General features: G+C 45.1%; 3 protein-coding genes across 6 annotated transcripts; 2 read left to right on the top strand and 1 right to left on the bottom strand.

Moving 5' to 3' along the window:
• Positions 1–591: 591 nt before the first annotated feature.
• Positions 592–9,721, top strand: LYPD6B (LY6/PLAUR domain containing 6B). Its single transcript, XM_039730255.1, has 5 exons — positions 592–691; positions 1,777–1,919; positions 2,955–3,053; positions 4,692–4,822; positions 6,965–9,721. Exons 2-5 carry the CDS (start codon positions 1,808–1,810, stop codon positions 7,136–7,138), a joined length of 516 nt encoding a protein of 171 aa, XP_039586189.1. The 5' UTR covers positions 592–691; positions 1,777–1,807; the 3' UTR covers positions 7,139–9,721.
• Positions 9,722–29,625: 19,904 nt separating this feature from the next.
• LYPD6 (LY6/PLAUR domain containing 6) lies at positions 29,626–60,770 on the top strand. 4 transcript variants are annotated; one of them, XM_039702966.1, is made up of 6 exons: positions 29,626–29,932; positions 30,123–30,490; positions 54,550–54,704; positions 56,438–56,536; positions 57,631–57,761; positions 60,552–60,770. In XM_039702966.1, exons 3-6 carry the CDS (start codon positions 54,593–54,595, stop codon positions 60,747–60,749), a joined length of 540 nt encoding a protein of 179 aa, XP_039558900.1. In that variant the 5' UTR covers positions 29,626–29,932; positions 30,123–30,490; positions 54,550–54,592; the 3' UTR covers positions 60,750–60,770. The 4 variants fall into 4 exon arrangements, with proteins under 4 accessions (XP_039558900.1, XP_039558892.1, XP_039558908.1 ...); XM_039702958.1 differs by having other exon boundaries at positions 29,626–30,490; XM_039702974.1 differs by lacking the exons at positions 29,626–29,932; positions 30,123–30,490 and adding an exon at positions 34,023–34,136.
• Positions 60,771–68,187: 7,417 nt separating this feature from the next.
• MMADHC (metabolism of cobalamin associated D) lies at positions 68,188–79,992 on the bottom strand. Its single transcript, XM_039734272.1, has 8 exons — positions 79,902–79,992; positions 79,547–79,595; positions 77,972–78,116; positions 76,473–76,687; positions 74,970–75,075; positions 73,398–73,528; positions 71,392–71,478; positions 68,188–70,008 (listed from the first exon to the last, which is right to left on the bottom strand). Exons 2-8 carry the CDS (start codon positions 79,553–79,555, stop codon positions 69,814–69,816), a joined length of 888 nt encoding a protein of 295 aa, XP_039590206.1. The 5' UTR covers positions 79,556–79,595; positions 79,902–79,992; the 3' UTR covers positions 68,188–69,813.
• Between the last annotated feature and the right edge of the window lie 62,789 nt (positions 79,993–142,781).

Genomic DNA, 142,781 nt, shown 5'->3' on the forward strand with positions numbered 1-142,781 from the left:
ATTTTTAATGTTAGGAGCCTTCCTGGAGTCAGGAAATCTGCATCCCTGATGGTGCAGGGGCACAGGGGTGAGGTGATTGGGATCAGGAATGTGGCTCTGGAAACTTGCAGCCTTGGAATGACCTGGAATTCCAGGAGTTGGATCAGCCCCACACACTGGGGGGAAATGTTAGTTCATCAGCCCCTCACTGGTTTGTCTTCACTCCCTCAGGTTCCCCTGCTGCTGATCTGTGCTTCTGTTTTGGGCGGAATCCTGGGGAAAGTTGGGATATCTCTGGAATGGGAATGTTCACTGGTGTGGTCCCACCCAGCTCATCCCCTCAGCAGTTTTCCTGGAGGAAACTCATCCTCAGGGGTGGCCTGAGCCTCATTCCTTCCCTTTTGGTCTTTTATTTGTCTTTTATGGCACTGGACTATCGCAGGAAGGAGGGAATTTCAATTTCTGCAGTGCCACAGCACTCAGTGAGAGCCGTATTGTGCACTTCTTTCATTCTTTCACTTGTTTCATTATAAACCCCTAATTTTTATCTTAATCTAGTGCTAATTTGTTTCTTGAAAACAGAATTTTGATGATCTGTTGCTGTTTGTTCTCCACAGAGTTTTCTGCCTACTCCTTCTGGTCCTGGGCTGCAGCCAGAAGAAATCAGGACCATCCTATGGAAAAGAGTGTTGGAAGTACACAGGGAGCAGAGGTGGGCTGTGACTTTGGAATATTCCCTGAAATAGATCCATAAAGGCAATGTTTAATTATCAGATCTCAGGCAGTGTGGTTAAATTCACAATAAAATTCACAATTCCTAAAATTCTGCTGTTTGCTTGGTTGGCAAAACCATCTCCACTGGAAAAGGAAAAACCCCAACCAACCCAAAAAAAAGAGGGAAAAGAGGGAAATTCCTGGAATTCTCTGCTGAGCACCATTTCCAGCCTGGCCAGGGTGTGCCTGGAAGTTTGGAGGGAATGCCTTTGGCTCTGGTTTATCAGGAAGCTCCGCTCCAGCTTGTTTGTCCTGCTGGGAATTTGCATGGGAGGAGTGAGGCTGTGATTTGTAATATCTGAACCAGGCTCCAGGGCCGCTGGAATTTGCCACAATTCCCTGAGTTTGTCTGGAGGTGTGGAAATGTAAATATCAACCTGAGCAAAATGCTCAGTTCTTCTCTCTAAAGCCTTGGCAGAGCACCCAGGGGGCCCCAAGTAAATGGATTTTTGGGTGATTGCATCTCATCCCTGTGAACTTTCCACCCTGCCCTTCTCCAACACGTCTGTGCCACCTTCCTTAGCATTCCCTTGGGATGCACTTAAAAAGAAATAAATTGAATTTACACTTAAAAAATTTAATGCTATGACAGTGCAAAGTGCACTTAAAATTCAGATGATGCAGCTTGTCTGAAGTGAAATTTATTTAACTGGGGTAAGGGGTTGGTTGTTGGTGTTAAAATTGAGATTTCTCTGCGTTTAGTGCTGTTTATTCCACACTTTTCAAGTCGGATCTGAAGGACCTCAATCCTCTTGATTTTTGGGAATCCACTCGAGGCATTTTTAAGGCTCAGGAGGACAAATAGATGAAAGAAATAACGTGAACTTGAGTTCCTTTTGCAAGTTCCAGCCCTCTGTGAGGGGTTCTGGCCAGCAGAAGGCACCACCAGCTCAGCTCTGCGCCGCTCGCCGGCGTTCCCGGCTGCATCTCCAGGCTCCCAGCAGGATTTGGCAGGGAATTCATCATCCCACACCTCGGGTGCTCACGATTCCCTCTGAACGATGTGTCCCCTTGCTGTTGCAGGCCTGAGGGGTGAGGGTTTCCCTGTGCAGTGATGCCCGGGATGGGTGTGCTGGCCGCAGCCCTTCTCCCCTTCCTCATCCTCTCCGGACGCTGGGCTTCAGCTGAGAACATCAACTTCTACAACATCAGGCCTCCACTGGACCGTAAGTAGCTTTTCTTTTTTTTTTTTAAATGGAATTCTGGCCTTTTCTGTACAGAATTCTAGCTTAAAATTGTAAATATTCGCCCCATCCTTCCGGTGTTTGGGTTTCACCGTTCGTCTCCAAAGAAACTTTAAAATAAACATTCTGCTTCTCAACCCACAGCTCTTTGTCCTTAACATTTGACAAGTTGACTAAATGAAAATGAATGCAGTCATTGCCAAGTTAAAGAGTGCACGAGGAGTTTGGCACTTTAAGGGCTTTTCTTGTATTATTTCTGTCTCCCTGCAGAGGGAATTATGCAGCGGTTTCCTCGTAAATAATCCAGAACAGGTGGTTTTGGTCTTTTATCTTGTTGGGGGTTTTGTAAGGGGAGGAATAGGTGTTGCTGCATGCAATTAATTCACTCTGAAGGTAATTAAAAACCTCGTGGGACCTGTGAAGCCAGTTGGCACTAATGGCATCTCCTTTTTTTTGCCTCTTATCTGGCATCACCAGTGTTCCATCCCTTCATTTGCATTATCTGCAGCCAGGAAAAAAAAGGATAAAAAAAAAAAGGCAGCCAGGATATAGTAGCTGGAAATAATACCTGCCCCTAGTGAACCCTGCACCTTCCAATAATTCATTGTGTTCATGGAAATAAGATTTTAAAAGACCTTTTGTTTGAAGGATCCAACTTCTCCTTCAGGCTCTGGAGCTGCTTTGGAAATGCAGTTTTTCCATCAAAGGGAAATGTAGATTTATGTTTGCTCCACGAGGAGGGAGATAAACTCTTCCTTCTTTCCTGCCTTTCCCACCACTGCCTCAATTTTGGATTATGAGAGTGAAAACACGAGGATATATTTTGAGTTCAAGCCTAGAGAAAACCAAAAGCTTTCTGCAAAACTTGTTTTATTTGTCTGACAGTGAAAAGATGTAAATATATATAATTTACTCTTGTAAATACATGCGTGTACAAGCATAATTTTGAATATTTTAATTTTTTTCTCCATACTTCCCAACTAACTGTATTTTAATGCTTTTTTAACCCTTCCCAAGCCACTCCGTTCCCAAACAGTTTCAAGTGCTTCACCTGTGACAACGCAGTGGACAACTACAACTGCAACAGATGGGCTGAAGACAGGTGGTGTCCTGAGAGTGAGTAATGCTGCATGAGGAGATATTCAATATTTGTGGCATTTAAACTTGCTTCTCCCTGACTCAGCCCCTGGAGGAGTCGGGCTCGTTCATGGCATTCATGTGCCAGCACAGTTTTGTGGTTGGTAATGCTGAGTCAGGTAATTTCTGCTGATGGGACAATTTTGGCCCTTCCAGAGTGTAAAGAAACAGTGAAAAATTCTTTATCTCCATCTCTCTCTGCTTTATATAATATATAACAAAAATATTAATATGCAAGCATTTAAAATAATGTTAATATTTTGGTATTGAATTAAATATTATTATGAACTTGAATATTAATATGTGAATACAACATTATTTAAATAATTTTAATATTTAATAATAGATCAGTGTTAATTACCTGTGTATATATCTAATTATGTTCTTCCCAAGAGTTAATTTTAATCTTGTTTAAAAAACCTGAAGAATTTCCTCTGTAGCTTTATTCTCTTCAGAGTGTAAAGCAACAGCGAAAAATTATTTATCTCCATCTCTCTGTTTTACATCATATATAAATAATATTGATCATATTAATATACATATTTTAATAATATACAATATTCATTATAATAATACACAATATTAATTAACTACATGTGTTTCTCTGTGTAGATAATGATGTGCTACCCAAAAGTTAGGTTTAATCTTGTTTAAAACTCCTGAAGAATTTCCTCTGTAGCTTTTTTTACTTCAGGGTTGTAAAGCAACAGTGAAAAATTATTTATCTCCACCTCCCAGTTTTATATAACAAAAAAAAAATTCAAACAGATTTTTAATAGTACATCCATATTAATTAACTATCTGAATAATACACAATATTAATTAACTACATGTTTCTCTGTGTAGATAATGATGTGTTTCCCAAGAGTTAGGTTTAATCTTGTTTAAAACTCCTGAAGAATTGCCTCTGTAGCTTTATTTTCTTCAGGGTTGTAAAGGAGCAGTGAACAATTATTTACCTCCATCTCCCAGTTTTATTTAACGAAAAAAAAAAATTCAAACAGATTTTTAATAATACATCCATATTAATTAATATCTATGTTTCTCTGTGTATATATACATAATGATGTGCTTCCCAAGAGTTAATTTAAAGATGTTGTTTAAAAAAGCTGAAGAATTTCCTCTGCAGCTTTATCCCCTTCCCTTTGGATCCCATCCCAAAATTCCATGTTCTCAGTGAGCAGCAGGACCTGCCTGACTGGGGCTCACACCTGTGCTGGGGAGGATGAAGCTCAGAAAGAATGGAAATGTTTCCTCATTTTTCACCCCGCTGACATTCGCGGGAACGGTGGGAAAGGGGAAGAAGCAAAGCAGAGGAATGAGGAAACAAGCCTGAAACCACGCAGGAAGGTGCTGCCAAAAAGAGGAGAGAAATAAAAATAAACGTGTGGGCGATGGCGCTAATTAGTAATTCCAATCAAAGCAGCCTTGCTGGAGGTTTGAAGGGTCAGCTGAGATTTCACAGGAATTAATTTCTAGCTAAATGCTCTTTTCATCAAGTTGCAAATGATTCCGTAGAGCCGTTTTCTGGGAATGCTTTCCTGAGCCGTGTGTGGATGAGAAAGGCCGTCCCCAGGGTTCAGTGGTGGCAATGATTTGCCTGATTTGCTCCTGCAGGCACTCGGTACTGCCTGACCGCTCACCTGTTCACGGCGCGCGGGGAGAGCACCTCGGTCACCAAGAGATGCGCCACGGGCGAGGAGTGTCACCTGGTGGGGTGCCACCGCCGCGGGGACAGCGGCCACACGGTCAGCGCCGCGCTGCGCTCGCGTCCTGCTCGTGTCCTGCTCCTGCTCTGCTCCTGCTCTGCTCCTGCTTTACTCCTGCTCTGCTCCTGCTCTGATCTGCCTGTGTCCTACTCCTGCTCTGCTCCTGCTTTACTCCTGCTTTACTCGTACTCTGCTCCTGCTCTGCTCCTGCTCTGCTCCTGCTCTGCTCCTGCTCTGCTCTGCCTGCTCCTCTTCTACTCCTGCTCTGCTCCTGCTCTGATCTGCCTGTGTCCTACTCCTGCTCTACTCCTGCTCTGCTCTGCCTGCTCGTCTTCTACTCCTGCTCTGCTCCTGCTTTACTCCTGCTCTGATCTGCCTGTGTCCTACTCCTGCTCTGCTCCTGCTCTGCTCCTGCTTTACTCCTACTCTGCTCCTGCTCTGCTCCCGCTCTGCTCTGCCTGCTCCTCTTCTACTCCTGCTCTGCTCCTGCTCTACTCCTGCTCTGATCTGCCTGCTCGTGTCCTATTCCTGCTCTAGTTAGGTTTTACTCCTACTCTGCTCCTGCTCTACTCCTGCTCTGCTCTGCCTGCTCCTCTTCTACTCCTGCTCTGCTCCTGCTCTACTCCTGCTCTGATCTGCCTGCTCGTGTCCTGCTCCTGCTCTGCCTGCTCCTCTTCTACTCCTGCTCTGCTCCTGCTCTGCTCCTGCTCTTCTCCTGCTCTGATCTGCCTGCTCGTGTCCTGCTCCTGCTCTGCCTGCTCCTCTTCTACTCCTGCTCTGCTCCTGCTTTACTCCTGCTTTACTCCTACTCTGCTTCTGCTCTACTCCTGCTCTGATCTGCCTGCTCCTCTTCTACTCCTGCTCTACTCCTGCTCTGATCTGCCTACTCCTGCACTGCTCCTGCTCTACTCCTGCTTTACTCCTGCTCTGCTCTGCCTGCTCGTGTTCTACTCCTGCTCTGCTCCTGCTTTACTCCTGCTTTACTTCTACTCTGCTCCTGCTCTACTCCAGCTCTGATCTGCCTGCTCCTGCTCTGCTCCTGCTCTGCCTGCTCGTGTTCTGCTCCTGCTCTGCTCCTGCTCTGCTTTGCCCTAATTGTGTTTGATTTGTACACTGTTCCTGGTCTACTCATACCCTGCTCCTTCTCTACTCTTTCTCTACTTATGCTCTACTCGTACTCTGCTCCTCCTCAATTCCTGCTGTACTCCTGCTCTGCTCTGCCTGCTCATGTTCTGCTCCTGCTCTACTCATACCCTGCTCCTGCCCTACTCCTTCCCTACTCATGCTCTGCTCCCTGCTCCTGCTCTGTTCCTGCTCTGTTCTGCCCTGCTCATGTTCTACTCGTACCCTGTTCCTGCTCTACTCATACCCTGCCCTGCTTGTGTTCTACTCCTGCCCTTCTCCTGCCCTGCTCCTGCCCTGCTCCTGGGGCTGGAGGTGGCCATTCCAGGGCTGGTTTTTCCAGGAGGATGTGCCAAGAGCTGCTCTGCACTGGGAGCAATGGGATTTCTGCATGCTCTGCACTGGGAGCAATGGGATTTCTGCATGCTCTGCAGTGGGAACAATGGGATTTCTGCATGCTCTGCACTGGGAGCAATGGGATTTCTGCATGCTCTGCACAGGGAACAATGGGATTTCTGCATGCTCTGCACTGGGAGCAATGGGATTTCTGCATGCTCTGCACTGGGAGCAATGGGATTTCTGCATGCTCTGCACTGGGAACAATGGGATTTCTGCATGCTTTGCACAGACCACAAAACCTGAAGGGGAAAACTGAGTGGAAACAAAGTTTTAGAGTCTGAATTTCTCAGTTTAATAGAAGTTGAAAGGTTGCAGAGCACATTTTGAGTTGATGTGCTAGAAAGGGAAGCTCTGTTTCCTGCAGTGTCAGTGTGGCTCTGTGACATCCCACCTCAGCTTGGGGACACACCTGGGGATGAGTGACTCCAGGAGAAAACTGCTCTCCTGATCTGGATAATTAATTCATGGATAAATTGGATTTCAGGATGATTTTTAGCGTATCTGCTTCACCTTCTGCCCTGGCCAGGATGGGTCTGTTCAGCTCAGCTTCGCGACACTAAACGCGCATTTCTCTCTTGAATTAATTACCTTGAATTAACTACCCTGAATTAATTCCCCCGAGTTAATTACCGCGATTTAATGACCCTTTTCTCCCAGCAGGAGTGTGTTTCCTGCTGTGAAGGCATGATCTGCAACGTGGAGATCCCCACCAACGCCACCAACGCGGTGTTCGCCGTGCTGCAGGCGCGCAGGACGGCCGCGGGCAGCCGCGCCCTGCCCAGCCTGCTGCCACTGCTGGCACTGCTGCCACTGGTGACAGTGGCACTGTCCTGACACAGCACCCCCGCACAGAGCTGCTGGGACAGTCCCCGGGCCAGGAACCCCCAGGGTCTCCAAGGAGAAGTGGCTGATGTTCCCTCGTCCCAGCAGATTTAAGGAAAGGCGCGTCCTGCTCTCCTTGCGTGTTTTAGTGGGAATCCTTCCCCGTCAGTATTGAAAATAAACCCCACAAACACCCCCAGTGGGGAGGACTCAATGTTTAATTCCCTGTTTTCTGAGGAAAATGCACATTTTTGTGGTTTTTGGGACAGAGCTGTGACAATCACAATCAAAAGGAGCCTTGGGTGGATCATCTGGAAAGGTGGGAACTGGATTTAAACCTTTTATGTGCAGAAACAGCTCAGAGTTTCTTATCCAGGTGTGTTTGAGCTTATCTTGATTTCATAGCGAGCACCTCTGGTTTTCATAGAGAACAAATATGAGGTGGGGGTTTTTTTCTGCTTGATCAGAGCTCTTATTTCTCCTGGCAATAATACAAAATTGATTCTTTTCTTTCTGTAAAATGTCTCATCCTCCTCCTGTTTTAAATCAGTGGGAAATGTAGAATTCCTAAAAATCCTGTTGCAGCACCCAGAGCAGAATTCCTGATCTTCCAAAGCAAAGGGATTATTTCCTTGCAAATGAGTCTCACCTCAGAATATCACAAAAATATTATTTTTGTGATATTGGGATGTCACCACTTTCAAATCACAGCTACGGTCACGCAGCTTCATTATCCTAAAAATTCCAAGTGGACACTTGGAATAAATAAGGAGAGAACTCTGCTATGTTCTCTCTTGATTTGCACAGTGTTTTTCCAGGAATATTATTGTCCTGGCGGATGTTTTCAGGAAGGATGGATCACTTAAACTGACTCAAAAAAGAGATTTGGAGCTGTTCCCCGAAAAATTCGAGTAGCTACAAATTTGGCTTCTTTTACATCAATATTGCCTTAATTATTTTTTTGTTTGTGTCACTGATTATGTTTAGTTATAAAAAAGATTTTGAAATATTTCCAGGCCTGTTGACATTCCGAAATTTCCTCCACAATATTCTTAGAATGCAGAAAGGTGTCTGAGTTCAGTCTGTGGCTCCTGGATGGGCGATTGTGCAGCCACAAATCCCACAAAGTTTGGATGGAAAAGCTTTGTCCTTGAGCAAGGAAAACAGTTCTTGATGTCTGAGTCAAGGTTTTCCAAGATCTGGATTCTCATGAGTCTCTCACTCCTCAAGATCTGGATTCTCTCTTTCCATATGTGTCAATAATTTACAATAATCTCAGTACTGAGTTTTGGGGTTTTTATAGTGGAAATGCAATTCCAGAGCTTTTGGCAATGTCAGGGAGGCCCTAAAAAACTGCTGCAGCAACAAAAAATAGACATTTCAGGAGGTTTTATTTTCCTCTGTTGAATGATTTTTTTTTTCCCCTCACTGGAAAGTGAAGAAATTCTGAAATGAAGATTTTAAACCTCATAAAATGCCTCTGCTTTTGGGAAAGAATTGTTTGGGATAAACCCCAATAAATCAGCTGAAGGTTGAAGGATGCAGCCTGGGCATGTGAAGGGATTTGACCTCGGATTTTATTTTTGAAAATCAGAATTTTAGAATTCCAAAAGTGGAGGATATTAATGATGAATTTTAATCATTGGGATGCACCAATCCCTTTGTTATTGCAAATCTTGGGATTCTTTTTAATGGGGAATTGAATATGCAAATGCTCTTAATGCAATGCAAGGAGGCACTTGGTAGAAGAAATATGGAATTTAAGAGAGAATTTCAGTTTTTCCTCTTGCTTCATCCTTTTTTATAGAAAATCCTGCTTGGATTTGCCATGAAATGCTGATTTTGTAGGAAAAACGTGCTGAGAAAAGAGTATTGAAATTCACCATATTTTTGGCAGGATTAATGACTGTACAGAAATCCGACCTTAATTTATGGCGGAATTTTTATATTAAATATTTTCAGGTATCAGAATTTTCAGCTCTCTGAAGAATTTAAAAAAGTATTACTGGATTTGATAAAACCAATTTTCAGTGATGTCCTTGTCTCAGTTTGGGTTCAGATGTTGTAATTTAAATTACAGATGTTGTAATTTAAATACATTCAATTTTTCATGTGATAAAAGCAATTTTCACTGATCTCTTTATCTCAGTTTGGGTTCACAGATACTGTAATTTAAATATGTTCCAATTTTCTTTTGATAAAACCAATTTTCTGTGATGTCTTTATCTCAGTTTGGGTTCACAGATGTAATAATTTAAATATATTCAATTTTTCATTGCCTAAATCCACCCCTAAACTTTGGGAAAGATGTTTCTGTAAATCCATCCATTTTTGAACCCGAAAATAATTCAGAAATAATGGCAAATCCATTTATTTGTGCAGTTAAATGTATTTTTTATTACATATCTATATACGTGTGTAATATGATTTTTATTTACATTGCACTGGACAGCCTATAGAAGGTTTATATTTTTAAAACTTAAATCCTGATAAATTCTTCATTATTCAGTGTTTGGATGTTTTCTAATTGCTGTGTAACTGCTTTAAAACTCCTGCAGAAATGGCACTTTTAATAAAAAATACTCAAATATTTTCTGGTGGAGAACGTTTCTGGTGACAAATATTGCTTGGTAAAAATCTTAATTTAAATGAAATTCTGCCCTGACTTCAGCATAATTTAAATTTCATTTTCTTTGCTGTATCCCAGGATTATTTTTGGGAATATTTGCCCTCCCTTTTTAAGGTAATTTATTCTGTTAGAGACCCTCGGTGCCCAGAGATATTTGAAAGCGTGAAGAAAACTTAATTTTATTTGCATTTTTTAAAAAACTCTGATTGCTGGAATCATGGCTAAAAGAATTTTAATTGTAGTTTTGTAGTGTTAATGAAAATAAAAAGAAATCTCATTTATTCTGCTGTTGGCATCAAGGAGAGGCAGAAAATGCAGCTGCAGGCTGGGGGGAGAGAGTGGGAAACAGAAAAGAAAAAATATCTTGAATAGTCATAATTATTTTTGAATATGTAAAAGGAAATTATTTAAGGATTTAAAGGTCACCTCACAAAGTTAATTTGGGGTAATTTGTGCCAATTTCAGTGTGGTTTGTTGGGGACTTTTATTTTTGAATTTCGTGAGGGGAGTTGCGATCTTTGTCTTTTTTTAGTTTATATATATATTTATTTATTTTTTATGGACTGTGTAATAATTTGGGAATTTTATAATTTATATTTATCTTGGGGAATTTTGAAGTTCTTATAATTATTTTTTTTTTACTTTTTGTAGTTTTTTATTTTTTGGGGTGATTTTCAAATTCTTTGGTTTTTGTACCAATTTTTTACTGGTTTTTTTGGTGGTTTTTAAACATTCTTTATCTTTTTTCTTCTTTTTTTCTTCTGCATTTAAAAGTTTAACAAATCCAAGTCAAAAAGTTTGACTAATTCAGGTATAAAAATTAAAAAAATCCAAGTTTAAAAGTTTGACTATTGAGGTTTAAAAGTTTGGCTAATCCAGATCTAAAAGTTTGAAAAAACCAAGTTCAAAAGTTTGACAAATCCAGGTCTAAAAGTTTCACTACTCCAAGTTTAAAAGTTTGGCTAGTCCAGGTTTAAAAATTTAGCAAATCCAAGTTTAAAAGCTTGGCTAATCCAGGTTTTAAAGCTTGACAAATCCAGGTTTAAAAGTTTGACAAAACCAAGTTTAGATGTTTGACTAATCCAAGTTTAAAATTTTGGCTAGTCCAGGTTTAAAAGTTTAGCAAATCAAAGTTTAAAAGTTTGGCTAATCCGGGTTTTAAAGTTTGAGAAATCCAAGTTTAAAAGTTTGATTTACTCAGATTTAAAAGTTTAATAAATCCCACTTTAGATGTTTGGCTAATCCATCTTTAAAAGTTTGCCAAATCCAAGTTTGAAAGTTTGACAAAATCCAATTTTAAAAACTTGACAAATCCAGGTTTAAAAGCTTGGGTAATCCAAGTTTAAAAGTTTAACAAATCCAAGTTCAAAAGTTTAACAAATCCAAGTTCAAAGTTTGATTTACGCAGATTTAAAAGTTTAACAAATCCAAGTTCAAAGTTTGATTTACGCAGATTTAAAAGTTTAACAAATCCAAGCTCAAAGTTTGGCTAGTCCAGGTTTAAAAGTGTGACAAATCCAGGTTAAAGTTTGATTTACGCAGATTTAAAAGTTTAACAAATCCAAGTTCAAAGTTTGATTTACGCAGATTTAAAAGTTTAACAAATCCAAGTTCAAAGTTTGATTTACGCAGATTTAAAAGTTTAACAAATCCAAGTTCAAAGTTTGATTTACGCAGATTTAAAAGTTTAACAAATCCAAGTTCAAAGTTTGATTTACGCAGATTTAAAAGTTTAACAAATCCAAGTTCAAAGTTTGATTTACGCAGATTTAAAAGTTTAACAAATCCAAGTTTCAACGTTTGGCTAGTCCGGGTTTAAAAGTGTGACAAATCCAAGTTTAACAAACCCGAGTTTCGACCTGGCTAATCCCGGTTTAGAAGTGTGACTAATCCAGGTTTAAAGTTGCTGTTCATGACCCAGCTGTAGCTGCCCGAGGGCTCGGCTCAGGATTTCAGGATTGATTTATTCCTTTCTGGAGCTGGTTCCTTTCTGGGTGAGGGATTTGCCCCAGTGCTGCTGCTTCAGCCATTAATTAATTCATTAATTAATAGCCATAAATAACCGCTGCAGTCCCATCAAACTTGTCAGGAGAGCCCAGCCTGGCTCCTGGCACGCAGCAATTCCACTTTTCTTCACAGGGACTATTTTAATAGTTCCTAGTGACTGAAGGCTCTAAATCTCAGCAGCTGAAATGCGCAGTTCTAAAATGGAAACGTTTCACAAGCTGAATAATATCCAAAAATATCATGGAACATAAAATCCCACAGTGGTTTGGCTTGGAGGGGCCTTAAAACCCAACTTGTTCCACCCTTTCCAGGGCAGGGACACCTCCCACAATCCCAGATAAATGTTGAATTACCCTTAATTTATTAATAGTTATTAATTAATTTATTAATATTTATTAATATTCCTCCAATTTAAAAAAAAAATTCCAAGATTTTCAAATATAATTCCTATTCTAACCTGTCAGGCCATTAGGTTTCTCTGCCTCCGGCAGCTCTGTTTCAATTTTATTTAAATTTCCAAAAGCTCCCAAGATCTCCCCTGTGAACATTCCTGAAAAATTTTGGGTTCAGCTGAAATGTCACCGTCAATGCCCTTTGTAATTTCATTTCATGGGCTTTATATTTTTAATTCAAATGTTCTATTTTATTAATTATTATTCTTAATCCATTTTCTTAATCCTCTTTGTATTAAACTTCTTTCAGACAGGGAATTTTAAAAAAATATCCAGAAAAATATCAGATGCACATTTTTTCGTCAAAAATTGGCCTCAGCTTGTGGCTGAAAATGAAATTTGAAAATCTGTGGGCTTTAAAGGAGAATTGAAATAGAAATTTTTTAAATGGGAATTGGGAAGATTAGTTTTGTTAGGCTCAAGCTAGACTGAAGAAAAAAAATCCAAAATAAGTGTGGAAAAAAGTGGAATTCTGCAGAAAAAAAGAGGATTGGGAAAGTGCAGGAATTAGGAGAGAAGGAGCAAGGAATGAGCTGTCCCTGCACAGCCTGGGGAGAGAGAGGCTCTGGAATAAACCAATGAGAGGGAAATTTGGGAATTCTGTGGGGAGGAAAGGCAAAACATGTGAGGAAACTTGATTTGGGGAAATGTTCCTTAAAGGCAGCGTGAGGACTGACAATGCCCAGGGATTCATCCTGGAATTCCAGGCTGGGAACTGCCTGTGGGACCTGGAACTGTGGCTGGGACAGGGAGGGAAGAGCTTTGGGAAGGAGAGAGGTTGTAGGGCCCAGCTGTGACTGGGATCTGGGATTGCACATCCCAGTTTAGGATCTGGGTTTGCACATCCCAGTTTGGGATCTGGGTTTGCCCATCCCAGTTTAGGATCTGGGTTTGCCCATCCCAGTTTGGGATCTGGGTTTGCCCATCCCAGTTTGGGATCTGGGTTTGCACATCCCAGTTTGGGATCTGGGTTTGCCCATCCCAGTTTAGGATCTGGGTTTGCCCATCCCAGTTTGGGATCTGGGTTTGCCCATCCCAGTTTGGGATCTGGGTTTGCACATCTCACTTTGGGATCTGGGTTTGCACGTCCCAGTTTGGGATCTGGGTTTTCCCATCCCAGTTTGGGATCTGGGTTTGCACATCCCAGTTTGGGATCTGGGTTTGGACATCCCAGTTTGGGATCTGGGTTTGCACATCCCAGTTTGGGATCTGGATTTGCACATCCCAGTTTGGGGTCTGCGTTTGCACATCCCAGTTTGGGATCTGGATTTGCCCATCCCAGTTTGGGATCTGGGTTTGCACATCCCAGTTTGAGATCTCAAAGGAGCAGAGTGCAGCTGCTGCTGCTTCCAGAGACAGCTGAATTCCCGAAAACCCTTGTGCAGGGGAATTCCTGCTGGCAGCAGGGTGCTGGCACGGGCAGCAGGACAGTTCCCGTCTGTCAGCAGCCCTTCCAGAGCTGTCATTACCCCTCGGCTCCCTGCAGCTGCTGTGGAATTTCTTGTCCTGGGGCGAGGAATTCCAGAGCTCCCCCGTGTGACCCCCGGCCCTGGCTGCCATCACTCCTGTAAATCTCTCTGCCCTCACTCCAGATGATTTTGGAGATAGTAAAAGTGCCTGGATTTCAGTGGGTTTGGGGTTTTTTTTGTTACTTTACTGTTGAAAAAAAACCCACAAAAAAGATGGGGAGTAACTGTTTGGAGAAGGGTATCGGTGGTTTGGATAAAAGGACAATCTGGTGGATAAAAACAGAGAAAAAGCTTCCATAAATATCCAGAGCGCTGCTGAAATGGAGCCCAAACACCATCCCAGGCGTCTTTGGGTCCGTCTGGGTGCCTCATCCCAGAGCAGCTCCATGTCCCTCATGCCGGGGGCTCCAGAACTCTCCTTGGCCTCATTCCCTTCATCTCTCCACCTCGTTCCATTCATTGCTTATTGATTATTCCCATTTTTTATCTTTTTGTTGCTGGTGGTGTGATGGGGCTGAAGGCACCTTTGCAACCCAACAAATCCTTGCAGGCTCTTTTCGGGCTCTTTTTGGGTTCTTTTTCAGCTGTTTTTGAGCTCTTTTTAGGCCCTTTTTGGGCCCTTTTCAGGGTCTTCTCAGGCCCTTTTCACTCTCTTTTTAGATATTTTGCAGGTTCTTTTTACGCCCTTTTAATGCACTTTTCAGGCTCTTTTCACTCCCTTTTTAGACCTTTATCAGGTTCTTTTTAAGCTCTTTTCAGACTCCTTTTATGCCCTTTTCAGGCCTTTTTAAGGCTCATTTTATGCTCTTTCCAGGCTCTTTTCAGGCCCTTTTTAGGCTCTTTTCAGGCTCCATTCCAGGTTCTTTTTAGACTCCTTTTAGGCTCTCTTCAGGCTCTTTTCAAGCTCATTTTTAGTGCCTTTTCAGACCCTTTTTCCAGACTATTCAGGCTCTTTTTATGCCCTTTTCAGGCCCTTTCTAGGCTCTTTTTATGCCCTTCTCAGGCCTTTTTTAGGCCCTATTAAAGGCCCGTTTTAGGCTCTTTTCAGGCTTTTTTAAGGCTCTTTTTATGCCTTTTTTAGGCTTTTTTCAGCCTCTTTCTAAACTAATTTCTGGTTCTTTTCAGGCTCTTTCCAGGCCTTTTTTTGGCTCTTTTTGGACTTCTTTCAGGCCATATTTAGGCCATTTTCAGGCCCTTTTTAGGCTCCTTTTTGGTTCTTTCCAGGCTCTTTTCAGACCCTTTTCAGTTTCTTTTTTGGCCCTTTTCAGGCCCTTTCTAGGCTCTTTTCAGGTTCTTTTAATGCCCTTTTCAGGCATTTTTTAGGCCCTTTTTAAGGCCCATTTTAGGCTCTTTCCAAGCTCTTTTCAGACTCTTTTTAGGCTTTTTTCAGGATCTTTTAAGGCTCCTTTTCAGGCTCTTTTTATGCCTTTTTTAGCCTCTTTTCAGCCTCTTTCTAGACTCATTTATGGTTATTTTCAGGCTCTTTCCAGGATCTTTTCAAGCTCTTTTCAGGCCCTTTTCAGGCTTTTTTAAGGCTCTTTTTGGACTTCATTTAGGCCATTTTCAGGCTCTTTTTAGGCTTCTTTTTGGTTGTTTCCAGGCTCTTTTCGGGCTCATTTCAGGCTCTTTTCAAACCCTTTTCAGTTTCTTTTTTGGCCCTTTTAAGGCTCTTTCCAGGCTCTTTTTTGGCTGTTTTTAGGCCCATTTAAGGCCCTTTTAAGGCTCTTTTTGGGTTCTGTGGGCTCTGTTTCCCAAATCCCAAGCCATATTGCAACAAGGACACGTGGCCTTTATCCTGCTTTTTTCCCTGGCCAAAAGCTGGAGGCCAACATCTCTGAAAAAGGGAAGAATTAATGTGGGGCCTCAGGCTAAAAACTCTCAGGTTTCCTTCTCCCTCACAAAGTGAAGCAAAAGGATCCATCTGCCAAAAAACCCCCAAACTTCAGAACGTAAACTGGGAGGGTTGTAAAAATCAAAACATTTTAGAGGGGGAAAAAATAAAAAAATCTATTTTGTTTTATTCTCACGGCTTGCTTTGGTTTTTCACCAGGAAATGCCTCTGCAGGTAAAATAATAAATTAAAATAGAATATTTTTTTTAAATCCCATTTATTTCTCCAAACTACAAGTCCTGGTGTTATTTTGTGCCTCTTTTATGGGATTTTATTTGGGATTTTTGGTCCATTTAAGCAGATTTCACCAGAGCTAAAAACATCAAACCTTATCTTGCCCTGGTGTCCAGATCCAGCTTTTTAAATCCCTGATACTCCCAAGGATTAAGTAGTAATTGAACCTCTGGAAAAGCTTCTCCTCATAAAAGTTTTGTGGAAAAAAACCTTAAAATGGGTGATTTGAATGCTTGGGTAATTCTAATTTTTCTCCTGCAATTGCACTGTGTAATTATATCTATATTTGCTCTCTCTAAAGAAATATTTGTGTGTCAGAAGGGATCTATTCAAAGGCAGTGAGCCTGGTTTAATTAACAAATGTAATTTTATATTATAAATGTTAACAGCGTTAAAAATGTTCCTTAAAAATAACATTAAAATGTTAATAATATAGATAATATTTAAACAAGTAGATAACTATAAGGCATCTTTTAGGTCTAAGAACATAAATAACTATAATGGGTATAAAATAGATAATAATATATAAATACAATATAGAATTAATCTATAAATAAATATAAAATTAAAAATAATTTTTAAAATGTTAAGATAATTAAATCAGGGGCTAAGCTGGACATGTTTGTCACCCCAGCTAGTTTTGTGGCATTAAAAATTTTAATTCTGGGACATTGAAGGACCAAAATGTCCTTTGTGAACTAGAGAAGGGAGGGGGTGACTGGAATTCTCCTCACTTTCAATAACAAACAGGGCTGAATTTTGAAGTTGCTGCAGTTTATATTTTACAGCAACCTTAAAAACCCCCAAAAATACCAAGTCCACATTTCTAGGTTGGCCCATGGCCTGTAAATCAGGAGGAAAATCAGAAATGTTGCCCAGAGGGAATAAAAACCATCCTAATTTCTGTTAATCCAGAAGGGTTTATTGCTGAAGCTGTCAGAGGTGCACTCAGAGCAGATTCTGGAGGGGTTTATCTGGTGACTGATCCTGCCGGGGTTCAAAGGGGACAGCCAGCAGGAACACGAAATTCCTGCCAAGCAAACCCAGAGCAATTTGTCCCACGTGAAAAGCTTGGCTGGCTCTGCCCTCCTCCCTCTGACTGTCCCCAGCCTCCATGAAACAGCACGAGATTCACCCAAAAATCCAGAAAAAACCACCGAGAAGGGGACGAATTTGAATTTTTTGGATTTTATTTTGATTTTTTCCATTGCAATCCCAGGCCAAGGGAAGCTGGGGCGATCCCGAGGGATGGCAGAGCTGGATGTCACCCTGCTCCAGGGCACAGGGAACCGAGGCTGCAAAGTGCACGGCAATTACATCAAATTTGCTCAACTTTTCCCGTATCTGCTGAAATCTAAGAGAGCAGGAATGGGCTTTGGGAGCATGGGACCCTCAATGGCTCTGTGTTTCCTGCCGGGATCCCCTCACTGTTCCCATTGTTAGCCTGAACTCCGTGAATCCAGGGAGCTGGAGCCCATGGGAGGATGTTTGTGTGCAGGGAATTGTGTTTTCCCTCCTGCCCAGACACTCCAAATCTGTATTTTTAGTTCTAATTAGAGGTTAAATAATTTTTATTTATATTATATATATTTTTAGTTGTATTCTTGTATTTATTATAATATTTTATATTATAATAAATATTTTATTATAGTATAAATTAATATTTATATGGTTTTATTATATCATTTTATTTATATTTTTATTTATAGTATGTAATAATTATATCATATAATTATTATATTATGTTATATTTATATTTATATATTATATTATATTATATTATATTATATTATATTATATTATATTCTATTATATTATATTATTATATTTATATTATATTATATTATATTAATTCGATTATATTAATTAGATCATATTTATTAGATTATATTTATTGGTTTGTATTATTATATAAATTATATAAAATTTTTAAATTATTTTTCATAATAAATAATAAATAAAAAATATAATATATTATATATAATGTAAATATATTAATAGATTTTCTATAACTATATAATATATTATATAATGTAAATATATTAATAGATTTACTATAACTATTTTATATTTCTATTTATATTATATTTAAATATATTTATTTTATTATATTTAACTATATTTATTACATTTATTATATTATTATATAATAATATAAATAGTTGTAAATTAATAAATATTATACTTAAGATATAAATATCAATAACACATAATATTTATTTAATGAATATATTTATTTACAGCCTGGAATGCCTTTAAAGCCCCCCCAAACCTGCTCCTGGTGAGGAGGGGTGATCCCAAAGCTGCAGATTTCCCAACGCGGTGTAACCCTAGCGTTGGGCACTGATAGGGGGCAACAATGGTGGCATTCATGCTGGGCTCAGGGACTGAAAATGAGTTTGAGGAGGCTGCAAACGATGCAAGGGGAAATCAGGGCTGGGCTCTGCTCCACGGTTATAGAGGAAAAGGGATTTTGAGGGAGAAATTGCATTTTTCATTCCAGGGAAGCAAGATCCACTGCTGGCTGTTGAAGCCATTTCCTAAGTGACAATCAGATACATTAAATATATTTTATAAAACCAGATACATAAATATTTTATATAGAATGTAAATGTATGACATGAAATGGATTTAAAGTATTTGATGATATGCTGGACCAACAGATATTGGTGTTAATCCTCCGTGTTCCAAGCAGCTTTTCCCTCCACGCTCCCCGTTTGGGATCTGATTCTTGGGGATGTCAGAACTCCTGACTTCACTCTGGACGATGGCACCACCTCTGCCTTCCCTGTCCCTGGGAGACCCAGGCTGGATCCTGAAGGTACGAGCTCCAAAATCCCGTGGGAATGAGGATTTCCTTTCTGTCTGCAGGTTTGGGGCTCACACACCTGCAGGAAGGGCAGGAACATTTTCCCCACGGAATTCCTTGCCACAGGAAGTTTGTGTTCAGCTAAGACCAGCTTTGCACAGGCTCTGGCTTTGCAGAAACCTGGTTTGGTCAGAGCTTAATTTGCAATCTAAAGGGGAGAATGTGACAGTTCACTGGAAATTTCCAGGAGATTTTTGAGTAAAGGTTTTTCAGCACTTGCCAAAACCTTCACCTATAAATCAGCTCAGGCTGAGGGAGGGATTTTTGATTTGCAGGTGCTGCAAATCATGAGCAGTGTTTAATTATGGGACAACCTCTCCCTCTCTTAAAATGCCCCTCCACTTGTGGTCCAGGAAAATAGGATTGGCTCCTAAATCTCGCAAGAACGCTTCCATAAATTCCCCCACTAATAAAATATCAGCCATAAATCATTTTGCATGAGCAAATTGCTCTTGAAGGCATTTTGTTTCATGTTCCCCTTCCCCCCCTCCAGTTTCTGCCATCAGTCTTGAAGACAGTGATCTCTTTCCAGCCTTTCAGATTAACAAGATAAATTATTCACTAATGTGTTGGAAAAACAAGTTAGAACTCCCAAACACAGCTTGGAGTGTCCTGCATCCCTGGAAAAGGGCTGTGACTGCTGATCCTTGTCAAGCTGCTCTCAAAGTCTGGTTGGAGGAGTTTTTGGAGTGTCCCAGGCCAGGCTGGACGGGGTTTGGAGGGAGCTGGCATGGTGGAAAGCATCTCTGCCGTGGCAGGGGGGGAATGGGATGAGCTTCAAGGTCCTTTCCAACCCAACCCATTCCATGGATCTGTTGTGCCCGGGCTGAATTTAAGGGGGACAACCTTTAAGGAGCCTTCCAGCCTTGAAGGAGCTTTCCCTCTGATTCTGTCAGGAAATGTCCGTGGGTGAGCAGCTCCCACCCACCCTTGGACCCTTCTCTGGTGCTGTGAGGTTTGAGCTCTGCTCCTTCTTCTTCCTCTGAGGAAGGAGCAGAGGTTTTCCCTCTCTGGTGCTGTGAGGTTTGAGCTCTGCTCCTTCTTCTTCCTCCCTCTGAGGTTTTCCCTGCTCTGCTGGCTGAGCCCTTTGTCTCCCTCTCTTTCCTGCCCTAAATCCCTGGCGTGGGAGGATGTGGGTGTCTGCAGAAGGCTCTGGGAAGCAGGACAGGGAGGGGAAACAGGGAGAAGCAGGAGGAGGAATGTGAGGCTGAAGGACTTGGGGAAGATCAGGATCACCAGAGCTTTTCTCCCTTTCCAATGGATCTGTTCCCGTTGAACTGGATTGAATCCCAGTCCAAAACCAAGCTGGGAACACGGAATGAGTTGGGTTGGGTTGGGTTGGGATGGACCTTAAAGCTCCCACCCCTGCCATGGATTGAACTGGATTGAATCCCAGTCCAAAACCAAGCTGGGAACATGGAATGGGTTGGGTTGGGATGGACCTTAAAGCTCATCCCATCCCACCCCTGCCATGTCAGGGACATTTCCACTATCCCAGAGTGCTCCAAGCTCCATCCAGCCTGGCCTTGGACATTTCCAGGGGCCTGGAGAGCTTCATCTCATTCCCATTCCTGATTAGAATCCTTGCCTCTCCCATTTTTGAGCCACGACTGCTGCTCTTTGCCTGAGCATTCATCATCCTTGAACAAGGAATTATTTTCTCAGCCTTTCTGTTTTTCATGCAACTCATCTTAGTGATGAAAATTTTTCTGGGATGAAAATAGTCGGGAGAAAATGAGTTTCCACTGTGCTATTTTAGGAACAGAATCATTCAAGTGGAAGCTAATGAGCTTGAAAATGTGCCAAAAAAAATTATCAGCAGGAAAAAGTGCGAAAAGGGGTTGGGCTCCCACAGGTTTCCACTTCCAAGGAAGCCATAAATCATATTCACCGTTTGAGATTCGTACTGAAGATTTGAAAAAGAGAATTAAATCTGAATTTTTAATTTTGCGGGAAGAACCACAAAAGCACACTTAGGATTTTTTTTAAGATATCTGTGCATTCCAAGAGGGGAAAAAAAATTGGGAAAGCAGCACTTCTGCAAATCCTCTGCGGGGCAAGGGCTGGATTTCAGCGGATTGTGCAGGTTCTGTGTTGCCCAGTTACTATCGTTTGTGGGAGATCTCATCTCGCATTCCTCCCTGCTCCTGTGGATCCCTGCTGCTCCCAGGTGAGGGATTTATCTCTGCCCTGATGCAATTTTCCAGCTCCTCTGGTTTCTGTGAGGAGCAGACAGCTCGGCTCCGTGCCTGGGACACCAAAGGGTCCTGGGGAGGGAGCAGAGAGGAGAAATTGGGTTTATCCTTAGAAATCCCTCCACATATTGCCTGCTCGCCTGGTGGATGAGAGGATTCCTTGGAACAGCTGTAACGCCACGACTCTCATTTGAAATTCCCTGGAAATTGCTATTAATTTAAGGGGAAAAAGCGAACTCTCATTTGAAATTCCCTGGAAATTGCTATTAATTTAAGGGGAAAAAGTGAAGTTGTTGTGATAAAATATAGTTTGTATGTTATATAATATTATATATACGAAGGAGATGGAGGGACAGGAGCCAGGGAATGGCTCCCACTGCCAGAGGGATGGATGGGAGGTTGGGAATTGGGAATTCCTGGGTGGGATGGAATTCCCAGAGCAGCTGGGGCTGCCCTGGATCCCTGGAAGGGTCCAAGGCCAGGCTGGAGCAGCCTGGGACAGTGGGAGGTGTCCCATGGCAAGGGAACGGAATGGGATGAGCTTTAAGATCCCTTTGAACCCAAACCAGCCTGGAATTGTGTCCAGAACTGCTTCCAGAGCTGGGCTCGCAGCAGGGCTCAGCTGAACTGTGGAATCCATGTCCCAGCTTTGCCCTGCAGCCGGGTTTGGTGGCAGTGCCAGCAGCCAAAGGGACCACGGGGGACAGCCCAGCTCTGAGCTTGGGCACGTTGGGCACGTCCTGGATCCCAGGAGTGAGTGAGGAACAGGGAATGGAATCTGGGATCAAACCCTGCTGGGGAAGCTCCTGGCAGGAGCTCGGCCTGGATTGCATCACTTCAATCCCAGAATCTTCCAGGCTGGAAAAGCCCTCTGAGGTCATTGAGTCCAGCACTGCCAAGGCCACCACTTGTGTCCCCAAGTGCCACATCCACGTGGGTTTGAGATCCCTGCAGGGATGGGGACTCCACCACTCCTGGATGGTTGAATTTGTATCCCAGGAACTCTCTGCTCATCCCAAAAAGATGCTGGAACAGCAGGAGGGAAACACAGCTGGGCTTTCAGAGCTCTGTCACAGTCAGCTCCACCACAAGAGAGAAATAACTGCACCAAATCTGTCCAGGCCATCTTTGCCTTCAAACTCCCAAAGTTTATCTCATCCTCTCTCACAAAGATTCCTTTTCAGCCAGCTTGGGAGCAGCCTAAAGGAAAACGAAGGGAACAAAGATGGGATCTTGGAGTGACATCCCTTAATGAGACCTCTCGAGCTTTCTCATTGACTCACAGCAACTGCAGGCATCCAAAATTACACCCAGATTTTCTCCCCTAGCCCATAAATAGTCTGTGCTGAGGGTCCCCCACGCTGTCTCCATCTCCTTGGCTTCTTCCCAGAGCAGCTTCTTCTGGCACGCTGGAGCTGATGGGAACGATCTTGTAGGAAGAACAAAGTGCATTTTTTTCCGAAGGAAATAATAAATCTGCTGTGGGCTTTCAAAGCCAGCTGATATCATCAGCAAGGGAGGCTTTTTATGTGTTTTGGGAATGTAGGAAGAACACAGATGTCAGTTTGGACCAGTCACATCTTAACTCTAAAGAGGTGCAAAGGATTTCCTAATGGATTTTCCTCTTTCTTTTGTTTATTTTATTTTATTTTTTTTTTAATTAAGCTCAAAAAATTGTGGGTGGAATTTAATTATAGGGAAAAATTAGACATATTTGTTTTATTTTCACAGAATCCCAGGATGGTTTGGGGTGAAAGGGAAGTTGAAGCTGATCCCATTCTACCCCTGCCATGGGCAGGGACACCTCCCACTGTCCCAGGCTGCTCCAAGCCCTGTCCAGCCTGGCCTTGGAGACGCTTCCAGGGCTGGAATATCCACAGCTCTGGCTGATGCTGATTGAATTTTATTGCTGGTGTGGGAATTTAATTATAGGGAAAAATTAGACATATTTGTTTTATTTTCACAGAATCCCAGGATGGTTTGGGGTGAAAGGGAAGTTGAAGCTGATCCCATTCTACCCCTGCCATGGGCAGGGACACCTCCCACTGTCCCAGGCTGCTCCAAGCCCTGTCCAGCCTGGCCTTGGAGACCCTTCCAGGGCTGGAATATCCACAGGATTTTATTGCTGGTGTACTTCAGTTCAGGGTGGAAAGAGGAAAAACAGCGAGAAATCCCCAAAAGTTGTCAAAAGCCTGGACACCTCCCACTGTCCCAGGCTGCTCCAAGCCCTGTCCAGCCTGGCCTTGGAGACGCTTCCAGGGCTGGAATATCCACAGCTCTGGCTGATGCTGATTGAATTTTATTGCTGGTGTGCTTCAGTTCAGGGTGGAAAGAGGAAAAACAGCAAGAAATCCTCAAAAGTTGTCCAAAGCCCCTTAGGAGCTCTCTGGTGTTTGCATTTTTCTGCCAATCTGAGAGGAAGGGTAGCTGGAATACAGAGCCGTTGTATTCCAAATTTTCCACCAGAAATTCCACAAAACCTCCAACCCCACCTCTCCTTAGGCTCCTTCTTAGTTTCCACTCCAGGATTAAAGTCCTGGTGCTCCTGGCAGACAATCAGAGGCAAACAGGGTCTCTTTCATTCCTGTCATCTCTCTTCCTTCTTTGGCAAAAAAAATAAGATTGTGGGGGAAAAAATTAACCCCTTTTTACACCATTAATTATATATATTTTTTTAAATTCTTCATTTCATGTTTTTTCCAGCTGCGGCTGATCCAGGAGTGCTCCTTCTGTGGAGCATTTTCCATCCAGCATTTTCCATCCATCTCACAGCTGGAGTTTCTACACTCCGTCCCTGCCTCTGGAATTTTCTTCCTGGCCTGGGAAAGCCTGGCAGAGCAGGAAAAACACCCTGTGAGCTGTTGGCTGAAATCTCCTTCTCCTTGGGCACGTTAAAAGTGGAGTTTGGAAATTCTGGGGTGTTGTTCAAACAGACCACACACCTCAAAAGCTCCAAGCCCATCCTTGAACATTTCCACGTTCCCACACCTTCTTTGGGCAACCTGGAATTGTTTCTCCATGTCATGTTGCCCCTGTGCCCTTGAAATATTCCTATTTTTCCCCTCCGACTTTCCTTCACCTGCCCCTCTTTCTAACCTCACTCTTCCCTGGAATATTTCCTTGTTTATTTGAGGTATTAATTTTTTTTTTTTAATTGAACTAGAGATGTGTTGAGTTTTGTTCTATCACCCAGTTTCTCTCACAGGGATGTCCAAGATAATTTTTGGGAATTATCATGGAAAATTAAGGCATGTGCTGAATTCCTTTTACTTTTGAGCTGCTTTGCTGGTTGGGGTGTTAAATTGTATAGAATTAGAATTCATATTTATCACATTTTTTTCCCCTGTTCAAATGATCCTTAAAGCAGGAAGTGAAATGAGGGAGACAGGAATTCCCAGTTGATCCCGTTCTTCCTAAAATGCTGGGATTTAATAACACGTTTCCAGTTTTACTACTGGGAAAGCAATCAAAATGCTGGAGACCAGCAGCACCACGGATTTTTCCTTTCACTCCTTCTGCAGGACTGGAAAATTCAGTCTTTAAACTGCTCCTTCTGGCTGTGGGTACCTGTTGAAGGTTATTAAACGTTGTTAATTATGTCACTAATTCCAGGTGAAACCCAGGACTGTTCGGGCATGCAGGAGCCTCAACCCCACGTTTGCAATTTCCCTGTAAAACACCAGAAGCCTGGGATTCATCTCCATTCCAGCTGGTCATGGAATCTTCTCCCAAAGGACTTCCTCTGGTGGAATTTTGGTGGGGAATTTTGAGCTCCAAGTGTTCGAATTTAATGTTTTGAGATGGCGTTTCTTGGATGTAAATTTTAATATTTTGATGCTGATTTTGGGCTCTTTCTTGCTGGCACTGCTGGGTGATGCTCCCTGGGGTCAGCACACAAACACCTCAGTTCCGGAGGTTTGCAGGAATTAGGGGATGCCTGCAGGGTCATAATTTAGAAAATCTTGGGATGCAGCTCTGGGATTTCTGGGATCCCATTAGCGCATAGGGCTGGGTCATATTTCCATCCTCTTATCCACCAAATCCTTCTCCTCAGGGCTGCTCCAACACCCAGCCCCAATTCTACCAGCCCAAAGGTGCTTGGTGCTCCAGAATCTTGATCTAAATCCAAAAGTTTATAGAAAATTAATCCCCCTTCAGGGACTGGCTGAAATAACCCAACTGTTTCCAGAAACACCAAATGCTGGGTGCTCTTTGCTTCAGCGAAGGTTTAAATGGGATTAAAAGCAGCAGAAGGCTTTTAAAAACGAGGACACAGCAAAACTTCATTTAGTCAGACATGTTTTGTTTGATGCTGATAGTGGAGAGCTATAAATAGCAATAAAAAGTTATACTTAACAGCAGAATTGCTGATCTGAGACACAGATAAAGCCCAGCTTTGTGCTAGACTAGACTAGGTCTGGCGAACACAGAATGAAATTATTACAGCCCCAGTTTAGCTCTTTCCCCAGTGTTTATGGGGAATTTGAGGAATCATTTCCAGCAGCTGATTGTACTAAAAAAAAAATCAGCTTTCATCTGCCTGAGCCATGAGCTGAGCATTCATGAACCACCCCGAGCCAGAACTGAATACAAACCATTGAGAGCTGGCCCAGAGGCCAAGGGCTGAGCTGCAGATCTGGGAGACACTGGTGGGGTTCATTCCTGGCCACTTAGGGAGCGTCTGGAGAGGTGTGAAAAGGAAAATCTATTTTTACTGAGTGCCCACAGGCAGAGCCACAGCCCTCACAGCCAGTCCTGGAGGAGGAGCAGATGTCCCTCAGCAGCAGGACAACGCCAGGATTTGTTATCAGCAGAGCTGGAGTTGCCCTCTCTGAGCACTCATTCTTTCATGTGATATTTTAAATTAAGGAGTTCATAATTGCAGTTAATAACTGGACTTTGATGCTGCAGGATTTCCCAGTTTGGCTTGGCTCGAGACACCCCAGCACTTACTTGTGGAATTTTTGCTTCTTTTCGGCCAAGGTCAGGATTAAATGTGTGAGAGGGTATTTCTTGTTGGGACTCAGATGTTTATTAGTTCTTATCTCTGTCACAGTCTCACAAACCCTCAGTTCTTTAGCACTTCACCCTCACACTAAAAATGGAGGCTTCTTTCTCCCTCTACAAGGTCTTTTAGGGATAAACTGTCCAATCAAGAAATGACACCTCAATTATTTTCACTTTTAATGTGGCAGCACAGAAATCTGAAATTCCCAGCAGCCAGGGTTCCCACCCTTCCTGAGCTGTTCTGCCCCAAACACCCCAAACCAGGGCTCAGACTCAGCACGTGGGGCCTGGCTGCTCCTGAGGAGAAGAGAGAAATGTCTTTCCCAAAGAATCACCCAGCTCTTTGTTTTTTTAATGCTTGACATCAATTACTCCTTTAATCCTCACCTCTGTATGGGAGTCTTAAAAGGATTCCCAGTTTATTCCATGACTGACGTGATTTTATGAGTTCTTTTCACAGCGGGGTTTCCCACAAAGGTTTGAGATCTCTCTGTGCATGCACACCCAGGCAGGGAGGGGTTCCCTCCTGTGGATCCTGATGGGATAAATTGATTCATCTAAACCCCTTCTCAATGAGACATTTTGACCTCCTAATCTCCCTGCAGGACCACGAGGCTTTTGTAGCCTTCCCTGAGACTTGCAGCGCTTCTAATCCTGATTCTGGGTTGGGATTTTGTGATTTCTGTCAAACTTTTCATCTTCCTGATGCTGTCTCACTGCTCCTTTTCACAAAGCTCCTTATTTTGTTACATTTGATTTGTTGGGATGATTCACAGGCTCTGGGAGCAGCAGACAAATTGTTCTGTTCTATTCACAAGGATAAATATGGAGATAATTAGGGTGTGTTATTAAACCCCATGCGTCAGGTGAGGGTTTGGGGTCTGATGGATGGCTCTGAACCTTCTCAATGAGACATTTTGACCTCCTAATCTCCCTGCAGGACCACGAGGCTTTTGTATCTTTGTTTTTTTAATGCTTGACATCAATTACTCCTTTAATCCTCACCTCTGTATGGGAGTCTTAAAAGGATTCCCAGTTCATTCCATGACTGACGTGACTTTATGAGTTCTTTTCACAGCGGGGTTTCCCACAAAGGTTTGAGATCTCTCTGTGCATGCACACCCAGGCAGGGAGGGGTTCCCTCCTGTGGATCCTGATGGGATAAATTGATTCATCTAAACCCCTTCTCAATGAGACATTTTGACCTCCTAATCTCCCTGCAGGACCACGAGGCCTTTGTAGCCTTCCCTGAGACTTGCAGCCCTTCTAATCCTGATTCTGGGTTGGGATTTCGTGATTTCTGTCAAAGTTTTCATCTTCCTGACGCTGTCTCACTGCTCCTTTTCACTAAAGCTCTTTGTTTTGTTACAATTGATTTGTGGGGATGATTCACAGGCTCTGAGAGCAGCAGACAGATTGTTCTGCTCTGTTCATGGGATCTGTGGGGATAAATATGGAGATAATTAGGGTGTGTTATTAAACCCCATGCGTCAGGTGAGGGTTTGGGGTCTGATGGATGGCTCTGAACCTTCTCAATGAGACATTTTGACCTCCTAATCTCCCTGCAGGACCACGAGGCTTTTGTAGCCTTCCCTGAGACTTGCAGCGCTTCTAATCCTGATTCTGGGTTGGGATTTCGTGATTTCTGTCAAAGTTTTCATCTTCCTGACGCTGTCTCACTGCTCCTTTTCACTGAAGATCTTTGTTTTGTTACAATTGATTTGTTGGGATGATTCACAGGCTCTGAGAGCAGCAGACAGATTGTTCTGCTCTGTTCATGGGATCTGTGGGGATAAATATGGAGATAATTAGGGTGTGTTATTAAATCCCATATGTCAGGTGAGGTTTTGGGTCTGATGGGTGACTTGAGCTGAGTCAGGAGGGTGTCCACCCTCTGCTAGCAATGCTCAGGGTCTGTTCCACTCTTCTAATCTCTGAAAGGAGGTTTCTCTCCCTGCCCATCTGTTTTTGGGATGAGGGCGGCTGCCACCTCCCTCTGTAGTGAACCACGGAATTTTTGCTGTGCCTCAGCCACTTCCACAGCTGCCACCTGATAAAATCCAGGGAGATGCTTCCTTTAACTAAAAGAGGGGAGATTAAGTTGGATTTCAGGAAGGATTTCTTCCCTGGGAGGGTGGGCAGGCCCTGGCACAGGGTGCCCAGAGCAGCTGTGGCTGCCCCTGGATCCCTGGCAGTGCCCAAGGCCAGGCTGGAGCACTCTGGGACAGTGGGAGGTGTCCCAGGGTGGGATGGGATGAGCTTTAGGGTCTCTTCCAACCCAACCCAGTCTGGATTCTGGAATTCCTGGCCCAAGCAATGCCCTGTCACTGGGCTGCTGTTCCTTCTTTCCCACACGGAATTCCCAGTTCCTGCCCCCTCCATCCCAGTGCCTGCTCAGCACTGAGCTCTGGTGCTCCACGCCCAGCCCTGACTCAGTCCTGACACCCAGATCTGCCTTTGAAATCTCCTGCCCAAGCAGTTCCTGCTCCAGAACCACCCCGGCCCTGCTCCTGCAGCAGGGCAAGGACGGGGATCCTTCCCTGCCCTCACAGAGCTTTGTTCCTCACTCCTTCAAAGGTTTTCCCAAGACTTTGGATTCATTGCCTGTTCTTCCAGGCCTCATTCCACTATTTTTTTTCAAGTCCTCCACCCTCCATCCTCTACCTGAATTTTGGGACACGGTGGTCTGAGGAGGTCTGTCCTTGACCCTGACTCAGTGCTCAATTCCACAGCATTTCTCATGCAAAAGCCTAAGGAGTTTTTAAAATTAATATTTATGCTTTAGTAACCCTAAGAGGAAAACATGGGCATCTCTGAGATCCCGTGTAGGAAAATAAAAAGTTATTAATTCATTAGTTTTGTGATTAATGTAATTTTGTGATTAATTAAATGATTAATTTTGATTAAGTAAAAGTAATTAATTAATTAATTTTGTGACTCACAGTTTTGAGTCGGACTTTGCAGCTTTTTCAGGGAGTGATCAATGCTTATGTCAACAGAGCAAATTTTAGGGAAAGGTTCTTCCTCCAGAGGGTTATGGAGCACTGGAACTGCTCCCCAGGGAATGGCAAAGCCCCAAGGCTGCCAGAGCTCCAGGAACGTTTGGACACCTCTCTCAGGAAGCGTTTTTGGGGAATCCTGTGCAGGATGGATTGGATGATCCTTGTGGATCCCTTCCAGCCCAGGATATTTTGGGACGCTGTGATGACAAATGGCATCATGCAGAGGAGAGAACGCGCGGCAGCGCCCAAAACCCAGAGGTCAGAGACGTCTCAACCTGCCTGAGGGGTTCCACTGAGGGGATCTCTTCCCACGAACGCTGGAAGAGGAAGCAGGAGCAGCAGGGAGCAGGAAAGACCGGTGGTGCCCCCTGATTTGTGTGCTGGGAGGGAGGATGGCAGTGGGAGAGAGGCGCTGCAGCTTCTCCCAAGAGCATTCCTGCCTTTCTGAGCAGCTCAGCCGGCAGCCAGCGCTGATTTCATAGTCATGTTTGGTTTGTTTTTTTAATGAATTGGTGCTCAAGCTGGTTTGAATACTTTACTTTCTGGTTTGAATATTTTCTGGTTTGAATACTCGGTGTTTTGAATACTTTCTGCATGACTAATTAACGTCCCGAAATGAATTAAGTCGCGCTGTTAAACCTCACCCAGCGTGTACAAACCACCCTTGCTCGGCGTTTTTATCTCGGAATTCTCAGGGAAGGGGCATCGCCTGCTATCTGAAAGCCACTTAGCCGAGCTGAGATGTGATGTCATGCTCTGGAAATACGTGGGGGTTTTTGAGCTCAGCCTGCCGGGACCCAGCCGTGATAAACCTCATTGAGGTGCTCAAAAGCTGCGAGCAGCAGAGATAGCAAACCGCGCTGGGAGCCGGCCCGGGATGGAGCCCCGCAGCCCGGCAGCCCCAGCTGTGCTCGGGTGAAGCTCTGCGGAGCTCTGGGCTGGGATTTGGGATTCTTCCCGGTGATTCAGAGCCGGGAGGCGCTCCCGGCTGGAGCAGCGAGCCGGAGCTCCCCCCGACCCTCGGCAGCAGCAGCGGAAAATCGGGAATAAGGTAATCCCACCGGCTGGAATGTCTGTGCTCCACTCTGGGATGGCTCGCAGGATTCCTCTCCTCCCCGGCTGCTAACTCCCTGTGCTTTTGAACTCATCCTTTGCTATCCACAGATTTCTTTTTTTTTTCTCCCCGCCTGGAACAAAGACAAGCAGGATAACCCGCTGATTGTTTGATCTGTCCACACCAGCCCGGAATAAAATCTCGTTTTTAATGAAGCACGAAGGAAAGCCGGAGCTCAGCACAATTCCCTGCCCGCCGGAGATCCTAATCTCGCCTTGCCGGCAGAGCAGAGCGGGCACTGCCGCTCCATGAGCCGGCCCCGGCAGGGAGCCGAGCCCAGCCTGCTCCCGCATCCCCGCATCCCGCATCCCTGCATCCCGCATCCCCGGATCCCTCATTGCCGGATCCCGCACTCCCGGATCCAGCATCCCTGGATCCCGCATCCCCGGATCCCGCGTTCCCGGCTCCAGCATTCCCGGCTCCCGGGCTGCCCCGGCCGCCGAGGGAGCGATGGAAAACCCCTGAGCCAGCGCCTGGAAAATCCGTGCCGCAAAGGTATGTCCCTCTCTCTATTTAATCGCCCAAACCCCTTCTTTCTACCCCTCTCCCCTATTATTTTCCCTATTCTTTTCCCCGTTCTTTTCCCTATTGTTTTCTCCATTGTTACAGCGGAAAAAAAAAAAAAAGCAGCGATTATTTTTTTTAGTGGAGAAGTCACTCGGGTCGGCACGTGCTTAGCAAAACAAACCCGTGCCTGTGCGGGGTTAAAGGGGAAATGTCCATTTTGCCTTGGCTCAGCCCTGGCTCGGCCATTCCAGCCGGATTTGGGGACCCCTCGCTCCCCTCCGGGAGCAGGACCGGCTCCCCGCGGGATGAGCCCCGGGGGGGTTTTCCAGGAGCCCCCCGTGTTTGGAACCCGCCCTTCCCTTCCAAACACCCCCTTCTCCCCCCGAATTCCCGGTTTTTGGGGGTCACAGCCGCAGGAGAGGGTTCTGCGGGTGTTTTTGGCTGCCGGGAGGCGATGGAGGCGCTGCCGGGCCGGTCCTGCCCCGCTCCCCAGCGGGGCTCTGGGGTTTGGCAGGAGCCTGGGACTGCGCTTATCACTGCTTTTAATTCTTTTTCTGAGAGCCTCTTTATGGAAATGGGGCTCTTCACAAGTTGTTTTCCGAATGAATGCAAAGGGAATAATTATATTTGTTGGGAGTAAAAGAGAGTCACGTTGCTGCTGCTGCTGCTAAAGAGCTTCCTGCTCTTCTTCCCTGTTAATTAAAACCACTACTCTCTAAAAAATCATGGAATATTTTGGGTTGGAAGCGATCTTAAAGCTCATCCCATTCCAGTCCCTGCCCTTCCACTGGTTGCTCCAAGCCCCACCCAGCCTAGCTTTGGATTTAATTAAATTAAAGATTAAATGAATTTCATAGATAAATAATTGTGTTTCCAGTTGTAGCTGGTGTATGTGCTCTTTCCTGCTTAAGTGGAGGGAATATTACCAATTTCTTAATAATTATTACTTTATTAATAATTATTACATTCTATTCCTAAACATCACTTGCCAATAGAATAAGCTGGATAATGCTTTTGTATATCCACATAATTTCTCGTACATTTTGGGAATTTTTACTTGGCAATGGACACAGTCAGGTATGAAAACCTGCCCAAACTGTGGAAGTCCCTGCAGGAATATCCATCATTTGTAGTCCACGTTGGTTGATTTTTCCAGGGTCAGGAGCCCAGGCTGCGGTTCATTTTTTAAAATCACTTCAAGATTCATTTTTCAGGCCACACCAGCTGCTGGGCTGATGGATTGGGAACTTCCAGTGGGCAGAACTGCCACAATAAATGCATTTTCTATATTAAAAAAAATAATTATTCTGCCACTTCAGAGAGCTTGTTCAGTGGGAATTGGTGTAAACCACAGAGATCCCAGTGGGAAGTGGGTGGAAATCCCTGGTGTGACTGTTAATACACCTTCAGAACAATCTCTGCTGGATTTTTCCCCGCTTTTCTTGCTGTGGAAAAGCTGTTTTGCACGGAGATGGGAGGACCTGGCTGGCTCAGAGCTGGCGCTGGTGGTGTCAGGAGGTCAGGCTGGCTCCGCGTCGCGCTCGGATCCCGCGGATCTCAGAGCCATGAGCTATTTTCCTGCTGTGGAAACTCAGTGGTGCCGTTCCCTCTGCAACCAGTGCTGGAAGCAGCACAGGAAAATACAAATTTTTATATTTTTGCCTGGTTGTGGTCAGTGCTGAGCTTGCAGAGTCCAGCTCTGAGAGGGACGAGGAGTGGGGATGAGGTTTCTCCACCAGATCCGTGTTTTCTCGGCGGCAGAACGAGCTGAAACAAACCCTCAGTGAGACAAACGATCCCAAAATGATTTAGCTGATTAGGACTGCTGGGATAAAATGATTCCCAACATTCACTCATTAGTTATGCAAACACCAAGGACGGGGTTTAACCAGGCTTGCCCTCGAGTCTAACCCCGCTGTCTCCCTGAAGACCCAGGAGGAGCCAGCAGGGAGGGAATCCAACCCTTCCCATTCCCACTGGATTTATTTTTTAGGCCAGCACTGACATAAAAAACATCTGAAAAGTCCTCCTGGCCGTGCTACAGTGGGAGGCTTGTTCCCTGTAAATCTAAAACTTTATTTATGCGTCAGCGATCTGCTGGTTCCATTATTTGGCGCTCGCGTGTCTGATCTCCAGGCTGATTTCCTGCCACTCTCTGGTGTAAAAGTAAAGAGGATAAGTTACAACAGAGCATGGAAACGGAATAAATTATTTGCTTTCAGCTCTGCTCGTCAGCAGGGCTGGGGTTTTCCAATGGAAACCCAAGTTGCATCCCATGATTTGTCGATCGATCCAGTTTCTCATGGCCTGGATGAACAAAGGGGTTTAAGGAGCACTAAAAATGAACACTGGACATCCCTCAAGATGGTTTTTAGGACCTGAGGGCAGGAAGTTCTGACCCCCCTCCTCTTCCTGCCCCGTTTTGCTCCTCATGTCTGTCAGATTGATGTGATGGAACGGGCAGAGCGAGTCCTTGGGGTCAAGTGATCCAAGGGCCGAGCTCGGCCGTGGAGAACTCTGGGGAGAGCTGGAAGCGTCTGCTGGTGCTGCTGATGGTCTGGCTCCACCAGACTCACTCAGGGAGACCTATTGAGTGAAAATGAACTCATTTAGCTCGAAAACAAACTGTTATTTCAGCCCTGGGGCGGCTGAGGCGGGCCCTGGGTGAAAGGTGCCGTGTCTGCCTTGCCGATTGGGATCTGCCTTTGGAAAGAGACCTTGGCTCGGTGGCAGCACTGAGAGGAGGTGGCAAGGTAGGATTTCTGGTGGCTCTCTGCCACTCTGGAGAGATTTCACCTCAGACAATCACTCCTTGTGGTGTAATGGGAGAGCAAGAGCAGAAGTACAAATAAACTCCATGATTATACCACAACTTTTTAAAAACTATTTTGAATTCTTTTTTTTTTTTTTTTGGTAGCTTGAACGACAAGGCTTGCTGGAAATCCATCTTTTTTCCTACAAAGTGAATAATTCCTCTTTTTTTTTTCCTGTCCCAGGCCCATTTTGCCCCTGGTGAGTTTTCTGTGTTTCTTGTGGTGTGGTGTGACCTACTCAGAGAGGAGCAGAGCCCTTATCCCTCCGTGGCCATATGTTCCTAGAAATAATCATCATTTTCATCAGCGCTGCTATTTGGGCTCTTCCCCGTCCACTCTGTTGTCCCTGGTTGAGTTTTTATAAATCCGCTGTGGAAATTTTATGGGCTTCACAGGAGAAATGTGTGTCTGGAGGCAGGACTCCTTCCCCACCAACAATAAAGTATTGTTAACCCATAAAAATCTATTTTGGACATCTGTACACCCAATAAACCCACGGTTTATCCCTTGGCACGTGTTAAAACGGGGAAAAAATCCAGTATAAACGGCCATTTGTTCATTGCCCAGTTGTGCCTACGTGATCCCAGCTCAGCCCCTGCTCAGCGATTCCCTGTGAATCCACAATATTCCCATTTATGGGGCTGCCAGCAGTGCCAGGGCAGGGAGTTAAGAGGGGCTCTCTCCCAAGGGATGCTGCAGATGCTCTCAGCAGGAGCTGCGCCTCCTCCCCGGGCTTGGCTTCGCTGGAAAACTCAGGAAATCCTCAAAGCTGGGATGGATTTGGGATGATGACATAAAATATCCCTCCTGCTGCTCCACGGGTGTGTATTCCTGAGCAAGCTCTTCCAGGGGCTTCCTAATTTTAGATAAATTGCTAAATATTCTATATAAATTGCTAAATATTCTATATAACCTGCTAAATATGCTATGGAAATAGCTAAATATTCTATATAAATTGCTACATATTCTATATAAGTTGCTAAATATGCTATATAAATAGCTAAATATTCTATATAAGTTGCTAAATATTATATAGAAACAGCTAAATATGCCATATAAATAGCTAAATACTCTATATAAATAGCTAAATATTCTATATAAGCTGATAAATATTCTATATAAACTGCTAAATATTCTACAGGAACTGCTAATTATGATAGGAAAAGATAAGAGGAATTACCTCATTTATAATTAAAATTTTATCATGTTTTCCTTTTACGTCTTTTATTTGTTTAATGCCAATTATTCCTGTACTTTATCAAATTCTGGGTGGGTTGTTTTTGGTTGTTTTTTTTTTCATTCTCTTCCTCTACAAGTGCCTTTAAGAGAATAACATAAATTCCTCTCATGGAATTCTGGCTGCAATTATTTCCTATCAGTCAGCCCTGAGCTTTTGTGTGGCTCTGCTTTCATCTCCTGAGCTGCTGTGCAGACAAATTACGACTCTCAGGCAGGTGCCTGACTCGCTGTGGGATGATCCCTGTGGATACTGCAGGGATTTGGCTGGAAAAATGGAAATATTTCAGCAGCAGGCAGGTTGCAGAATTCCTGGGGTTTGTCCCGAGGAGGGAGTTAAGTGCTAAAAGAAAAAAAAAATAAAGTATAAAAGCAGATTAGCAGAGGAAATTATTGGGATTCAGGACTGGTTTGCAGTGCAGGGAATAAAAGGACTCTGGAAAAGGGGAAGTCATGGAAGGAGAGTGTTTTCCTGGTGGTTTATATCCAGAAATGCTGATGGCTGCACACTCCTAATCTTGCCTCATTTTGAGCTTATTAAATGTGTGTTTTAAGTGCCCTGAGGCCATTTTTTAAAAGCTCTCAAAAATATCTTTTCTCAGGAAATTTCATGAACTGCTGCTGTTAGTCCTTATTTATTAATTAATGTATTTACTTACTGATTATGTTCTCCTCTGAAATAGTTAGAAATTTTTAATTCAGGCCCCATTCCCTTTCACTGTTGTCATTCCTTGATCCAGGCAGAGATTCCCAGCTGGAACCCCTCACAGGGTGAGTCCAGTGTTTGCCAGCTCTGCTCCTCGAGTGCACTCGGGGTGATTTCAGCTCCTGGTCCTTCTGTGCCACAAAATTCATGCTCCTGTTATGGAAATCAGGAATTTTTGGGTCTGGCTGGTGGAAGGAAGGGCTTGACAAGTTCATTTTTGGAGATTAATCAGCTGTGGGATGGATTTTTAATGTAAATATTTTGTGTCTGGAGGAGAAGGTGGATTAATGCCATAAATACATGACACAAAGTCACCTGAAAATGAGGATGGTAGGAAGGAGAAGGACAAAAAAACCAAAATATTCTTTTTTAACCCCCTGGATTTCTCTTTGCCAGCTCCTGCAGATTTTAATTTATTTGTTGTTTCACATCAAGAAACACAATTTTTGAATAAACGAAGCAAATTCCGTCAGGTTACTCTTCAGGAGTTATTTTTGAACAAAACACTTAAAAAAACCTTGAAGAAACACTTATTAAAATGTATTAATAAAATAAATTTGGGCAGATGTGCTTCAGCAGTGCTCCCAAAGAGCCCTGGTGGCGCAGGGAACAATGGCCCTTGTCCCCAGAAGAATGGGAGCCCTTGATGAAATGTCAGCATCTCCAGACCTCGCTCTGTGCATCTGCTGCTCAAGTCATGGGGTCTCGTGGGCTTTCCTGGCCAGAATCCCAAACGGCAGCACTTTAATTCCACAGCCCAAATATTGATTTAATAGGGAGTCTGCACGTGCAGTTTATTTAGAGTTGATCTGTGTGTTTGTAGAAATGATATTTGATTGTCCCCACATAAGGCTTGTGGTAAATCTGAAATAAAATATCTGAAAGTATATGAAATAATATCTGAAAGTATATGAAATAAAATAGACCATTTTAGCTTTAAGATTTTTTTAGATTTTTTTTTTTAATGTATTACTCTGTTTTTATACAAATTTGGCCTATTCTGTTGTGTTATTATCTATATTTAAATATTTTAAGGGGTTGAATTTAATTTTGCATGTTTTATTTTTGCTACACCAACCAAGCTCTTTGTTTTTGTGCACGATCAGCCTTTCCCAACCTTCAATATTTCGCCACAAGGAGTTTGTTTTCCTGGGATTCTTGTGCTCATATAACAAGATTCTAAAGGCAAACCAGTGCAGGGCTGGATTTCATAGAAATCCCGCCTGCTTTTAGGGCTCTCCTTCTTCCCAGACGTACATTTGGGGCTAAACTGCCGGGGAAGCAGATGCCAGTCTGCAGATATTAGGAGTTAAAATCTCTTGAGATGTCTTCATGCTCTTAAGGAGCTTCCAGCCCCCTCCAGGGAGCTCCAAGGGGGCGGCGAGGGCGGCGCCGGCGCTGGAGGAGAGGGCGAGCGTGGGGCTGGGATCCAGCGCTGGGAGCCATCCATAAACACCAAATTTGGAGCCTTGGGATGCCCGCTGGGGTTTTGTGGAGGTGTTTTCCAAGGAGGTTGTTTGGTGGATGAGAGTTTTTTGGGGTATCCATGGGGGTAGGAAGGAGGAGAGGTTTGGGGGGAGTGAAAACGTTGTGGGTTCCTCACATGGCGAGGAAAGGTTAAGTGGCCTTGTCGTCCTCATTTTACCTCCTGTCTCTGCTGGGTGATGAGTGTGTGTCCATCCATAGATAAATATACAAAAAATATATCTAAAATATATCTTTTATCCACCTAAAATATCTATTTTATCCATCTGAAATATCTGTTTTCTGTAACTCTATAAAACCTGTACACAAATACAGACAGCTCTATGTTGGTCAGTTGGCCTTCAAGGATGGAGAAAGTTTTAAAGTTGTTTTTTCAGCTGCATTTTAAGGATGGAAATTTCACTGCTATTAAGTTGTTTTCAGCTTTATATACCAAGCCATGCTCTGCTTAAACTTTTAGTAGGTTACAGAGCATATTTGGGGCATTTAACAATGTTTTAAAAATTAATATCAACATCTTATTTTTTCCAGATAACAGAGATTTTAAACAGCTTCTACCTTGGGTTTAGATCTAATATTCAAGTGGGAAAAATGAATGAGGTGTTTTTTTCAGTGGTTTTTGTCCTCAGGAGTGGGTTTTTTTTTTGTGTGGAATTGCTTTATGGAGCAAATTTTAATTGAGGCAACCAAGAGTGTTGTTAAATGAATGAATATTTACCTGCTTTGAGTTTTACATCCACTAAAATATTTTATCTGGAAATGACGTTTGGTGTTGTTGGGTTTGGTGTTCAGACAAGGCCTTGGCTTTTTGGAACTGGCAAAATAAAAATCTTGAGCATGACCCAGTTTAAGAGCAAATTCCCAGCAACATTCCTGGTTCTGAGAACACCACGAGCCCCATGTCTGTGAAAGCTGATTTTTGCAACTTTGGGTCTTATCCTGGTTTGTAATTCCAATTTTTTTCCACTGTTGGGATGCTTAAAAGTTTTCTCTCTTCCTTTCGTGTTGGATTTTGGGATTTTTGGGTTTTTTGGTGTCTAGTGAGGTACTGATGGGAGTGCAGGGTTTCCTAGGCTGAGGCAGCTGGAGGATGTTCCCAACACGGAATGTTCATTAACTTCCCAACCTTCCCTTCCTTTCCAGCCTGGCCAAATGCCCTGATGGATCCAAGTGAGAAGTTGTGTAACTTGACAAAATCCTCTTTTCCCTAGGGAACCACACTGAAAATGGGATCTGAAGGACGAAAAAGGGGAAAATAAGCAACAGCACAGGCTGGATCCAGTTGCTTTTTTCCCTGTCTGCAGTGAAAGGGGGCTGGGGGAAGCATGGGGTGGGATTTGGTGGTGGGATTTGAGGTGGGAAACCCCCATGGATGGAGCTGGGCCTTGTTTCTCCCCTCACCTTGAAAGTCTGCTGGCAGTAAAACTTTTTAGCACTCCTAATAATTGAAAAGTCCTGATTTCCTCGCTGGAATTAAATGCCTTTTAGTGGATTAGTTTGAATCGCATCCACTAAGAGCTTGATCATCTGCCAGCCCCGAGAGTTGGGCCAAAGCTTTGTGAATTAATGAGCTCAAGGTGATTAGGACAGGTTGGGTGCTTTGGACCCTGCACCAAATTGTCCCCGTGCAAGGTGTGGAGCTCTGGGCGTCTGCCACTTCTTTTTCCCATTTTCAGTTGGATTCCTTGGGAATCCTGGGCTGGGAAGGGGTTTTGGGAAGGGATTTTCCTGGCTTGGCTGCCAAAACCATGAAGGGAACCGTGTGATGCCACGTGAAAATTATGTTGAGGTCCCAAAAGTAGAAGCAACATTATAACCACACTTGCTGCTGGGATAATTCAAATTCCAGTCTCAATCCCAGGTTATTTATCCTTGCATCCAGGATCAATCCATGGGATGTTTCATGGGAAGATTAAACACCTGAGACCTCTGTGGGAAGGGGTTTTTAAGTCTTGCAGCCACGTTTTTGTGTGAATGGAAAAATGCCTTGGGACAAATATGTTGGTACATCTTTATATAAAGTGTGGGATTTTCACGGAGTTTTGTGGACATCGGAGCATCTTCCCCGTGGATTCTTGGCTTGGAGTCAAGGAGAGGAACTGAGCTTTTATTACCCAACAGGGCAAGTTGTGGGGATGGCTTTAGCACACACTTCCTCTGTAATTTCTTTCTAAAATATGAAATTTCTAAAAATTTCTCACAGGAAAATGTGGTTTTCCTTGGAGGTAGGGAACACTTTGGTGTTTCCTAAACTCTCAGGTGGTGGAAAAATGAAAAGTGTGAGCTGCAAATCCAAATTCCCACTGGTGTTTGTGGTCCCAAGGACAGTTTGATGGATTTGAGAGTGAAGGCCTCGTTCCTGAGGCTGATCCCACACCTGCCTGCTGCTTTGCATCCTGCATCTTCAGGAAATGAGAGCATTTCCAAACCACTGAGTTTAGTTTAAATTCAGTTTAGTTTTTTTTAGTTTAAAATTCCTGATAATTGTGTTCATTGATGCCAGTGTTTATCCTCAGGTTTTCTTTCTGATGAACATCCACAGAGGAGGGTTGGAATTAGAGAATTCTCTCCAACCCAAACCGTTCCATAATTCATATTATGACTGCTTTGCCTAGGAAATTTTTCCTCACAGACTTTCCTGTGTTTTTCTGAGCACAGTTTATGCTGTTGGGTATCAGAAGCTTTCTGGAGGGAGGATTATTTTCAAGGTGATCTGTCCTGAAAAGATTCCATGTGCTTCCAGCAGCTGTCAGCAGGATCTGGCAGGGCTGGGCCAGCGCCCTTGGCTCTGATGAGCTCTGTTTGTTGGATTTTTCATTTTATTTTGAAGTGTTTTGGGTAAGAATTTAATATCTGCTTGTTCCTTTCAAATCCAAAATTCCTACAGCTCACCCGACTGGATAATACAGCACTTCCTGAGCTGGTTTTGGGTCTCTGATGTGTAAAATTGAGCACTGAGGTTACAAAGAAAACATCACTATGACCATGTCTTCGGCTGCTGGAGATGAGAGAGAAATCTGAGTCCAGCCCTTCATGGGTGGAACCTTCTGTGGCAAATCCTGAGGTGATTAATAATAATGATTAATAATTAATATTAATATAATGATTAATAATAATTTGGATTATCCCTCAGGTGAGACCCCACCTGCAGAGCTGCCTCCAGCTCTGGGTCCATCATCAGAAGGTGCTGGAGCAGACCCAGAGGAGGCTCTGGACCTGCTCCAAGGCTGAACCCCTCTGGAGCCAGGCTGGGAGAGCTGGGAATGCTCCCCTGGAGAAGGGAAGGCTCCAGGCAGAGCTCAGAGCCCCTGGCAGGGCCTGAAGGGGCTCCAGGAGAGCTGCAGAGGGACTGGGGACAAGGATGGAGGGACAGGAGCCAGGGAATGGCTCCCACTGCCAGAGGGCAGGGATGGGTGGGACATTGGGAATTGGGAATTCCCAGAGCAGCTGGGGCTGCCCCTGGATTCCTGGAAGTGTCCAAGGCCAGGCTGGAGCAGCCTGGGATGGTGGAAGGTGTCAAGGCTGGAGCTGGATGATGCCCAGGTCCCTTCCCACCCAAACCACCCCACTGTGTGTCCAGCTGTGGCTGGAGGCTGCATCTCCCACCCCATTCCATGGGCTCCAGGTTTGGGAAACAAGCAGCTGGTTGGGAATGGCTGGGCTGGGAGCTTCTGCCAGAGCCTCTCTGTGTCTGTGCCCTGATTTAAACACATCCCCAAAGAGCCCACACTGGGTTCCTGCTCCGTGCTGATGGGTGATAAGATGGGAGCTGTGCCTGGAGCTGGACATTGAGGATCCTGTGAAGCCTCAGGGCAGCACTGGAAAAATGCTCTTTTGTTCCCAGTTTTGCACAGGAAGCTCATTTTGGTTTCTTTTAATATCACAGCTCAGTCTGGCAGGGAGTCAGAACTTCAGCTCCATGACCTCATATATCTGGCACAGAGCGTGGCTTGGAGCTCCACAAACCAGCCCCTGATATTAAATGAAAAATGTGAAGTATCTGCAAGTCTGTCATAACAGGAGAAGGTTGTACAGCACATTTTTTTATTTCTTCTCTTCCCCTTGGAGGTGAAAAATGAATTTTTCTGAGCTGTGATCAGGATTCTAGAGGATGAGTAAGACTGGGGAGGGAAGTTCTGGGTTTTGCTCCCTCCTTGGCTGTTGGGGCTGAAAATCCACCGGATCTCCCAGAGTGGTGCCTCCACCTCCACATTTATCAGGAAATTGGAGCCATGAGGGGTGAATGAATGGATATTTTCATATTTATTTTCATATTTATGGCTGCCTTCCATAAAGTTAGGAAGGGATCTTAAAGCTCATCCCATTCCAGCCCCTGCCATGGGCACCTTCCACTATCCCAGGCTGCTCCAAGCCCTGTCCAACCTGGCCTTGGAATTTTATTTTATTATTTCCTTTTTGGTATTTTTAAGTTATGATGTACTAAAAAACTCTAAAAGAAAGACTTAAAACATTGATTGTTTCCTATTCTGAGGAATTTTCATGGCCAAGCTGGGCAAAATTTTAGGATTTAAGGTGTGGAAGAAACAAATTCCCTGTGGAGGGATGAGACTTTTCCTGCTTATCTGTTAATTCTGTTGCATAGAGGAGAAGGCCTAGATTATAAACACAAAATCCAACTGTTCAAACTTCTCTTTGTTATTTTTTTTTAAATTTATTTCTCTGACATTTTGACCTGGAGAAATGCTTTTGGTCAGGTGATTCAGGTAAGCAAAGAGCACACACCTGAGCAGAGGTGGGAAACTGTTCCCTAATTAATTCCTGGTGCTCCTCCCACTGCTGGGTGACTTTAAAGGAGCTCAGGAAGGTCCTGGCCCCTGGTTTGCTCCTGCTCACTTTATCCTGCTGCTCTGGAGCTCTTTGGTTCCCTGTCCTCTACAGAAAGGTAGATTTTAAAATCACTTTTTGATTTGTGAAGGGTTTTTGTGGAGAAGATGAGGGACCTGGATGGCAAAGGAGGAGATGGGACTGTTTCGGTTGGGCTCCAGTGCTTGGGAGCCCAAATTAATTAATTTAGGAATTGTGGTGCTCAGAGCTGTGGCCTCAGCTACAAGTTTCTGTGTAGAGCTGCACTGGGGGTAGGAGGGGCTAGGATTTTGGGTGGATTTTAGGTGGATTCCAAGATTTCTGTAGGGTCTGGGTCCTGCTCCACTCAGCCTTTGCAGGAGAATGCTTCTCTCCCTGATGCCTCAGGTTCAGCTTTTCCATGTTTCAGACTCTGTGCTGCTTTGGTGTGCAGTTCTGAGCTTCACATGAAGGGTTGCTGAGCTCTGTGCACAGAGCAGGGACACAAAACAATTCCTGCTCCAGCTGGGCACCAAGGACAAATGATCCCAAGCACAAGGGATCATCCCCACTCAAGGCCTCAGTGTCCCTCTGGAGCTGGGATTTGAGGCCAGTGGGAGCTTTCCTGCTGGTTTCAAGGAAAACAGAGCAGCTCAAGTGTCTGCTCCTGGGAATTTCAAGTTTCCACCTGGTCTTTGAGTCATTTATTTTGAAATATTTTAGCAAATCTTCCTGACTTCCCCTGGGCCAGGGCCTTGCCACCCTCACAGGGGAGGTTTTTCCCCAATATCCCATCTATTCTTCCTCTCTCTCAGTTTAAAGCCCAAAGTTGTGCTTGTCCCTGGATCCCTGGCAGTGCCCAAGGCCAGGCTGGATGGGGCTCTGAGCACCCTGGGACAGTGCAGGATGTCCCTGCCCATGGCAGGGGATGGAACAGGATGAATGTGAAGTCCCTTCCAACCCAAGCATCCATGATTCCTTGATTTTATATTATAATGTGAATAATTATATTAAAATATAGGATAATTATAATAATATGCAATTAGATGTAACAATAAATTATAATTTTTTCATATATAAGCATTGCAACCAGCTCTGACACACTGGCACTGCCAACTCCAGGCCTTCATTTCCAACCATGACCAGAGGTGATCTCACTCCTGAGTTGGCTGGAAGTGCTCAGCGCTTGGTGCTCACAGAAAGAAGAAAATTTCTTTTTCTAAATATCTTTCTTCCCTTATTTCTTTGAGATATTTACATAATTCAACATCATGGAAATTAAAGCAGTGTTTCAGTGCCAAAGACTGTCTGTTGGTGAGCCTGGCCATTGATATTAGGAAGTAATCTATATTTTTATCTATAATATCCTTGGAAAGGCCATCCTGACCTGATTGATTTTTTTCCATGAGGCCTCAGTAACATATAAAAAAATTAATTAAATTAGTGGCACAAAGAATAATTTGGAATTCCTTTTATCACACCTGTTTCCATGTATCCTCTGGACCAGTGGGACTTTTGAATTTCCAACCCAATTTCTAGTTAGTCTATTAGCTTTAGGGAGCAAATTTTCACCATGCTTTAATCTAGGCTGTTTTAATTTAAGTTTTTGGGGTTTTTTCTGTGATGTTGTGGACTGGCCAGGTTGGGCTCTCTGCTCTGCCTTGCACAGGCTGTGATGATCCAGGGGCAATCCTTTGGTATTCCCAAGATTCCTACACCCTTGAGGTGGTTTCTCAATGATTAGGGCGCTTAAAAAATAAATATAGTAAAATATAATTATGTCATCATATTGCTTGAGTAGGGAAACAAAATCGTACAAAGATTTGGTTTAAATATTTTAAATTTAGACGTGTTTATTTTGTCTTAAATATTCCTTTGTGTTTGTTGTGGTAAAACATGGAAGTGTTGTGGAATGATTTTCTTGGAAGCCTCTTTTCTCTCAAGGAAAAGCAGGAAGAGTGCCCTTGGAGGGTCATTATTTACAGTGGTGTTTGTTACTGTCAGCATGGAAATAATTGGCAGAAAAGGCCAATTTGTGGGAACCCAGCAGCTGAAAAATCTGTGTATTTTCAACGTTTCCCTGGTCAGACACGGATTCCTCCACGAATTTGGGGCAGGATGAGAGCGGAGATCAGATCTGATGCAAACCAATAAATCACAGGGAACATGTCAGCAGTGACACAGGGAAAGTTACGGATCGTGGCCTGTGGAATTCCGGGTGATTCATGAGGGAAAATGAAGCCATGGTGAAATCAGGGGGGCACATTTTGGAAACCTTTTGTGCTTTTAGCGTGTTCTGGAGGTGAGTGTTTGAGGCAGATGAGTTGGAGCACGATTTTGAGGGATTCTTCATGTAAGATAACATCTCAGGGCTGGCAGGCTCCTGAATTCCTGGTGATGTTCCAAAAAAACCTTGGGAAAGTAGACTTGGTAATGCCAAGGGGATGAGGCATTGGGATCTAGCATGGGGCAGGGCGGATGAGGAGAGGTTTAAAGTCTAATTAACACCAAGGAGGGGCTTGATTTTAATCGATATGCCACAAAAAGCTTCTGTTTTCCTCATTTGGTTATGGGCTGAGGTGGAAAGAGATGTGGAGCCTAAAGGGGCTCCAGGACAGCCAGAGAGAGAATTTGGACAAGGGATGGAGTGACAGGACCAGGGAATGGCATCCACTGCCAGAGGGCAGGGATGGAGGGGAGGTTGGGAGGGTGGGATCATTTGTCCTTGGTGCCCAGCTGGAGCAGGAATTGTTTTGTGTCCCTGCTCTGTGCACAGAGCTCAGCAACCCTTCATGTGAAGCTCAGAACTGCACACCAAAGCAGCACAGAGCCTGAAACATGGAAAAGCTGAACCTGAGGCATGAAGAATGGGGTCATCTTTAAGGTCCTTCCAAGCCACACCAGTCTGGGATTCCATCAAAATTGTTCCAAGCACTTGGGATTGTCTCCATCCTGCATATCCGATCCCTTTCCCAGCTCAGCTCCTGCTCCCTTTTTCCCTGCTGATCTCAGGCAGTGTCCAGCCCTTTGTCCTTGCTCCTGGGTGTGTTTATTGGGCTTCACTCCCCTGTTTTGTTGGGGTTTTTTTGTTTATTTTCATTTTTTATTTCTGTATTACCCAATTCAGCGTTTTCCATTCTCATGGGCACTGGGTGTTGTTCCTGTCACCCTCAGGATTTAGCTCATGAACATTCCAGGAAGATCCTCAATTATTTTCCCACCCCCTTTTCATCTGAGCCCACTTTTAGGAAGTTTTATTCATGCCAGCATTATTTCTGCCACAAAAAAAGAAATATTCTGCTTATTTTTAATAAAATGCTGTTATTTGGGAAAAAAATCTGCTATCCAGGCACTGTAGTTTCAGGGAAATTCACTTTTTCTATCCTTGGGCACTGTTGTTATTGGCAGTTAACCCTGAATAAACACTGCAAATAATCCATGAGCTCCAGGGAATTATTTCTGGTGGGTTGAAGCAACAATTGGATGAAAAAAACAATTAACAACCCCAAAAAAACCCTAAAACCCCCCAAAATAAATGAAAAAAAACAACAACAAAGTTATCCTTTTGTGACGTTGCTTAAAAATTATAAGGTTTGTTTTGGGGTGAAATCCATTAGAATGAGAGCCTGGTTCTCAGAGCTGGCACAACTGTTGAGTAGCTTGGTTTATTTTATTTATTAAATAAATATTAAATTTTCTATTTACTCTTACTAAAAATAAATTTGTTCCTCAGCTTTCTGACCTGCTGGCAGACAATTATGGATCACGGGAATATTTTCCTGTTTAGCTGCAGAACATAACAGGGTTTTTCATTATAATATTGTGATATGCCCATACGGTTCATTATGTGATAAAAACACATTAAAATTGATTGGCAGTGTTTATCTACAAGGGAAATGCAGGGAGGGTAATAAACTTGTGTAAAAATTAAATTAAAATTTAAATACACAAGGAAATGGGTGCTGGGGGAGTGAAATGTCCCTGCTTTATTCCTGGAGTTTTCTGCAGTTAATGAACTTCACAAATAGTTTCCTCCAAACTGAACTTGGAACAGCAAAATTGTTCATTTTAGCATCAGAAAAATGAATTAAAATTAATTCAGTTATTCAGAGCATTTTGTCCATGTGTAAATTTAAATGACGTAAATGAAAAGGAGTGACTTTCTGCACAAGAGAAAAGAATTTTCTGTGGGAAGGCACCAGGACTCGGCTTTCCAGGACATTTATGTGCTAAAAAACAGGGAGAAATCCAAAATTTCCATCTCAGCAATATCCACTGAGACCCCTCGTTGTGGTGTTGGAAGTTTGAAACCATCCTGGGGGCAGTGACCTAAATGGGGATGGAGTTTTACAGCTTCCAATCGTGCTGGGAATGAGTTTTCTCTCAATTAGCCTTTTTCTCATCACCAGATTGGAAAAATAAAAGAATTAAATGGCTTTTTCTGCGGAGGAAAAGTGGCAATTAATTTGCCTTGGAATTCAAATAACAATGGAAGTTCTTATGGAGCAAAGGGTTTGTTTTGGGTTCTGCTGGGTTTTGTTTTTCTGGAAAAAACTAATGAAAATCATCATGAATTAAGGATTTGTTTACTCCATGGATTAACCAGACAGCTGAAAGTACATTAATTAGTCAGTTCTCATTTGGGTTTATTTATATTATTTAATGATATGTAGCTTTTCTAATTTACACCAAAATAAAGCACAAATTAAAACTGGAGTAGGATAACTTTGATTAAAGCTTTTGGAGAAAAATATCTGAAATTTGGTGTCACAGGATAGAAAATAAAAAATCAGAGGAATTTTGTTCTTTAAATATAACTAATTATGGCAATTTCTGCAAAGAGATTTAGGACAAAATCTGTTACAGTCCTTGTGGAGCAAAGAGTGGCAGCAGAAATGATAAAATAGAACAAGAAACTCTCATTTATTTGGATTCACACAAACATGAGCTACTTTATGGAGACAAAAATGAGAACGAGGTACTTATCTAAAGGATCCTTGTACGAGGCTCGGGTCCTTGGTCATTAGATTTTACGGAGATGTCGGAATTATAGAGCTGGGAATGGCCAAGCCATTCCCAATTCCCAGTTATTTCCATGAGGGTTGTCGTGGCATCTTCTCCAGCCTGGTTTGAGATGTTCCATTTGGAAATGTGGAAAGCAGAGGTGTTGTCCTCCTAAGTGTCCTCTCCTTTTGTGGTTTCCCTGGATTTTTGGTGCCTTCTGCCGAAGGGAATTCACGTGCGGGTCACGAAATAAAAAATGGGGTGAACTCTATGTGAGCTGTCAGGGGAAGGGAGCCCTTCCATGGCCTCATCCCTGCGTGTCCAGGGCTGGAAAAATGACACATGGTGTTCGTTAACTGCTCCATGCATATGTTAAATTATTTGGGGAAAAAACACGGCATTACAGCGGGAATTGGGAAAACCGGGATTTGTTAATATCGCATAACTGAGGAGAGGAAAGGAATAATAACAATGCAATCAGTGATGGGTCAAAACACTCCTCAGAGGGGAAAAGGCTGAGATTTTGGCTGCGCTCATAACAATAAAAGCTCATTTGGGTGAGGTGACGTTGGCGGGGCTGAGCCGTGGCGCTGCACAAAGCTCGTTTCGGGCGGACGCCGCGCGGTTGCGGCTCAGTGCCTAATCTAGCATGGCAAATGTGCGAGGTGATGTCCCAGAGGAACTGTCACAAATCCCCCCGGAGAGGCATCAGGAGAGCGGGGACACAATGGTGCAGATTGATGTCTGGCTTTATTAAAGCACAGTTTGGCGCAGGAGGGACAAACTCCCTCTTTCATGTCCCCGTCAGCCTCTAATCAAAGAGTTTCTTATCAATACTTTTGGCGCAAAGATACTGAATGCAGAATTGCAGGGAAACGGGGGGGGGAAAAATATCTTTTGGAGGTGCCCTTTTCACCAATTAGATCTGGAGATGTCACTAGGCTGGGGTTTAATTTGGCCCGAGCACGCTTGGTTAATTGGGTAGAACTCATTTTTGTAATCAGGAGGGTTTGGAGCTTTGGTGCTCTGCTTTGGTTTTCCCCCCAATTATTCCCTGTAACAGTCTCACAGCCAGAGCCAGAATCCTGACTGTTGGAAAACGATGGGATTGTTTGGAGACCTACTTTCCCCATCACCCCAATGACTTGCCTTGTCATTTTTTACTACTTGAAATATTGCTGTAGCACAAATAAAATGCTCCAGGAGTTTACCCAGAGTGACCTTGGGCTCAGGGCTGTTCCTTTGGTCCTTTAAAAATACTGAGGATTCTCCTGCTCCCAAGGTTGTCCCAATTTTCTTGACCTAGTAAAAATTTAACCTTAAAACCTCATCCCATTCTGTTAAAAATGCTGTTCCTCTGCACCTGCCAAGCTGAAACATGGACTAGAAAAGTATTTTCTTGACAAGTTTCATGTCTTGGTTGCAGCTTAGATAATTTTCCAGCTCTTGTCATAAACATGGAATACGTTCTCCTGGGGATTTTTTTATTTCCTTTGTTTCTTTGGCATTGGTTTGGCTGCATTTTATTTGCTCTCACTGCAATGTGCTTTCCCTTTTTCCCAGTAATGGGGATGCTCTTGCTCGGTTTGAGTAGGAAAGATGGTCCAGGATGATCCTAACTACTGCTTCCACCCAGAGCAAAATTTAATTCCATGCATAAACTCTGTTCCTTGGGACTTCATTTTGTTTGTCCCCAGGAGAACATCACCACCCTGCCCCCTTCCAGTGCTGGACCAGCAGTCACAGCCTCCCTGTCCTGAAATTCCTTCCCTAGGTGTTCCCCTTCCTCCTTTTGCCACCAGAGTTTCCCGAGGAGGAGGAAGGCAACCTGTGATCCACAGAAATCTCATCCCTGCCTTGGGAAGAGGAACCTTTTCAGCTGCCCCAGTGAACTCAAATATTTATTTAGGGAATAATTTAGCTGCTGTCCTCCCCTTGGCCACTGGAACTCAGTAACTGGGGGTTTTTGCTTCTTATTAGCAGGAAAATCCCAGGATTTCTGTGCTCACGCATGGTTTCCTTATCCTGTCTGCGTGGAGCCGGGCTGTCTGGGGGCTCTCCGTGCACTGAGGTCAGCCTGTGCGCAGAGGGGCTTCCAAAATTCCCAAACTGAGCAAAATCCTGATCTCCCACATCCCCCCAGGCTTTCTGCCCTTGCTGCCTCTATTGCAGGCCATGCAAAAACCCAGGAATAGGTCTTGAAATGATTTGTTGGATCATCCATGTCCATTTTCCTGCTGATTCAGAGGTGTTCATGGTCACGGGTTTGAATATTCCATGTAATTTAAAGGAAGGGAAAAGTGACATCCCTGTGCCACATTTATGGAGTAAAATGGGAATAAATTATGTCTAACTTGGAATATTTCACCTGCTCAGCTTGACAATTAATTTGCAGAAATTATGTTTTCTTACATCATGGAGTGGCTGAATTGTAAGTTCACCTTTTTCCCATCATTAATACCAAATATTAAGTGTCTTAGATATTCCAGTAAATTATATTTATTCCATCCTTGTGTTTTTTTCAAGCCTAACTATCCTGAGGGTAAATGGAAGTGACATTTTACCCCAAATCATTAAAACACGGAAGGATTTAAGAAAAGTTTCACTGGTGGGACTGAAAATATGAGTGATTCATGTTGAAAACAGCAGCCAAGTGCTGGCTGTAAAATAACCTTGGAATCACATCCTGTGAAAGATTAAATTGCATCCGAGGGAAGGCGGCATCAGAGGGAACATATTGTCCCCCCCTTCACTTCCCCAGGTCTGGGGCTTTTAGCTCAATGAACTCCAGGCTTTGTAATTAGCAGCAAGGCGATTAGATGGGCCACGTTCCTGGGAGTAATTAGTGCACTAATTGTGTTTGATTGTTTAATTACTCTTGCTCGTTGTAATTGAGGAGAGGCAGAGAACCCCTCTGCAAGAGCTCCGAGAGGTTCCTTGGATACAAGAGCTTTACTACATCCCATTTTATGGGGAGGGGGACACATATTTAACCATTCCTGGGGTGAAACTGCCAAGAAAATCCCCTAAATGACACATGGAAAAAAGCTGGATTTGGAGGCAATTCATAAAAATTCCAGGTTTTTTTCATAACCTTTTGACGTGTGTGGTGGAAGCCAAAAGAATTAAATAGAATAGACACAAAAAGGCTGAGGAGGATAAGTGAGAAAAAGGGAAAAGGCAATTAGAGTTGGAGAAGTTTCAAATAGTCCTTGGGATTGTTGTCTGGGATCCAGCACAGCTGCCAGATGGAAAACATCTTTGGACAATGATGATACAGAGAGATGACTCGGGCTTGGAAGCTGAAGGGAAATAAAAACTAACCCAAATATTGTAAATTGAGTCGTGGAAAGTCCAACCTGTAGCTTTGTGTGACCTGGAAGAAAGGCAGGAGGAAAATCTGTGGAGTTATTTGGGAAAGTCACACTAGGGATGTGCGTGAGGGAATTCCTGGAGGGAAGACTGTGCCTCCAGGAACAGCTCTTCCAGCCTTGTCGGGAGTTCCTATGACTTTGTTTCCCACTGAGGAATAATCCCCCTAAGGCAGAGGAAGGATGGCCCAGCTGAGCCTGCCAGCAGAACGGGAACGGCCTCGGTGGTTCCTCAGACATGGCGCTGCCCAGCCAGGCTGTGATTGCTGCTTTAGGCCTCAAAGTCTCCTGCCCACTGAGAGGGAACTTTTCCTGGCTTTTGCTGGCTTGTTTCACTCAAGGAAGAGTTGATTTAGGGAGCTCTGAGATGGAGGCCCTTCCAAGGGGAAGGATAAGAGGAAATGTCAGGATGAAATTAGTTGGAACTAAAGGGGATGGAGGAGGGAGGTTGAGATGAGCTGTCTGCAGAATTGTCATCCTGGCTTTTGCTGGCTTGTTTCAATCAAGGAAGAGTTGATTTAGGGAGCTCTGGGATGGAGGCCCTTCCAAGGGGAAGGATAAGAGGAAATGTCAGGATGAAATTAGTTGGAACCAACTTGGCGGTGTGGCCCAGACAGCAAGGAGGGGATGGAGGAGGAAGGTTGAGATGAGCTGTCAGCAGAATCATCTTTCTGTGAGGGAGAATCATCAACTTCCCACCAACCAGACAACTTCCCACTGCCTTGGAAATCCAGGGAGAGCAGGGAAATGCTCCATCTCCCCTGGGAGCAGGGTGGAGGGCCCTGAACAGCGCAACCTGTGCCATAGTAGCGTGAGGAGAACCACAGAAATACCCATGAATCAGGAATTCCTTCCTGCCTGGCTTTGGCTGAGTGTTTGTATGGGAAGATTTGGTGTCTGACTCCCTTTTCCCCCCTTTTGTTCCTTCCTGGAATGGTGTTTTTACTGCAAACTTGCAGCTGGCCCAGCTCATGGTCATGGTCAGCCAGCTGAGCCTGAGGAGGACAGAAGGGACAAAGCCATCCTTAAAAATAACTGTCCCCTCCATCAACACTTCTCCCCTAACTCCAGAGCCCTGATATCCGGCCTCCTCTCCGGGGAGGGTTGGGACCTTCCATTGTCCCAACGCCGGTGCCAACGAGGCCGAGATGTCCCCTCCCTAATGAGACCTGACAAGTGGGCAACTGGGCTGCTGCTCGGGGCCTCCAATGGTTCATTTGCACCATGGCGGGGCAAAGGGCAGGCCGGGGTAATCCGGATCGGGAACGGCCATCCCGCCTCCGAGGTGCCGCTGGAGCGGGGCCGATGGAGTTACCGGGATTTCTGTGTCAGCGCCCAGGCCTTCTCTCAAACTGACGGCATGATCCAAATGATCCAAACCCAATTTGGGACTCGTGTGACCGTGTCCTGCCACCGCATTCCGAGTGGGACGCGCCAGCTTCCGTTAGGTTAGGATGAGCGCTCGGCTCGGGACAAAGAGCTGAGGGAATTCTGAGGGAAAAAATGTCTGCCCGTGCCTCGTATCTGCTCTGCCAGCAGAGGTTTAGCCCTGGAGCAGCTGGTATGCCACCAAGAATTCTTGAAAATAAAAGTTTGTACAAAGTTTGGCTGTTTTGGCTGAAAGCCCTGGATAAAAGGGGCTTGAATGAAAAACCCTTTATGCCCTTGATGAAGCTTCTTAGGGCTTATAGGATTCCTAAAGAGAATCCACCATTGCAGAAAATCAGAATTTTGTAGGACTTTGGGAATGAAACCAAATGTGTGCAGGTTTTAAGACAGTGCATCCATATCTATATATCTATATTTATATCTCCTTCCTTACATTTTATTTTCATGTGTGAGTGTAACACCATAGAAAATGGGTGTGCTGAACACTGAATTAATATATAATTAATTGAATATTTAATATAGAAATTTTGGATATTGAGTTCTTAAGTATCTATTATTACTTTAATGCAAAATGTTTTTCGCCACTCTCTGTAAAATATCATCATTACCTTAAACATCATTGTCTTGCCCCCCATGAAAGACAGAACTACATGTACTGCTGTGTTCATGCTCAAAATATTCATGGATTATTAAATATTTAGGTTTCTGGCACTGGGTATTTCCATGCTTGCAGAAATTCCTGGTTTTACCCTACCTGTGTGTATGGAATGAGCAGGTGGAATGTGCTCATGGTGACAATAATGGGGACAGGTGCTTGCTATATAAGAACTTCCCTAAATTACATGATTTTAAATTTTGGCCCTGCTTGCCTCGCTCTGGACAATTTTCTAACCCAGAGGATTTAAAAATTGCAATTATTTGCCTGTAATTAAACCTGTTTCAAACAGAAACGGAGGTGGGGCAGTGAATTCTCTCTGTTCGTTCACGGTTTCTTGCCACTCATTAGAAGCTGGCAATTAAGGTCTTTGCAGTTACCAGAGGAAGGATGTGGATATTTTTAGGGAGCAGCTGGAGGGTTTCTGACACCAGCCACTTTTCCAGACTGATGGCTGAGTGCTGCCACACAGGATTTGGAGAGGGGCTGGGTGAGCAGTCGGTCCCACAAAAGGGACACTGGGAAAACCAACGTTCCCAACTGAAAGACTTTCATCGGTTCTGCAAAAACAAAAGAGTTTTGTGCTTCAGATGAGCAAACCCAACAAATTCTTGTCTCTTTGGGAGGAATTCCTGCCGTTATTTCAACCTTGCTGTGCTTTAACTTAAAATATTGCTATAATGGTTGGATTTGTTGATATTGGAAGTCTTTTTCCAACCTTGATTACAAGACTCTTTGTCCTTTATGTTGATAATTTGTTAATTAGTGATGAGAGTTGGAGTTCAGCTGTGACGAGTTCCTCTTTTTGGGATGTGAATCCTCTTTTTTTGGTGCTGTTGCTCAGGATCAAATCCTCATTTTTTGCTCCTGACAGTCTCACTGCAAACTGCTGATGTCTTAAAATGAAGAGTGGGGCCTGTGAAACCTTCCTGGTGTTGTTTGGGATTAAAAAAATAGTCCCAAATTCCAAATTCTGCCTCCAGATCCCACATGGACCCATTTCTTTCATCTTCCACGTGGTTGGGAGAGGTTTGATTTATTTCCTGTCTGCTTCTAATCAGGATTTCATTCTCCCCTGGCTGTGAGGGATCAATGGAGTAAATCCAAAATTCCCTCTTCATAAGGTTAAAACAACAAAGTTTAAAGCACTGGGCTGTGTGTTATCTTTTTTCCCCTCCTATTTTTTTATGGATTTCACTGTGTTTTAATAAAAAAGCTGTTTGCAGATAACAGCAAGGACAATGACAACCTTTGTGCTGCTGATTCTGGGTGGATTTCTGCTGTGGGACAAACATTTGGAGGTGACATCCCCAACCCCTGTCATATCTTTCCTGAAAAAAAAATAAAACAAGAAAAAAAAGATTTATTAGATAATAACCACCACATATTCAGAGCTGCTTAGGAATTATCTGGGTGTTGCAGATCTTCTGGTTGATCAGGATGGAAAAACTCATCCCAACTCTGTGTGTTCTGGATGGATTCCAAAGGAAACCATCGGCTCCAGCCGGGATCCGTAGCCGCATCCTTTCAGGATTTTCCTGTCCTGTTTGATTTTTGAGGAACTTTCATGATTTTTAAGGGTTTCTAATAATCTGAGATTGATTTTTTTTAGCCTTGTGTGTCCCTGGGTGGCTCCACACAGCCTGGGATTGGAATGGTGTCAGGACTGGCACCACAGTGGTTATTTGGTTCTGCTTTAATTCGTTCGCATCAGTCAGGGACTTGGGAAAAATACACCAAATTATTTATTAATGGTGTAATAAAGGGAATAAACCCCTTTGGATCATGGATGAAGAAAATCCAATGGTGACTTTGTTTGCAGCTTTGAGATGGAGGCTTTTCCAAGAGGAAATGCCAAGATAAAACCAGGAGGAACCTCATAGGGTCGTGGAGATGTGGCCCAGCCAGTGAGGAGGAGTCAGGAGGAAGGTGGAGATGAGGTGTCAGCAGAAGCACCAACCTCCTGTGCGACCAGCCAGCTTCCCACTGCACTGGAAATCCAGGGACATCCTCTGTCCACCTTTTCCAGCAACCTAAATGTGCTGTGGGGGATGGGTTTTACAAATCAGAACCAACCCACAGACGCTGACAGGAAAAGCTGGAGAAATTTGGGTCTAAAGAGAAAAAACGTTGCTGTTTCCTCCTGAAAAGCAGCATAGAACCAGATTAATGGGGTCATTTTGACTCCATTATCCATTCCTTTTAGCTCCATCTTTTCCATTTCTTTCAGCCATGCCAGATCCTGGTGGATTTAAGAGTTTCATCTGCAAAAAGGCCTCAGATAATTACAATTTTGGTGTTTGTTGATGCCAAAATAACCAGAGGAGTAGAAGGCTTGGGTTGTGGGGGCGAGGTGGTGGCCAGGTCCTTGTGTGTTTGCTCTGCTCATCCTTGCTCTCTGCCAGGAAAGAGGGATTGGGGAATGGCTGCCCAGGGAGGCGCTGGAGTCACAGTCCCTGGAGGTTTGTAAGGACAGCCTGGATGTGGCCCTCAGGCCGTGGTTTGGGTGACAGGGGGGTGTTGGACTCGATGCTCTCAGAGGTGTTTTCCAGCCTGGATAACTCTGGCATTGTGTCTCTGCCCAGGTGGGGATTCTCGGCCGCCGCATGAGCAGGTCCTGGCCGGGCCATGGCCTGGCCACCGGGGCTGCTGCTGCTGCTCCTGCTGCTGCCCGGCCGCGCTCCGGCCGCGCGCAGCCGCGACTTCACCGCCAAGGACATCGTCTACCTCCACCCCTCCAGTAAGTCACCTCCCCCTGATGCCTCAGGTTCAGCTTTTCTATTTGTGCATCCATGGAGGAGATCCTTGAATCAATCCCTGCTTTATTCTGGAGCTCTGCCCAGCCCCTGCTCTAGGGCAGCCTTCTCAAGGCATCACACCCTGGGACAGGGACAAGGATGAGAGAAATATCAGTTATCTCCTGAGCCTTGAGCTTCTAGGTTTGCACTCAAATTCCCACAGGTGCCCAACCCAAAAGCCACTTCCAAGCATCATTTCCTTGGTCCTCAGAGGCCACTGGAATATGTTCCAGCAAGGCACTAGGTGGCTGAGTTTCTCTGTACCACATTTAATCCTGTCACATCTTTCCTTCATTTTTCCCACTTCTTCTTGAACCATGGCTGTGTTTGTTTTGTTTTGGCTCTGGCTTTAACCTGGTTTAACATGGAAACATGGACTGGTTTGGGCTGGGAGGGACCTGGTTTGTACAGTGCCCACTCTCACAGGGCCAAATTGATGTGGAAGAAAACCCAAGTTTTTGTGGGAGCTGTCACTGCCCACGGCAGAGGGTGGGACAACATGGGCTTTAATGTCCCTCCCAGTCCAACCCAAACTATTCCATGATTCTGTGTAAAACTGGACCAAAAGGGTTGAAAGGACACATGGGGTTACGGGCAGCTGCTGAGGCACCGACAGCTCCTGCCTTGACTCGAGTAACTCCTGGAGCAATGGAGTTGTGCATCTTTGGATCTTCCCTGGACCCTCGCCAGTCTGTTCCCTTTATCAGACGCAGACTTACCAAATTCCATGAGAACAGGGTGCCCATGGAGCTCTCCCTGCCTTCTCTTCCCACAGAAAACTCACTGTTCACAGGCTGAAAAATTTATATTCTGTGCAAGCAGGATGAAATTCCTGTTTGGTATCATAACTGTGACCTGTCAGAGGTGCAGGGCGAGAGGGATTCATTTAATGACTGTGTTGTCCCAGCCCCACCAGTGTTGCTCCTGGGTGATTTCTTGTTCCTTAAAAGCTGAAAGGAAACAAGCAATGAAATCCTCTTTCTCCACCTCTCATTCCCAAAAAGGATCCAGAGCCAGGGGAGGAGGTGATGAGGAGGAGGGTGAAGATGTGGCCCTTGGGGCTGTCGAGGTTCAAAGCACTGATAAATGTGACCCGTTCACCATTTGGCTTCCGAGAAGGTGGCAGCACCTTGGGGAGGGATTGAAAGTGCCCCAGAAGTGCTGCCAGGAGAGCAATTAAGGAATTAGGCCTCGTTTGGAGAGATAAATTAGGACAGAGGCTGCTGTTCAGGGCAAAGTGGTTTTGTTCCCTCTGGGGCCGTGAGCCTGCCTGGAGCAGGAGCAGCTCCTTCCCTGGGTGGGACAGTTCCCAGAGTGTTTCACTCCACCTGATATTTTGTTATCAGCACCGATAAAGCCGCAGCGTTGGATGTGAGCTCTGATTCCAAGGGAAGGAGCATTCCCAGCTCCCATCAGCTCCCTTTGCAGTCAGCACTGGGCACTTTGGCTGGGTGAACACAGCTGGAACGAGTCCACAGCGACCTGAATGTGCTGTGGGGGACGCGTTTTACAAATCAGGATCAAGTCACTGACACTGACAGGAAAATCTGGAGAAATTCGGGTCTAAAGAGAAAAAATGTTGTTTTCTCCCGAAAAGCAGCACAGAACCAGATTACGGGGTCATTTTGACTCCATTTCCCATTCCTTTTAACTCCGTGTTTTCCATTCCTTTCAGCCACGCCGTATCCTCGTGGGTTTAAGTGTTTCACCTGTGAGAAGGCCTCAGACAATTACGAGTGCAACCGCTGGGCTCCGGATGTTTACTGCCCCCGAGGTAACCACCCCACGCCAGGGCTCCATCCCAAACCCCCTGTCCCTGCCAGAAATGTGGGATATGGGATTCTGGAGTGAACCCCTTCAGCTTTTCAGTCTCCTTGCAGCGGATGAGGTTGAGGACTTGGAGCTATTCCCTGTTTTCCTCTGGCTCAGCTGGGGATTCAGTCAGGCTGGTGCTGCTCTCCTAAAATTCCAGACTGGTTTGGGTGGGAAGGGACCTTAAAGCTCATCCCATTCCACGGGCAAGGACACCGTCCATGATCCCAGGGTGTTCCAACCTCGCCTTGGCCGCTTCCAGGGATCCACAGGCAGCCAGAATTTCTCTGGGAATTCCCTCCCAACTCCTTCCACCCTCACAGGGGAAGGATTTTGAAGAGTTTTATTTCTCTTACTGGTGAATACAGGACGAGTTCTGGCTGTGTTCACCACCCTCCCCTACGGCACAAATCCACATTCAGGGCAGCCACGGCTGGAATTTTGGTATTTTCAGTGATCCCATAAATCCCCTTGGAGTCTGAAATTGGGAACAGCTCAGAAAAACCCTTTAATAAAATACTCAAAAATCAGATCTGAGCTCACCAGATCTCCTCTCCTTCACCAGTTCTCTTCTGAGACAGAGAAACAAAACCCTCACAGAACATCTTGATTATCCACAGCCCCAGCGAATCCCTTTTAGCTGGGTTGTTTTGGGATTCTGCCTTTGGGAAATATTTATTTTGGAAGGAGATGACCCCGCTGTGTTTGCAGCCTGTGTCAGGCCCGTTATCAGCCCCAGAATTTGCTTCCTTTGCACTCAAATCAGCAGCAATAAAACCCCCCAGGCTGGCGGGCTTGGGATCAGCCCAGTATTCCCAGAAATTCCTCGTTTTGACAGGAAAAAGGGCAGTGGGGAATTGGGCAGATAAATATTTCCATGTTTTTTAGGGACTGCTCCAGCCAGCGCATGATCTACGATAAATACAACCAAAATTGGTATTTTTAAAAAAATCCCATTATTTGATTAAAATTCTGGATACTTTTTCCTATTTCTCCTGCTGGTGGCATCTCAGGGAACAGGAATTGGGCAGATAAAGACTTTCCCGTGTTTTCTAGGCACAAGGTACTGCTTCAGCCAGCACATGATGAGGGCCAGCGGGGAGAGCGTCTCTGTCACCAAGCGCTGCGTGGCCCTGGAGGAGTGCCTGAGCACGGGCTGCACCTACATCAGGCACGAGGAGTACAAGGTGTGGGAAACAGAGGAAAAATTGGAGAATTGGGGGTGGTTTTGTAAATATAGTATGTGCAGATATAGATAAAAAATGAAAAAATATAACATAATATCATATATATATATAAAAAATATATAATATAAAACATATGTAATATCAAATATATAATATATAAAACATATATAATATCAAAATATAATATATAATATATAATATATAATATATAATATACAATACATAATGTATAATGTATAATATATTATATATCATATATTATATAGTATATAGTATATATAATATGTAATGTATTACATATAATGTATTATGTATTATATATTATATATTGTATATTATATATATTGTATATAGTATATTGTATATACTATATTGCATAGAGTATATTATATATACTATATAACATATACTATATTATATTGTATGTAATATATACTATATTATATATTATCTAATATATAATATATTAAACATTATATATATTATATATTTTGCATTATATATAATAGATAATATAATATATAATATAATATATATGTTTTATTATTATATAATATTCTGTGATGTATTTTAATATTCTATACATTTATTATTATTAATATTATACATTATTATACATTCTATATCAGTATACTATTATGTATACTGATATAGAATATAATATTATATATTATATGTATATACTGTATATAATATACGTACAATGTATATATAATGTATTAATTATATCTACATATTGTATATGCAATATATACAGTGTATTGCAATATTTTAGATATAATCTAATCTATAATAATATAGAATATAGATCAGATACGGAAGTATGGAATATAATGTGAGTATAATATTTATGCATCATGTGTGCCGTATTTATGATAGAAATTATCATTTGTGGAGTAATTGGAGTGTGCCAGAAGCCTGGCTGGGTCAGTGGGTAAATTCAGCTGAAATCCAGTTTCCTTTGGGAATGGTAAAAAAAGGAGGGAAAAAAGGGAAAGGGAAAAAAAAAGGAGAAAAATTGTTCTCCCAACAGATGGAGGGAAAAAAAGTTGGAAGGAGAGGGAAAAAAAGGAGAAAAATCACAGAGAGCTCCTTTGCAAATGTACCGTTATTTCCCCTTCATTTTCCTCCCTGGAATTCTGGCATTCCCTGTTTTCATGGAATTCCCCCATTCCCTGTTTTCCCTGTGCCTTTCTCCCTGGAATTGTGGCATTCCCTGTTTTTCGCTGGAATTCCACATTCCCTGTTTTTCCCTGGAATTCTGCACTCCCCGTTTTCCTGGAATTCTGTCATTCCCTGTTTCCCCCGGGATTCCTCAATCCCTGGAATTCTGCATTCCCTGTTTTTCCTGTTTTCCCCCCCGGAATTCCTCATTCCCTATTTTTCCTGTTTTCTCACGGAATTCCTCATTCCCTGTTTCCCCCCGAATTCCTCATTCCTTGTTTTTCCTGTTCTTTTTTTCTCCTGGAATCCCACATTCCCTGTTTCCCCCCGGAATCCCTCATTCCCTGTTTTCCTCCCGGAATTCCTCATTCCCTTTTTTTTCCCCGGAATTCCTCATTCCCTGGAATTCCTCATTCCCTATTTTCTGGAATTCCACATTCCCTGTTTTTCCCTGGAATTCTGCACTCCCCGTTTTCCTGGAATTCTGTCATTCCCTGTTTGCCCCGGGATTCCTCAATCCCTGGAATTCTGCATTCCCTGTTTTTCCTGTTTTCCCCCCCGGAATTCCTCATTCCCTATTTTTCCTGTTTTCTCACGGAATTCCTCATTCCCTGTTTTTCCTGTGTTTTTTTTTTTTCTCCTGGAATCCCACATTCCCTGTTTCCCCCCGGAATCCCTCATTTCCTGTTTTCCCCCCGGAATCCCTCATTCCCTGGAATTCCTCATTCCCTATTTTTCCTGTTTTCTCACGGAATTCCTCATTCCCTGTTTTTCCTGTTTTCCCCCCGGAATCCCTCATTCCCTGTTTTCCTCCCGGAATTCCTCATTCCCTTTTTTTTCCCCGGAATTCCTCATTCCCTGGAATTCCTCATTCCCTATTTTTCCTGTTTCCCCACGGAATTCCTCATTCCCTGGAATTCCTCATTCCCTGTTTTTCCTGTTTTTCCCCCGGGAATTCCTCATCCCATGGAATTCCTCATTCCCTGTTCGGAATTCCTCATTCCCTGGAATTCCTCATTCCCTATTTTCCCTGTTTTTTCCCTGGAATTCCTCATTCCCCGTTTTTCCCCACGGAATTCCTCATCCCATGGAATTCCTCATTCCCTGTTTTTCCTGTTTTTCCCCCGGAATCCCTCATTCCCTGTTTTTCCTGGTTTTTCCCCGAATCCCTCATTCCCTGTTTTCCCCTGGAATCCTTCATTCCCTGTTTTCCCCCGGAATCCCTCATTCCCTGTTTCTCCCCCCGGAATCCCCTATTCCCTGTTTTTCCTGTTTTTTCTCTGGAATTCCTCATTCCCTGTTTTTCCCATGGAATTCTTCATTCCCTGTTTCCCCCCCGGAATTCCTCATTCCCTGGAATTCCGCATTCCCTGTTTTTCCTGTTTTTTCTCTGGAATTCCTCATTCCCTGTTTTTCCCATGGAATTCTTCATTCCCTGTTTCCCCCCCGGAATTCCTCATTCCCCGTTTTCCCTGTTTTCCCCGAGTCCCTCATTCCCTGTTTTTCTCTGGAATCCCTCATTCCCTGTTTTTCCCTGTTTCTCCCGGAACCCCCCATTTCCTGTTTCCCCCGGAACCCCCCATTCCCTGTTCCCCCCAGTCCCTCATTCCCGTTTCTCCCTGCCAGGTGTGCACGTCCTGCTGCGAGGGCACCATCTGTAACCTGCCGCTGCCGCGGAACGCCTCGGACGCCGTGTTCGCCACGCTGGCCCCGCTCAGCGCCGCGCCGCCGGCCCCGCCCGGCCTGGCCACACCGCTCGCGCTCGGCCTGGCGCTGCTGGCACCGCGCTGGCTCGCAGCCACAGCCGCGGGGGCGGCGCAGTGACAGCGACAGCCGCAGCGACAGCGACAGCCGCAGCGACAGCGACAGGGACCGGACAGCCACAGGGACCGGGCAGGGACAGCGACAGCCACAGGGACCGGGACAGCCACAGGGACAGGGACAGCGACAGGGATCGGACAGGGACAGGGACCGGGACAGCCACAGGGACAGCGACAGCCACAGGGACAGGGACTGGACAGGGACAGCCACAGGGACCGGACAGGGACAGGGACAGCGACAGGGACAGCCACAGGGACAGCGACAGCCACAGGGACCGGGACAGGGACCGGACAGGGACAGCGACAGGGACCGGGACAGGGACCGGACAGGGACCGAGCAGTGACAGCCACAGGGACAGCGACAGCCACAGCGACAGCCACAGGGACAGGGACCGGGACAGGGACCGCACAGTGACAGGGACAGCGACAGGGACAGCCACAGGGACAGCGACAGGGACAGGGACCGGGCAGGGACAGGGACAGGCACAGGGACAGGGACCGGACAGGGACAGCCACAGGGACCGAGCAGTGACAGCGACAGGGACAGTGACAGCCACAGGGACAGCGACAGGGACAGGGACAGCGACAGGGACAGGGACCGAGCAGGGACAGCCACAGGGACAGCGACAGGGACAGTGACAGCCACAGGGACCGGACAATGACAGGGACAGGGACCGGACAGAGAGCGCGATAGGACAGGAACAGCGACAGGGTCAGAGATGGGACAGTGACAACGACTGTGACAGGGACAGCGACAGGGATGGGGACAGTGCCAGGGACAGGGTCGGGACGGTGACAACGACAGCGACAGGGACAGTGACAAGAACAGGAACAGGACGGGGACAGGGATGGGGATGGTGACAGGGACAGGGACGGGGATGGTGACAGGGACGGGGATGGGGATGGTGACAGGGACAGCGGCACGCTGAGCCAGCCCGGCCTCCTGAGCTCCCGCCCGGTTTTGGCTAATCCCGAGTTTAGGACGGCGCCGGAGAATTCCCGCTTTGTGTCCCGAGTGCCGCAGGAACTCTGGGGAGGATCCCGGGACCGTTCCCGAAAAACCTCGGGGCTGGGAAAGCCAAGCCCAGCCTAACTTTGCTAAGCCTGGCTTATCTCGGCCAAGAGCTGGCGCTTGGAGTGTTACGTCACTGCTGGCGTCACCGTGTTCCCAGCTCATTAACCCCGCCGGCTGATTAACACGCGGTAATTAACACAGGATGGGGGCTGCAGCGTTCCCGCGGCTCCTGCTGGGACGGGCAGGGATCGGCAGCGAGGAAGCAGCGCCTGCGACGGAGGAGATCCCTACCCGGGACACGGGGAAAACCGCTGGAATTCCCAAATTCCGCCAGAGAAATCCCTAAAATTCCGCATTTCCAGTGGAACAGGGCTGGAATTTCCAACCCCCACCAGAGAAATCCCTAAAAATCCGCGTTTTCAGTGGAAAACTGCTGGAATTCCCAAATTCCGCCAGAGAAATCCCAAAAAATCCGCGTTTCCAGTGGGAAACCACTGGAATTCCTAGATTCAACCAGAGAAATCTCCAAAAAATCCGCATTTCAAGGGGAAAACCGCTGGAATTCCCAAATTACACCAGAGAAATCCCTAAAAATCCACATCTCCAGCAGAACATAGCTGGAATTTCCAACCCCCCCTAAAAATTTTCATTTGCAGCAGAAAACCCCTGGAATTCCTAAATTCAACCAGAGAAATCCCTAAAAATCCACATTTCCAGTGGAACGCCAGTGGAATTCCCAAGCTCAACCAGAGAAGTCCCAAAAAAACTGCATTTTCCAGTGGAAAACCGCTGGAATTCCTAAATTCCACCAGAGAAATCCCTAAAAATTCTAATTTCTAGTGGAAAGCCGCTGGAATTTCCAACCCCCACGAGAGAAATCCCCAAAAATCCTGATTTCCAATGGATAACTGCTGGAATTCCCAAACTCCAGCAGAAAAATCCCTATAAATCTGCATTTCCAGCAGGAAACTGCTGGAATTTCCAGCCCCCACAAGAGAAATCCCTAAAAATCCTCCTTTCCGGCAGGAAACCGCTGGAATTCCACCAGAGAAATCCCTAAACATCCCGATTTCCAGCACAAAACCAGTTGGAATTCCCAAATTCCACCAGAGAATTCCCCCAAATCCCCATTTCCAGCGGGATTTGAGGTTCGCACCCCTCAGGGTGAGGATGACGAGCGGCTGCTCCCCTGATTCCCGCTGGCTCAGGGGGAATATTTCCAATATTTCCCCATTTTAGCCCCAAAGGCCACAACCTGAACGAGAGGAAATTGATCCCAAACTTCTCCTGGGATTTTTATTCCGGGATTCTGGGCAGTTTGGGTGACCCGTGGTGCTGGCTTTGCTGGGAAATCACGGATGCAATATTTATTTTTGTAGGTCCAGGAGGGTCTGGAAATGCTGGAAAAGATTCCAAAACCCGCTGATCATGCCAGGAAAAAGGGATGGTTTGCAAGTCAGCGAGCCTGTAATATATAAATGATCAAAATTATATAGAAATATAAATATATATATATTAAAAATCACTTTTTAAAAGAATCAACTTTGTCTTGCAAAGTCAGTAATAAAAGCAGGGTGTCATGGACTTGCTTTAAACTGTTTTATAATTAATTTTTGTAAAATGAATCATTAATTATTCTTTCAGGAGCGAATTTTTTCCTATTCCTGCTCCAAGGTAACTCGAGCTCTATCAAATTCTGGTATTTTTAAGGCTTAAAATGGGGGTTTTTGGGGAGAATTACAGGGAAATGCAGATTCCTGGAGAGCTCACAGAATCCATGTGGGATATTCTGCAAAATCAGGAATCTGAAGGAAATCCTCAATGTGTTTTACAGGGAATGTTATTTTTAAAATTATATACATATATATAAATTATAGATATACATCTTTATAAAAATTGACCTTCACCACTGTTTGTTTTCAATGATTTTTCCTATAAAATCAACTTTTTTTTTGTTTCACCCCCAGCCCAACCTGGAATTTTGCTCTCCTTTCACCCATCTCTGGTTTTAAGAGTTTTAATCTCTTTTTCTATGCAAATTCCACTTAGCTCTGGAGATTCCCAAAAAAATTCCAAGCCCGTCCCTCCTGTGGCATCTCCCTGGATGCTTTAAAAAAAGGAAATTGAGGAGTGTGAACCCCCCTGCAGCAGTTTGGGGTTCCAAATCCCACAGATGCTGAGCTGCACCATATTTATTCCTTTGAAATGTTTAATTAAAATTAAATTCTTGTGTAAATTTAATTTTAATTTTGGTGTAAATTCTTGTACATTTGTATAAATAAAAGGGTTCAATGTTCACTGCGAGGCGTCTGATAAAATTCCAGCTGTGGAATTAGAGGGAAAGCCAGGAAAAAACCACCCAGGGCAGGATAAATGGGACAAAATTCTGGAAAATATGGAATTTTCCCCAGGGCAGAGAGGGAAAACAGAACCCAGGGATCCAAAAATAAACAGGAATTCCTCAGATTTGTGTCCAGTATAAAACAATTTACAGCAAATCATTTATACAATTTATACCTGGAGCTCAACAGGAGGAACACATGGGAATAATTCATTACTTACAGGGGGAATTTAAATGAAATTAAATATAATATAAATAATTATAAATTATTATATTTCTATTATATTTAACTCCTATAATTAGGAGTTAAATCCCTGCATTTCTTTGATTCCTGCTCATTTTCCTGCCTGCAAGAATTCATGTTTTGTCCACGCTTTTGTCCCTAAATTCTGAATTTTCCTGGTTTTTCTCTCTCCCCTCTCCCCCTAATTTCCTTTTCATGTTTTGTCCATGCTTTTGTCCCTAAATTCTGAATTTTCCTGGTTTTTCTCTCTCCCCTCACTCCTGCACCTCCTCTCACCCCACCAGGATTTGTCAGTAATCCTGGAATATTCTGGATTTCACACACAGGGAGCACAGATCAGCGGGCAAAAAACCAAAAATCGAGGAAAAAATGGAATTTCTGCAGTCACCAAAGCAATCCTGGGGAATGTCTAAATAACTGCACTGCAGCATTTCATTCTGCTGTCATTAGTTAATTAATTGATTTCTTACTTCAAGGTGGCTCAACCCCAGGTTTTATGGGAACAAGAGACAAAATCTGAAGGAAATCCCTTTTTCCTATCCCTGCTGTATCGAATTTTGGTATTTTTAAGGCTCAAAATGCCTTTTTTTGGAGGGGGGAATTACAGGGAAATGCAGATTCCTGGAGGGGCTCTCCTGAGTTTTGTGGCCTTGGGATTGAATTTTCCTGGGAGGTTTCTTGGAGGATGGAAATCCCTGCTGGAGCAGGAAATCCCGGCTGGCACAAAACCCCCCAGGTGTTTAAGCCCCACTTAAATTATATGTGATATAAATTAGATATTATTTTATATTATATATATAATATATAATATAATGTAATATAATATAATATAATATAATATTATATTATATTATATTATATTATATTATATTATATTTTCTATTCAATAATTTAATATATATTTAAATACTTATTCTTAAAATAAAATAAATATATTTTTATTTTATATATTTATATAAAATAGATATAATGAGTCAATATATAAAGAGACAATATATTATATTTCGATCTATTTTTTATATGAACATATATATTTTTATATACATAAAAAAATACATATAAAAGGTATTTTTATCTGTAAAGGGGATTTTTTCAGCTCCTGAGTGTCCTTGTCCTCAGCACAAACCCAGGTTGATATAAATTAGATATTATTTTATATTTCTTAATATATATATACACACATATATATCTATATATACATATATATACATATATAAATCATATAAATATATTGTTTATATATATAAATATTTTAAAATATAATAATTATGTAATAATTTAATATATATTTACTACATAATACTATAATATATAATATAATGTAATATAATATAATATATATAATAAAATAAAAATATATTTATTTTATTTTAAGAATAAGTATTTAAATATATATTAAATTATTGAATAGAAAATATAATATAATATAATATAATATAATATTATATTATATTATATTATATTATATTATATTATATTTTCTATTCAATAATTTAATATATATTTAAATACTTATTCTTAAAATAAAATAAATATATTTTTATTTTATATATTTATATAAAATAGATATAATGAGTCAATATATAAAGAGACAATATATTATATTTCGATCTATTTTTTATATGAACATATATATTTTTATATACATAAAAAAATACATATAAAAGGTATTTTTATCTGTAAAGGGGATTTTTTCAGCTCCTGAGTGTCCTTGTCCTCAGCACAAACCCAGGTTATCCATCCCAGACCTGCTGGGCTCCTCCTGCCCTGCTGAGAATTCCAGTCCTGGAGAATTCCAGACATTTTCCCAGACACAAATGAGGCACCAAAATTCCACTTCATCCTCAGGGAAGAGCCAGGATTAGCTGAGTTTAGTCTAGGCTGGGTTTAACTGGGCAAGCCTGGGGGAAACTTTAGTTTCTGATGGCTGAGGGAAGGGTTGCTGTTTAAGCAGAGACCAACTTTGGGCTCAGCTTTGCTGCTAAAATTTGCAGGTTTAAGAAATGTGAAGTTTACATTTAGGCAACAACTCAGTCTCATTTGTGTGATCAGCTTAAAGAGTCTCACCCCAAATCTTTAACTCCGGTATTAACAAGGCACAAAGTCCAGCTTTGCGTGGCTAGGCCAGGCCTAAGCTGCCTCACCCAGAGGCTTTTATGGAAACAGAAGGAATTGTGCCCTAGAAAAGCCAGGACAGAGTTTGATTCTGCCCCAAGCTGGGGTGGCTGGGTGGGCACAGGGCCACAGCTCCTGGAAAAATCCGGGATTTTGGGAAAAGCCCCACTGGGAAGGGCACAGAAAGCTCCGGGTGGCTGCAAAGTTGAACCTTTTTTTTTTCTGCTCTGGGTTTGTGGGATGGCAGTTAGAGCTGGTTTTAACGGGATCACGTCACACAGCTGGAAAAGTGCCCCAAAAACTGGAATAAAAATAAAGCTGGGCTCATTCCAGGGGAAAAATCAGTGCTCAGGTGAGTCCTGGATGGCTGAGGGAAGCAATTCCCCATCCTAATTGCAATTAAAGTCATCAACACTGAGGGAAAGGCATCAACTAAAATAAACGGCAGGAATTTGAATCCCAGGAATTTGAATCCCAGGCTGCTCCAAGCCCATCCAGCCTGGCCTGGGACACTCCCAGGGATGCAGGGACAGCCAAAAAAATCCCACAAATACAGAATCCCACAAAGAATCCCACAAAGAATCCCCATGGAAAAGAGCATTCTCCTCCTCAACAGCCCAGCCCAGCTCCCAGATATATTTATGCAAATATTTCTATTATTTGTATATTATATATCTATGAATTTTATGTTTTTATATTTATTTTATATTTATATATAATTGTATATTAGATATAGTTTTATATTATATATATTCAACATTTTTATCTTTAAGCACTGGACACTCATTTTTCCAAATGTTTTTCCCACATTTATTCTGCAGGACTTTCACTCCCTCCACCTGGCAGAATGTAGAGAATTAATTTGAATTTTTTTTAGTCTATTTGCTCTCTCCCAAGTTAAGCACAGCTTAATAAAAATTGATATAAATATGTGTTTACATATAAAAATATAAACTGGAAATCCTGCACTTGCTGCAGGAGCACACCAGGAATAAAGCAATGAACTCCCAAGGGAGAAAATCTGGAATAGAATCCTCCAGATCCATCCCAGAATACTTCCCTGGTGTTAATTAGCTAAGCAGAGATAATTAGCTGTGAGTGTTGCACCTCAACATCAACAATTCTCTCTGCAGTGGCTGAAAACTTTTTGGGATTTGCTACTTTATATTATTTATTATTATTATTATTATTATTATTATTATTATTATTGTTACTAATTATTGTTATTACTATTCTTATTATTTTATTGTAGGTTATATTGTTTTGTATTCTGGAAGTTTGATTTTATAGGAGAAAGTTCAGTCTGGCTCTTGAGATGGGAGGAAAACACAGCTGGAATAGCTCCAGCTAATTTTTGGGGATTAATGAGAAAATTCTAATTAGGAAAATATCAGGAATTGGAGCTCCCCTCAAACCCTGACATGAAACATTAATGTGCATGAGGTCAAGAGAAAATTCCCAATATTCCAGTGGGATTTCTGCCTCAGGAAAAGCCACTGGAAAATGGATTTTTTTTGTCCTTTACATGACAGAACTTAAAAGAACCTGAAGTCAAAAATGAGCATCCCAAGCTTAACTGGAATTACAGGAAGCTGAAGATAAAACATCAAATCTTCAAGGTATTTACAATTTATGTGAAGAATTCCACAATTTTTCCAATATTTATCCAAGAAAATTCCCACAGTGAGAGCCCTCCTGCGTGGATTTTGCAAACAGACACAACACACTGCAGTTCTCAAATTCTTTAATCTTATTGGTGAGGAGGAGGGAAAAAAACCAGGAATAAAATCCACAAAACAGAGATTTTATGGAGAGCAGAGGTCAGGGATGGGCTCTGCAACCACAGCACAAATTCCTGCCCCGAAATCCAGAGCCAGCACTGCAGGGGAGAGGGAGAATTTGGGAATGGAAACTTTGGGAAGTGCTCCTGGCTCCCAGCTCTGTGATGCAGCCAGGCCAAGGATGTGCAGTGGGGACAGGACAGAGAGAGGCACTTGGGCAGGGAGCTGCTCCTAAAGCCACAACAGCTTTGGTGGGCCTGGCTTAGAGCCTGCGACAGCTCTGGAATCCATGGGGTTGGGTAACACTGGAAAAACACCAAAGATCAAGTCAAAATCCCTGGATCCTCACCCAGACTGAGCTGCTGCACATTCCCATGGAATAAAGCCTGCAGGATTCCCATTGCTCCATGAAAAATGGCTCCAAAACTCTCTGGGAGAACAGCAAAGATCAAGTTAAAATCCCTGGATCCTCACCCAGACTGAGCTGCTGCACATTCCTGTGGAATAAAGCCTGCAGGATTCCCATTTTTCCATGAAAAATGCCTCCAAAACTGTCTGGGGATAACACCAAAGATCAAGTTAAAATTCCTGGATCCTCACTCAGAGTGAACTGCTGCACATTCCTGGGGAATAAAGCCTGCAGGATTCCCATTGCTCCATGAAAAACGGCCCCAGACTGCCTGGGATGAGATCCAAATGTGCTGTATTGCTTCAGCCCCAGAGCCAAACTGCAAGGCACTGAAATTCCAGGTGTTTCAGGAGCCTTGGAATTCCTGCCCCATCAATCTGATTGTTGGTGAGACCTGAGGAGCCTGGAACCTTCCTGTTGAAACATCTTTCTAATTGCCATAATTGATCCTAATTGCTCTTTGCATTTCCAAATTCCAGAGGCAAGTCTAGATTGCATCCAAGCACAGGAAAACAATGATGAGATCCAAGCCTTGCCCCATTATCTCTTTTTTTTTTCTGTATTTAATGACCTAAGAAAGTTACAAAAGCAACTTAAAATTACATATAAGTATATAAACTAATTAAATATATTTAGCTAACACTGAGAAAATAAATCCCAAGCACCATGAAGACAAAAACCAGTAAGAGATGAGTAATTCCAGGGTAATTAAGGACTTTTTGTGGAGTCTCTGGATGAGCTGGAGACCACTGGAAGTTGACCTCATTCTCATTTTCCAACAGCAGATGAGTGATTGGCCCAGATTTTATTAAGTTCTGTATTCTGGAAGAACAATTTCATGACTCATTCTTTTTTTTTTTTGCCAGTTCCTAATTTCAGGAATGGCAGATTTGTTGGGAATTTCAGTGGCATTCTCAGAGAATTCTGACTACTAAACTGACCAGTGAAAGAATTGCCGAGGTAAGAGAAAAACTGGAAAACTGAGAAAGGAAATGATCATTCCTCTGCTTCTCACTGCTGCCAAGCCACACGTGGTGAACACACATTCCCAAAAGACCAGAAATAAATAACAGCTACTTTTATTCTCTAAGAACACCTGGACATGAGGAATCCTGAGCACGCCGAGGGAGCAGAACTCCGAGGTGCCCGGGGGAGCTGCAGGCTCAGTTGCCACTGAGTTTCCTCATGATGGGGCTGTCGGGCTCGGCGTTGGTGAAGATGGTGCCCACCACCACGTGGGTGCCCCACAGGTTGTGCCTGATGACCTTGCAGCAGCCCAGGTCATCCACGGCAAACCCCAAGTGCCGGTAGCGCTCGTCCGTCTCCAGCAGGGGGGTGTTGGTGTAAGGCCCGAAAAACTGGGGGAAAACAACAAGGGAAAATGGTTTTCCACATGAGGAGTTCAAATTGGGTGTTTGAAAGCTAAGCCTGGGTGCAGCTGTGTGGAGTTTGAAAGGTTTTCCTTTCCAATCCCAGTGCCACCCTCACCTCTGGGTGCTGCTAAGGACACAACCCTGCCAGAAACAGCACACGGACTAAGGAGAGAAACTGCCCAGGAAACTGCAAAATGAACAACTTAACTTTGCAATAAGACCCTAAAGAAAGTTGGTCAGGAAAGCAAAAATGCGATTAAATTGCAAACAGGTATTTATATTAAACTGGTATTTAAGTATTTAAATTAAACTGGTGTTTGAGTTGCAGACAGGCATTTAAATTAAACTGGTATGTAAATTAAACTGATATTTCAGTTGCAAACAGGCATTCAAATTAAACTGGTATTTAAATTAAACTGGTATTTAAGTCACACACAGATATTTCAGTTCTTTATTTCAGGAGGAAGCCTCTCCTGGTCCTGGGCCAGGATGTTACTGCTGGAGTCTGAAGACAAAACCCCACTTCCATCAATCCCTAATTCCTCCAAGGCACTGAATTCTGGGCAGCTTTTCCACCCCTGACCTGCCTGTTCTGCCTCTGTTGACACAATAAATCCCTGCTTTTTGGAGTGTTTTTAAATTAAACTGGTATGTAAATTAAACTGGTATTTAAATTGAACTGGTATTTAAAGTGAACTGGTATTTAAAGTGAACTGGTATTTAAAGTGAATGGGTATTTAAGTTGCACACAGATATTTCAGTTCTTTATCTCAGGAGGAAGCCTCTGACTTAAAACCCACCCCTGGTCCTGGGCCAGGATGTTACTGCTGGAGTCTGAAGACAAAACCCCACTTCCATCAATCCCTAATTCCTCCAAGGCACTGAATTCTGGGCAGCTTTTCCACCCCTGACCTGCCTGTTCTGCCTCTGTTGACACAATAAATCCCTGCTTTTTGGAGTGTTTTTAAATAAAACCCCACTAAGCTGAGCTTTGCCACCGTCCCCTTGAACTATGATACGGTTTTAGCAGAGCTCAGACTAAAACCCACCTCCCACTGAAAGCTGCCAGTGTCCCACAGGAACAAAAAGCTCACTTTTTGGGGACAAAGGGATCATTAACAGGTGCAAAGAGGTTTTTTCAAGCCTTCACCTGCACAGGTGTCAGGGTTCCCAAGTTACCTGGGCAGGGCAGAAAGTGCCCAAGGGATCTGGGGCACAGAACTTCTCCAGTTCCCTAAAACCCAGCTTCATTTCCTGACAGTGCTGGCCCTGCCCTCACAGCTGAGCTCATAAATCTTCATTCATTCAAGGAATTATCCTGAAAAAGCTGGATTTAAGCCCAATTCCACCCTGCAAGAAAGAACTTACTGCCAGTCCTGAGGATGGATCAATGAAATCAGCCCAGTAGCCCTCAGAAGAAATTGCATAGCAGATTTCCTTGGCACCATTGATGAACTGGAAGGGAAAAAAATTGGGAAAAGAAAGGTATTAAATGAGGTTATCACACAAAAAGAATGATTTCTAACTTTACCTGTTATAAATAAAACTCTTTATTTACTTACAGTTGTAAAAATTGGATTTTCTCTGCAATTAGTGCCCTAAGAAGCTCAAGGTTCCAAATTTATAAAAATACTATTTATGCAGCTTCAGTCCCTTAAAGGTCCAAAATAAGGGAAATTTACCCTTTACAGCAAATTCTGCGTAAGTTCAAAATAAAGGAAATTTATCCTTTACAGTAAATTCTTTGTTAGTTCAAAATGAGGGAATTTTGGCCTTTACAGTAAATTCTGTATTAGTTCCAAATGAGGGAATTTACCCTTTACAGTAAATCCTGTGTTAACTGAAAATAAGGAAAATTTATCCTTTTCAATACAAAATGAGGGAATTTTACCCTTGACAGCAAATTCTGTATTAGTTTAAAATGAGGGAAATTGACCCTTTACAATAAATCATTAATTCAGAATAAGGGAATTTTACCCTTTACATTAAATTGTGTGTTAGGTGAAAATGAGAGAAAATTTATTTATCCTTTTCAATACAAAATGAGGGAATTTTACCCTTTACAGCAAATTCTGTGTTAGTTCAAAATGAGGGAATTTTACCCTTTACAGTAAATTCTGTATTAGTTCACAATAAGGAAAATTCACCCCAGTAAGTTCTGTATTTTGAAGTTTGACTGCTCTGATGATTAATTATGTCCAAATTGTAAATGAAATCCTAATTATCACAAATTTAGGCACAACATTTCTGATCCAGGATCTCTCCTGGTCCCTCAGAGTGAGGTTAATGAACACTTGATCTGGATTAATACAAATATTTCAATTTGGCTGTATAACCTCTTTTTTAGCCCCTAAAATGAGGATTTTTCAGGTGAATTCTGCAAGCAAACCAACATTTCCCTGTGAATTTGCTGGTTTTAACCTCACACCCCCCCTGTGACTGGATTAGACTTGACAGGGAGGTGCCTGAGGAAGAAAGATGCCAATTAACACACAATTAGAGCAGATTAAAACACCAAAGATCAACAGGCCAGAAATAATTCAAAGAGAAGAACACACTGAAATGAAGGGAATTTTAATTTCTGTGTCATTTTCTGTTGATTCCTTTTTTTGTGGTTGATTTAGAGAGCACACATTTGCATTTTAGGGCAATGCCAGATTAATTTCAAGCATAAATATTATTTATTTCCAGATGAATTGTTGGGTTTGGGGATATTTTACAAAGAACAGGCAGAAATGTTCTTTTTTTGAGGTGCTAAGGGCAGTGAACAGCGACACTTGGTGGGGAAATGGCAAAATAGTGAAAAATGAGAAATAAAGTGATTTTCAGAGCCCTCTAGAGGTGAAAGAACAAGACAAAATTGAGATGAAAAAACAGAACTGAGATCCAGGGTAAAAAGAATTTAAACCATTCATTAAAGTGGGAAAAATCCCAGAGAAATTGGTGATTTTTACATTTTTGACCAGAAAAAAGTGCAGTGGAATCACTGCACTTAAATAGTAAATGATAATTAATAATGAAAAGTTAGAATAGAATTGTATTATAAATAATATTTCTAAAGTAATGTATGAAGATAATATAGATCTATATAATATGTGTATGGAAGGTAATATAATATAAAGATTAAAAAAAATTAAATTAAACCCTGGAGAGGCAGCAAAGCTTCAGGAGTAAGGGTTGAATTAAGAGTTTTTGGGTGAGCTCACGTTCTCCAGGAGCAGCTCCCTCTCCTCCTCCACCTCCGAATATAGATCTATATAATATGTGTATGGAAGGTAATATAATATAAAGATTAAAAAAAATAAATTAAACCCTGGAGAGGCAGCAAAGCTTCAGGAGTAAGGGTTGAATTAAGAGTTTTTGGGTGAGCTCACGTTCTCCAGGAGCAGCTCCCTCTCCTCCTCCACCTCCTGGCTCCACACAGTCATGTCGTGGTTGCTCTTCTGGGTGACCGTGAGCACAGTCAGGCGCTTGGGGCTCACCTCAGGGAACAGCGCCTGGAAATCTGGGAATGGGAACACAGTTTGGTGCTGGGCCACGGGAGCCTGGCCTGCCACCCACACCCGGCACAGTGCCCTCGGGAACGGGTTTGAGTCTCTTTTATTTAAAATCTGGGAATGGGAACACAGTTTGGTGCTGTGCCACGGGAGCCTGGCCTGCCACCCAGGCACAGTGCCCTCGGGAACGGGTTTGAGTCTCTTTTGTATTTGTTATTATATTTTATATAAGAAATCAAAATCAAATTCTATTTCATTTTATATATAAATATTAAAAGTGTTATTAAAATATAGAAATAAAAATTATAATATAATAATATATATTATATATTTATATTATTTATTTTAAAAAGTAATAAATATAATATATAATATATATAATATAGATATTAAAATAATATATAATGATATAATATATAATAAATAAATATAATATAAGATAAAAATATAATATTTATATTATTTAATATATGAACTATATACCTATTTATTTATAAAACTTACATATTAAATTATATATAGTTATATTATTATAAATAAAAGTATGAATATTTAAATATTATTTAAATAACTTGATTATTTATTAATTTAAATATTAGATCGATAGCTTGATTATTTATTATTTATATGTATGTTTATATATTTCTTATTTATTATGAATAAATATAAAATAAAATTTATTATTTATTTTTGAATAAAAATTTATTATGAAATAAAATTTATTGTTTATTTTTATTATTTCTTATTTATTATTAAATATTCTTTTATTATTATTTCTATTTCTTATTTAATTAAATGGTTCCCATTTAATTTCGCTCATTTCCTTCCTGAATAAATTAAAACAAATTCAGTGCTGGCAGAAGTTTCCAGATTCCCATTTGTTGTTTTGTTCAGCAATTCCAAGGATTTGATAAATGGATTTTGGGTAAGAAATTAACTCCAAAATTTCCCTATACAACAACTAAAAATTACATTTTAAATGGAATATTGACTAGTGTAAGCAGCACAGCTTTGCTTTCCATTCTACTCTGTTTTATTCCCATTTAATTTTGCTCATTTCCTTCCTGAATAAATGAAAAACACAAATTCAGACCTGGCAGAAGTTCCTGATTCCCATTTGCTGTTTTGTTCAGTAATTCCAACGGATTTGGTAAATGGATTTTGGGTAAGGAATTAACTCCAGATTTTCCCTGGCACTAAAACAACTAAAAATTACATTTAAATGAAATATTAAATATTATCTACAGCAAATATAAAAAAATACAATTAAAATATTAAATTAAATATTAAATATTGCCAACAGCAATTGGTTTCCATTCTATCCAAAGGGATTTTTGTAATGATGAACTCTGAATTAACCTTTCCTACACCACATTCTGAGGCAGAGCATTGACATTCAGTGGTGTTACATTTCAAAGCTGAATTTCTTGGCTGGAAATAAAGATGAACCTTTTCTCAGCAGCTCAGGACAGGCTTGCACTGCACATTCCACCTTGGCATTCTCAAAGTAGGTCTCAGCATTGTTGATCTGCTGCTTCTGGGGAGCATCAGAACCCTAAAAAAGGGGAAAATTCCAATTTTCTCAGTTAGTGTCAGGCAGGAATAACTCTGGACATCAAAATAGGCTTTAGTGATCAGAGACACTCGAGCAGTTTGAGATGATTTGCAGTGGCACTTCACACTTTTCAAAGTAAATGTTGAAATAATATTATTAACAATATTGAGTGTTACTAAAAGTTATTTAAAATATTAAAATATATTAAAAATAGATACTAAAATATATGAAAAATATATATTAAAATATGTAAAAAATAAAATATATTTTGGTGTTACCAAAATCCACACAGAAATATTTGTATTGTATAGAAATACCAAAATTTTCTATTTTATTTGAACTGTATTATGTTGAAGCAGAATACATATGAATGCAAAGATATTATTTTATATAATATAAACATAAATACACAATATAACATATGTAAATATACAAATATAGAAATATATATGATAGAATATATATATAAAATATATATTTTAACATATTTTTAATATATATATATAAAATATATAAACTATAAATACAGAAAATTCAATTAATTATTTGAAATAATTATTATTTATTAACTGATAGATTTCAGCTATTCCCTGATTCTAAAAGCTGCACTAAATTAACTAATTTAATGGCAAAAAAGCCCCCTTTTTTTTCCTTTATGGCTTTTTAGGATCCAACAAACTGATTTTTAGAATTATTTTATTAATATTTTATTGGTTTAATTAACAACTGTTTTATTTTAAATTTCACTTTAAATAATTTTGTTGATTAAGAATTGCATTTTATTTTTTATTATATTCATAATGATGAATCTGAATGGGTGCCAGAATTCTCTCCTTGTGATGCTGGGGGATTTCTGTGTGAATTTCATGATTTTTAGAACTTAAGGTTGCCCAAAGTTTGCAAATCCAGATCCATGAAATAAAATACTGAGGGAAATTTCAATTTTACTGGGTGTATTCATACTGATGAATCTGGAACACTGCCAGAATCCTCTCATAATGAGAGGGGGGATTATTATAAATTGGAGGATTCCTGGGTAGATTTCATGGTTTTTAGAACTAAACACTGCCCAATCAGATCCATGAAATAAAATACTGAAAGACATTTGAATTTTCCTGGGTAAAACGTGGTGAGACTTGGCCAACAGCAGCTTTGGAGACTGAAATCCTCCCATTAACCACTCCTAAAATGCTGTTTCAAACCAGCCTGAGATCTTTTCCTCCTAAAACACCACCTTGAGGCAGCTTCTGTGGCAGAATATTGTGCAGAAAGAACACAATTTGAGGCAGAGCAGAGCTGTGCTTCCTGAGGAAGAAGAGCTGTGCTTTTTGAGGAAGGAGAGAGCCGTGCTCCCCGAGGCAGAGCAGCGCCGTGCTCTCCCTGCAGGGCTGCCTCACCTGGAACTCGTGGATGTACTGGGCCACGACGAACTCGTGCCTGTCGCTGGCCGAGGGCTCGGCCAGCAGGTCGGGCAGGCTGGGGCCGGGCGGGGCTCGCTGGCTGCCCGTGCCGTGCAGGTGGCACCCGAAGCCCATGTTCCCTGGCAGCTGGAACCGCTGGTCCTGGGGGCCAAAGGGCCCCATCAGCTCGTCCGGCCACACCGTCCTGGGGCCTGAGGGAGCGCGAAACCCACAGCGGTCAGCAAACCCCAAAAGTGATCAGGAAATCCCAAAACAGCAAGGAAACCCACAGCGGTCAGCAAACCCCAAAAACATTCCAGGGAACCCAGAACCCATCAGGGAAATCCCAAACCGGTCAGAAAACCTAAAACTGGTCAGGGAAACCCCAAACTGGTCAGGAAACCCAAAACCCATCAGGAAATCCCAAAAACCCATCAGGGAAACCCCAAACTGGTCAGAAAACCTAAAACCAGTCATGGAAACCCCAAACTGGTCAGGAAACCCAAAACCCGTCAGGAAACCCCAAAAACCTGTCAGGAAACCCCAAAAACCAGTTAGGGAAACACCAAACCCATCAGGAAATGCCAAAAACCCATCAGGGAAATCCCAAAAGCCCGTCAGGAAACCCCAAAAACCAGTCAGGGAAACCCAAAACTGGTCGGGAAATTCCAAAAAAGGTCAGGGAAACTCAAAACCAGTCGAGAAATCCAAAAAATGGCAGGGAAACCCCAAACTGGTCAGGAAACCCAAAACCCGTCAGGAAACCCCAAAACCAGCAAGGAAACCCAAAACTGGTCAGAAAACCCCAAAACCAGTCAGGGAAATCCCAAACCAGTCAGAAAACCTAAAACCAGTCAGGGAAACCCCAAAAACGGCCAGGGAAACCCAAAAATGGTCTGGAAATCCCCAAAATCAGTCAGGGAAACCCAAAACTCATCCAGGGAAATCCCAAATCTGGTCAGGAAATCCCCAAATCTGTCAGGGAATCCCAAAACTGGTCAAGGAAACCCCAAAACTGGTCAAGGAAAACCCAAAAAAACCCCAAAACCAGCAGGGAAACCCCTCTGCCACACAAGGATTTGATCACAAACATCAGCAACGCACAAGGCAAAAATCCCACTTCAAAACTGGGATTTCAGGGGAATAAATTTGCTTTTTTTTTTCTCTAAATGTGTTTTTTCTCTTCTACCAAGTCAAAAATCCCACTTCCAAATCCTGATTTAAAGGGAATAAATTCACTTTTATTTTTCTAAATGTATTTTCCTAAAATGTGCTTTATTTTCTTAAACATGCTTTTTTTTTTCCTTCTACCAAGTCAAAAATCTCCATTCTGAATTCAGATTTCAAAGGAACAAATCTGCTTTTTCTTTTTTCTAAATATGGGGTTTTTTTCCCTAAATTTGCTTTTTTTCATGAATTTGATTTTTCTCCTCTCCCAAGTCAAAAATCCCACTTCTGAACTGGGATTTGCAGGGAATAAATGTGGTTTTTCTTACATAAATCAGGAGGTGCAGCAGCCACGTGGGGCTCATCTGAGCCAGAGGATCCTGCAGTGGAAAAAGCCTTGGCATTCCCAACTCTTCTGAGCAAGGAATAAAAGCCTGGCAGGTAGGTGACCAATCTTGCTCTGTTACAGAGCACCTGAGGTGAGAAAAAAACCCATTAAAATAATAATTTAATAATAAAATAAAAGAATAATTTGATAATAAAAATCCAAAGAATCATTTAAACACGGCTCTGTGAGTCACGAGAAAAATCCTCCCTCAATAATCACATTAAAATTTGAATTATGGCCAGCTGTAGCATCAAGTTGTAGAAATATTTTATTGTTATTTTTATATTTTTGCTGTTCCAAGCAAAGATAAAGCCTTAAAGTGGTTTTAGTGTTGATTAAAGGCCTCTCACGTGAGGAAAAAGCCCTGGAAATTGGAAACAGCACCAGGGAAACCCCACAATTTAAATTAAATTATGGACAGGGATTGTCTCCATGGTTATCTCCTGGAAAACACAAACCCCACCCGCCACAGTGTGGGAGGGTTTTGGAAAATTCAACTTTGCAGGTGAGGAATAACAATTCTTTTGAGGAAATAACACAAAAGGATTTTCCCCAAGAGCTGCAGCTTCGATTCTAGAAAAATGAATGCAATTTTACATCAAAAGAGGCACTTTCAGAAGTAATTTACTTCTAAAAGAACAGAATAAGTGGTGCTATTTGGATATTTTATGTAAAAATTGTATTTGAAGCACCAGGACCTAAGGCAGTTTTTCATCCAGCTCTTCTGTGTAAATATAAAATAATTTCCACCAAATTCTAAAAACTCAAATGCTTCAAGCCACATTTAAGGCATGACTTAAATCAATTATTTACAGCTCGAGCCTGGAGCTGTCTCCTTCTAAAAGGGCTTTAAAAGGTTCCTGTAACACAACAAAAACCTGACTCCACTCAAACCCTTTTTCTTTATCACATCAAATCGCTACTGGAATTAATTTCTGCACCATGATGATGATGCTATAAACAGATGTAAACAATTACAGCCAACGTGTAATTAGCAGAAAAGAGAGTTTTTCCTTATTATCAGCCTGACTTAACACGGAGATGTCGCTAATTGCAGCTCACTCATGCAAATATTTACACACCTGGCACCACGCAAGAAACATGAATTATTCATGTCCCCGCGGCGGGAGCAATAAAAACAATCAATAAAAGGTGATTTGTGCTCCCGAAATCAGCTGAGTGCTCCAAAACACGGAACTCCGCTGTGCCCGAGCTCAGAGTGACAGAAAAAGCACGAAAAATATGGATTGAATCCTTAATGACGCTGTTATTCCTGGGGTGTTCAAAGTGGATTGGGATTTTAGGGAGGAATTCTTCCCTCTGAGGATCTGTGGCTGCCTCTGAACCCTGAAACCCTGGAGCACAGCGGGAGCTGTCCCTGCCCACGGAATTAAATTATTTTTAAAGGTTTTTTTTGGTTTGTTTTTTTCCCCCCCCCAAACCTGTTTGTAACTCCATTTAATCCTCAACTGCGCTGTTCCCGGGATATCCGCAAGCTCGGGCGTCACTCACTCACATTGGCCATGGCAGACGCTGCTCTCCCCGCGCCCACAGGCCCGGACACCCTGCAAAGAGAACGGCAGCGGGCAGAGAGCACAACGGGGACCAGGGAAGGGGAAAGGGAACAGGGAAGGGAACAGGGAAGGGGAAAGGGAACAAAGAAGGGGAAAGGGAAGAGAAGGCGCCGAACTCCCCAGCCCCGGAGCCCCCTCACACCCCTCACGGCCTCCCCGCGTCCCAGCAGCGGCGCTGCCGCGGACAGGCAGAGGAAGCTGACCAGAAAGCAGAAGGAAATGGGAAAATGGGAGAAGGAAACGGGAGAAGGAAGCGGGAAAAGAGGAAAAGCCAAAGGAGCCCCCGGCCTCCCTCACCTCTTCCTGCAAAATGGCGGCGCCCACCCGCCTTCGCCGCGCGCACCCAGGCCGAGCCAGCCGATGCGCCGACACCTCGATGGGCGCGGAGCTGCGCCGTGCGGAATCCGGCGCTCGGCGTTGGGTTGCTCAGGGCTGCGGGAGGGGCGGTGGGGCCGTGAGGGAAGGCGGCGATGGCGGCGGGGCCGGCGCGGCCGGGGAGGCTCCCGTGGGATCGGCGCGGCCGGGCTCGGTCGTGGCGGGGCCGGGCTCGGTCGTGGCGGGGCCGGGGTGTCCCCTGGGTGCTCCCAAGGCGGTGTTGCCCCGGGTGAGGGGCGGAGAAGCGCGGCCGTGGGTGCTGTTCCCGCGCCGGCCGCCAGGGGGCAGTCACGGAGCGTCAGCCGCCCCGTCCCCCTCATGGTTCCCTGGGACCCAGAAAGTGGAAGACGGGGAGAAAAAGGGGGAAATGGGGAGAAAAAGGGGAAAAGGGGGAGAAAAAGGGGAAAAGGGGTTTATTGAAGGGAACTGAAAGGAGGGGAGGCTGTTCCCTGTAAGGAAAAGCACAAAGCCAGGTGTTCGCTGGGAATGTGGAGCATCAGTGGCGCTTCTGCCACAAAACCGTGACTTCAAAGGCAATACTCAAATAACTTCTACAAAATAAGAATAAAAATATTTTAAACCTGCTTCAATGGCTTCTTTCCCTGTTAATTTTGTTGGTCTTTTAGTGGAAAAGCTCCCCAGGGAATGGTCACACCCCAAGGGTTAAAGTATTTCTCATTTTTTTGTAATTTCTTCGCTGTCTGTTCCAAGCAGCGTTGCTGGTGAAGAAAAATGAATTTTAATCTCTCCCAAATAAAAGTTAGGGCGTTCCCGTCCCTCAGTGGCTTTGCACAAGGCCTTGGATTTATTTTCCTTCTAAACCAGAAGTTTCTGGACATTTATTTTGCTTTGTCAGTGGTTTATTAGCAGAAATTTATTAACATAAACCAGCGCCAGAGGTTTCCATAGTTCAAAATCAGAGCAGGACATTGGGTTTGTGGCCAGGGCAATAATACTCAGCCTTACAATGTTCTTACTGCATTTAATAAAGTCTTGGCTTTGTTTTATCAGGATCAAGAGGAAACGGTGATATCCATTCCTAAACAATGTGATGTATTAAGTAGCTCTAATGTTGCAATTTTGATTTTTGGACTTTGTCGTGAGCATATTTGCTCACCATTGGATGCCACTCAACTCTTTTATTAATTCAATGTTAGCACACTTAATTCCCATTTGCTTTTGAATTAAATATTCATGTGGAATCTCTGAACTTCAGCAAAAGAAGGATGAGAAATCAGAGAAATTTAACTTTAACTCTTTAGGGAATGTAATTCCTGTCCTCTGATAGGAAGCACTGTGGATTAAATCCAGCCTGTATTGACTTGTCCTTAGGCAATCCCAATTGATCTCCACTTCCACATACTCCAATCAATCCATGAGTTATCAGCCCCTCAAGTTTGTGGCCTGAATTCCTAAAGATTCATTTCAATAAAGTTCCTATTCAAAGGAGACTGCGGAATCAAACGATCCAATTACAGATGTATCAAATATTAATAAGGGAAAAATCTTCCAGATCTTTTGGATGCCAGCATCCTTCTCCCCTGGTGTCAGGAAAGTAATTAGCAGCTGGCTTTGATTAAATTCTTCCCTCCGAGATTGCTGCTCTCAGTTTGAGGATGAGATGCACACGACAGGGTTCCTAATTCCTCCCTGGAAAGCCTTTTTGGAAAAACCCACGTGGCTGCAGTTCAGGGAAACTCCTCGGTGTCCAAAAGCTGGAGCTGAAAGCTGAAGTTCATGCCCAGGTTTTGCTGTTGTTACTGAGGTGATTTCTTTCCTCAGGGATCTCCAGCATGGAAAGGACGTGGAGCTGCTGGAGAGTCCAGAGGAGACCATGGAGAGGATCAGAGGGAAAGGCTGGGAGAGCCGGGAATGTCCAGCCTGGAGAGCAGAAAGCTCTGGAAAAACCTCAGAGCCCCTGGCAGGGCCTGCAGGGGCTCCAGGAGAGCTGCAGAGGGACTGGGGACAAGGATGGAGGGACAGGAGCCAGGGAATGGCTCCCACTGCCAGAGGGCAGGGATGGGTGGGACACTGGGAATTGGGAATTCCTGGCTGGGCTGGGATTCCCAGAGCAGCTGGGGCTGCCCCTGGATCCCTGGAGTGTCCCAGGCCAGGCTGGAGCAGCCTGGGATGGTGGAAGGTGTCCCTGCCCATGGATTGGGATGAGCTTTAGGCTCCTTTCCAACCCAAAGCATTCCATGATTCCAGGGTTTTCTCTCTCTTTGGGACAGTGCTTTCCTCTTGGCACCTTGACGAGCCTCAGAAATTCCAGAACTTTCACCAGCACCCCCTGCCTGAACACTGAACTCCAGAGCTCATCTGGGATTCTCCTTCCATGCCCAGACCTGCTGGGTTCCCTGCTCTGGAAGCAGAGGAGCCAGAGGCGCCCCTGAGAAGCTGCTTTGGTGCCCGAGACAAGCAGAAAGTGAATTTTCAGCTTTTTCAGCCATTCCTGAGAAGCTGCTTTGGTGCCCAAGGCAAGCAGAAAGTGAATTTTCAGCTCCTTCCTCTCAGCTCTTCCAGGAACCCAGAGAAGCTGTGCAAACTCCATCCTTGGAGTCTGCAAAACCCTGGGATGAGGTCCTGGGATTGGACTGGAAGCCCCAAACCAGGGTTTCATCCTTTGTGTGGGTGTTTGCTGGTTTTATTCCCAGTTCCAGCCTGGGAACTGTGGGAAATAGTAAAAGTAGGAAGATTTTCTGAAAACTGGGGAAACAGGCCGTAGAAACAGAGCAGAAAACAGAGCTGGCTGCAGCTGCCAAGTCTGAAAGCAGAAAAAGTTACAATAATGCAGCAAGCAGGGACAGGAAACAATAGCTTGAATTTTAGGAATTTTCCCTGGTGGTTTTCCCTTTGGATACAGAAGATGCTGGTTCAGTAGTGCTAAAAAACCCCCAGATATTCCTTATTCCCATTGCCCATTTATCTGTGCAATGATGGATTGTGCTGGTGCTCCCAATTTTCCTAATGGCACCCATTAAACTTCATTAGGACTTTGTTAAACCCGAGCTCAAATCGTTGCCATTGATTTTGCATCTCTGAGAGCTGCTGGAAGCACATCAGGCACGGAGCATTCCCGGCCTCCCCGGCATTCCAGCCACATTCCAAAGGGCAGCAGAGGCACTGGGATGCCAGCCTGTGGTCCAGGGGATATTTGGGATCACCCCACAGAGCTGACAGTTCTCAGCCATCCTTTGTCAGTTCCCCAGCCAGGGAATTTTCAGCCTCCACACTCCAGCTCAGCTATTTTATTTATCCATTTTATGCCCTGTATTTATTTTTCCTCACGTTTCCACTGGGGCTCCCCCTTGCCTTGACCTGCTGAACCTCGGGAATGAGGAATGGCTGCTCCTGAGTGCCAGGGATGGAAGAGAAGAGAGGAAAGGTTTTAACGTGCTCTTTTCCACAAAATAAACATCCTCTGGCTATAGGAAGAGTAAACTTCCCCTGGAAATGGATGTGTTTATATGAACAATCCCTTTCTTCTGGCATTTCCAGAGATTTGCTGGCTACCACTGGGAAAAGAGGCTTTTAGGGGAGCGCTGCAATTACACCAGATAAGTCTTGGCATGATTTGTTTTCTTTTTGGGAAGACATTCCCCCCCTGGATGGATTGCTGTGAACCCGAAAGGGATTTCCTCCTTTATCTCCTGCGTGTCCCTGCCCGCTGGAATGTTCACCAAAAGGGCAGGAAAGGCCTTTTCCCAGCAAATCTTTGGCTCTGCTTTACTGGGGATTTACCAGGAATCCTTTACCAGCACAGCCTCCCCTGGATCTGTAATCTCCCAGTTTTTCACCAAAGAGAGAATTTTATCGACCTGCCTAAACTGGGATGTGCCATTTCCAGGGACATCCTTCCAACAGGAGCCCTGATGCGGGATTATCCAGATGGATCTGAGCTTGAGGCAGACACAAATTCACCTCAGTTTGGTTTAAAACAGAGAAATCGAGTTTTAAAAGCTTTAGAATTTGCTTGGTAGGGATTAAACAGGAATATTTTTCCTGGAAGCACGACCTGCTCCTTGTTGCTCATGTGGGGTGAGTGAGGAGATTCCCAACTCCTTTTTCCCCAGGTTCCTTCCAGCAGCACCTCAGGGATGCTGCCACATCCAACACAGCCTGTGTGGAACAGGAAATGATTGCAGGTTGGGTGTTTTGGGAGATATTTCTATTTACCACTGGTTCCACTCCAAATTTATGGAATTTAGGTGCCAATAATTTAATGCCGAGGCTGTCACCAAAGCTGCAGGCCAGAAATAGTCTGGATTCATCTTATTGTGATCTGAATTTGGTGGCAAATCTCAAATCTGGGAATTTGTGGAATTTAGGTGTCAATAATTTAGTGCTGAGTCTGCCACCAAAGCTGGAGGCCAGGAATAGTCTGGATTAAGTTTAATGTGACCTGAATTTGGTGGCAAATCTGGGAATTTATAGAATTTAGGTATTAATAATTTAATGCTGAGGCTGTCACCAAAGCTGGAGGCCAGGAATAGTCTGGATTAAGTTTAAAGTGACCTGAATTTGGTGCACACTGAAGCTGACCTGGGAAAAGGACTGGTTTGATCAGGACAGCATTTTCCTGAGGTCCCAGCTCTTGCATGGAGAGATCCAGGAGGAGCAGGAGGACGTGGATCTCTCTCATGGGATCTGCTGGTGGCAGACACCAGGCTTGGCAGCCTGGAATGCTCCAGGTGCTGGTGGTCCCGAGCCCTCCATCTGCTCTGGAATGTGCCATTCCAGGCTCTGGGTGCCAGGTAAGGAGAAAGGTTCCCCTCAGAATGGGATCAAAATCAGCTTTTTATAGGCTGCTTCTATTTTTGGTCAATCTTTATCCATCTGGGAAGTGTTAGAAAATCTGAGGAGGCAGAATTCCAGCTTAAACCCAGTGCCATGCCTAATGGGCTACTTATTCCACCAGATTCCTCATTTATTGGGGTTTTTTTTAAATAGATGGGGTCGTATTTTTTAACCCTGACGGATGGGGAGCGTGTCTCACAAAGAGGTTTATGGCATCGTGGGCTGCCTGTGAGTTATGAGGCTGTTCCTGTCTGGCAGGGAATGAAAGAGCCCAGCATCTGGCAGAATGTGAGAGCAGAAATCACAGAACTTCCCACTCGGAGGAGCTGGGCTGGCTGATGGATGTTGTGATAAAATGTCTCCCTTGACGTGTGAGGCAGGACAGTTGGAGGCCCTTTCTGTCCAAATTTATGGGGTTTGACCAAACCTCCTGGCTGGAAGTTTGAGGGAATCACTCATTGTGCAGCATGCTGCCATGCCATGGCAGGGGCGCTGAAAATCCCTGAATACTCCTCTTTTGCCCCATGTTTTAGGAGCAAATCTTAGCTCTGTGAAAAGGGAGGTCAGAATCCCCAGAATTTCAGGACACAATGCAGAAAATCTTCTTGCCTCACCGGGATTCTTCTTACCCACATCCAAAGCTCAGTAGAGTTTATGGAACACTTTCCAATGCCTTTAGTGAAAACTGGGATAAAAATTCCCATTGGGAAGTATTCCATATTAGGAATTCCCAGATATCTCCCCCTCTGAGTCACTGAGGGAGGCAGAATCCAGGTGTGAACTCCCTGGATTCTGCCTGGTACTTGGGGATGAAATTATTGCTGTAGAGGGGCCTTGGGTGGAGTCATGAGGTAAATAATTAGTCCAAAAAATAATTCTAATCATTCCAATTATTCCAATTCCAATAATTATTACAATTTTGTTCTGTCAGATATTTAAAATTAAACCTCTTAACTCGAGGGCATTTTTACTGTGGAGAACAAAACCCTTCTGCTGACAAACCTGGTTACCTAATTCTGTCCCCAAACTCTTGTTCCTAATTTGCTTTTTTGTTGATTTACCTCATTCCATGGCACAACACTTCTTTGTCCTTCAGGATGAGTAAGGAACAGTGGAATTTGCAGAACACGTTCCTGGTGGGTTTAATATTCTCTTTTTCACTAGTTCAGGAATAACAAACAACCTCCTGACTTGTCACTGACAAATTCTTTTTTGTGTGTGTTGGAATGACTCAAACAAAGGAGTGAAAACTCCATTTTGCATGTGTCAACCTCCTCCTTTCTAAAGGTACCTTAAAATAAAGGCTCTTCACTTTCTCACATCGACTTCAGAAGGAAACATCAGACATTCCTCTTCAAAAGTTCTGATAGGAACAGATGAGACCTGTGAGGTGATCAAAGGGAGAGGGAAGTTTGCTGAGATTCCCTGTCTGTGTGATGGAGCCATGAAATGCTGTGGCTTCCCATCCTGCACGTCAGATTTCAGCCTGCAAAGAGCAGCCAAAAGCTTGTTTGGTGCACGTTGCTTGCGTTTTCAGTTGTCAGGTCTTCCAAACGACTGAAAAAAGGAAAATCAGAGGGGTTCATCTGTGGGATAAATCAGTATTTTTCCTCTGGGATAAATCAATACTGATCAGGAGAAATGGGATCATTCCTGGTCATTTTGCTGATCCCCTGCTGAATTTTTTTTCAGTTTTAAACTCCACTTACCTCCCAGACTGATGCACAACTTTGACAGTCCCAGGATCATTTAGCTGGACTTGAATTAATATTTCCTTTCAACCTGTAGATGAACCACAAAAACCCAGAGATGCAGAAATGTTCACATGATTTTCTTGAATTTTTAGGGATTTTTTTTTTCCCACACAGCAGACCCAACATTTTGTGCTGTCTCCCAAATCTTCAGCTTTGACAGAAGGTACAAATCAGTGTCTGCTGTGTCTAACAAAAGGCAGCATCAACACATCTCTGTGTACTTGAATATTCAAATTCACATCTTTATTCATCTCCCTCCAAAGTCGCTGGGGATGAAGAGCTGGGAGCTCAGGAGAGGTTTCTCCACACAGGGACCAAGGAGAGGCCTGAGGTGATGGTGAGAGCATCATTCCATCACCCCAAAACTCAGCATCCGCTGGGAGCAGCCCCAGCTCAGCTGAATAGAAAGGAAAAAGGAGCCTGCTGGCTTTGCCCGTCCTTTCTGCCCTGAATAAAACAACTTTTGGAGTGAATCAATTTGAGGGAAGAAAGCCTCGGGGCTGAATGTTTAGCTGAGTGAATCAGTTTGGTGTGGAAAAGCAGCAGAAGGGCTGAATCTCTTTTAAAACTCTCCTTTTTCTGTCGTGCTCAGTTTTTTCATCAGGGAGAAGCTGCCTTCAGCTCCCCCCCAGGACCCAGTTTGGGCTCTGGCTACACCAGTGGCTGCAGCTATTTCCCTGTTCCTTTGGGAGCCTTTTGGGAGTGAATGAACTTGTGGAAAAAATGGCATTTCTCGTTAGCCTGGGCTCTGTAGAGCTGATGAAGTGAGCGGATTTGGAAAGGTCACCCAGGCAGGGTGGCTGTGGGCTGTGACTTCTCTTTTGTAGCACATCAGTGCCTGCTGTGAGCGTTGCTGTCCCTCCAGACTTCCCGAGGATGTCGGGGCAGTGTCCGTGGCTCCAGAGCTGTCACCCTGCCAGTGACAGGGCAGAGGAAATGAAGGCACAGCTCCCTGAGGCACCTCCTGAATATTTATGGTGGCATGCGGGAAGGATTTCACGGAGCTGCTCAGCCCGGGGGGGATCTGGAGCTGATTTTGCTGTTGCTGTTTGATTTGCAAGCTGCCAGGAACCATCCTAAAAGCCAGATGAGACCCCTGGGTGCACAGCAGTGACGGGGCTGTGACAGCCACCCCAGCCAAGGCCACACGTCCCTCAGCAGGCTGTGACAGCTGTAAGGAGCTCCAGGGCTGGGGACAGCAGGGCAGAGCTGATCATAACACACTGATCACCCCAAAAACACCCCCAGGAGTGAGGAAAAGGGGGAAAGAATCAACTCAGATGATCCAAAGAGCTGCTTGGCCAACCCTGAACTCTTGGGAGAGTGCCAGCTGTGGCACAGGGTGCCCAGAGCAGCTGTGGCTGCCCCTGGATCCTTGGAAGTGCCCAAACCCAGCCTGGGATAGTGGAAGTTGTCCCTGCCCTTCAATGGACTTTAGGATTCCAACCCAAACCATCTGATGGCTTTGTGACCCCTCTGCTGCCCGTGCCCATCTCTGGCCCTCCCAGCCCTTCTCCCTGCCTGTGCAGTGCTTTAAACCCTTGCCAGCATTTAAGCCGAGCCCAGCAGCAGCAAAGCCCGTGCTGTGTGTTTGTGCACTGGCTGCTGATTGCCTGGGTCACAGAAAAGTGGGTTAGACTCAGATTATTGCCTTTGTCCACGTTCCTGACCTTTTGCCCCGCATATTGCGTGGCCCGCGGGTGGAGGAAGGAGGATTAAAGGTTAAGAAACCTCTCTTGAAAGAGTTAGGATGTCTAAATGTTTCAAATGTTTCCTTTCCCCAGTAATTCCAATCTATATTAAAGCTAAAACCCTTCTGAGAGGTAATAAAACAGAGCAGTGGAGGAGATCATTGGGAAGATTAGGAAGAAGAGACTTAAGGGCTTACTGTTGATGCTTCTGGGTTTATACTTTGTTCTTGTTTTACTCTGTCAATCTCTTCTAGTGTTTCTCCCAGTGATTTTATTGTGTTTTTATGGAGCAGGGATGGTGCTGCAAACTACCATGGAAAAGCTTGTTGTGTTGAGTGGAGGGGAAGAACATTCCTTTGCACATTTTTCCGTGTTCCTGTTATATCTCAAATTTAGAAAGTAACAAGAAGCAGCATCCAGTTTTCATTAATGCTTCAGGGTTTGGTTTGGTTTTTTTGTTGGTTTTTTTTTGGCACATGTGTTTTTGTTTCCAGGCGTCTGAAGGAGAAGATGAAATTCCTCCTTCCCAGCTAGCACTGAAGGACACCAGGACCAGCAGATTCCTGGGATTTTGGTGCCAGGTAGGAGCCTGGTAACCTCCTTTGTCCTAAACCCAGCAGCAGTGGGAAGTACAGTGATGGTTTTTTGGGACAAAGGGTCGTGCTGTGACTGCTTCCCTTATGTGAACGTTCCTCTTGACACAGCCTGGCTGGTGGCCCACATTAATTTGCTCCAAAAAAAAAAAAAAAAAAGGAAAAAGGAAAAAATACATGATATTCACGTTCTTGGAGGAGCTGTGTGTTCCATCTGGATCCTGCAAACCTGTGAATCCTGTCCAAATAACTCCTGCGTTCTCCTTGCTGGGATTTGGAGCATCTTGTCAGTTAAATATATCCGAGAGCTCCCAGGCAGGAGCGTGAGGGCGGCTCGTGCCCGTCACAGCCAAGGAATGCCCTTGGGAGATGCTCCCACGGAGCATTTGCTCCCTGATTAAATCCCAGCGGCGTGGAATTGTGTCTGGGCTGGTCGGGTTGGCAGGAATTCCGCGGCATTCCCATGGAAATGTGTTTTGTCAGCGCGGGTGAGCAGAGCAGGCCGCGGAGCTGCGGGCCCGGCACTGGGGGCACTGGGGGTGCTGCAAGGCTCCTCTCCCTCTTAATTTCCCTGTTTCTATGGAAACGGATCCCGAACAGGAATCGTGCTTTCCTGCTTTGTCTCATCCTTTGCTTTGTCAGTGGGAAAAAGTGAGACTCGGGATGAACGCCAGGGCAGGCAGCCGTAGGTGTTGCTGTGGGAGCAGGACCAGGTCCTTGCTGCTCATGTTCCTCTTCACTTCCAAATCAAACTGTGTGGGAATAAGGGACTCCAAAAGCTTCAGTTCTTATCTGGGAGATGATTTCTGAATTTTATTCAAAAAGTGACTCGTGTGGCTTCAGGCAGAGCATTGCCACCAGCTGGAAGGGAAGGAAGCTGCAGGTTTTTCCAGATTTCTCCCAACCCCCTGACCTGGAGCACCTCTAGCTTGGGTTTCAGGAATAAAAACCCAAACTTTGAGCACTATGATATTATGAGAATAAAATATTCTTTTTGGGAAAGAGAATTTGGAGGAAAAGAGTTTGGGGCCTGGCCTGCGTTTGTCAGGGAGATGAAAACCAGCGGCTTTTTTGCTGTCTGAGGCATTTGGGTCTTGTCTTCATCACCACAAGAAGTGCAGGATAAGGAGGTGCAAGCTGGGGCTGAAAGCTGGGAACAGAAATCCCTCTACAAGTCATCAGTGAAGCAGCTTCTTGGCAATAAAAACTTCAGGAATTGTTTTTTCCATAAACTTGGAAGTCTGGACGTTGAGTGCTTGGCTGGAGATGGACCTGGACCTCTGGGGGTGGCAGGACCTGGTGCATCCAATGGGTTTGGTGCTTCTGAGGTATTTCTAAAGCTCCTGGTGGCTGTCACTCAGTGTCACAGCAGGGTCACAGGTTCCCCTGTGCCCCAAGTGTTCCTTGTCTTTACTCCAAAGTGTCTCCACTAACAGATCACATGTTCTTTCACACCTGTCTCGGTGAATCCTTCATCCCATGAATGAGGAATAACTCCAATAATTTAGGTTGTTACTGGTCAAACTGGGCTGAACCTCTGTGTCCAGAGGGGACAGAGTGAAAAGGGAAGAAGGATGAGCATGTGGACAGGTTCAATCTCAAACCAGGAGAGTTTCTCAGAGGTTGGCTTGGGGATAATTCCCTTTTTGGGAGATTATTCCTCTCTGTGGTGTCAGAGCTCAGGAAGATGATCTGTCCTGATATCTGTGACAGCAGGGAGAGCTGGCCTTGCCCTCCTTGTCACCCTGAGAAGGGAAAGCAGAACTGTCCAAGGATTTGGAGGCTTTTCCCAAATCTCCCCATCCAAGCTGGGCTGGAGCCCCTGCTGTGATGTAAGCTGGGTGTAACTCTTAAGTTCAGCACCTTGTCATGTTCTTCTTGAGCAGCCGGCTCTGCTGTCTGTGTCCCTGCTCCCATCCTCTCAGATCGAAGGGTGACTTCACTAGAAAAATCTCTGCTGCTTTATTCACACAGAGAAGAAAGAGTTAATTTTTCCCCCTCTTTTTTTTTTTTTTAAGGGCCTGCCTTGCTGTAAGTTTTGGTATTTAAAATTAATGAAGAAAATGAGAAAATAATGTGGCTCGGATTACTCCTCCTCAGCTGTTTTGCTTTTTCTGGCAAATTGCTGCTTGTAGACGTCTGGCATTTTATTTCTTTTTGGGATTTTTTTTTTTTTTAAGCATTGACATCTCTCATCATGCTCTATATAACTCTTTCTTGGGAATTATGTGACGGGTGGATGGCCCCTCATTGCTGGTCCTGCTCCTCAGGGCATCCTTTTGCAAAGCCCTTCTCCCCCCGTTCCTTCCCTCCTCCAACCTGTGGGCGTCTGACTCAGAGAGCTGGAGACTCATTCTGGAGTTTTCACGTGTAACTTCTCATTAATTAACTTGTGACTCAACATGTTCACATTAGAAAATACAGATTTTTCAGTCTTGCTTTTGCTTTCCATGTTTTTGATGCCTCATGGGTGCGTGGTAGAATTCTTTTGGAGACAGTAACATTTGTGGGATAGATGAAAGGTTGTGGTTGCCCCATCCCTGGAAATGTTCCAGATCAGGTTTGGAGCAACTTGTTCTAGTGGGAGGTGTCCCTGCCCCTGGTAGGGGCTGGAATGGGATGGTTTTAAGGTCCCTTTCCACCCAACCAGTCTGGAATTCTCGTTGTAGGGCTAAAGAAGGTTCTGGCACTGGATCCAGGCTTGATAGCAAAAGGTCTTCTGGAAGCAGCGAGGTTCTTGCATGAGTGCAGCACAGAGGTGGGAACCCCTCTGCCCACATTGCCCTGCCCAGAGGGGTTGGCCGTGCCCCCAAATTCTCCAGATCAAAATCCTGGCACTGAGCCAGCTGTGCCAGCGTGGCTGGGTTGGGCATCTTCCATCTCGTTGGGTTGGGCATCTTCCATCACACTGTGTATCTTCCATCTCGTTGGGTTGGGCATCTTCCATCACACTGTGTATCTTCCATCTCGTTGGGTTGGGCATCTTCCATCATGTTGTGTTGTCTTCTGTCATGTTGGGTTGGGCATCTTCTGTCACATTGGGTTGGGCGTCTTCCATCGTGTTGGGTCAGGCATCTTCCATGACATTGTGTGTCTTCCATCATGTTGGGTCAGGCATCTTCCATCACACTGTGTGTCTTCCATCATGTTGGGTTGGGCATCTTCCATCAGGTTGAGTTGGGCATCTTCCATCACGTTGTATGTCTTCCATCACGTTGGGTTGGGCACCTTCTATTGTGTTGTACTGGGCATCTTCCATCACGTTGGGCGTCTTCCACCATGTTGGGTCGGGTGTCTTCCATCCTGCTGGGCTGGCTCTTCCATCCGCTTGGATTGGGGGTCTTCCATCACGTTGGGTTGGGAGTCTTCCATCAGCAACAGGTCCAAATTCCCACATGTCCCACGTGCAGAAAGTCCAACCCCTCCAGCTGCCAGACTTGCAAATGAGGAGGTGTTAATGAGTGTGAGGGCTCCTGGCAGGAGCTCCTCAATTCTCCTGAGGTTTGGGAAACGCTGGATGTCCGGACGCCGCCTCCGTCGGAGCAGGGCGATGGCGACCATCCCAGAAGGAGACATTTCCAATGGATTTGTCCCATTCCTACAGCCACACTTGAGCTCCTCAGAGAGTACCTCCCTCCTCATGAATTTTAAATGTCCATAAAACCCCCAGGTTTCTCTTTCTTCCCCTTTGCACTTTAGGAACTGTTGGAAAACTGAAGGAAAAATTGTTAAACTGAAGCAATTGAGTTGAGCGTCCAACTGCAAACCCAGGGCCAAACCTCTGACAGGAAAAACAACCCCAAACCCTCCTGGACCCAAATAAGACCAATAAAAGCTCCAAAGTTAATCTTTAACTTGAGCTCACAGGATTGGGGTCATTAAAGTTATTAAAATCCAGTTGTTGGAGGGCTGGGGGACTCCTTAAAAGAATCTGCGGCTCGGGGAGGAATTCTGCCCGGGAGGATTTCCTGGTTAATGCAGCTGTTGAGTGGCAAATGGCTTTGCTGGCTGGGCAAGTGCTGGATGCTTCCATATGGAATTGCTGCTGCTGCTGGAGGTGAAGGCACAGAGTGGGAAAAACTCCCAATAATTCAACCCCTGGGTGGGATTCAGGCCCCTGGTGCACTGTCCCAGCTATAAATATTAAACCTGGGTTTGGGATGGGATTTCAGCGTGGCCTGCTGGCTCCTCTTCCCGACCTCATCCATCTCCAAGCCGGAGGGGTGGGCTGCAGGATGCTGCTCTCTTCTCCTTATCCATTTTTCCCCTCCTTATCCATATTTCCTCTCCTTCCATTAATCACTCTAATGGCAAACTGGGGGGAAAGGAGTTTAAAAATCCGTATTTATCTGCAGGAATATGTCAGAACCAGAGCCAGCTCTGCTGCACAGTGCCCGGGGGGTGGAAAAGCTCTGGATTTCGGGGTCTGGAGGATGAAAGATCCCACACCACTCCGTGTCTGCAGGGAGGTGACTTTCCAGGGTCACAGAGTGCTGGATTTATTCCTCTGAGGGCCCTAAACCCTCTTTGCAAGGGGCACGTTTGAGTTACGAGTTGCAACTCCATCGAGTCCCCACGTCTGGGCAGAAATGATCCCCCAGCTCATTGTAAATGCAGGCAGGCCTGCAGTAAATGGGATTCAATTAGCAGGAAAAAGCTCAGAAAACCAGAGTTTCTTTGCAGTTAGGAGGGCTGGAAGAGGGCAAGCCTGGGGTTGCTGAGCCAGACGTGGTGCCTGATTCTTGCTGCACTGGGGAATTTGCTCTGGTTTGTATTAAATTTTAGATTACGAAAGGTTGGAACTGAGTCTGTCTGATTTAAGTTGTACCAGGCTGAATTTCAAGTCCCAGCTCTGATAACTTTAAGCATTTCTTGCCAGGCTGCCAAGCACTCTCCTGTTAGACAGGAGATATCACCTGGAAATCCTTCCCTTCCTGAGAAAATTCACCCAGTAAACCAAAGTTTTTCACCATAAAAATATATTTAATGTTATTTTTTGAGTGGACAACAAGTTTTTCTACTTGCCTACTACTGCTGTGGCTGCATCATCCCTGGAAGTGTCCAAGGCTGGGTTGGACAGGGCTTAGACAACCTGGGATAGTGGAAGATGCTCCTGCCCATGGCAGGGGTGGAACTGGATGGGCTTTGAGGTTTCTTCCACCCTAAACCATTCCATGATTTTATGATTTGGAGTTTTCACTGAAAACACAAACACTTCCAGCCAGTACTTTTTATAAACCCCAAAGTCACTTCATTTATTGGAAGGCCTTTTCAGAGAGAGGGAAAGGAAAAAAAAAAAACCATTGGAAGAGCTTTGCTGGCTAAACCTGAGAAAAAGTCCGTGTTACTTAATTCCCTTGCAGAAACGTGTTTAGTTCCACAAATGCAAATGTGCCGGCGCTGCAGGTGTGTGAGGGGGTGATAAGTGCTGTTCACACACTTAGGAGAGCGATGTGGAAATAAATGACCACATTCCCGATTATTTGAAACTCCTGACGGATTCCTTATGGAGAGGAAACAGCCAGTCCAAATAGACTCAGCCCTGAACTCGTGTTTAATGGATGAAACTCTGCGAGGCGCTCGAAAATGCAAAATCCCACGCGTTTGAACGGAAAAGTCACAACTTTGCAGCCAGGAATTCTAACAATTATTGCACAGGGCTGGTCTCCTTCCTTTTCCCATCCTGTCCAGGCTGCTGTGATGGATGCACCTCATTCCCAGGCAGAGAGCATCTCCAGCAGGAGTGAGATCCCCCCGTATTGGCAGAGCGCAATCATTAGGCTGATTTTCCTCCATAATGAGGTGTTGTGGAGTACAGCTCCATTGAAAAGCCTTTAAATAATGTTAGCATTGAATATAATAACCTTCCAGGGAAATCAAATCCCTCGCCGCCTCTGGTTCTGCCTCTGAAAGGGAATCAATTTTCTTTGCCTGATAGCTTTCCCCAGCACTTAACACGGATGGGGGAAGGCACTCATTGTGAGGGTTGCCCAGGAATTGCCTTCTGAAGGTCAAATCTTGGGGAAAAAAAAGAAAGAAGGAAAAGAAAAGAAAACAAGGTTTGGTGACCCCTATCCTGATGGGAAGGACCTGCTGCAGCTGCTTGGGTGGGGAGAGGGGCTGGAATGCTCATGGTAGGGTTTGTTTGTGGGTTTTAATGATAGATACAATGAGTCTGTGTGTGTGTCTTCCTTAAAATTCCAGTCAGGAAGGCAATCCTAGCCTGGATTTGGGCTCGGTGGCTGTTTGGGTGTCCCTGGTTTAGCTGCAGCCTCCTTGGCTTGCACAGTCCGAGCCAGCTGGAGCATCCAACACGTCGCTTCCCTCGCTTTGGAGACAAAGCAAGGCAAGGAATAAATCCAAAAATCCCGCATTCCTGGCTGGCTGCTCCGTGGCTTTGCAGGGAAATTCCCAGCAAAGTGCAAAATCAGGGAGCCCTTTAATAATAACACACTGAATTCCCCTCCTTGTGGAGCATCCCTGTGGCTGTTCCCTGGATTTCCTCCTCTCTGCAGCTGTGAAAACCAGGAATGAACATTTTGGGGTGAAACCAGGAGTGCTTAGACCACTCTCAATTCCTGTAGCACAACCCCCAGGAGGTCAGGATGGATGAGCTTCCAAGGATGACAGGAGGCAGGATTTGGCCTAGGATGGATCCTCTGCAAAATGCAAATCCCAGGGATTGAGCAGGACAGGGAATGAAATGGCAGAGTGGGGGTTCAGGTGCTGGGGGGGAACACTGCCCAGGAAAATCCCAGGGATTGAGCTGCACAGGGAATGAAATGGCAGAGTGGGGGTTCAGGTGCTGAAGGGAAACATTGCCCAGGAAAATCCCAGGGATTGAGCTGCAGGGCAGGGAATGAAATGGGGGCAGAGTGGCGGTTCAGGTGCTGAGGGGGAACACTGCCCAGGAAAATCCCAGGGATTGAGCTGCACAGGGAATGAAATGGGGGCAGAGTGGGGGTTCAGGTGCTGAGGGAGAACATTGCCCAGGAAAATCCCACTCGGAAATCGTTTTCCCCATAAAATCCCAACTGCAGAGTGTCACCATAATGCGCCCTAATGACAGGGAGGCGGGGGGAGTTTTAGAAAGTGGTTTTAAAAAAGCTCTGGAATCCATCTGGATTCTCTTAGGAACAAGCAAAACCTCATCAGGGACCACTTCAAAGCCCATTTCCTCCTGCTTAAATTATCTCGTGTGCGCCTGCTGCAGCATGGACATTGTTCCATTAGGGTTGATTTTTGGCTCTGCCTAATCTGAACAAACTGCACAATATTCCAGGAGTGATTTCCAATTTGTTGGGAGCCCTGATTCCTGCAGACAGCCTGGCCTGGCTTTGGGGATGGATACAGGGGGAAAACACAGCCCTCCTGTTTGATGTCCTGCCCAAAGGCTTTGGAAAATGGAATTAATTGGGGAATTTTAGGAAGTACGCCATTGTTATATTTATAATAGTGTGAGTTGTTTTAATGGTGTTGAGCTTTCAATTCTATTTATATATTTATAATTATATCTATATCTATATCTATTTTATATCTATATCTCTATGTATCTATATTTCTAGAAATAGTGTATATGTATGCATTTTATCTATAGGCAATAAAACATTTTAAGGAGGGGTTTATACCCCCCCAAAACTTTGCTACACCATAAAATTCATAACGAGGGGAGTTTAAACCCCCAAAACTTTGCTAGGCCATCAAAATTCTTGTTGTGTGGATGTTTAAAGGAATTAGGTTTTCAGGGAGCTGAAGTTTGCTCCTACTGGAAGGGAAGTAAAGCTGTGTGGATAATGAATTTTTAAAGCAATTAATGAGCCAAACAGATATAATAGTTTTTTTCTTTAGTGTCAGCCTAAATAATTTCCTTATATCCTAGAAGCTCTGGAGGGGAATTTTGGGGTTGGTTAATCCTATTGATGTTCAGCATCTTTTTTTTTTTCCAGGTGGATCAATTTTGCCATCTTGGAATGAGGCATCAGGAGGAAACATTCTGAATCTGCTAAATTCAGAATTCACATCTCATCCCTTCCAAAACACTGCTCTGCTAATTTTAAATTAATCCCTAAATTTATGCTCCACAGAAGGGAAACAAGTGGTAAGAACAGATTTGAATTTTTGGCTGAGAATTTGGAGATGCAGCCCTGGGGAGGAGCTGGAGGATGCTGATGGATCCTAGGGAACATCTTGGAGAGGTTTTGCACATTCCCTGCCCCTTTCCCACACAGATTCAACCTCTCTCCTTGTCCAAACCCCATTTGGGAAAACAAAGAAAATAAAAACACAGCCAGTCTTGAAATCCACACAGCGATGAGGTAATAATGAAATGATCTGAAATAATCCAGTGAAAAATTCCTGTATTTTCAATAAGGTGTTTCAGGTGTTGTTTTAGACCTGGATATTTGCAGACGAGTGAAAAAAAACAAACCCAAAGCAAAGCAGGGATGAGATTTTCCACAGCTCTTTTTGCTCAGTGAAGGGAATCGAAGATGAAACATTTACGATGTGCCACAAATCAATATCAGCCTGGCAAGGCTTTGACACGTTCGTACCTTCTATGAAGGAGCAAAGAGGATGGAAAATACATGGAAAAACAATATTCCGGAGCACAGACACCTCTGTGTGTGATCTGATGGGCAGCGAGGGATGATCCCCAGCTGGGAACACGCCAAGCACGACCTGAAAACAAAGAACTCCGAGCTCAGATGAACCAACTCCCTGTGGGCTCCCTTTTATGAAAACAAATGATATTCGTGTTTTATGAAGTCCATTTACCCTACAACTGAGGAGTGAGGTGATTTTTATTCTCTGGCTTGGGAATACAGTTTTATTTAAGAGTCTGAACAGCCAAACCATGGTGAGGGCACGTAGCAAAGGCTCCCATATCCAGGTTTTTCCATGGGCACAGCTGGGTGCAGAGTGTGATGCCAGGACAAGGCCAAGGGACCATGACAATAAATAAAATGTGGGGGTTTTTAGAACGTGTCACTTAAAACATAACTCTTACTCCACTGGTTTGCTGTAAAAAATGTGGTTTTCCACAGTTTGAAATCAGCCAGGGTTTTCACAAGGGTTGGGAGGGAATTTTGGCAAATTGGTGAGGTTTAGCAAGGCTTTGACAAAGGACCAAGGAAAAAGCCTGGATGTGGCTCTGGGTGCCATGGTTTATGTGAGGTGTTAGGGCTGGGTTGGACTCGATGACCTTGAAGGTCTCTTCCAACCCAGTAATTCTGTGAATTCTGTGAAAATCAGTGTCTTTGGCTCAGATTTGGATTTGCAGGGAGAACAACGACACACGAAGACAAGGACATTTTGTCAAGAGCCAAATCCCTGCTCTTTTGGCCCCCTGCAAACCCCAAGTGGGAGCTGCTGACCATGAAACACCTTTTGGGAATGATGGAGAGGAGGGAGCAGATCCTGCTGTGCTTGATGGAGGAAGGCAGCCAAGACGAGCTGTGGGCAGAGTCTCAAATGCTCCTCACTGTCCCATGAACTCTGTTAATAATTTAATTAATCCAGGAAGGATAATTATTTCATTAATTTAGGAAGGATTTCTTCCCTAGGAGGGTGGGCAGGCCCTGGCACAGGGTGCCCAGAGAAGCTGTGTCTGCCCCTGGATCCCTGGAAGTGTCCAAGGCTGAGTTGGAAAAACTTGGGACAGTGGAAGGTGTCCCTGCCCCTGGCAGGAGTGGATTGGGATGGGCTTTAAGGTCCTTCCCAGCCCAAACCATCTGGAATTCTGTGAGCCTGTAATATAATGGCAAAAGTTGGAAACCATTGCAAAGTTCGATGGAGCTGCCCTGTGCCTGCTTTTCCGTTGGGATTTGAATTCAGGGGATCCTGGGTCTTACAGAGCTGTTTTGGTGTTTTAAAGGGCAGAGAATTCATGGGGTGTGTGTTGGGAATTTCCAGCATCCCTCACCTCCCTGTGCCATGAGTGATGCACTCATTTAAATAAAACCACGGTGGGAAACGTGATTCTTAGGGAAACCAGGATCTGCGTGGATGGCATTAAGCCCCTCTGATTTACCCACATTACTTACAGAAAAATGGAGTCTGAAGAGCCCAGGGGAAAATGAAGGTGTGATTTCCTCAGCTGCCACTCCTGGGCTCGTCCTCTATAATTTCAAAAGGCACAAAACCACTTCAAATTCTCCCACAATCGCCCGTCTTTGTGTGCTGTCAGAGCTGCCTGTGGCTCCTTGCGCTCCATCCTCCCGGCTTCCCTGCAATCTTCGGGCTGTTTAGCCCTGGAATAATGTAATCCAATTTTCTTTGTTGCCATAAAGGCCTTAATTACAGCTTCACGGGATATTGTAATCAGAACACGTCGGGTTTTCTCATCTGTCAAAGCTCCAGATCCATCAGTGTCCTTGTGCTGTTGGAAGCGCTAGGAAAGGCTTGGAGGGCACGAGTTGTTGGAACCTTTCCTAATTGGACAATTTATCCTTAAAAGGCCCTGTAGAAAAAAAACAGGGCTCCATTTTTAGTTTCTTAGAGTGAAGTGCTGTATAACTCATGGTTTGTGAGACTGTGGCATAGATAAGAACTAATAAACATCTGAGTCCCTACAAGAAATACCCTCTCACACATTATATCCCGACCTTGGCAGAAAAAAAGAAGCAAAGAATCCACAATGTGTGGAATGAATTTATCCAGCACCAGTTTTCCTCCAGCAACACAAACTATCAGCTGGCTTGGAATTTCTGCCTTTCTCTCCAGGTGATTGCTGCAGGAATGAGATGATCTCTCATTTGTGCCAGATCATTCCTGTGTGGATTTTTCCCGTTGGCATTTGCAGGAAGAGTTTTCATTTTGCCCAACTCTGTGTGGTCGGTGACCTTAAAGTGAGCAGGGGCCACCCGGGGTGTGGCAAAAGTGACCTTGGTCACTCACAGCTTTGCCTTATTAACACTGGGCCTGTGTCTGAAGAAAAAAAATAAAAATAGAAAAGAGAAAATAACATTTTTTTATGTTATCCGGGGAAATTCGGATTTTCCAAGGAAATTTTTATCAGAAATACATTTTTATTGCAAAGCTGCTGTTTGCTGGTGTCCTTGTGTGATTCCAAGTCACCCCCCCAGGAGCAGAGGGGATGGGATGGAGCCAGGATTCTGAGGTACCCGCAGCCTCTGGCATTTTTGGGATCAGGAGGATTTTCAGCCCCAGCAAATCATGGAATCAGAGAATCATGGCATGGTTTGAGTTGGAAGGACCTTAAAGCCCTCCCATTCCAGCCCCTTCCATGGGCAGGGACACCTTCCACCATCCCAGGTTGTTCCAGCCTGGCCTGGAGATGGATCCAGTGCCGAATGTTTTCCTTGTGGCTGTGGATTTGTGGAAATTCCCGGTATTTTGTGTCCAGCCTGGCTGAAGACAGGAAGCAGGAATGTGCAGGGAATGCTGTCCTGGGATGTGCTCCCTCTCCACCTGAACATTGCCAAGCTCTGCTGGGGTTGGGCTGGGAGCTCTGGGCTGGTTTCTCTGCTGGAAAAGCAAATTAAATCTCTTCTGTTCTTGGATCATTCCCAGAGTTTCTTTCCAACGTGGCTTCCACAGACAAAGAACCTGAGCCTGTTCTGACCCCCAGTTTGCCCAGGCTGGCTGAAGGTGGGATTTATCCTCCTGTGAAATGTTCCTGTGGGATTTTTCAGAAGGGTTTCCAATGCTGCCCTTTTAAAATAAAAGCCGAGCATAGATTATAGCTCTTTCCCAGGTTTAATCCCTAAATATATTGGGAATTATTTTATTTTGCCAGAAATACCATTTGCCTGTGTGTAGGTGACCCCGGGGAGCCCTTTTAGGAATGTCCTTCACAAAAGAATCCAGCTGGGTGTGAAATGAGCCCTTTTGTCGGTCAGAAATGCGGGATGGGGTCGGGATCGATACATCCCTGCCTCTGGAACAGCCCCGGCCGCAGACATGGCAACAATGGGAAAAGAGGTTCAAAAGATTCCTGCTGGATGCAGCCAGTGGCGAATAATAATCACCAATTTAGCAGCAGATTAAATTGCTCGTGTTTTAGTGCTTCAGCTGCAGCCCTGAGCCGGGAATGGTGCCCTTGGATGTCGTTCCTCTGATCCTAAAAGCTCACCATAAAATCCCAGCTCCATGCAAATTCCAAACCTTTGGAATCTTTGTGAGCAAGGCTCTTCCAAGTGGTGTTATCCATCCTGGGAATAACCTGGGCAAAGCGGCCCCTCGTGGCTGCTCACTGCCCTCAGATCTTTTTGTCATTTCAAATTTGTTAATCCACATTTCTCCAGCTCCTAATTCCTTGTTCTGGAGCTTTTGTTCATTTTCCTGCAGCTTCTGCTGTTTGCCAGCATTTATGGCCCAATGCGGGAAAGGCAAAGCTCTGTCTCCAGCAGGGAAAATACTCAGCATTATTTGCATATATGCAAATCGAGTGACTTTGCAGAAATTTCGGGAATGGGAACGGCTTGTGGGGCTGGAAAACTCAGTGTCAGTGGGGAAAAAACAGGCTGGGGTCTCCTTTGCTCCACATCTCCTCTCCATTTGGAAGCCAATCCATATAAAATCTGCCATAACTGCTTCCTCTGCAAAAAAAAAACCCAAACAAAAAAGAGGTTGAATTGTGGTGCTTGTGCTGTTTGTTTTTCCCTGAACGTGGCATTTATTTTCCCATTTTATTGCCTTGCAGATGGAGAAAGTCTCTTTGCACAGAACATTCACTCGGCTTCGAACCAAAGTCTTTGTGCCTTCCCAAGTGGAACTGCATGAAGTTCCCTAATCAAATATTCCCAGAAAATGTAAAACCAGCTCCATCACTGTTATTTCTCTACTTGCACAAGTACTTTATGGAGGCTGAAAAACAGCCTGTAAAGTTCACTGCAGCATTACCAAATTCCATGATTCTGATGTTTGGGTTGGATACCGAAATGCCATCGAGGAGTTGTGCTGGAGCTGCTTCATTTTCTCAGGAAAAAAATTCATTTAACGGTGAAAATGGATGAATTTGAAAGGGTTTTTCCCCTCCTGTTTTTTCAGACCAGCAGGAAGATGGGAGCCCAGCCCTTCCCAGAGCTCCATCCCAGCAGTGTCAGGGAACATAAATCCCACTCACAGCCTCATATGGATGTTGCCCCCTCCCTGCTTTATGGTGGATGTAATTTAAACCTTCCCAGACTGAATATTCCCAGTTCATTCTCATTCCTGCCTTTCTCTCTCATGCCTACTTGTTGGAAATGCATCCCTGCTCCTGGCAGGGATGGCAGCTGTGCCATCCCTGTACCTCAGGGTATCTTAAAACCATGAAAGATTTTCCAATTGAATTTTGATTTGGAAGCTGCCAGCGGAGAGCTTTGCATTGCAGAACTCAGCTTTTGGGGAAAATTCCCATCAACGTATCCCGAATTTCCTTGGCTTTGTTTCTCCCACAGGCTCCCAGGCTTGTTTACTCGGATCCTTTTTGTTCTGGTGTCACGACCCTGCCCTTTCCTTCCTCCTTCCTCGCGCTCTGCTCGTCATTAAATCTCCAGATTATGACACGAAGTCATTTCTGTTCCGTGCGTTGTTCCCTCGGCTCCTCTCCTCAGGGATACGGGATCCATCCAAGGACTGCACGTCTCTTAAATAACACTTAGGGTAATACTTAAAGAGAGCCATAAATGGAATTGCAGCCCTTGGCTCCGGAATGTGCCGCGAGTTCCCGCTACCATGGGGAGCTCACAGCCACAGCTTCCCGGTATTCCACTCCTGGATTGGTTTTTACATTTATTTCATGGAATTCCAGGGTTGGAATGGGTGTTCCCACTCTGATACGGTGCTCACAGCCACAGCTTCCCAATATCGCTTTCCTGGGTTGGTTTTCACATTTATTTCATGGAATTCCAGGGTTTAAGGGGTGTTCCCACCCTGACGGGGTGCTCAGAGGCACAGCTTCCCAATATTCCTATCCTAGATTTGTTTTTACATTTATTTCATGGAATTCCAGGGTTGGAAGGGATGTTCCCGCTACGATGGGGTGCTCACAGCCACATTCCCAACATTCCCAATATTCCTTTCCTGGATTGGTTTTTACATTTATTTCATGGAATTCCAGGGTTGGAATGGGTGTTCCCACTCTGATACGGTGCTCACAGCCACAGCTTCCCAATATCGCTTTCCTGGGTTGGTTTTCACATTTATTTCATGGAATTCCAGGGTTTAAGGGGTGTTCCCACCCCAATGGGGTGCTCAGAGACACAGCTTCCCAATATTCCTATCCTAGATTTGTTTTTACATTTATTTCATGGAATTCCAGGGTTGGAATGAGCATTCCCACTCCAATAGGGTGCTCACAGCCACAGCTTCCCAATATTCCACTTCTGGATGCATTTTTCTATTTATTTCTTGGAATTCCAGGGTTGCAATGGATGTTCCTGCACTGATGGGGTTCTCACAGCCACAGCTTCCCAATATTCATCTCCTGGGTTGTTTTTACATTTATTTCATGGAATTCCAGGGTTGGAAGGGACCTTAAGCTGATCTAATTCCAAGGGATTCCTTGGCAGGGCCACCTTCCACTATCCCACGCCCTGTCCAGCCTGGCGTTGGACGATTCCAGGGATGCAGATGGGATGTGCAAGGTGGATTTTTTCCCCTCTAAATGGTGGATTGGGCATGGAAGGAGGCAGCCTCTGAAAGATTAATGGAGCTATTGATCCCAGCAGTGCTGTAACAACTCGGCATTGCTCAGACATCTGAGGGCTGCCAGCATTCCCAGAGATAAAAGCTGGAGCAGGAATGTTCGTCTGTCTCCATGACATTGTTCCTCGTGGGGTTTTTTTTTTTTTAATCCTTTTTTATTTTCCCTCCTCTTTCCTATGTAAAATAAAGGAAGAGGAGAATAATGAGGGTCAGGTGGCAGGGTTGTTATTTAGGCTGAACCCCCTTGTAGGCTTCCAAATAATTTCCAGAGTTATTGGGTAATCAAAGGCAGGAATAAAAATGGTAAGATCAAATAAATAACGTGGAGCTAATGAAGCTCCATCCACGTGCCAGCAAATGTCAGGGAAAAAAGGGTTGGACATGCAAATTCCTCTTCATCCTGCTCCCCAGGGAAAAGTTCAGACAGACTGAAGGTCATCGTAGACATTGTGATGTGGGCATAAAGTGGTGCTGGAAGAAAGAATCCCAGTGGGAATCTTTCCCTTGTTTGCAGGATTTGTTCCCTAAGGAAGCCTCAAACCTGAAATGAGCCAGGACAGAAATGGGGCAGAATTCCCCCGTTCTGAGCTGGAAACTGGAGGGTGCCTACATCTGCTGGGGGTGAACTGGTGGGACTGGCAGCACCCCAAATATATCAATAAAAATGGCATTGTGTCAATAAAAATGACATTATATCAATAAATATGTCATTATATCAATAAATATGGTCTCAGATCAATAAATATGAGGGAAGAGAGAAATCCTCCTTTTTTTCTGGACATCCCAAACTAGGATGTGATATCCTCACACACAGCCCAAATTAACTGTATTATTTAATGGGACACTGCCAAAAATACAAGCAGCAATTCAGGCCTGGCAGAGGGATGAATTAGGGATGATCTAATTCCCTAAAATATGAGGGTTTGGAGTCCTGAATCGTCTCCATGTCCTAAGGCAGGATTTTCCTATCTCACCCTACCATACCCTGAGTTTTTCTGAGGCTCGCTGTGGTCTGTATGTTATTATTATTATTATTATTATTGTTATTATTATTGCATCAAAATGTATTTGATGAGCACCTTGAGTAACAAGTGAGTAAAACTTTTAATTCTCTTATTTATTCTCAGAGAAACATTGATGGAAAATGTGTAAGATGAGACTAAAACAAATGAGTATCACATTTAATAAAGTGCTTTAACAAATAATAATAAATTTCTTGTTGAAAACATGTAAAGTTCTGTGTATGAGAAGGAAATATGGATTGAAGAGGCATCAAAATCTACTGGAAAAAAAAATGTTGGTGACCATTATTTAAGTCTGAGGGATCTGATGAGATTTGTGAGGATCGGTTCTCCTCCCTCTAACTCATGCAAGATAATTGGAAGGACTGGAAGGAATTCCTCCAGCTGGAACTGGGAGATGGGGGAAGCTCTTTTCTGTTTGTTCTATTTAAAAATCACATTTTCCCTTCCTGAAGAAGCTCCAGTCTCTTCCTTGTGGGAGAATCGTCAAATCACGGAATCATCAAGGCTGGAAAAGCCCTCCAAGGTTGAGTCCAACAATTCCCCAGCACTGCTGAGGCCACCACTGACCCATGTCCCCAAGTGCCACATCCACATTCTAAACTGGCTTTTAACTCCCTCCAGGGATTGGGATTCCACCCTGGGCCAGGGTTGGGCCATCCTTTCCATGAAGGAATTTTCCTGGTATCCAGCCTGAGCCTCCCCTGGCACCGCCTGAGGCCATTTCCTCCCATCCCTGTTCCCTGGGATCAGAGCCCAGTCCCCACCCTCATTTTCCTGACCTGAAGGACTCTGCTCATAGTTGGATTCAATGATTTTAGGGGGTCTTTTCCAACCTTAATGATTCCATGATCCTGTGCTTGGTGGCTTCCCAGTGCTTCCCATCCTTCCAACACCATTCCTGCTGCCCAGGGACGGCTCTCCAGGGATTTAACTCCACTGAATGAACAACCAGCCAGGCATGGGGGTTGGAAAAGCCAAACCCATCCCCTTAACTCATGGAGCAGGGCTGGAACTCCAGAGATTTCCCAGGAAGGAATCGTGTCCCCTTTAGCTCATGGAGAAGGGCTGGAGCTCCATGGATTTCCCAGGAAGGAATTGTGTCCCCTTTAGCTCATGGAGAAGAGCTGGAGCTCCATCGGTTTCCCAAGAAGGAATCATGTCCCCTTTAGCTCATGGAGAAGGGCTGGATCTCCATGGATTTCCCAGGAAGGAATCGTGTCCCCTTTAGCTCATGGAGCCCCGGGGACATCCCAGGAAGGAATCGTGTCCCCTTTATCTCATGGAGAAAGGCTGGAGCTCCATGGATTTTCCAGGAAGGAATCGTGTCCCCTTTAGCTCATGGAGCCCCAGGGATATCCCAGGAAGAAATCCTATTTCTACACGGATTCCTTACCCACTTAAGCCACCTCTTGGCTGCTCTCCAAAACATAAACAGACTTCAGAGCTGGGACTCGGGGAGTCATTTCAGATGTGTTCGCTCGGATGTTGGGAATTTGGGACTCCTGAAGCCCCGGGCCTAAAAGGAACATTGTTTTCCCTCTCGTTAGTCCTTTTGCTGAACTCCAGCCACAGCCTCCCTCGATTTTCCCACCAGTATCCCTTTATCTGATGGGGCTGAGAAGGAAAACCTGTTGCAAGCATTAAATATTTTCTGAATGCTCATCTGCTTAATTGTGGCTCTGTAGGATCAGATTTCTGGGATACAGAGCAATTCCAATGTTTCTCATATTACAGCTCGGACTCTGAGGACGCTGCCAGCTGTGGAGGTGACTGCCTGGAGACACGCCAGGGGAGTTTTCCAGGGAAAAGCTTTCCTTCCTGTGCTGCCAGCAGGTGATTTCTCCTGGTGGAGGAATATTTATGGAACAGGGATTGTGAGCTGCACTTTGGGAGAAAAGCAGCATGGAGGTCTCTGCAGAAGGAGTTTGGTGGTCCTGCCTTGATGTGGCCACGTGTTTTTCCTGCCCAATTTCAGATTTTAACATCAATATTTCTGGGGCTGAGTGCTCGGAGTGGGATCCCTCTGGGATCTCTGGCCATTCCCACTGAGCTTGGAGCAAGGACTTTGCTGGCCACGAGGGGCTCTGGGCGTTGGGGAAACCCTTCAAACATGGCTGGGGGTAGATAAAACCTCCTCCAGCATGGAGCCAAATTCCCATTTCGGATCATTTGGAAGAATCTGCCTCCAGCAGTGGAAATCCAGGTGTAACAACCCCATGGCAGCAGGATCTGCAGCAGGGAACAGGACAGGGATGTGCAGCACCACAGGTGTGAAGAAAATGTTCTCCAGGTGTGGTTTGCCCTCCTGCTCTGTGTTTTGGGAATTCTGTGAGGATAGAGGGTGAAAGATAGAGGATGAAGGGTGGAGGATGAAGAATGGGAGGTGGAGGATGAAGGGTGAAGGATGGAGGATGGAAGATGAAGGGTGGAGGATGAAGAGAGAAGAGTGGAGATTGGAGATGGAAGATGTGGATGGAGGATGGAAGACAAAGGATGGAGGGTGGAGGATTGAGGGCAAAGGTTGGAGAGTAGAAGATGAAGGATGGAGGGTGGATTTTGGGAGATGGAAGGTGGAGGATGGGAGATGGAGGATGAAGGATCGAGGATGGAGAGTGGAGAATGGAGGTTGAACAATGGATGGTGGAAGATAAAGGATTGGTGAAGGCAGGATTGAGGACAAAGAGTGGAGAGTGGAGAATGAAGGATGAAGGATGGGAAATGGAGGGTGGAAAATGGGGGATTGAGGTTGTAGGGTGAAGGATGGAGGATGGAAAACAAAGCATTGGGGTTGGAGACTGGAGGGTTGAAGATGAAAGGTGGAGAAGGGAGGATGGAGGTTGAACGATGGACAATGGAAGATAAAGGATTGGAGGGTGGAGAAGGCAGGATTGAGGACAAATGGTGGAGAGTGGAGGATGAAGGATGGGAAGTGGAGGGTGGAAAATGGGGGGTGGAGGACGTAAAGAATGGAGGACGGCAAACAAAGGATCGGGGTTGGAGACTGGAGGGTTGAGGACGAAGGGGGAAGAGGGGAGGATGGAGGGAGGAGGATGGAAGGTGGAGAAGTGCTCGCCGGGATTTCGGGCTGGATTTTCCCTGCAGTTTTCCAGAGCCATCCTAAGGTGGCAGAGTTGCCGTCTGCGGCGGGCTGCTTTGCTACCCAAGGGGAGGAAAGGTATTCCAGGGAAACGATCATTTGTCTTGCAAAGCAGCCTGAGCTGTACAGGAGAGAGAAAGATCTGAGAGCAAATTAGCGAGTACTAATTACAAATGTGCCAGCGCTGGAATATTCAGGTCATTACAAATTTGTAACTCCCTTTGAATGGCTCTGCGGCAGCGGATGAGCAGATGGTGAGGGATCCTGGCAGCCGGTGTCCCACCCTGCCGGGGAAAACGGGGGCTGGAATCGTGCCCTGCCCTGGGCCAGGTGCCACCCCAGGGCATCCCCAGCTCCCGTGGGACACGGATGTGCCACCTCCTCCTTGGCCCCAGCAATCCCGGCCAAACGTGCTGCGAAATCCGTGGCATTAAAGGCTGGAGGGAAGGATCTGATTCCCCACAGCATCCCTGTGTTCTGGGGGCTGGAAGTGGGGTCAGGAGGGATGGAAGTGGCAGCTGAGCTGAGTGGGGGTCACCGGTACCTGTCAGGGCACTTCCAATCCCTTCCCAACCTTCCCGGTGCTGCCAGAGCATGAGGGATGCCTGAATCTGGGAACATTTTGTGTCCTCGAGGAAAAATGAGGTGGAACCGCTTTATTTGTGCTGTCGTTATCACTGGAATTTTAATTTCAAATAATTGTAAATTATATCCAACGTAGCTGGAGCCATTTCCATTAATTTTCTGCATTTCTGTGCTTGTAACATTTAGGGTAAAAATTAATCCAGCGGGAGATTATCCTTGGCACTTCTGTGGAGCTTTTGATGGATGGACATGGGAGGTGACCTGGATTTGGAGGAGGGCAGAGAAGATCTTCAGCTGCTCCTCTTGGTTTATGCAGCCCATGGAAGGCAGCACTGTCTGGACATGCCTGGCTCACCCTTCGGAGTGGGAAGTTAAGCAGGACCAAAGCTGCTCCTGAGGAAAATTTTACCCCATAAGGAGCACAAATTAGGAATAACTCTGAGTGATGATTCCTCCTCTCCATTCTCTGGGAAGCAACACGGATGCATCCTTTGCTGCTGCAGCATTTCCAGTTTCCCCTTTCTGGAAAGCCTGGTCTTAATCCCACCTGGAGAAATCCCAAGGAGGCAGGCACAGGTTTCCAAATTAAACACAAATGGGAAGTCCTTCTGGCAGCTGTGCTCCTTGGAAGGTGCCACCAACTGCTCCTGGGGCCCTGGGAATGCTGCCAGGACAAAGAGTCCCTGGATTTTAGGAAGTGGGGAGAGCTCCAGGAGGCAGAGGGCAGGATTCCATCCTCTTCGTGGGTGTATCCAACTCAGCTCCCAGCTCTGGGAAGAGGAAAGCCAGCGTGGCTTTGTAGGCTGTGGCACGACGGGAATTTTCTCGACGGGAATTTTCTCAATGTGTAACAACTGCAAGACAAAATGAATTAAATAATTTGGGGCCGTGTCTTATCTGCTGTGACAATTTGCTGTGCTCAATAAGCCGTGAAATTCCTCGTTTCTCAGCAGGGATGCAGTGGGCGACTGCGCTGCCTGAAAAACACCCTTGGCTCCTGCTCTGAGAAACCAGGGAGAGACGAGCCTGGATTCACAGGATGGAGAGGAAAACGTGGGTTTGGTCCTCAGGGGGTTCTTGGCTGCTCCAGGGCCTTCCTACATCACAGATATCTGGTCCCAAGTGCAGGAAAGAAGGATGGGCAGTGATCCCTGTCCTGCTCCCACTGAGGGTACAAATTCCCTGGAAAAAGGCAACAGGACAATTGTTTATGGATTAGTTGTGGTTACTTGCTTGTGGTGCAGCAGCAGTGGGAGCAGAAGTTAATCTGTGGGACATCCACATCTCCAGGGTCCTCAGGTCCAGCTCTGCTCATGCAGAGAGCCAGAACCACCCAAATATCCTAAATTCCAGCTTTGTGCTGCGCCTGATCTTCCATGGACATTGGCTGCTCCAGGGCCTTCCTACATCACAGATATCTGGTCCCAAGTGCAGGAAAGAAGGATGGGCAGTGATCCCTGTCCTGCTCCCACTGAGGGTACAAATTCCCTGGAAAAAGGCAACAGGACAATTGTTTATGGATTAGTTGTGGTTACTTGCTTGTGGTGCAGCAGCAGTGGGAGCAGAAGTTAATCTGTGGGACATCCACATCTCCAGGGTCCTCAGGTCCAGCTCTGCTCGTGCAGAGAGCCAGAACCACACAAATATCCTAAATTCCAGCTTTGTGCTGCGCCTGATCTTCCATGGACATTGGCTGCTCCAGGGCCTTCCTACATCACAGATATCTGGTCCCAAGTGCTGGAAAGAAGGATGGGCAGTGATCCCTGTCCTGCTCCCACTGAGGGTACAAATTCCCTGGAAAAAGGACACTGGACAATTGTTTATGTATTTAATTGTGGTTATTTGCCCTTGGCAGGTGCCTGCTGCAGCAGCAGTGAGAGCACAGGTTAATCTGTGGGATATCCACATCTCCAGGGTCCTCAGGTCCAGCTCTGCTCATGCAGAGAACCAGAACCACCCAAATACCCTAAATTCCAGCGTTGTGCTGCGCCTGATCTCCCGCAGCCTTGGATAACCTCTCCTACCCCTCATTTCATTAGCGGTGCCCTCTGGAGAACGCATCCAAACCCTTCCCGTGGAGGCAGCTGAGGTGCAAACACCCAAAGAACCTGGAGCAGGAGGGATGGGGCATCCCGGCCCTGATCCCTCCTCATTATGCACTTCCAGTGGCTCTGGAGCAATCAGGCGTCCCGTTCTCAAGGACAGTGACGGATTAGCCTCATCAGTCCCCCGCTGTGGCCGCCAACTTTGCCCATATTAATCAGAAAAAACAGCTCCCTGATTGCCATTTAAATCGCACGAAAGATATATTTGTCTTGGGGAGGTCGGTGACATTTCAGCGCCCTGGAGGAGCTCTGCAGCGGCGCTTCCCGAGGGGTTGGGAAAGCAGGAATGAGATGTTTTGCTCCGTCCTGTTGGTCTCCTGCCGGAGTTTGAAAATGCAGCAGCTCCTTGAGGTTGTCCTGGGGAGATTTTGCTGGGTGATGCCAAACATAAACGCTCGTGGCTGTAATTTGGGCCTGGTTCGGGCTCTCCAGGGCCTCCTGCTTCAGCCGTGGGTGCTGTGCCTCGCTTTTCCCTCTGAGGAGGCAAGGAGAGCAGCTTTACCCTGCAACTGGTTGGGGTGTGAGGTTTGGGTTCCTCCCTCTGCCCTCAGGGGATGGCACTGGTCATGGAATGTTCATCTCTCGGTGAGCCCATGGTCCCTGCTGCTGGTGGACATCAGGGAGTGACAAGGACACACCGACCCAAACCTGGGGGTGACGTTTGGCCCTTGTGGGTCATGTGCCAGGAATTCAGGGTTTTTTGGACAACCATAATAAAAATGACTCAAAGGTGAGGCAATAAATGTGGAGTTAAATGTGAAGAATGGAATCATGGGATGGTTCGTGTTGAAAATCTCTTAAAGCCCATCCTTTTCACCCCTGCCATGCCCAGGGACAACTCCCACTGTCCCAGGCTGCTCCAAACCCTGTCCAGCCTGGCCTTGGGCACTTCCAAGGATCCAGGGCAGCCCCAGCTGCTCTGGCAATCCCAGCCCAGCCAGGAATTCCCAGTTCCCAATGTCCCACCCATCCCTGCCCTCTGGCAGTGGGAGCCATTCCCTGGCTCCTGTCCCTCCATCCTTGTCCCCAGTCCCTCTGCAGCTCTCCTGGAGCCCCCCTGGGGCTCTGACCCTGATGTGAGAGGTCCAGGATTTTTCCTGGAGCATCCTTTGAGAAAAGTCTGCAAAGAAGAAAATACTTCCAGAGAGTTCCAGGGTGAACCCATCCCAAAACACCCGCGAGGTTTTACAAACCCCAAACACCTCCCAGCAGGACTCCTGTATCCCCACGCACCCTGAGGATGCCAGGCAGGGGGATTTTGCTTTTCCAGGGTGTTTTCACTGCCTTCCAGCCTATTTAAAGCCTGCAGAGCTAAAAAAAGCCCTGTTACTCCCCAGCACATGGTGTGTGAGTGTATCACCTCCTGCCAAGCAGGGCCGTGTGCTCCCCTCAGGCGATGCTGGGGGAGGAATTCCAGCCCGGATCCAGGGATGTGTCCTTAGAAGTGACTCATTTAGGGAAGTGGTGCCTTGAGAAGGCTGCCCTGGAGCAGAGGGTGGCCAGAGCTCCAGAATACAGCAGGGATTGATTCAAGGATCTCCTCCATGGATGCACCTCGGGCAGCACCAGAGCCCAGCCAGGGCTGCCCCCAGGATGAACCCAAATGGCCCCAAAATGCACGAGCGCTGCCGGGGTCTCTCCCTGGGCTCAGCTCTGCTCCATGTGCACATTGCAGTTCAGTGGCCAACCCCAGCTGCAGCCCCTGCAGTCCCACCCTGCTTGTTTTTCTCTCTGCAGCCCACGGGCTTTGTGCTCCTGGCCTGGGATTGGGATCATTTGTCCTTGGTGCCCAGCTGGAGCAGGAATTGTTTTGTGTCCCTGCTCTGTGCACAGAGCTCAGCAACCCTTCATGTGAAGCTCAGAACTGCACACTGAAGCAGCACAGAGCCTGAAACATGGAAAAGCTGAACCTGAGGCATCAGAACTCCTGCACCTCCAGGGGCACAGCGTTAATTACTGAGCCAGGTAACGAGCTGCTCGGCGTTAATGGCTCCGGCAGCTCGGCCTTTCCCAGCTCTTTTCCCAGATGTTTATTCCAGCTATTTGTCCTGCCCCGGAGCTGCTTTGCACCAGCCAAGGAGCTGCCCCGTGCCAGTTTTCTCGTGTGTCAATGGGAATCATTTCGGAGGTGTCCATAAGAGGCTGATGGGGTTCTCCAAGCTCCTGTGATCCCCCTCATTCCCACTTCTCTCCGTGCTTCTCCCACGAGGCTGGGAATCCTTCTGGTTTCAGCCCTTCAGGAATTTATTTCCCATCCTTTCTCACTGATATTTGCTTTCTTTATTGGGAGCTGATCTGCTCTCTCTCGTTCAGGCACTGACCTCGCAGCCTCCCATCCTTTCCGGGAGATTGCAACCTGATTTCTTTCAAAGATCTCCCTCAGAATGCTCGAATTATACATTAGACCCAGAGAGAACACGAGAACATTTATTTTCAGAGAGAAAATAAAGCCCTCAGCAGACCGTGGAGTGATGTGAGAGGAGAGGAAAGATCTGTTTCCATGGAATTTTCTTTCTTTTGCATAAAATTTGACAGGAAGCTGCAATTGATTTTCATTTTCTTGGACAAATAATCATAAATCATAAAAGGGTTTGGGTTGAAAAGGACCTTTAAATGCCATCTAATTCCAATCCCTGCATGGGCAGGGACACCTGCCATTATCCCAGGTTGCTCCAAATTCTGTCCTTGGACATGTCCAGGGATGGGACAGCCACAATTTCTCTGGGAATTCCATTCCAAGGCCTCCCCACCCTCACTGCAAAATCTCCATCCTTAAATCCAATCCAAATCCAGCAAAATCCTTCCTTTTGCAAACATTCCCCTAGCCCTGTCACAGCAGCCCTGCCACAAAGTTTGTCCCCATTTTCCTCACAGCTCCCCTTCCAGGGTTGTCTCCTTTTCCTTCTGGGAATTTTTTTCTGTGGTGATTTAGGGAATTTTGTGACAATTTAAGGGATTTCCCATTTTTTTTGGTAGAAATATGTAAAGATATGTCATGGATTGGGATGTCCACCTTCCCCAGTGTGGGATTTCTGCACGTTTGGATCAGGCCAAGAATTCCCAGCCTCGGATTCCATCCTCTTTATCCCAAATCTCTCCTGCTGGAAACAACCAGCCTGTGACAACCCCAGAAACTCTGTTTAAAACTCCTCTGCAGGCCCTGCTTGCTTTAGGAAATGCTCTCCCCGTGGCTGCCAGATAAAAAGCAGAGATAGGAAATGGATTGAGCCCAGCAGAAAGTTAAAATTAGTTAAAATTTCAGCGCAGAAAATGAAAGTGTTATGGATTTTTTTTTTCCCTGTTTTCTGAGGGAGAGCCAGGGATGCAAAGCCTGCAGTGTCACCTGGAGCCCCCAGGGTGATGGATGTGCTCCGGCAGGGGATGGTGCAGCTCCCAGGGCAGCTGGAATTGCTGAGGGATGGCACAGGGAATTCGTGAAGCTGTGTTAAGTGCAGAGGCTGCAGTCCCAGCACGCTGGGAATTCCTGGAGCTGCAGATACCACAGCAGCGGGAAAATGAAAGCAACCACAGAGAATCCAGTGAAAAGTGGGATCCCAAAAGATTGAGGGGCTCAAGAAGAAAATTCCGGGGGGAATTTCCCCAGGGGTGACCTCCAACATGGATTTAGAATTGTGCAATATTTTGGGTTGAAAGGGACCATAAAAAGGTCACCTCATCCCCCTTTACCGGGGGGACACCTCCCACAAATCCCAATTTTAAAAATAATTTTATATTTGCTGCAGATGATTCCAAGGACATGAAATAAATGGGGCTGTTTGCTTCTTTATTTTTATTTTTTTGTGAGATTAAATATTCCCCAGTGCCCACACCTTTTAATAACCTGACTGAAATGAAAACAGGGATTCTGAAAGTGTTGGAATTGAGTGCTTAATGGGTTTGTATGAACACAGTTATTATTGTCCTTGGAAAATAACACTGAGGATGTGAAAAGCTTGGGATCATCACAGAGCATCACCCTGCCCACGCATCTTCAAATCTGATTTTGTTTTACCAGGAAAGTGTTCTGCCTTCTATTGACTGGACTTTTCCCAAGCTGGAGAATTGACCACTGGATTTTAAAGGAGAAAATGGGCTGGAAAACACTGTCAGGGCTGTTGGGGGCTGTGTGTGTGCATCCTGAGATGAATTCAGGATTGAGCTTAGTGGGAAGTTATTTTGGTCCATATTCTGTCATATTTATATTTATATTTATATTTATATTCATATTTATATTTATATTTATATTTATATTTATATTTATATTTATATTTATATTTATATTTATATTTATATTTATATTTAATTATATTTTTTATGTTTATATTTCTGCCCAGAGAAGCTGTGGCTGACCCATCCCTAGAAATATCCAAGGCCAGGCTGGGTAGATTTGGAGCAATCTGGGATAGTGGAAAGTGCCCCATGGCAGGGATTGGAATTAAATGGGCTTTAAGATCCTTTCCAACCCAAACCATTCCATGATTCTGTGACTCCATGACTATTCCATTGAGGCACATTAGAATTAGTCACAAACACAGCTCCAAAACCATTAAACCCAAGGTAAAAACTACATTGGAAGAGACCAGAAAGGCAAGGAAATGTTTGAAGGAGCTATAAAAAAATTAAATCTGATCAAAATCACTTCCTGTCGAGCTCCGTTTGTTCCTGAGCCACTCCTCTAATTTAATTAGAGCTTTTAACAGCAACACAAAACTAAGGATGGTTTTCCAAGAGCTATTTTGGCTTGCTGGGTACCATTTCCAGCTGTTCATTTTCCCCTGGAGAGGCTCCGAAGAGGAATTCACCTCTCTGGATAAACGAGGGAAGAACCAGGTCTCCATCAGCAATGCCGGGCTGGAAAGTCATTCCCATTCCTCACCTGGAATTTGGGGTGGTTTTTTTGGGCACACAGCCCTGCAGGATCCCCTGCGATGCTCCCGGTGCTGTCGGGACTTGGATAAAACAATTTTTTTCCAGCAGCAGCTCCTCATTAGGAACCAGAGCAGCTCCAGCATCTCCCTGCCCTTGCAAACTGTTATGCAAATAACTCTTGCTGACAGCACAAATACATTCATTTGGGTGTCGCACTAATTGATTTTCGCTCATTAGGACTGCTTTCGCCCTAATTTGATAAGGAAGTGTGAAACTCTTTCTCCCGGCAGCAGGTTTGGTATTTGTGGAGGTATTAAGGAGGTGTTAATTAGCCCCGGCTCTCCTGTCGCGTTGATGGTTTGGGGAGCAGTCCCGGCGCCTGTTGCTCCTCGGGCTTTGGCTAATTAAGTTAATTACGAGGCATGTGGCACGTATGGATGTGTGGCACAGGCAGCGGCGTGGCTGCTGTCCCTGTTTTGGGTGGATTTTGGAAGTTTGAAGCACAAAATTTGGTGGGATCCATCCCTGAACACACTCAGAGCGAGGTCTCCTTTCTTTGATCGTCCCACTGGAATCTCCCTTCCCCGAAACTCATCCAGCAACCGGTTCCTCGGTTAAGGAGAGACTTTCCTCTGTATTTACCTCCTGCATCAGAAGCAGCAGCATGGATTCTGTCCCTGTTGGAGATGGATTTAGGAAGCTGGAGGTTGTTGGGATCCATCCCTGAGCGCCCTTGGAGCGAGGTCTCCTTCCATCGATCGTCCCACTGGAATCTCCCTTCCCTGAAACTCATCCAATATCTGATTCCTCGGATAAGGAGAGACTTTCCTCTGTGTTTATCTCCTCAACGAGAAGCAGCAGCATGGATTCTGTCCTTGTTTGAGGTGGATTTAGGAAGCTGGAAGCACAAAATTTGGTGGGATCCATGCCTGAGCACCCTTGGAGCGAGGTCGCCTTCCTTCGATTGTCCCACTGGAATTTCCCTTCCCCGAAACTCATCCAACATTCCATTCCTCAAGTGAAGGAGAGACTTTCCTCTGTATTTATATCCTGAATCAGAAGCAGCAGAGTGGATTCTGTCCCTGTTTTAGGTGGGTTTGGGAAGCTGGAAGTTGTTGGGATCCATCCCTGAGCACCCTTGGAGTGAGGTCTCTTTCCTTCGATTGTCCCACTGGAATCTCCCTTCCCTGAAACTCATCCAACATTCCATTCCTCAAGTGCAGGAGAGACTTTCCTCTGTATCAATTTCCCATTGTTTTGGTGCTGAGGGTCCAAGATCCTGGGAAAAACAGGATTGGATTTGATGGATCCGTTGTTTGCGCACGCAGAACAACTCCCATGCTTTGGGAAAGAGATGTCCCAAAATCCTCCTTTTTTTTGCCACTGGAATGGCAGAACAGCTGCTCGGTGTCTCCACTTGGGTTGTCCCAAGTGTTCCTAAGGATTTTCTGGATCCAGAGCTGTGTGGAGGCTGGAATGTCTGTTTTACTGTAAATCTGGACATTTCAAAAGCTGTTTTTATTGCACTTGAACTCGAGCCAAATATTTTCAGCCTGACACGAGCAACGACACTCTTTAAAACAAGAGTTTCAAAAGCATTGTTTTCCTTCCAAAAGAGAGAGCTTCCCCCCAAAAAATTATTTATTTTGTTTTGTTTTTTATCCTTAGCAAATGTCATGGACATGATTTTTTTTTTAATGGTAAAACTATTACCATATGTGAGGGAAAAAAATGGAAGTATTAAAAATTTGGCATAATTTGGGCATTTGTGGCAGAGTTTTTTTCAATATAAACCATGGAAAAAGGCCATGGATGTGGTTTGGTGGCACTCGGATGGTGCAGGAAGGCACACAGGGACATCTTGGGCTCTCATTAATCCGAATGAACTGCAATTTTTAAGGAATGTACTAAAAAAAATTCCTGCTCTGACTGAGAACAAAGATTGCTCCCAGATGGAGACAGGAGCAGTGGTGGGACATGGACTAATCAGGGGAAAATAATGGGAAAAAATGCAAAATCTCCATGAAGTTGAGTAAAAGTTGATTAAGCCTTTGGCCAGACATCAGGCCGAGGACAAAACACAGATTTTTTTTATGCCATGTCCTTTTAAAACCCTAAATTTCTCCTCTCAATATTCCCCATATCCTTTTGTTCCTATGTCAGCTGGTGTGTTTATTTTTTTTTTTTATTTTTTTATTCTCTTCAACTTTGTATTTAGGTACATAAAAAAAAAAAAAAAAAGGGATCCATCCTTCCAGGACCTCAGGCTTCTCTCTGAAATCATTTATTTGGGATTTTTTCCTGCAAACAGTTTTTGTTCCAGGAGGTTTGAAGGGTCTGAAGGCGCAGATGGGTTGAGGTTCTGATCTCAGGAGGGTCTGGATTGCGTTTTTACTTTTGATCTCTCACAGGTGAGGGCTCTGACTGATGAGAAACTCAAATTTCATTGATTTTGTGCCAGGAGGGTGAGTCAGGTGTGGGTCACGGCCTTGCACGGCGTGAGGGGATGGAATAGTCATGGAATTGTCATGGAGCTGTTATGGAGCTGTTGTGGAGTCATCATGGAATCGTCATGGAATCATCATGGAGTCATAATGGAGCCATCATGGAGTCATCATGGAGTCATCATGGAGCCATAATGGAATCATCATGGAATCATCATGGAGTCATCATGGAGTCATCATGGAATCACCATGGAGTCATCACGGAGTCATAATGGAATCTTCATGGAGTCATAATGGAGCCATCATGGAGTCATAATTGAATCGTCATGGAATCATCATGGAATTCTCATGGAATTCTCATGGACTCAGGGAATGGTTTGGGTGGAAGGGACGTGAACGATCTCTCAGCTCATGGGCAGGGACACCTTCCACCACCCCAGGGTGCCCCAAGCATCCCAGGCTGCTCCAAGCCCCATCCAGCCTGGCCTGGAACACTTCCAGGGATCCAGGAGCAGCCAGAGCCTCTCTGGAAAAGCTGAGCTTTTCTTTGTCCGGGGCTCAGCCTCGATTTTCCAGCTTAAAATTCTGTTTTCCATGACCCACCAATAATATCAAATATTCAACACCAGCAACAGCTCCTTCAGTGCTGGTTTTTACCAGACTCCAAAAACCAGGAGGTTTTTAATCAAATTTCCTGCAAATGACCTAATTTTATCAGAAATTATTTGAATGAATCGTGGATCTGTTTGGGTTTGAAGGGATATTTAAAGGCCCACCCCCTGCCATGGTGGGAGCACCTTCCCCTCTCCCAGGTTGCTCCAAGCTCCATCCAACCTGACCACAAATATTTGGGCATCCAGGGATCCAAATCAATTAAAAAATTCATTTTCAGCACAGATTTAATAAAATCTCCATCTTCAGCAGGAGCACACAGAGCAGGAGGAGCCTGCCCAGAGCTCAACCCTGCAGCCTGAGCCTGTGCTCACAAACTCTGACTCATCCCTGCTGCACAACAGCCACAAAGGGAAAAATTCTGGGGTTTTTTTGTGTTGTAAAGCACTGGAGCAATGTTTAAAATCTTTGTCAGTCAATATTTTGGGAAGTCTTTTCCAAGAGTGTGTGCAGAGCACAGGGCATGGCTCAGAACCCGAGTGTTGCTTTCAGGGTTGAATTCTTCTTCCAGTTGTTGTGGCTGCGACAGGAGAGTTTGGCACTGGAAAACTCCAGCACAATTTTGGGGAAAATCCAGCCTTTTTGGTGTTTAACCTCCTGGTCATGACAGGGATGATCCAAGCCAAAGTGCCTGATCCGAGCTCACCCAAAAATGAGAATAATCCCTTAACAAGAACAAAGCCTTCACTAGAGAGAGAATTGTAAACTTTTCATCCCTCCATGGAGTGAAATTCCTGAATAGATTGGGGTTTTCTCTAACTGAGAGCTTAACCCTGTATTTTTTCTGGACTGGATATTCCTCCTATTTCTGCAGTGCTGATCCAAAGGCTTGGGAAGCCCCCAGCCATCCTTGCCCCACTTTCCCCTCAGAATATTTGTTCCAGAGAATATTCCATCAGCATATTGATCTTAAATCTTATTACGAGGTGCAGTAGGCCCAGCCACGTCTCAGAAATTCATTTTCACCTTCCCCTTGCTTGATTTTTTTTTTAAATTCCTTTTTCTGCATCAGATTAAATCTAAAAATAAACGCTGTGTAAATACCTCTCTGTATCCACATGTGTTTTTCTGTGTTTGAACTGAAACAAAGTGAAAGCCTGGGTTAAATGTGGTTCCCAAGATAATTCCATCTGGGACAAGAGGCTGTGGTGCCTTTCCCCCCGAAGGTGGATTTAGCTGCTGTGAGGGTGAAATCCTCTTTTCTGCACAGCCTGAGGAGAGGTTGCACTGGTGGAATTTGGAGCACAGAGCTGTGCTCCAGGGAGGAGATGCCCTAAATCCCAGAGAATTCAGTCCTGTGACACAAATACACCCCGGTGCATCGTTGTCCCAAAAAACCTCCCGGCCAGGCTCAAGAAATTCATTTAATCTCAACTTTTCAGGGCGTGGGCGCAGAGCAGATGGAACAGATTTGCCCTGCTTTTGTGGCTGATGCCAAAGGTGATAAAAATTCACTCTGTGCTCTGCCATCAGGGAGCCCTGACCCAGGGCAAGAGGCTCCATCATTCCAGGGACAGGCTGGAATGGGAATGATCCTGGGAATTAGGGATGTCCCAAGCGAAATTCTGCTCCTTTCCCTTTGGAGTGCAGATGGGAGGAGCCAAGGCTGAGCCTCCCATTGCCTGAATTTTCTGCAGACATCAACACCTCTTAAACAGCCCGGGGTGGGATCCTCTCCTCTCCCAGGGCTGGGATACTCCCTCTTTTATTTATATGCTATCTTAAAAATTGATTTCTTAATGTTTTTAACTACTTCCTTCATCAGAACTCAGGCATCTGTTTAGCCCCTTCCTAAGCACTTCACTCCAGGGGCTTTTCCAGATAAAAATCCCACCGACCTGAGCTTGATGGCATTAAACTGGGACAGGATGGATACCCTGGATCCAATATCTCCCTGCTGCACCCCTGAATCCTCCCAGTCAGGAAGAACAACCCTCATGGACAGCCACAGTCACCAACCCATCAAATTATCCCCATGGAATGGAGAACTCATTTTTAGGTCTTCTTTCATCTGAGATGTCACTTCCTAATGTTTGGATATTGGTAAAAAAGTTCTTCATGGAAAGGGTTGTCCAGTGGGAGACTCCCCATTCCTGGAGGAATTTAAAATCCGTGTGGGTGTGGCACCTGGGGACATCGTTGGACTCAATTATTTAAGTTTTTTTCCAGCTTTATTGGTTCTATAATTCCATTATTCTATTCCTGGATCAAAAGCAGCCTGAGACCACAATTGTCCCTTCCAGACAGCACAATCAGGGATAAAAAGGATATAAATAACGGAATGATCTTCCCTTCCCTTCCCTTCCCTTCCCTTCCCTTCCCTTCCCTTCCCTTCCCTTCCCCCAAATCCACCACAGAGATGGAAAATAGACGTGAAAATGGGGAACGTTCCCAGTGAAGATGCAGGGGAAAAGGACAATTTTTTCTGGATTGATGGGAAGTTTGGTGCTTTAAAAAGATTCATGCTTTTGGGTGGAACAGCCCTAAAAACTTCCTGCCTGTGGGGTGTTCCCTTAAAGCTGCTGTGCCCTCAAGGACATCGGGAATTCACGGCCATCAGGAATTGTAGATCACTAATTTGGTGACATAAATCTTGGGAAATGGGCATCTCATTCCACAAGCAAAAAGAAAAAAAGAAAAAAAACCCAGGAGTCAGGAAAGGCAAGCATTAAAAAAATTATCATCAAACCCCCTGAACACTGCCCTGTCTGTCCCCATCTCCGTGTTTCCCTTTGGAAGGGGCTTGGGATGATAAAAACATGATAAAAACCATGGATTAAAACGTGATAAAATCTCTGGATGACCTATTACAGATGACAAGGTTAATGCTCTGCCGATCCATCACCATCCATCCCCCAGCTGCAGCAGGGATTTGTGCATCCATCACCAGGGAGGCAAAGGCTGTTCCCCCACCTCGCCTGGGCCATCTGCCTCATTTCTGCCCCCCATCCCTGCATCCTTTCCCTGAATAATGGATGTGTGGGGATTTTAAAGCGCTGGGAATTCTGGATTTTCCCTCTGGAGCCTGGTGTGGGTTGTTCCTTTGGCAGGACAAGGAGAGTACTGGGCTGGGGGGTAAATATGAAATGTGGAGCCCAGCAGAGCAGGAATTTAAGGATATAATCCCACATGGCTAAAAACCCTTGGGCATTAGCCACGGAGCTTCCTCACCACTGGAGAGAAGGATTTGGGTCCCAGCTCTGTTTCCTCCATGCCAGACTTAAGGAAAAGAGGAAATGGCCTCAAGTTGCACCAGGAGAGGTTTAGGTTGGACCTGAGGGAAAATTTCTTCCCCAAAAAGTGCTCAAGCCCTGGAACAAACTGCCCAGGCAGGGGTGGAGTCCCCATCCTTGGAGGGATTTGAAGCCCTGTGGATGTGGCACTGGGGGACATGGGGCAGTGCTGGGAATGGTTGGACTCGAACTTCAAGGGTTTGCATCCTAAATTTCTCTGTGACTTCTCAAGGAGGACTGGAAATGCCCTCCTGCTGGGGCCACCTGAGGTCCATGACTCCCAAGGGTTTCTCTGGCTCTGAGGAATGTCCATGGGGGGTTGGAGCAGATCATAAAATAGATGGAATCTGATCACAGGGAGATCCCCAGAACCCCAGAAGAGTTTGGTTGGAAGGCACCTTAAAGGGGTTGCTCCAAGCCCCATCCAACCTTCAAAGATCCCTTCCAACCATCCCTTCCATGGTCCTACAACGCTCTGGAGAAGTTTGGGACAACCCTGCTGGAGCCCCTCTCTGCTGCAGCAGGGAATAAATGGAGATGAGACTCCGAAAATCCAGAGTTACAAGAGTGAGCTCCCCAGCCCACACCCCAGGGATCAGACCCCGTGATCCCAGCTGGAATAATGAGGAGATTGGACATGTCCTTACCTCCAGGCGTGTCTGCCAGCCAAGCCAGGGGGAAAATGGGATCTCCAGAAGCTCTGGGGGCTGCAGGATTCCTGAAGGATGAGGGATTGACAGAGTTCACCCGGCAGAGCTGTGAGTGAGCAGGAGTTAATCGCTGTCCCTGGATTATGCACGAATCCATGGAATTTTCATGGATGAAAACATCAAATGGGGTGTGGATCCGTGGCAGGAGGGACATGGAGAAAACAGCTTCCCTCCCAAGGTGCCCAGGAATGTCCGAGGGGACACATCAGCAGTGAATTATCCCGTGTTTATCCATCCCTGCCACAGCAGAACGCCTCAGCCAGCAGCAGTTGTTCATTATTGTTTATTCTCTTTTTAACCCTTATTGTGGATTTGGGCCCAAAGTAGTGCTGGAGTCCAGGGTGTGCCCAAAGCTGACGGATTCATTTCTATATAAAACCAAAATATTTTTGTGTGACAGCGATTCTGGCTTTATGGGCATGCAGGGTGCCCCAAATACCCCAAAACCAGGGAGCTGCAAGAAGATGGGATGCGAGGTTTGGGGGCATGCCCCCGAGGTCAGCTCCTTGAAATGAAACCAAAACCAAAAAATGAAATTTTTATTGCAAGCAGAGGCAGAATCCCGATCATTATCTGCTTTCCTTATTACAAATCCCGGTGCTTTAAATGAAAATAGAGAGTGAATGTTTGCCGGGGACTCCTGCCCCAGCCTCGCTTCTCCTCTAATTAAGGTGATGTGTGCACAGTTAAACACGCACACCTCGAGCCAGATGTTCCGGCACAAATTTAGGCCGGCACTAAAAGCCATTATGCTGATTTTTGTAAGGCGATGCCCTTTAATATCTGCTTGTCTGTGCAGGAGCACCCGGCGCTGATAAAGGCTTGATTGCCTGAGGAAATTCCCGGTAATTACTGCTGGAATCAAACAGGGGCGGGATCCAGATGGATACAAAGGTGGCGTTGCCCAGGAATTTACTGGACCATTAAAGCTGTGGTGAAACGGAACCGAAATGAGAATTGTCATGGATTTTTACACGGAGGCTGGGTTTGGGATGGATTTTTACACGGAGACAGGGGTTCTGTGTCTCCACCATCCCTGGAAGTGTCCAAGGCCAGGTTGGATGGATCCCTGGCAGCAGGGTTTGCATCCCTGGCTCTTTCCCAGGAAAACGGGGGAAAAAAATCTGTAATATTTGAACTTTCTGCGCTAAAAATGCTCTGCTGGGCTCAATCAAGAGCCACTAAGACAGGAAGGGGACTTGGAGGATGTGCAGAGCTCCAGGAGGGGCATTTGGGGCAGGGAATGCAGGAATGTGGGCTGGGCACATCTGACAAGGAGGTTGCAGTCTTCTTTAATTCTAAATAAGCGCTATAAAAGATAACTCTAAACTTACTCTAACTAATATCAGCAAAACTACAGTGGGCTGACACAAATCCCAGCTGTAGTTGGCATCTATCTAAAAATCTGATATTAAAAATCCCAGTTGTATTTGGCATCTATCTGAAGATTACATCCCACCACTGCTTCCTGTTTAATTCTTTGTTTATCTCTTTTGTACCATGGTGGACAGTAATTAGAGCTTTCTCTCTATTTTTTCTGGATTTTCTTCAAATTTTCAATTAGGTCTTGGTGTTTAATTAATTGTCTTACTAATGTAAGGTCCATTCCAATAGGAATAGGAATAGGTGATAATTTTCCCTAATTTGATAAGTTTTCTGGGAAAGGCTGCTTTGGTTTGATGCAGTTCCATGATTTTGGTGATGGTAAATAAGGCTTAATTCCCTTTTTCTCACCACAAAACCTGGGAATGATTTGGCAGGGTGGAATACCTTCATATGCAAGACTTTGAATTTCCCCTGAACCTTAATTTTTCTAAAAAAAAATTAATCCTGGCTGTGCTGAATTTGTGGATTGTTTTGATTCTGGTCCTGTAATGACTTGCTGATGTCAGGATCAAAGTGAAATTGGGGTGCTTTGTGTGGGTTCAACGTCCCTTTTTCTTTTATCTCGCCTCAGAAGGGAATGAAAGATGAGGCCCCGGTGTTATTCCCAAGGGAAAGCATTCAGGGAAGCAAGAGGCAGAGAAATAAAAATCCAACCCTTTGGGGCATTTGAAATGGCAGTGAAAAAAGAGGCAACCAAGCCTGGGGAGATGTGAGGAGCCAGGGAGGGACAACAGAGGAGGCATGAAAGGAAAATGGAGAGATGGGAATGGGAATGAGGCAATTAAAGGCAGGTTTGGTCAGGCAGGACCCTCTCCTTCAGCCCTGCCTATGGAAAACTGGCCTTGGAAGGGATCCCTGTCCAGCACCATTCCCAGCTCCCTGTCAGGAATTTCCCCTCACAGCATTCCCAGCTCCCTGTCAGGAATTTCCCCTCACAGCATTCCCAGCTCCCTGTCAGGAATTTCCCCTCACAGCATTCCCAGCTCCCTGTCAGGAATTTCCCTCTCACAACATTCCCAGCTCCTCTCAGGAATTTCCCCTCAGCAGCATTCCCAGCTCCTTTAGGGTTTTTCCCCTTAGCAGCATTCCCAGCTCCTTTAGGGTTTTCCCCCTCACAACATTCCCAGCTCCTGTCAGGAATTTCCCCTCAGCAGCATTCCCAGCTCCTTTAGGGTTTTTCCCCTCACAGCATTCCCAGCTCCCTGTTGGGATTTTCCCCTCAGCAGCATTCCCAGCTCCTTTAGGGTTTTTCCCCTCACAACATTCCCAGCTCCCTGTTGGGATTTTTCCCTCAGCAGCATTCCCAGCTCCTGTCAGGATTTTCCATGTCCCCTGAGGGTGAGGATCAAGGCCCTGCCCAGCTCCAGAGGCGCCTGATCCTTGTGGGATTCCCGGTGTCTGGCTGAGCCCAGCTCCTGCTCCCCCTACAAAACATGGGATATGAACTTTCCCTGTGCCAGCCTTCCCTTTTCCACCAGCAGGGATTCCAGAAAAATCCACCAGTAGCACGGGTGGGGCAGCACAGAGGGGGCCAGCAGCTCCACAGTGCCGAAATTCGGGAATATTTTGGCCTCAGAGTGGGAATATTTTGGCCCCAGCGTGGTGACTTCACGCCTCCTGCTCTCTTCCCCTTGGGCATGGAGAGGAGAACTCTGCCTCAGCAGCACCCCTGAGCCCTGGAGCACTTAGGAAGGCTGACAATAAACTCCGGAATTGGGTCCTGGCTGGGATATTTGGAGCCTGGTTGGTGGGAGAAGGAGAGGAAATTGATGGCAGAGAGGGGAGATCCATGAGGAAAATGCAAGTGCTGCTGTGCTTTTCCAAGGGAAATGCATTTCCCCATTTGGTTTTGCTTTCCTTCCTCCCAAAAAGTTCAGAAAAACCCCATTTCCTTGCTCCCAGCTTTGGATCTCAGATGTTTGTGAGCTAAACCGGTGGGAATTGCATTAAATCAGAGATAAATTCTGTAACAGCTTCCCAGCAGGAATTTGTCCTGGGAGGAATTCTGAGCTGTGTCCCAGGGGTGTCCTTGGTGCTCATCTCTGTAGGGTGAGGCTGCTCTGGGAGGGATCTGTGTCCCCTGGCTGGCACAAACCTGCTGGGAATGTGAAAATATCCCTGATTTCCTCCCCCTGAAAAAGAGGGAAAAGCGGAAAAAGCTGGGAAATAAACCCAAATAGACACATAGACCATTTGCCTCCTTAAACCTAAATTAAAGGAACTTAAATTCATGGAATTAAGGTTGGAAAAGACCTTTAACATCATCAAGCCCAAGCTCCCATGTTGATAAACCTTTGTGGGTTGGGATGCACTGAAATTATCTGGGGTAAAAAAAAAAAACCCAGGAATTTCCTTCCCCCGAGGAAGGATGGTGAATGTTAAATATTTCCTGCATTTCCCAGTCCTGACAGGAATGTCATTCCCCCCACAGCCAGGCTGTTTGTGGGATTTTCAGCTGCCTTTCTGCTCAGGGGGCAGAGCTGACAGACAAAACATGTAAAACGAAGCGGTTCAGGAGAACTTCTGGAAGATATTTCTGAGCTTTCTCATCAAATGTGGCGATGTTTTAATCCCGTGCTTAATGTTTACACAGTTTTATCTCCATTTTCCATTCTTTAGCAGCTCCTGCTGCGTGGGGCTGGTTGTTATTAGAGCACATCCCAGGGCCTGAGGCACTTCTTTATCCACAGAAAATAGGAAAAATCACCTTTCTTGGCCACCAAGGGGAGAGGAGTTTCTGCACACAGCGGGTTTGATAAAGCAGAGGTTGTGGAAGCATCTCCTGGCTGGCTGGAGCTGCTTTTGGGGTCCTCATGTGGGGGGAAAAGTGCTGTTGAGCATTAAAAATCCTGCTGGAAAGCCCATCTCGTTTTCACCCCTTCTTGGAAAGCTCAGTCACTAAAAATAGTTCGTCTTGTTTAAGGAATGGCATGCAAAAAGCCCTGAAATTCCCTCGCCGCTTCAAACCACGGAGATAAAACACTGGGAATTATGAGCAGACAATATGAATGGTCTGCTGAAGCAATTTATCAGCCCCTCTTGCCCAGCTATTCCCAGCGTGAGCTCACATTTCCATCAGGGGTGACAGCGGAGCGGGAGAGGAGGGATCCACACAAATCTCCCTGCTCCCCTGTCCTTCCCTGCGATGACAGATCCATCACGAGGGATGAATGATCCCCACATCCCCCTGATTTATACCCCAGCTGCGAGAATGAAAATAGGGCTCCGAGGAGCTCCTCCTGATAAATCCCAGCCTGATCATCCCAGCCCCAGCGAGGTCACTCCGTTTCTCCCGGAGATTGGCAAGGGCCAAGGAGATACTCAGTGGGCCAGGATATTTATGGGAATAAATGGCGGCGTCTTGGTGAGGATTAAAGGGGAAAAACTTCGGGGATGATAAAAAAAAATGCAACCTTTGGAATCCTTTTAGTAAGAAATTAATGGTGATAAAGTCAGCCTGATGCAGGGAGGGAGGGGAGGGGAGGGAAGGGGGGAAATGCTCCGACGTTTCCCTTGGCAAGCCAACGGCGCTGGAATACCGAGGGCAACGTTTGGGGACAACAGAAGTCAGCCAACACAATGCTCTGGTTTCCAGGGAAACCCAACCTTGGCCTTTGGTCCCATATTTCAGCGGGTTTCATTATCCTCCCTGGATTTAGGATAATGAATTGGCTGTTGATGGATGCTGCTGCCTCGGAGCCACCCTCCCTCGCCGAGGATTCCGCTCTTTCCCAGTCCAGGAGGGATTTTGGGATCACTGGAGGAGGACTGGGAGCACCAAAGGCAGGGGTGTCCCTTTGGAGGGGTTTCTTCTCCACCCAGGTTGTGGAATTTTGGGGGGGTCTGCAAGAATTAATTGAGTTTTTTATTTTGTTCTCTGCATCAATAAGACAGGCTGGGAGAGCTGGGAATATTCCCCTGGAGAAGGGAAGGATCCATGGAGAGCTCAGAGCCCTGGCAGGGCCTGAAGGGGCTCCTGGAGAGCTGCAGAGGGACTGGGGACAAGGCATGGAGGGAGGGAACAAAGGGGAATGGTTTCAAACTGGGAGAGAGGAGCTTTAGATGGGATATTGGGAAGGAATTCCAAGCTATAGGGTTGTGGGTGGACAAAGGACCCCAGGAGAGGATGGAAACACACTCCCCTCCCCAAAATCCCTGTCTGCTCCTGCCTGGCCTTGAAAAGGCCACTCATCCTTTACATCTTGGCCAGCTCCTCTGCTCTTTTCCTTGCCTTCTTTCCAAACACCCTCAGGCAGTTTTTTCCCTGAGTCACTTGGCAGCGTGGGCCAAGGCTTGACAAGTGACTCATCACTCGGAGTGCTGAGGCCATGAAATGTTATTTTAGGAATTAAACACCCGACACGTTCGGAAAACAAATCCCTCTAAGGTGTCTCCCAAAGTGGCTCCTCAAAGGAAAATGTTTGCAATGAAGTCACTTCCCAAAAATGTCGCCTCCTGTGCTGAGTGGCTGAACCTCTTTCATCTTCCCTTTGTAAATGCTGGTGGTGGGTTTGGGAAACTGGAGAAAAATTCACCGTTTCACCTCATAAATGAGCTGACAATGGAACAATTTGCTGGAAAAGCGTTGGTTCTATTTTCCCTGTTAATTTTGTGGCTTGTGATGGTCGGAATAACCCATAAAATCCCAAAGAATCCCGGATTGGATGGGGATGATTGGGGTCTGTGCAATTATGGGAATCCTTGAGCCCACAATTTACTCTTCAGGCTGGTTCTTTTATGCTTCCCACGTGTATTTAATTTTGTGAGCCACACATTCCCATTTTCCCCTGATTTTTGTATCCTTTTCTTCTAAACCCAGCAAAATAACGTCATTATTAAAGGGATTCTCATGTGATGCCTTCATTCGGAAACAAACCCAAGGGGACAAAGTTCAGAGCAGCCCAGAACTGCTCTTGATTTACTGCAAATATGATTAAAATTTTATCTGAGGGCTTTTTTATCCATGTTTTATTTTCCCTCTGTACTTTGCTGCTCTGTGTTTTCATCCAGCACATAAAAGAGGCTTTTTGGGGGTGTTTTTTTTTCCAGCAGTTTAGCAGTGCAAAGGTGCTCGTGGAGGATTTAAATTCTCTGCAAGCTTCCCCTCAGTTAATCACGATTTTTATCATCTTAAAAGCAAAGCAGAGAGGGGCTGGGTAATAAAGGGCAAGAAATGCAAAGTGCAGCACGTTTTAAGGGTCACCCTGCGGAATTGGGATAAATTACAGCCAATCCCTCCCCGCTGGGACATCCTGGCTTTTCCAATGGGAAGGTGCCAGTTTTATTTGGATTTGTAGCTACTCCAGGTTCCAGGATAAAGCCCTTTTCCCTCACATTTTCATTCCTTAACTCCTTTCCTTGTACAGTAACACTATGCTTGGGAAAGGGAGAGTTTATAAACGGATTGAAGGCGCTGTTGTTTCATCTAAGCCCTGCTGTAAATGTCATGTAAACAGAGGTAAAATAACAAACAGCCCTGGAAATCACTTAACGAGGTTTCTGCAGCTCGTGGCTGCTCTTCCTGGGAATTTCAAGTTCCTCTAAATGAAACTTAACAGCAAGAAGCCTTTTATTTTCCTAACGTTTCCAACAGCTCTGGCTGTGGATTCATCCTTCATGGAGGGCTTTTACATCCCTGCCATGATGATTCCCTCACAGAAATAATAATATCCTGGCTTTTATGGGCAATTCCAGCTGACTGAGTCCTGGTTTTTAATCACTCTTCTCTCATGGAGAAGGAAATTGGTCAGAACCAAACTCGGGCAATCCTGATGTTCAGTTTTGGGACAGCTGTTTCTAACACATGGAATTTCAACCCAGAGCTGTTTTCCATCCTGGGAAGGTGCAGTGGTGCTTTCCATGGATCAGGTGTTGTAATAATAATAATAATAATAATAATAATAATAATAATAATAATAATAATAATAATAATAATAATAATAATAATAATAATAATAATAATAATAATAATAATAATAATAATAATAATAATAATAATAATGTATTGGCACATTTGGAATCCAGCATCTCCTAACCAAGCACTCCCAAGCACTCTGGAAGAATTAATTCCATCCCACACAGATCCCTTGAGGGGAATATTTCCATGCCAGAACTATGGACACTTAGGAAGGCTGACAATAAACTCTGGAATTGGGTCCTGGCTGGGATATTTGGAGCCTGGTTGGTGGGAGAAGGGGAGGAAAGGGACGGCAGAGAGGGAAGATCCATGAGGAAAATGCAAGTGCTGCTGTGCTTTTCTGAGAGAAATGCATTTCCCCATTTGGTTTTGCTTTCCTTCCTCCCAAAAAGTTCAGGAAAACCCCATTTCCTTGCTCCCAGCTTTGGATCTCAGATGTTTCTGAGCTGACCTGGTGGGAATTGCATTAAATTAGAGATAAATTCTGTAACAGCTTTTGCATCCCAGTACTTCTGCAGAGAAGCTCGTTTTCCCTTGGAAATGCTCACATTCCCTTGGAAATGCTCACATTCCCTTGGAAATGCTCATATTCCCTTGGAAATCCTCATATTCCCTGGAATAATTGATCCAGGCAGGGAAGAGTTGCTGGTCCTCCAGCTGCAGCTGGCAGCCCTTGGGAGAGCCACAAATCCATGGGGTTTCCCACAGCCAGAGGAAAGTTTGGATCACAAACCCACGGAGGATTGGGACAGTCCCAAGCTCAGCATATCCTGGCATGGGAAGCTGGGATAAAACAGGAAGCCACTCAGACTGCAATAAACTCATTATTGTTTTTTGGGGAAGGGGATTAATTAACTACCTATGGGATAAGATGGATAAATCAAGCGTGAGGAGCAGCTTCCACATGGAATGGGTGATCCCAAGGCTATATCCAGCAGGGCAGAGCTGTAACCTGGCTTCCATAGAGTAATCCTTTTGTCACCTGAAGTTTGTCACCTACAGGAATTTGGATTAGAAGTAATTCCTGCCTTGCTGGAGCGATGGGCTGGCTGACCATGGATGATCCAGCAGGATTGGTGATCCTCAGGGCTGGGGTGTCCCATTCTGTGTGCATGCCCTGCTAGAGGATCCTAATGATCATTCACTAATTAACTCTGGGAAATAAGTGCTGTCCATGCACTTCCCAGTCCCTGGGGAGATGGAAATTGTGCTGACAGCAGAACTTCTTCCTCTCCCAACCGTGGAGAGGAGATCTCGGAAGAAACACCATAGGAGGCTGCTCCGGGGGTGGATTCCTGAGCAAAGCACTTCCATGCTAAATAAAAAACTGGGAAGAAGCGCCTTCTCTCAAGGATCCAGGGAATGGGCTGTGACTCAGGAGTCCTGAATGGAAAAGCTGCTGCCATCTGGCTTCACCTCAGCACCCTGCCTGGGCCAGCCCAGCCGTGCAGGGACAACCTGCCACGGGAGCAGCGGTGCCAGCGGAAGGGTGGCATCACTGGCACCTTCCTAACAGGACACCCCAGCTGCCATTCCCCCTTGGATGTGGAGTGCAGAGGGCTCGGGAGGGCTGGAATAGCCCTGGGAAGCTCAGGAAGGTGGCACTGCCCCTGGAAGTGCCTGGCATGTGGGCCATGATCCGCGTCCTCCTTTGTCCTCCATCCTTTTTCCTCCATCCTTTTCCCGTGGAGCCAACAGGCTGAGGTGGATTTTGCTCCCAGCTAGCCACGGAAATAAACTGGGAAAATACACAATGGATGTGCAGAAATGTCAGAGTTAATGCAACTGAATGCCAGGCTTCCAGACTAATCCAACATTTGCATTTTTCTAACTTTAGTAATTTCCCAGACTTTGGATCTGGCTTCAATGAACACATAATTCCTTGTTTTCCTGACGAGGAGTGTGGATTTCAAAAAGCTCCCTCCATGCAGTGAATTCAAGGGGAAATGCTTTTTCTTCATATCAATCAAGCTCTTTTAAACAACTCAAGTTCATTTCACGCTTTTCTCCTTGATTTCTGTACCTCGTGATCAGCAGGAAAAGCAAAGCTCGGAAATAAAACTGAGCTTGTTTGGCAAAAATAGAATTTGCAGAAGCAAAATGGAATTTTAAAGCTGGTACCTCCCTTTGTCCTGCTTTTTAGGCAGGAATAGGCAAGAGAGGGATGAAACAGGGAGGATTTTATCCTGCTAATCCAGGTGCCCTCCTGAAATGCCACTTCCAGGTGTCCTGGCTGCTCTTTTCACCTACAAAAGGCAAAGCCCATCCAATATTTTGGCCAGCAGCAGGAAATGCTTAATTTCCTGTGGGATTTGGGGTGCCTGGTCCCAAACCTTTGGTGTCCCAAACCTTTGGGAGCTTTGGTCCCAGACCTTTGGCATCTCCAGGAACTGGTTAAAGCTGATTGGATTTCCCATGGAGAGGTTGGTGAACCTGGGGGTTGATTCCAGGAGAGGTTGGAGAGCATGGAATTGCAGATCCATTGAGACTGGAAAAACCTTCAAGCATCTTCCATCCCATATATTTGCTGAAGGTGAGGATCAAGGGACAACATTCCTTTAATCATCCCACTCTTGTCAGCCATGGATTATGGAATATTCCCTGCATCCAGTCACACTGAGGATGTCGGGAGCTGCTTTCCAACATAAAAATCTTTGATTCTCTGGATCCTGCCATTGGGAAGGCAGATTTGGACTAGGAAGAGGGGTCAAAAGAAAGAAAAATACAGGGAAGAAAGTATGCATTGGGATAGCCCCAAAGGGGCTGAGTGTCCATGGTCATCCCAAAAACCTCTACTCTGATATTGTTGCATTTTGGAGAAGTAAGGAAAGAATCTCAGATCTTTGGATAAAAAGCTTCTGCTGTCTCTTCTCCATAAATTAAAGTCTGGTGTTTTTTTGGTTTTTGTTTTTTTTTCTGGGAAAAGCTCACTTTGCACACTGGAAAATAGGATGCATTTCCCCTTTTCCCGTCTTTATTTATCTCGGCACAATTCTAATTGTTCCCATAAACCCCAATTCCCAGAGGGCACTGAAACCAAAGGGACTCTTTCCAATTCCAAACCAACGCTCCATTGTGTCCTTAAATCTCTTTCTTAGCCAGTGTTTCAGAGACCTGCCATCCTTTTCTTTGATATTCCCGCTTATTGCTCATGAAAGCAGGAAGAAGAGGCTGCTCCTCTCCCTTTTTCCCTTCTCCAAGACACAAAATGAGCAGCCTCCTTCCCGGCTTTTGTCAATGATCACCGGCTGCCATCTCCTATCAAAGCCCTTCCAGGAGTGACAGAGCGGAAAAAATAGGAAAGGACCAGGAGAGGAGCATCCCATTCAGCACGGAGCACTCAGCACCCACGCCTGGCTGCCTGAGAGGCAGCTCTGCTCCCGGGAAAAGCCGCCAGAAACAAAGGGAAGCGGCAGGAGCTCCGCGCGGTCCGGCCGCTGCTCATTTCAGCAGCTCCGGGATAATCGTTGTGCGCATCCCAAATGGACACTGGGGTGGTGGTTGGGATAAACACGGGCCAGGGAACACCGGTGCAGGGCAATTTCCCTCCTTCCTTAATGGATTCGTGTTTTCCTTGTGGGCAGCAAAGTGTCCTGATGTTTTCCTGGCGGGATCCGTCTCGCCGCGGGGTCATGGCGGGGACCCTCCCAGCGTCGAAGAGCAAATTCTTCACGGGCCAGATGCTGCCACCTTTATCCTCTCTAAGTGGTGCCTCACCCAGCCCCATCCAACGGGAATGGGCACGGCAGGGATGCGGGAGCCCGTGGGGTTCCCTCGGAGCCGTGGCCTCTTGGTTGCTCATTTTAATGGGGATTTATTTGGAGCAAACCGAGGAATTTCTCCTCTTCCCTTGAGTGAAGAGGAAAAAAAATCAACCCAATAACAGCAGTTTCTTCCTAGCTGTGAAATTCATGGATATTTGTATGCAGGAGTTTTGGCCAATTACGGCATGAAAGAGCAGCTATCCCTTTCCCAAATCTTTCTGTATCCTTCCCTAAATTCATTAACTCCCTTTATCTCAACTCCAGGCCCACATTTAGGCAGAACTCCTTTAAATCTACCATTTCATTTTTTTTTAGCAAAATATTTGGCAGCACATAAAATATTCACCTCGAAATGTGTCCCTACTTCTCAACGCCCTTTTCCAAAGTCTTCCCACAGCCTTTCCCAAAGAAATTCTTAAAAAAACCTAAATCAATGGATTTTTAACCCCCTGCCTAGAATAAATTCCAGCAGAAATTTAAAACAGCAGGAAAGCCTCACTTTTCCAGTGCTGCTGTGGACTATTATCGAAAAGTTGAGTGGAAAATCATCAGATTTCCATTTATTTCCTCATCTACCAGAAATCAGGGGCATCATTCCCATCTCAGGTACAATATGGGCCTGAATGATGGAGGAATTCAAGGGATTTCCGGAAATCTTGAAGGTCCACCTCATTAGGTGAATTGAGTGATTACAGTTTCTGCAAACTGGGAAGGAAAGAGGAAAAATAAGGGAAAACCCATGGAATGGCTACCTTTTCTCTGTGTTATTTATATGACTTTGGGGATTGATAAGGTAAGCAAGGAAAGAGGGAAAAATGGGAAAAAAAAAAACCAACCAGCTCATTGAAAAGCCAAGAATTTGGTCAAGGACCCATCCTTTACTTTTGCCATATAAGGAGCTGTTAAATACCTTTATTCCAGGTTGAGGGCGACGTTTAGGGGAAAATCCTTTTATTCTGCCATTTTCTTTCCTTTTTTTTTAGTAAATTTTTGGCAGAATTTTGGATATTCACCTTGCAATTGGGCTGCACTTCAGTTTTGTGCTCTCCTTGTACTGATAAGAGACTTGAAATCAAGGTTGGGTAAAGTTTGCAAAGTTATGAAAAAATTTATGGAGTTTTTTTTTTGCTTTAAAATGGACACTGTTATAGTTATCCCAATCCAAGGGGAAAGAAAGGACATTTTAGGAAGCAGGACATTGGGTGGCTTCGTATTTGCCACAGCAAATATTTAGAGTCCTGATATATTTAATAATATAATAATCACAGAGTATTCCAAGTCGGAAGGGACCCACAAGTTCATCAAGCCCAACTCTGGGATGGATCCCACAACTTCGGCCATTTTATCTCCAACCACCTGAGCTCATGCAGGATGATGGGCAAAAAAAGTGGGAAAATGGAGCTGACTGCCCTTTCCAAGCCATTTTCATGTCCCCAGATATTCCTGTGCTCCTTTATCCCAGCTCACTCCGAACTACCCTGGTTGCCTGTCCCGTGTTCCCGCTGCCGCGTTGCCTTTGGATCCTCCCCTCAACGGGAACGTTTTCCATGTCTGTCACGGGCCTGCTCTCCCGGAGATTGCCTGGAGGCTGAACTTTTGTGTAATAGATTTTGACACCCCATATGGCCCTTGCGGCTCTCCGCGGCACGAGCCGAAATCCCGCTTGCGTTGTTGGCAACTCCGAATATCTGGGAGCAGCCTGGCTTTTCCCCTTCCACGGCGAAATCCGCTTTTGGGGAGATTAATGTGCTGATCAGGCGCTGGCAGGGAGCTGCAGTAAATGACCTAATAGGTCTTTCCATCCCTAATTCCCGCGTTTTATTAAGAGGGACTCTTTGTTGCCGCGGCGCTGATTTGTCGGAGCTGTCACCGCCGAGGGGAGGCGGGAGAGGTGGCACTAACGGTGTCATCTAAATCCATCTTTTTTTTTGGCACCTCTGCCCCTGTGAATCACGAGGACCATCTGGAGAGCGGGCACGCTGCCACGCCGGCAGATGGGCAGGGGTGTATCGAGCTACGGGCCCGTGGATGATTATCAAATGTGCTGTTGGGCGAGCATTTCCAGCAGGAATATCCAACCAACTTCCTGGAATGAGCCCGGGATCCGTAGGTAGAAATGAGCCATTTAGCTCCCAAAAAATCCCATCCAAAATTCTATCCCTGGGCTGGGAGGTGACAGGGAGGGCTGCGGGGGGAAAGGCAGGGATTCTTCCCGGCTGTTCCGGTGGGTGCCGGTGGTTTAGCACCACCATGGGATCCTCCTGCAGCCACAACCCACATCCCAAGGTTTTAATGCCCAACAATTTCACACACAACTGGGGAAAAGGCTCATAATTATATATAATTTTATATATACATAAAATATAGAATATATCTAATTGTAATTCCTAATTATCATCGCTTCGTTCCATCCCAACGGGAGCATTTGCCTCCAGGCCTCGTTTGTGCAGCTGGGACACAAACACAGACAAGGCACAATTCGCTGCCACGGAATATTTTTAGCAGGTCATCCATTACTCCAGAATTTCTGCTTTCCCACGAGGGGTGAAAAGCTGTTTTTCCCCTCACATCCAATTTATTTCTTTGGAATTCAGACCCAGCCAAGCGCTCTCCAGCTGGGGACAGCGTGAGTGTCGCTGGAGGTGACTGGGGACACTGGGGGTAATTTTTGCTTCTCCTCACACCCAGCCCCTTTGGTTCAACCAATTGTTGTGGATTTAGCTCCAAGGCACAGGTGCAGGAAGTCCTCACTGCCCATCCAATCTTGAATTGTGGCTCCTCGGTGGAGCAGGGGGAATGGTGAGGGTGCTGCTGGCACTGCACTCATCCAAGGGGGGTCATTAGCATGGGCTCCCTGCCATCCCAAAGCGCCTGGATTTATCCTGGATCCAAGCTGGAGATGAGCTGGCTCAGCTCTGCCCATGCCATGCTGGGCCTGGCCTAACGAGCTTGGCCTAACGAGCCTGGGCAGCGCTCACTCCACATGGAGCCAGTCCCACTCTGCAGGGCAGGATGCAATTCCCAGGAATCCCATCCCAGTGGAAATTCACTGGAATGGCGTTTTTAATATGCAACCAAGGTGCTCAGAGTTTAGATACTGATTAAATAGGAGGTGCAGCAGGAAAATGGAGTTATTCCCACTGACCTGGAGCTCCAGGAGCCCTCCTGGGATACAGATCTGGGCGCGTGGCGAGGAGCAGCATCTCCAGCAGCGCCCTGATCTTTGGAAAATGGGAAAAAGTCTTGCAAAAATGATTTATTTTCTTCTGGAATACCTGATCAGAGCTGGATTGACAAGGGAATGACAGTTCTCACTTCAGGGCAGTAGCTAGAGGGATGGATCCATGTGGGATGGACAGGATCCTGTGTGTGATGGGAAGTTCTTAATGAACTCCTGATTGGCCTTCTCAACTTAACCTCCTCCACCCTGTTTGATTTTAATTCCAGATCTCAATTACAGCTTAGTCCAAGGTAATTGGAAAAAAAAAAGCTGGGATGTGGAATTAAACGGGAGCTGCCCACACATCTCCAGAGTTCAGTGGAGCCCCTCGGTGTGAGATGGTTTTTTACCACAAGCTGGGCAGATTTGCTCCTGTTTTATCAGGACTAATTCTCCCAGAGCCCTTGGCCACAAGCAGAGAGTTTAATTATAATAAACCCCTCTGGAACATCCCTACTCCGAGTGTATTTGGAATTAGGGAAGCCAGGGAAGCGGCTGCTCGTAAATCAGAGGGAGAAGCTGCTGGGACCCCCTCATTTTCCCAGTCCAAGTGTTGACCTGTGGGATTTGGCACTTTTGGGAAGTGGGATAGAATATCCTGATTCCATGATTCCTAAATCCATGCTTTTAGACATAACAGCAAACAGCCTGGAGTAAAAGAGCTGGATAACCCCATGTGAAGTAATTTATTAACTAAAGTCCTTCCTCTGGAATTTCTTTAAACTCTGCGTGGCTTTTTCTGCTGCCAAATTCACTCTGTGCTTTTGAAAATGAATTTTAATGTTTTTCCCCTTATCAAGATTGTTATTTTCCACTTGGCAAGCCCTGAGGTTTATCCATTATTCCTAATGGAGCCTGAAATTATTATGGGGGTGTTTATTCATCCCGGATGTTCATCATGATTAAAAGATCAGCTCATTCTTTGGATCAGGGTGATTTTGGGGAGCATTCACATGGAGGTGATGGGCTGGTTGAGCTGCCCAAGTGCCAGAGCTCTTCTCTGCAGTCACCTTCCCTCTCCATGAAAAAGAAATCATGGAATGGTTTGGGCTGGACCTTAAGGATCACCCAACAGGCAGATGTTGGATTAAGCTGGACCAAAGTGTTCCTGGGCATCTTTCAGACCTTGGAACGATGCTGATGGAGGTCCCACCAGTGCACACGGGATAATTTGTCCTTGGGATTTGGGAAAATACTCCTCCTGCTCTCCTAAAGCTCCAGCTCCATCCGTTACCCCTATAAAAGCTGGAGCTGGGATTTTCGGGCACTTCACTGCTCCAAGCCCTGGCTCCAGCTCTTGGACCAGCCACATTCCTGGAGCATTTCCATGGATGAAGAGCCAACTTTCAGCACCTCTCTGTAATTTTTGTAAGGACTGATTAAAAAATCTAGGGATAAGCCTCAGCATTCCTGGTGGGACAGATCCCTGCCTCCAGCCCGTGACCTGAGCAGGATCCACTGGAGACACATCCTGTGACAGTGGATTTTCTGGGAGCAGGATCTGGGCTTTAAAACACTTCCCTTCACCCATAAATGACCCCAGTCCTTTTATCCATATTATCCCTCATGGAGGGCGTCGTTCTTGGCACCCCACTCCATAAGGAATTCCCTCCCAAACAACCTTGAAGGAATGGATAAAGCCCTACAGCCGTGTCCCTGCTTCAATTTCCCAGGAAGACTGTTGGGAAGCCTAAGGAAGGCCATGCCCAGAGCCGCCTGTGGTGTCCAGGACAGTCGATGTTGGCTGCTTCCCATCCCAAGGAGTCTCTGGAAAGGAGGGCAGAGTTTGGAGCATCCAAGTCAGCAGCCAAATGACTTCCATTAGCAGCAGCCCATGGAATTAACCCAGGAATCACCACAGGCTCTGCCTGGGATAATCCATGAGAAGTTCAATTCCCAGGATTTCTCCGTAGCAATGGCTGGGATTCATCCTGCACCTCTGCAAGGTGAGCATTTACCAGATGTATCAATGGGATTTATCTGAGGGATTCTCCCCATGTCCCTTCACCTGGATCATTTCCCCATTCCATCGGTGCCCACCTCTGAGGAAATCTCAATTTTCTGGAAGCTGCAATAAATCCTTCATTCCAAGACACCCGGGAGAAGCACAAAGCCAAGGGCTGGGATGGACTGGGAGCACAGGGAGGGGCATTCCCTGCTGGGAGCTTCATCCCATGGATTGTGAGGGATCCTGGTGTCCCATCCACGGGACAGCTCTGGATTTTCCTGGATCCCTGCAATGCTCTCAGGTCACTCTGGACAGAGCAAGAGATGCTCTGACCCTCTCTACAGGGATTTCCTGGCACAAGGCTCATTTCCCTGGGTGGAAAAAGAGTAATTTGGAGAGCTCACAGATCCATGTATCCCTTTAAGGAATGGGTCACGGAGCGGGAATTGCTCCGTATCCCATGCAGAGCCCTTTGCTGCCTCATCCCCACCATCCCACGGCCATCCAGGGCCCTGGTCCTTAATCAAAGACCCCAAAAAGCTGGAGTCATGTCTCATGAATCCCCTTTGATCCTCAACAAGCGGATTCACGCTCTTTCAGCCTAAGTTTGGGGGATTTTTATTCTTCCTTCTCCTCAGACAATCCCTTTCAGCCAAAATTTTTCCCTGCTTGTAAAGTGTGCCATTATAGCACTCCGGGCAGGAGGAGATTAATGTCAGCTCCCATTTATGCATCCCTATGGATCAGAAGAGCCCTTTGTAATTCCCTGTTCTTTAGGGAGAAATGGGATTTAAAAATTCCCAAAAAATCCCCCATTGTCACTTCCCGGGTTATGGCTTTTAGGGAAATTCCCTCTGCCATAAAAAGTGATTTATTTTCCTTGGCCTGCTGTGAGGCAGCTGAGCCTGGCCAGACTCCTGAAATGATTCCCAACATTGATGGAGGACTTCATATTGTGGTTATAAAAGCAGGAGTTTTGGGATTTGCTGGAAAAGTCTCATTCCCCAGGCTGGGAGAAAGCTCCAGCAGGACCCATGTGCAAGCAATAAGGAGAGGAATGCTCTTGGAAAAGGCAGCTTGGAGGCTTTTGGCATCCTTTGGGTGGCCTGGGAAGGGTGGGAAGCTCTTGGGGAGTGCCAGGCATGGGGCTCGGGCTCTGGGAAAGGGAATTTTTGTGGTGTGGTACCAGGACACTCTGGCTCCTTCCCACCGCTCTGGATGCTGCTGGAGGAAAACATCCAGCTCCTCATTTCCCTCTGGAATGAGAATGAGCAGTGGGACAGCTCTGCTGCAAACCTTCCCCTTGGGAAAACCCTGCTGGCTCCCCACTCCCACTGCAGCTCTGCCTCGGGACCACTGCTGGGATATCCCAGCTGGAAAATTGCTGCCAGCACCTCCTGTTTTCCCATCCCTCTGGATGCTGCTGGAGGAAAACATCCAGCTCCCTGTTTCCCTCTGAGCCAATGTTTCAATGGACTGGGAATGTGCAACTTCTCTCCTGGAAATCCTTCACTTGGGAGAACCCTGCTGGCTCCCCACTCCCACTCCAGCTCTGCCTCGGGACCAATCCTTGGGATCATCCCAGCTGGAAAACTGCTGCCAGCACTTCCTGTTTTCCCACCAGACCTGTTGGGTTTTGCTTTCTGCATCCAGCATTGATTTCTGTGGGAATTCAGGCTCGGTGTGGCTCCCTTTGCTGCATGGATGGTCCCAGTACCCCCAACAACAAGAGGCTCAAAGAAATCCAGGCAGGACAGAGTGACCCAAACCCAAGGAATGCTCTGAAAATTTGGGTGTGGGTCTGACCAGCCTCAGCTGGATGAATTCCTGTCTCCTCGCCTCTCTCAGGATCCTGTGCAGAGCTGGGAGCAGGCAGGAGATGCCTGCAGCAGGACAGGAGTCAGTGTGGAATCAGGGCAATCCATGATCCTGGGGTTTGGGGATCTGTGGGAGCAACAGCAATGAAGAGACCTCAGGAAGGAAACCTGGCTTGGATAAAGCCTTGATTAAAATAAAGGAGGGAACACTACTGGTGATGTCCTGATTTTTTTTCCCCTCTCCCTGGATCCTGGAGTTCCATCTCTCAGAGGTTAATGCCATTTTTTGGCTCCTTTATTTTCTGTTGACAGAGGGTCCTTTCTTCCCTGTGGTTTTTGTTTGGTAAGTGGAGGATCAGGGCTGCAAAACCTCATGGATTGGTTTGGAAAGGGTTTGGAAAGGATGCTCCAGAGGGGGCAGGAGAAAGAGGAGGAGGAGAAGAGAAGGAGAAGGAGAAGGAGAAGGAGAAGGAGAAGGAGAAGGAGAAGGAGAAGGAGAAGGAGAAGGAGAAGGAGAAGGAGAAGGAGAAGGAGAAGGAGAAGGAGAAGGAGGAGAACTCCCAGAGATGTCTGGTCAGTGAGGGGTCCCTTTCTCCTCCCCCAACACAATTCCCAGAGCTCTCCCCAGCCCTTAGAGGGGCTGAATTCCCCCTTTGGATGCATCCACCTGGGAATTGGCACTGTGGGGTACAAGGGAGATTCAAACTGTCCCAGGGACTGCCACAAACCCAGCCCTTGCCTTTGATTTCCTCCTCCAGGGATTTCGTGTCCTCACATGGAAGGGAAGCAGGGTTGTTATTTTGGGAAGAGGGACTTGGGAACAAAGCTTGGACTCATCCCTGCACAGGGAACACTCCATAATGAGCAGAGATTGGAAAAATCAGCCTCAGCCTGGTCATGGAATGGCTCTGGTTGCTTTTCCTCTCTTCTTTTGGTCCTTTTTTAAATTGCAAATCTCTCCAGTCCTGAACCTTCAAACAATTCTGTTTCTCCTTCCATCTTTTTATGTATTTAAATGGAGTAATTTGTATATTTGGAGGTGGAAACTGGGATTTCAGCTGGGGGCAATTGGGATATGCAGCGAGGGGGGAGAGCTGGCACCCCCTTTTCACCCAGCCATCAATATCTCTGCACACATCAAATAAAAACCAGGGGGAAAAAAAAGATTCTAACTCCAAAACACAGCAAATTCCTTGATTGCAGCCTCCCTACAATTCCTCCGGGGTGAATTCCTCGTGGTGTTTGAATTCCGTGTAATAACGTTGTGGAAAAGGCTCCGATTGAAAAATTGGGGGGAAAAAAAAAGGAAAAATGGCAAGAAATCATCGACACAAATTGTTCTCCCGAGCTATTTTCCAAATGCTGCTGGGGATGTGATTTCCTTGGCTGACATCAGGAACACTCACCGCTCACTTGAAAGCCAGGAGAAGAATTGCAGTTGTTAACAGCCATCTCCAAAAAGATATTTCAAATTATCTCAAATTACTCGGCTGAAAGAGAAATCCGAGGATATTTCCTCTAATATCAGAGCTGCGGGAGGAGCCCATTCCCAGTTTCTACCCCCCACTGGAAATATGAGGAAAATACAAATTGAGCCCATATTTATTGAAGTCTCTTCCCTCCACCTCCCCCTTGGTTCCTTGGATTCCTTTTCCTGCCCACCAAAGGGGCTGGAAGGAGCTGGGAGGGCTCAGCCTGGAGAAAAGGAGGGTCAGGGGGATCTCATCCCTCTTTTTCCTGGTGTTTCCAAGGAAACTGCTCCCCAAAAAACCTAAGGAGAACATGAGTGAAACTCAACATCAATGCCCATCATGCTGTGAATCCATGGAAAATTTACCCCTCATCCCCTTAACCCACGGGAAAAAACTGTCACAGGGGTTTGGGACAGAAGGATCTGAAGGAATGGAATGTTTTCATGAGAAAAAGGAGGAATCCCGAGGCGAGGAAAAGAAAGGAAAAGTCAGGAGGATTACACAGGGAGCAGCTCATTATGGAAGCGTTGCAGAGTCATTATTTTAAATAAGTGCATCTCATTCCAGAGGCTGGGATGGGAAGCGGGCTGGATTCTGGATTTGCATTATTATTTATTCATGAGTTTTAAAAGGATCATTATTTCTGACGGACAGCTGCTGTCAAAAGATTTCTGGAGGGGAGCTCGTGTTTTCCCATAATAATCATTAATCAATAAACATCGGGAAGGGGCGCTGGGAATTCCATGTTTCCAGGATACACGGATACCTCTAATTAGGAGCGGGTTTCCATTTGGGAAAGCAGATCCTTTTCCCATTCCCTCTAATTGCACACAAGCTGAAGGGCAGGTGAGCACCCACTGTGGCTTTATTCCAAAAAAACAAGATCCTTGGAAGTGTCCAAGGCCAGGTTTGGAGCAAGCTGGGATAGCAGAAGGGTGGATTTGTGTCACCATGATATTTTCTGTAAAATCCCTTCACCAGGATTTCTCCTGGGAAGCTGAGAAGCCTCAGAGAAAAAGGAAAACAATAATTATCTGATTTGCTTCTCCTG

The sequence above is a fragment of the Passer montanus genome, unplaced genomic scaffold (assembly GCF_014805655.1).
Source record: "Passer montanus isolate IOZ18808 unplaced genomic scaffold, ASM1480565v1 scaffold1, whole genome shotgun sequence".
NCBI classification, from domain to species: domain Eukaryota; kingdom Metazoa; phylum Chordata; class Aves; order Passeriformes; family Passeridae; genus Passer; species Passer montanus.

Excerpts from the sequence above, each read along its gene's own strand:
- MMADHC (XM_039734272.1), bottom strand. Across the intron at positions 75,076-76,472 it reads AGTACATCCACGAGTTCCAG|GGTTCTGATGCTCCCCAGAA; the intron begins GTGAGGCAGCCC and ends CCCCTTTTTTAG. Across the intron at positions 73,529-74,969 it reads TCCTGAGCTGCTGAGAAAAG|ATTTCCAGGCGCTGTTCCCT; the intron begins GTTCATCTTTAT and ends TCCCATTCCCAG.
- LYPD6 (XM_039702958.1), top strand. The coding sequence starts at position 54,593 with ATGGCCTGGCCACCGGGGCTGCTGCTGCTGCTCCTGCTGCTGCCCGGC. Across the intron at positions 56,537-57,630 it reads GGATGTTTACTGCCCCCGAG|GCACAAGGTACTGCTTCAGC; the intron begins GTAACCACCCCA and ends CGTGTTTTCTAG. Across the intron at positions 57,762-60,551 it reads TCAGGCACGAGGAGTACAAG|GTGTGCACGTCCTGCTGCGA; the intron begins GTGTGGGAAACA and ends TCTCCCTGCCAG.
- LYPD6B (XM_039730255.1), top strand. The coding sequence starts at position 1,808 with ATGCCCGGGATGGGTGTGCTGGCCGCAGCCCTTCTCCCCTTCCTCATC. Across the intron at positions 1,920-2,954 it reads CATCAGGCCTCCACTGGACC|CCACTCCGTTCCCAAACAGT; the intron begins GTAAGTAGCTTT and ends ACCCTTCCCAAG. Across the intron at positions 3,054-4,691 it reads AGACAGGTGGTGTCCTGAGA|GCACTCGGTACTGCCTGACC; the intron begins GTGAGTAATGCT and ends TTGCTCCTGCAG.